Source organism: Spermophilus citellus (genome assembly GCF_964194105.1).
Source record: "Spermophilus citellus genome assembly, chromosome: 3".
Lineage (NCBI taxonomy): Eukaryota > Metazoa > Chordata > Mammalia > Rodentia > Sciuridae > Spermophilus > Spermophilus citellus.
In genome coordinates, this window is record NC_138184.1 from 3263504 (window position 1) to 3370740 (window position 107237).

General features: G+C 65.0%; 1 protein-coding gene and 2 long non-coding RNA genes across 21 annotated transcripts; all 3 read right to left on the minus strand.

Annotated features, from left to right (window-relative positions):
• Positions 1–1103: 1103 nt before the first annotated feature.
• On the minus strand, positions 1104–77301 carry PTPRS (protein tyrosine phosphatase receptor type S). Of its 18 annotated transcripts, none has more exons than XM_081286993.1 (36): positions 77132–77301; positions 52925–53102; positions 48040–48185; positions 47410–47551; positions 42969–43166; positions 40538–40555; positions 38550–38660; positions 29303–29572; positions 26829–27410; positions 25941–26074; positions 25352–25496; positions 18813–18871; positions 18566–18680; positions 17402–17595; positions 17275–17301; positions 15307–15424; positions 13556–14604; positions 12862–13115; positions 12332–12425; positions 12029–12244; positions 11749–11906; positions 11345–11356; positions 11073–11185; positions 9457–9504; positions 8603–8700; positions 8405–8528; positions 7691–7866; positions 7498–7617; positions 6140–6294; positions 5741–6026; positions 5471–5649; positions 5061–5187; positions 4858–4983; positions 3532–3686; positions 2950–3085; positions 1104–2416 (listed from the first exon to the last, which is right to left on the minus strand). In XM_081286993.1, exons 2-36 carry the CDS (start codon positions 53010–53012, stop codon positions 2348–2350), a joined length of 6042 nt encoding a protein of 2013 aa, XP_081143119.1. In that variant the 5' UTR covers positions 53013–53102; positions 77132–77301; the 3' UTR covers positions 1104–2347. The 18 variants fall into 18 exon arrangements, with proteins under 18 accessions (XP_081143119.1, XP_081143104.1, XP_081143114.1 ...); XM_081286994.1 differs by having other exon boundaries at positions 1105–2416; positions 13556–13653; positions 13999–14604; positions 18566–18871; positions 77132–77300; XM_081286978.1 differs by having other exon boundaries at positions 18566–18871.
• LOC308645070 lies at positions 18888–23829 on the minus strand. The gene is made up of 3 exons (XR_014021142.1): positions 22220–23829; positions 21268–22142; positions 18888–20499 (listed from the first exon to the last, which is right to left on the minus strand). It is a non-coding gene; the product is annotated as an uncharacterized lncRNA (long non-coding RNA).
• A 3861-nt stretch (positions 77302–81162) lies between the features above and the next one.
• On the minus strand, positions 81163–92949 carry LOC308644754. 2 transcript variants are annotated; one of them, XR_014021086.1, is made up of 3 exons: positions 84796–85453; positions 82392–82564; positions 81163–81319 (listed from the first exon to the last, which is right to left on the minus strand). It is a non-coding gene; the product is annotated as an uncharacterized lncRNA (long non-coding RNA). The 2 variants fall into 2 exon arrangements; XR_014021087.1 differs by lacking the exon at positions 81163–81319 and adding an exon at positions 92489–92949 and having other exon boundaries at positions 82112–82564; positions 84796–84937.
• Positions 92950–107237: the final 14288 nt, after the last annotated feature.

Below are 107237 nucleotides of genomic sequence, written 5' to 3' on the forward strand. Positions count from 1 at the left end.
ATGTGCATGCTACACAAGGCTGTACCAACGAGACCAGTCCCATAAGTTCATGTCTTTTCAAACGTTTTCTCATAGTGTATTCAAGACTATGATTTGTCCTCTGTATATCATTTTGGCTGCACCTCAGGTTTCAACACATAATGTACATTTAAAAATTTTTTTTGTAGTTATAGATGGACAGGATGCCTTTATTTTGTTTATTTTTATGTGGTGCTGAGGGTCGAACCCAGGGCCTCACCAGCACTCTGCCACTGAGCCCCAGCCCCACCCCCACATAATGTACATTTTGAAGGATTGCTCAGTTTTTAAGACTTTGAAACTTTTCCGTTGATTCCTTCTCCAACTCCTGTCTTTTTTAGAAATGTTTTAAGTTTCCCAATGCAGTCCTTTTCAGAAGCTGAATTTATGGCAGAATCTGTCCCTCTGAGCTAAGATCAAGGTATCTGATACAGATGCTCGCCAATTTATGAGGGGATTGTGCCCTGAAAAATCCATTGTGAACTGAAAATATAGTAAGTCAAAAATATACCTGACACATTGGCGCTACTGACCACATAGCTCAGCCCCACAGAATGCTGTAAGCACCCTCCTTTCCTCTTCCCGTGGCCCCAGGGCTGCCCAGGAGCGCGGGCTCACGGGCGCTGCCCAGCATCACCACTGAGCAGGCCGCTGGGTCTCGCTAGGCCCGGGGGAAGAACAAGATGCAGCGTGTGGTCTCCGTGCGACACGTGTTGCTTTTACACCACGCAAAGTTGAAGACATTTTCAAGCTGAGGGGTTTGTTTCCGTGTTTCTGGGGGATCTGGGAAGGTGTTCGCTAGTGACACCCCTGCTCCCTCTGTTAGGGGACACCGGCCCCCAAGCGGCAAACCCCACTTCCCAGGCACAGCCCTACCCCCGCCTGGAGATGCAGGCCAGAGGGGAGGGTCCAGGCACAGAGTAGCTCACGCTCCAGGCCCCTCCTTGGGTGGCCTCGGACATGGGGGAAGCAGCCCCCACCATCCCTTCCACGGAGGCAGCTCCTCCCTGAGCTCCCAGAGGGGGCGGAGGCTGTGGGCGGGGCTGGCCGGGGTGTGGGCGGGGCTGGGCAGGGCATGGGCGGGGCCGGCCAGGGTGTGGATTCCAGCCTGAAGGATGGACGCGCTGGCTTTGGCTTGGTGCCTAATCCTGACATCATCTGTGACAACACCCTTCCGCCCTGAGAGGGGGAGGCAGATTCTCAGTCATGGTCACTCAGAGGGGATCTTGTGGCAGCTCTGCAGGGCAGGGACCCGGGTTCAACTCCTGACCCATCCGGGCGGTGGCGGAGTGGAGGACCAGCCAGACCATTCCCTCCAGCAGCTGGGACCACCGGCTCTCCCGCCTGCTCCCACCCCAGGGGCGCGCTGCGGGGAGACGTGGATGCAGAAGAGACTGCATGGCGGGCCGGGCCAGGCCGGGTTGGACGATCTTCCTTTAATACAAAGTCGGTTTATCTACATACACAGGTGGGAAGGCCACCAGCTGCTTCCGTTTGACAAACAGTGTTGAAAGCAACGGCAGCCGCTCTCGTACAAAGAGAAAAACTCACTTGCTCGGGGTGGGGCGTCCGGTCCTTCTGTTTGTCCCCAACCTGCCCCATAGTCCCAGGCAAAGGGTCCCTGATGGCAGGGCACACGTGGCACCTCCGAGGCTGGAAAGCGCTCGGGCTGTGGCTCCCCGACCCCGCGGGTCTGACCCGCCACTGGGGCCCGAGTCCCCGCTGCCCACCCCAGGGCCACTTGATATGTCTGAAAATTTAAAAAAAACAAAGTCGGAGACAAAAAAGCAAAACAGGAAGGAGAGAAACGAGGGGGCGAGGGCGGCCCCCGCGGGAGCGAGGCACAGGGCTGCCGGTCGGCGGGGACACTCTGGACGCTCGGCACCGTGGAGAACTAGGCTGGGGACAGAGGAACAAGCTGAGCGGCTCGTTTTAAAGTCGCTGACCGGCAAGTCTTTCGTTTCTTATTTAAAAAAGAAAAAAAGGAAAAAGAAAAAAATACACTAAAAAGAAGAGAAAGAAAGCGTCACGGACACAGCCACAGTCTGAAGGACAGCTGGCCTCGCCCGGCCGGCGCCCCCGCTGGTTCAGGGCCACCCCGAGTGTCACCGCCCCCCACCCACCCCGGAGTCTCAATTTGGAATCGGAAGGAAACCAGGAATGTGCGAGTATCGTATCGAGGTGGCGCCGGGCGGGGAGGTCGCGGGCGGCCTGGCTCGGGGCTCGGGGGCCGCGCAGAAGCACCGCCACCGCGTTCTGCCCTCCCCGGGGCGCCCGGGCCGGGTCCGAGCGCAGGCAGAGGTCGGCCGTGGCGTCGGGGCCCATGGCTTTAGGTTGCATAGTGGTCGAAGCTCCCCAGGTACTCCAGCGCCGCCTGGTAGCAGAACTGGTACTCGTCCTGCCGGGAGAGGCCGCCGTCAGTGCCCGCCCGCCCTGGGTCGTGTCCTCAGCCTGGAGCCGGCCCACAGAGGTCCCCAAGCCCAAAGCCCTCGCCAGGGGCCCCGCAAGGCAGGTGCTGGGCTTCCCCGCAGGCTGGGCCCCCCCACGCCTCCCCGGCCACCGGGGGCCTGTCCAGGCAGCTGGTCCACAGGGAGGCAGGAGGCTGGCTCAGCTGTGCCCCTGGACATTCAATGTGCCCGGTGTGAATGTGATCTCAGGAAGTCCCCTCCTGCTCTGGGCCTCAGTTTCCCCACCCGTGTGTCTGAATCTTATGATTTGTGAACTAGGCAGGGTCTCTGGACGAACACCACCTCGCTGGGACTTTTGGGGCGTCTCTGTCCACTCCGAGAGACACTGTGTGGATTTAATGTAGTGAGCCTTGATGTCCTTTTCCCACTCAAGGCAGTGGCTGTCTGAGATCCCTCCACCCAGAGATCAGGGTGGCTGAGCCCATCTCGCCAAGCGTGTGTAAGACCCTCCCGCCGTCTGTACCTCCGTCTGCACCATGGCCGGCCGCTGCGTCCGCAGCATCTTCACCGTCTGGAAGATGTCCACCACGCCTTCGTACCGCATTCGCTCCAGCACAATGCTGAGCGTGATGAACACGCCGGTCCTGCCCACGCCGGCACTGCAGGACAGGAAACGCGGTCACGGCTGGGGACTACACTCCCCATCCCCAAGTTGCACCGCCAGGCTCCGCCTCCCCAGCCACGAGGCTCCGCCTCCCCAGCCACGAGGCTCCGCCTCCCCAGCCACGAGGCTCCGCCTCCCCAGCCACGAGGCTCCGCCTCCCCAGCCACGAGGCCCCGCCTCCCCAGCCACGAGGCCCCGCCTCCCCAGCCACGAGGCCCCGCCTCCCCAGCCACGAGGCCCCGCCTCCCCAGCCACGAGGCCCCGCCTCCCCAGCCACGAGGCTCCGCCTCCCCAGCCACGAGGCTCCGCCTCCCCAGCCACGAGGCTCCGCCTCCCCAGCCACGAGGCTCCGCCTCCCCAGCCACGAGGCTCCGCCTCCCCAGCCACGAGGCTCCGCCTCCCCAGCCGGGCTGGGGCCTCGGGCGGGGCTGGGGCCCTCACCTGCAGTGGACGGAAATGGGGCCGTCCTGGCCGAACTGCTCCTTGGTCTTATGCACTTGGCCGATGAAGTCGATGAAACCCTCCCCCGATTTTGGCACACCCTGTTCTGGCCAGTCCGTGAACTGGAACTGCCGCACCGTCCGGGACTGGCCGTCCTGGAATGGCGAGAAGACACCCGCTGCTGGTACCTGGCGCTCACGGCGGCTTCCTGGGCACCAACCTCAATCCCAGCTCCAGCCTCAGAACCGATGGGCACCCGCCACTCCTTGCCCCGGTGCCCTCCTCTGCCACTCCTCACCGCCCAAGGTGCCAGCGCCAGCCTCTGCCTTCACCCAGTGACACCGCCTCAGACGTCATTGTGTCAACCAGGATGGCAGAGCACGGGCTCCCTCCCAACCCCCCGTCGTCCACTGCAGGAACGCTCATCACACCCGAGCAAGGTCGCCCTCACCACTGAGCCCACTCCCCTCCCCAGGGCCACCTCTCCTGCGGCCTCACCACCCAAGGCCCCCTGCTGCCACCCTGCCTTCCACCGTGGTCTCTCCTCTGTCACCTACTTTCTCCAACCCCGCGCGGGCCAGAACGGCGACACGCTGCACGCCCACCTCCTCTGCTGGTCTGTCCCCCACTCAGCGGCTCTGTCCATTGGTCTTCTACCACGGACTGTCCACTCATCTTTCTAGTCCCCTGTGGCCAACGTCTGCCCTTCTCTGGTGCCACAGCTGATGCGCATCACGCTTGCTGACCCACTGAACGTGCCCCGTGGCTTGCCCACGTGTCGTCTGTCCACGTTCTTCTCTGCAAGCCTCCCCCGCACACGTCACCAGCCTGTCCACCTCCCTCCACCAATCCCTGGTGCCATCTCACCCCACTGTCTGCATCGTCTGGACCAGTGTCCCCCATTGTCCCACCCGGCCTTCCCCCAGTCCCTGGGGGCCACCTTCCATTGTCACTCTTCACAGTGGCCCTTCTCCCAACACAGGCCACCACTGTTGTTCTATTGACGGGTCCCCATCATCCCTGGCCACTCCGCAGGGCCCTGTCACCAGCTCTCGCTGCCCTTGCAGCCCTCTAACCCTCCCCCACAGGGAAAAGCCCCTCCTTCTTTCCTGATCTTCTTGGGCCCTTCCCCAGGGAGTCATGTTGGGGCACAGCAGGCTCAGCACAGGACCCTGACCCTCCTTCCACCCACCTGGTGGGGGAAGGCGGGCCCACCAATCACCTCTACTGACCACCTGGTCTCTGCCCCAGGGCCTTTGCTCTGCCCCACTCCACCCCCTCCCTAAGGGAAGGTGGCACTGGCCCCTGGCCCTCCTGGCAGCTCACCCTGGCGTCTGTGACCTTGAATTCTCGAAGGATGTACTGAGGCATGTTGTACTCTGCCATGGGGTCCACCACAAAGTACTGGTAGCGGGCAGAGCGCTCAGCTGGCCAGTACTGGTGACACTTCTCCTGTTGAAGACAGGGCTGGGTCAGTCCCTGGTCCAGGCCCGGCCGCCGGCCGCCCGCCCTCCGTGGCTCCCGCTCACCCGGCCCATCTCGCGCAGCTTGGTGAGCATCACCACGATGGTGGAGTTGTTCTCCCAGAGCATGCGCCAGAAGTCCTCCGTGGTCTCTGCCAGTGGCCCCTGTGTCGCGATGTAGGCCTTCTGCTGCCTGCAGGACAAGCGGTGTGAGTGACCCCTCCCTCCAAGTCCTCTCATGACCCTCAAAAATATCCCCAGATGTTGCCAAATATCCCCCAAACAATCAGATTGGGTCCACTGGAAACTGCTGTGGGAGGGAGGAAGAGCCCCGCTGTGGCAGCAGCCATCACTAAAGGCAGAGCCGAAGACTCCTCCTGCCCAGCCCCAGCTGCCTCTGTCTCCCACCAGACTGGAGACTGCCAAGGCAGGGCCACGGTTCTCCCAGGCCCGGACCCTGTGCACCCGGGAGGTACCTGTAGCCGTCGATGAAGCTGGCGTTGATGTAGTCAGACCCCTCCACGCCCCGGATGGGCTGCAGGCAGACGCGGGTGCTCTCGTAGGGCATGATGTTCACCAGGCGGTTCTTGAACTTGTTACAGGGCAGGTTGGCACTGATGAAGCGGGACGTGTGGGCCTTGGAGTTGGCCAGCCGCTGCAGGGAGAGGCCGCCAGGGCGGCTGTCAGGGCGTGGAGGGCTCCTCTGGCCGCCAGCCTGCCCTCCCAGGGCGGCCTCCCACGGTCACCTTGAACTCCAGTTCCATGCCGGTGACGTGCTCGCCAGGCTCCACCTGGGCCAGCTTCTGGATGTAGGAGTAGAGGCTCCGCGCGGGCACCTCCGTGTTGCCGCAGCCCACGGCCTCCAGCAGCGCCTCGTGGATGAAGCTGTACTGGTCCTCGGTCTGCACCATGTAGTTGCGCTGGGAGCGCATGAGCGTCACGTGCCCGTACACGTCCACCGTCTTCTCGGGCTTGATGCGCTCCAGCATGGCGTCGATGACGATGAAGCAGCCCGTGCGGCCCACGCCGGCGCTGCGGGACAGGGGCGGGCATGCAGGGCGGCTGCGGGCAGCGCGGGGCGGGGCAGTGGGCGAGGCAGGACAGTGGGCAGGGCAGTGCGGGGCGGGGCAGGGGGCGGGGCGCACCTGCAGTGCACCACGATGGGGCCTGCGTCCGGCGGGTTGCAGGTCTTGACCCTGCGCAGGAAGGCCAGGAAGGGCGTCGGGTACTCGGGCACGCCGTGGTCGGGCCACGCTGTGAACTGGAACTGGCGGACCTCGCGTTTCTCACTGGAGCCGTTCTGGGGACCACAGGGGCGTGGCCTGTGACTGCACCTCCCCCAGGTGCTCGGACGGCACTGCCTCCAGACTACCTGGTCCTGGAGTGCCCTGCCCGGCGTCCTGGCCTCCCCAGCACCTGGCTCGGAGCCTCCCACTTCCCCCCGTCACGGTGGCCACCTAGGTCCAGACCTATCACTGCCCCCTGGACCACCACACTTGCCTCCATCAGGGGGTTCCTTCCACCCCGGAGCCTGTCCTCCCCCGCAGCAGCGCGAGGGCCCCTGTGAGCACGGAGTCAGGCCCTCTCTGCCCACAGCCCTCCATGGCTCCACCTCCCTCAGGGTTAAAGTCCAGTCCTCCCTGTGGCCCACAAGACCCTTCCTCTCCCCAGCATTCCCTCTGCTCCACCCATGTGCCAGGCCTGTCCTGCCTCAGGGCCTTTGCACGGACAGTACCCTCTGGAGGTCTCCACGTGGCTCCCTCCCCACCTCCTCCAGGTTTCTCCGCTCCCACCTTATTCTACAGTGAGAGCAGTCACCTCCCGCGTGCTATCTGTATCTTGTCCATTACAGGAGGACATTTATCTCTGTCCCTGGGGTGTTCTGGTGCCCAGGTGGGGATGTAGCGCACAGTCCAGGCTTTACATGTAGGAATGAGCTGAGAATTCTTAACTCCCTTTGTTCACCTGCTCAGTGTTGTGGCACTTGGGCCAGGCAGGGGCTTGATGTCAAGGGCCTAGCCAGGTGTCTGGGACACAGGTGGTGCCAGTAGCACTTCTATTGTGATAATACCCTGGGTGGCAGAACCGTACCAGTTCAGAACCATCAATGCAGAAGAACAGGTACCATACTAGTATGGACAGCAGCGATCAGTTAAATACGTATCTAAAGGTTCTCTGCAGCCAGCCCTGACGCCATGGGGCTGGCAGTATTACCCAGCTCCATCTGGTAGCCCCTCGAAGGCAGGACCAGAACTCTGCTAGGGCCCCATCACACGCCCAAATTAAGGGGGGGCCAGAGGTTAAGTAGGCCAGGAGGCCTGGGCTGCGTGCTCAGCTAGGTCCGAGGCTGGCTGTGTCCGGCTGTGTCTGGCTGGGGCAGGCCCTCTCGGCCGCCTCATGGGAGTGTGGTCAGCCCAGGGCCATGCCCGGGTTGCTGTGTCCTGGAGGGGTGCTCTGAGCAGTAGCCAGGGCCTGGGTCTTCCCCCGTCAGCCTGGGCCCTACCTTGTGCAAGGAGAAGGTCCGCACGCAGAACGTGGCCAGCTCGATGGTGTCCAGCAGTGTCACCTGGATGAAGCCGTAGGTCTCGGTGCCTCGGTTGGGCCAGTACTGGTCACACTTGATCTGTGCCAGGCAAGAGCGGGGTAAGCACGGGGCAGCCGGCGCAGGGCTTGCGGGCCGAGGGGCCGGGCCTCACCCGCGACTTTTCCTCCAGCCGTGTCATCATGACGATGGTGGCTGACCGCTGCTCCCACACCATGCGCCAAAAGTCCCCGAAGGTCTCTGGCAGGGGTCCCTGCGTGGCGATGTAGGCGTTCTGCCGCCGGTAGCCGTCCACGTAGTTGGCGTTGATGTAGTCGCTGCCCACGATGCCTACAGCAACGGTGACGGGCACCGCGCCTCAGTGGGCTCACCCGGGCCCACCACCTCCTGGTGCTGCCCCACGTACTTCCTGTCACCCCCGTCACACCTGGCTGCTGGGCACTGCTACGGGGTATAAATGCCACACATTCTGTATGGTGCTACTGGGCTCCACAGCCACTGGGGTCAGGTGGCCCTTGATGACGGCGCCGCCCTGCGCACTCCAGGGTACGGAGCATACTCTGGGGCTCCCCCCACCTGATGCTGTAGCACTCCCATCACCCAAACTGTGACAACCAAACACGTCCCCAGACATTGCCAAATGCTCCTAGGCAGCAGAACTCCCCGACTGCATCTACGTAGGAGGACAGATGGAGCTACGTATCAACAGCAGCCATCAGTTAAATACTTATCTAAAGATGCTCAACAAACTCCAGCGGACCCAGTCAGGTATAAACCAGAATTGGGCCTCGGTGGCAGGACAGGGCAGTGTGGGGTCTGGGCTTTGTGGGCCAGAACACCGCAGCAGAGCCTGGGACCCGGGCTGTACCTTCGATGGGCTGGAGGATGACCCGGGAGTGGTCGTAGGCGATGACGTTGGCGTAGCGGTTCTTGGGTTTGTTCACCTCCAGGTTGGAGTGTTCCCACGTGAACTGCTGTCCGGGGTCAATGGACTGTGGAGAGGGCAGGAGGTGGGCATTCAGGCGGGCATCTGGGCCCCGGGAGGGTCGGGTGGGGCGCGGCTCACCTCGTACTCCTGGGAGAGCTTCAGGCTGTCGTTGGCTTTGAGGCGCTCGGTGTGCTCCGCCATGTCCCCGATGGGGACGGGCGGGTGGCTGAGCATGCCTACGGGAGAGCAGACCGGCCGGCGTCGGTCAGGGGGGCCGGCCCTGGGGCAGGCGGGGTGCTGGACAGTGTGAGTCGGCCAGGGACAAGCTGAGGTTAGGGGGCGGTAGGGTGGCTCACGAGGGGACTGCTGTTCCAGTGCTGGCCGGTCCTGGTCCCCCCACCCAGCTGGGCGCGGGCTAGAGGAAGGTCCCCAACGCCTCAAGCTCAGTGCTTCGTGGCAAGAAGCAGGCAGGTGGCTGGAGTGAGGGGCGGGTGCAGCCAGACCTCGGGCAGTGCCGTCCCCAGGAGGGGCTCAGGCCCAACGAGGCTGCCGCCGCGGGGCCGAGGCTCGGTGAGTGTGCTGTGGGCTCCTGTCCCTGCGCTGGCTCAGGCAGGCAGGGGTAGCAAGGCCCTGTCAGACCCCTGCCCGCTCCCGGCCCGTGAAACGGGTCACACACTGAGACCCGCAGGACACTGCTGTGCAGAACCCCAGCCACTTCCCAAGATGCCGCGTCCCAGGGGCCTCGGGAGCCTGCCTGCCCCTGGATGCCTCCCGTGCGGCCCGGGTCTCACCCACGCCCCACGGCTCACACCCGGCTGTCACCCCCGGCCACCCAGGGCCCAACGGAGCAGACCCTGCCCTCCCCAAGGTGCCAGGGTGGGACAGGGGGGCAGAGGCCGGCCAGGAGTGGACGCGCGGACAGACAGGAGGCAGGATGGAAAACCCAGGATGAAAACAAACGGGGAGGAAGCGAGAACAGACACGGGACTAACTTTCCACGGGAGACCCCGGCTCCCTGAGGGGGCTGCTGAGGCCCGAATCTGCAGAAACAGCAAACAAGCAATCAATGAGGACTCAGGCCGCCCGCCCCCGCTGGCCAGGGGCACACGGGGCACACAGCCGCCCGGGCCCAGCCTGCAGCCTCAGAACTGCAAGCTTGCATTCCGCTGGCCGGCCAGGGGCCAGTGTTGACCCAAGGCCCCAAAGATTTAGGATCCTCTTTCTACATGTCCCCAACCCCAGCGCATCCTGGCCTTGGGTCCCCTGTTGAGGCCAGCAGAGGGGATATGGGGGAAGTGGATGCAGGATGGTGAGGGAGAAATTAGGAGGCAGGAGAAGGACATTGGGCTCATGAGCTTTAGGGAGGTCAGCAGCCACCAGTTAAACACACATTTACAACCCCCATTAGATGGAAGGAAACAGGACGATGTGAGACAGCCCAGAGCCAGGGAAGTATGGGGGCAATGAGGGGTGATGTGTGAGGTGCTACAGGACCCCTTGAAAAGAATGCAGCCATCAATTAAACACCCACACTAAACCTAGATGACAACTGAAGTGACATGAGCCAATCCAGAGATGACAAAGAGAAGAGCACACACTAGGGGTGATAGAAGACACTGCACGCTCCCTTCAGGAGCCCTGCAGCCATCAGTTAAATACAAATGGTCAAAATCCCCAACTGGATGAAACTGAAGTGACATGAGGCAGTCGAGAGACAGAAAGAGAAAACAGTACAGTACGGTGACAAATGAGGCCCTGAGACTCATTCAGGATAACTGTAGCCATCAGTGACATAAAGTTAGAATCATCTGGATGAAACATGAGCCAGTCCAAACACAGAAAGAACACATTAGGGAGAGCACGTGAGGTCAGGCCTGATCCCTTCAGGCCTGCAGTCACCAGTTAAATACAAATGTTTAAAATCCCCGTTTGATTGGAAGCAGGGTTGACATCAACCAGTTGAGGGACAGATGCAACCATGCTGTGAACCCATAAGGAGAAGAGCAGTCGTCGGTTAAATTAAAAATTCCTTATTTAGTTAGAAGCAGCTGGCCTGAGCCCATTAAAGGGGGAGATCAGGGATGAGAGCCTGATCAAGTTCTCCTCCAGGTGAGAACGCTGTCGCTCTGCAGTGACCGAGGGGCCCGGAGAGCCCGGGCCCTGCCACCAGAGGGCAGGGGTGCAGGGTGGGCGATGGTGCTGTGTCTGTGCCTTGCTCGGGCACATCCCTAGACCAGTGTGCAGAATGGCCGAGGACCACCCGCGCTCCCACTCCACGGGTGCCAGGGCTCGAGAGGTGGGGAGCACTGCTCCTCCTGACTGCGCAGTGCCCTTTCTAGTTTGAGATGTTCTTTAGGTTCCGAGAAGACAGCGACCCTCAGTTAAATAATCTTAAACCCAGCCTTGCTTGTTGTGTGCAGAGCCACCCGGGAGTTCAGGCCCAGATCCACGCAGGGAGGGTGGTGTTTGGGAATCAGGGGTTTGGCTGCACCCACTGGGTTGACCTGGGCTGGTCTGGGCTGTCCAGCCGGATGTCCCTCACGGTGGCCGTGTCCTCTCCCCAGCTCCTTCCCTGGGGTGGGGTCCCTCACCGGGGGCCGGCACGTACCCGGGGTCTGGAAGTTGATGCGCCGCATTTCCACGGGGTCCTTGGGGTGGTGGGGGGCGAGGTCCGCGTTGTTCAGCAGGCATTTGGTGCGCGGCTCCGAGTCCTTGCGCTTACTGTGCGGGGCAAGCGGGGCTGCGGGTGAGCGCCAGGCGCCTGAGACGCACGTGCGCCCAAGCCGCCGCGTCAGGAAGGGCACGTCCGGCCTGGCAGCACCCTGACGGCCCTGGGCAGGCCTCCCTGGGCACCCGCCCCGGCCCAGGGCTGGTCCTCACCCGTCAGGCTTGCTGCTCCGGCACCAGGCGCAGGCGGCGGGGGGCGGGGAGAGGAGAGGTGAGGGCAGACGCACGACTGTGGCTTGGAACCCTCTCAGCTGGGGTCTCCTCCCTGGGAAAGGGGCTCGTCCCTCCTGCGAGGACCCCACTCCACACAGACCTGCTCGGCCCCCCTCGGTAAGGAGATCACAGCCGGGGGGCCGAGTGGAGGTTCTCGGCAGGAGCCAAACCACTGGTCTGTTCTGAGTCTTGCCCCTGCCATCTCCCCAGGCTGTGTGACCTTGACCAAGTGGCTTAACCTCCCTGAGCTTCAGTTCCCCATCTGACCCACAGAAGCCTCTGGCTGCCAGCCCGAGCTGACCCTCCCCCAGGAGGCCACCCTGCTCGGGGAGCACCAGGCTCACTTCTTGTACAGCAGAATGGCAATGACGATGCAGATGATGAAGACCACGGCCAGCACAGGCCCGATCACCCAGATGAGCCCCTCCTCGCCGTCCACGATGGGCTGGGGGTCCGGGTTGTCCAGCTGGAAGGGGTCTGAGAAGGGGCTGGCTGCGAACGTCTGTGGGGGGGGGGCACCGTCAGGTCCACCTTGGGGGAGCCCAGCAGAGGCCCCCCCGCTCGGGGCTGTGGCCCTCTCTGCTCCCCGGGCCCTCCCCGCGCCTGGCTGGACGCGGCACTCACGGGCTCGCTCTTCTGCAGGGCGGCCAGCACAAACAGGACGTAGCGGTGGCCGGGCTCCAGGCCCCGGTTGTCGAAGCCCCCGTACTGCTTCTGGTCGCCGGGGTGGAAGACAGGCGGCAGGACGGAGAAGCGGGCGGCGACGTAGGGTCGGGGCGCCTCCAGCTGGCGGGAGTGCCGTAGGCTGCGCCGCTGCAGCCGGGCCACGTCCTGGACCAGCTGTGGGTGCGGGCGGGCGTCAGAGCCGTGGGACGCAGAGCCCCAGGGAAGCCCGGCCCCAGGCCCCGTGCGGCCACCAGGCCTCACCTCCTCCAGGTCCATGTCCTCCGGGCTGCCCAGTGGGGTCAGGAACTGGCCTCCGCGGGACTTGCGCAGGGGCACCATCACGATGAAGTAGCTCCTGGGGGGGGAAACAGAGGGTTCTGGCTCCCGCGCCCACCCGGGGGCCAGCGCCCGCCTCACCTCCGGGCACCTCCGTCCCCCAGGCCAGCACCACCGGCTCTAAGCCCAGAACTCCTGCCCCCCTTCGAGGCCCGGCCTCCATGCTCCCGTGTTCTTGGGGCCTTTACTTCTCCTCTCCTCTGGGCCTCCCGCCATCTCCACCTGCCTAGAACCTGAGCCCAGACTTCCCAGCGCCCTAAGGTTGCCCAGTGAAGGGTCAGGTGGAGGGCCAGGGACGGGAGGAGCAGGTCTCGGCACGACGGGGACCACAGCCGAGGAGCACTGAACTTTTAGCACAGCCTGTGAGGTGGGGCCTGTCCCTGTCTTACAGATGGGCACAGAGGTCAGGGGCCTGCCCTGGCACACAGCAGGGTGGGGGTGGGCGAGTGGCGTACTGCACAGGCACGGGGCTCTGGCCGTCAGGCAGGTACACCGCGATGAAGCCCTCGGGGTCAGGCTTGGGGGCGACACTGGGCTTGCTGCTGAGAAGGTTGAAGGCTGTCCAGGCGGTGACCGTCTGCTGGAGGCCACCAAGGCTGCTGCCACGGTTGGTCAGCACAAAGTTGTAGAAGGTGTGGGGCCTGAGGCGCGTGATGAGCTTCTTTGTGGTCCTGCCATCCACGTCCAGCGTGAGCCCATTGTACTGGATCTGTGGGCCGGAACCAGCTCAGGGGCGGCCAGCTCAGAGCCCCTTCCGCGTGCCCCTTCTGCTGGACCCTATGTCTGAGTATCAGAGTCCTGAGTGTCCTGAGCCCCAACGCTGAGTGTCCATCACAGCCCTCATTCCTGCTGATCTGCAGCCCCAGCCTGGGCTCCAAGCCCCGCCTGAACCTCCGTCCAGCTGAGCCCAACCCTGACCCAGTCCTCATCCCTGGCTGCACGTCCATCCAGAGCTGACAGGGGTCCCAGGCCTTGCCCCCCTCTAGGTCCCAGTCCCGACTGAGCCCGGATCCCAGGCTGAGCCCCCCTCTAGGTCCCAGTCCCGACTGAGCCCAGGTGCCAGGCTGAGCCCCCCTCAGGGTCCCAGTGGAGCCTGATCAGAGCCCAGCACCAGTGCAGACTGAGCCCGCCCGGCAGCCGGCAGCGCACCTTGTACGGCGTGGGCGAGTTGTAGTTGTCCGGGAACTCCCAGCTCAGCAGCACCGAGGTCTTCGTGATCATCTTCACCTTGAAGTTCTTGGGGGAGACTGCGCCGGGCAGCAGGGAGAGAGCAGAGGAGAGGCAGGTGAGGGGCTGCGCGGGGCAGCGGGGCGGCCCAGGCTCCCTGTCGTGGCTGTGCCTGTGCCCACGGCCTTCCTGCCTGGCCCTGGCCCGGCCCTGCCTGCCCTGTCCCAGGCCCTGCTGCGGAGACGCGGCTGCAGAGAGAAGGTGGGGCGGCGGTGCCAGAGGCGATCCCACCTTTGCCTTCGCCAGCCTCGGTCCGACTCGCCTCGACGTCCAGGAGGAAGCAGAAAAGTGGCCACTTACCTGGGGGGGAGGGGGTGGGGGGGGCGCGAGGCCCAGTCCGGCTCTGTGCAGTGCCGTGCGCCTACCTTGGTCCCGCAGGAACGTGCGGTAGCGGACTGGGGGGCTGTAGGGGCCGGGGCCCCTGCGCGTGTGGGCTCGCACTTGGAGGTCGTAGGCCGTGTCGGGCTTGAGGCCCCGCAGCGTGAGCACGTTCTCGGCCCCCGGCTCGGCCGCCGCCGGCAGCTCAGTCTCTCGGGCGGGGCCCAGGGCGCCGGCCTCTCGCACGGCCACCGTGTACTTGACGATAGCACCATTGCGCTCGGCGGGCACAGGCGGCAGCCAGCGCAGCAGGACGGTGCCCGCAGAGGCGTTGCCAGCCGCCTCCAGGATCTGCGGGTGGCCGTGGGGTGCATCCTCGGGGATGCTCAGGACCTCGGCCGCCTCCTCGCCCAGGCCGCCGCGACTCCGGGCGGCCAGTCTGAACACGTACGTGGCCCCCTTGTGCACGCCCGCCGCCGTGTAGCGGTCCTCGGAGGGCGAGAACTCCAGTGTGGCCAGGGGTGGCGCGTCCTGGCGGCCAAACTGCAGGCGGTAGCCCAGCACCTGGTCCTCCGCGGCGGCAGGGGGCTCCCAGCGGGCCAGCAGGCTGCCCTCGGGGGTCTGCTGCACCGACAGGGTGGGGCGGCCCAGCACTGTGGGGACATCAGGGCCACGTGTCACCCTGGCCTGGAGCACAGAGGTGGGGCCTCCGCCTGGGGTCTCCTCAGAGCTGCTCAGGGTGACCTGGGCACCGGCCTGGCTCACGACCCACCTCGGCCTCCCGAGCAGGGGACACGGGCGCGTGCTCACAGCCTGGTGGTCATAGCGACCCGGGGGCGCCAGGCTTAGATGGGGAGGGAGCAACAACCCCGCCAGGAGCCTTGAGGGCCTGGGGGGATGCTGTGGATTTGGGCAGGTGGCAGTGGGGACACTGCTCAGCCCTGGCCGTCCCTGGGAGGGGGCAAGGGGAGGCCCAGGGGAGGCCCAGGGAGCTGCGGGCACAGCGTGGCAGGAGGGCGGGACGGGGGCGAAGGGTCAGAGTGGCAGCACAGTCCCTGAGGAGGTGGAGCAGCAAGGGCACAGCGCCCCCTGCCGCCCACGCACACAGCCACCCCTGCACGTCCAGGTGGCCTTTTTCCTGACTCAGCTCAGTACTGGGCCAGAGCCAACCCTGGGCTGACGGGAGGGCCCTGGAGGCGGCAGGGAGCCGGGCGAGGCCTCCAGGCGGGAGGGGCCGGGCACCCCACAGGGTGTGGGGCGAGAGGGGGCTGAGGGGCCGGTGGGGTGTGGGGCAGCGGGCCCCCGGGTGCTGCAGGAGGCCGCCCTGCCCGGGGCCTGGCCTGCGGGCTGCGCACCTGCTCCCTTGGTCACCACCACTCTGGGTTTGCTGCGAGCACCGTCACCCTTCATGGTGTAGGCGGCTACGGTGACGGAGTAAGCGGTCTCGGGCTGCAGGTCTGTGATGACCATTTCCTGTGGGCAGGGCAGGGGTCAGGGACACACCCCTGGGGAGAGCCTGCCCACACCTTCCCGCAACAAGTCAAGCCGAGGAGGCAGCACGCGGGCCACAGCAGAGACGTGCACACAAGCCATGCAGGGACCTGTTCACGCCTGTCCCCCTCAAGGCACATGCGGCCTGCAGCGCCCACTTGCCTCTGCGCTGGTGCCGGCCACCCTTGCCCCAGCCTGTCCTCCCCGCAGCAGCCAGAGGGCGCCTGTGAGCCCGAGTCAGGCCCCTCCTCTGCCCACAGCTCTCCATGGCTCCCTCCAGGGGTCAAAGCCCAAGCCCTGCCTGCTGCCCACGGGCCCTGCACAACCGGCCCTGTCCTCTCCCTGATTCCTGCCTCCTCCCTCGCCGGCCACAGGTCCTCACTGTGCCCCCAGCTCACCAGGCGGGGTCCTGCCCCAGGGCCTTTGCATGTGCTATTCTATGCCTCTGTACCCTGAGTCTGTTGGCCCCATGGAGCTGGGGGGAACCGGCAGGTTTTCTGGAACTCTGTCCCCAGTCTGAAACGGCTCTCAGGGCCAGAGACCGCAAGAGAGCTTACCCCTCCCCTTCTCATCCGCCCCGCCCCGCCCCAGGGACCCTGTCTGTGCAGGAGCAGATTGAGACCATGGGCGGCTGTGTGGCCCTGGGGAGTGTGACGTGGGCGCAGTGGCAGCATCTGCACCTTGGCCATGGGCACTGATGCCCAGCACACTGCCCAGAGAGCCAGCGTCATGTCCCCGTCCCCACTGCAGCTGTGACCGACATGCATCTGGGTCTTGCTGATTCGCACCCAGCTCCCCGACAGGACTGCGGCCCCGGGGAGGGCGGGCCTGGCCCCGCACGCTCCAGCTGCAGCCGGTGCTCAGGAGGCTGCCATCCATCTGAGGAGCCCTCCCCCCGGACCCCCCTGCCACATGCACACACACAAGCATGGCCGGGCACACCTGGGAGCCACGGGCACCCAGGTCAGGAGCTCGGGCAGAGGGTCTCCGGCCCCGAGCCCACTGTCCTCTCCAGGGGCCTGGTGGGAGGGGCTGAGCAGGGGCCCAGCTGGGACTCCCCTAGACTCAGGAGAGGGGTGACACAGGCTGTGGGGTGTCTGGGGTCAGTGCCAATTTGACGTTAGACAGAGGAGCCAGATCCGGTGGTGCACACCTGTCATCAATCCCAGCGGCTCAGGAGGCTGAGGCAGGAGGATCGAAAGTTCAAAGCCACCCTCAGCAACTTAGTGAGGCCCTAAGCAACTCAACGAGACCCTGTCTCTAAATAAAAAATAAAAAGGGCTGGGATGTGGCTCAATGGTTAAGTGTCCCTGGGTTCAACCCCCAGCACCCCCAAAAAAAAAAAACCAAAAACAAAAGCAAGAACCCAGAGTTTTGGGGCTCTTGGAAGAGCCACCGTTTGGGCAGAAAGACAGCCCAGAGAGGGGCAGTGACTTGCCCCAAGCCACACAGTGATCCTGCTCTGCTTTCTGAGCCTCCAAGGAAACGCTGGGTGGCACAGTGGCTCTGCAGGCTGTCCCCAGCACTGGCTCTTCTCCTGGCTGTGGGCCACATTAAGGACAGCTCGGCCCCAGGGAAACTCCCAGGCCAAGGGCGGAGCTGGGCCCTGAGTCAGGCTGGTGCAGACCCCAGAGGACGGAGCCTGTGTTGTGGGGACACCAGGAGCGGGAGCCCCAGGTGAGGTGTGCTGTGACCACTGGTCCTGCGGCTGCCGGCCCAGGCGCCAGAGCACACAGGGTCAGAGCTGGGCATCTGCCAGGCGCATAAGCCCAGGTGGCAACGGGCGGGGGAGGAGACCCTCGGGCCCAGCGCACAGGAGGCAGGCTACTCACGTATTCCGCGGTGTCGTCCATCTCCCACTGAGCGGGAGGGCGGCAGGGGAGAGAGCAGGGAGGTGAGCGGAGGCCAGAGGCAGAGAAGCAGAGGACAGTGCCCCCCCCCAGCCCCGGCCCCGCCCACCTGGGCATCGGCCAGCATGACGTCTTTGATGCGCGGTGGCCCGCGGGCCTCGGCGCCCTCCATGCGCACGTAGTGGACCTGGTAGCCGCGGATCTGGCCATGCTGCCGGCCGGGCGCGGGCGAGCGCCACAGCACGCGGATGGCCGTGGCGTTGAGCGCCTCCGCCTCCACCTTCCGCGGCGGCGCGCTGGGCACTGGCGGGCGGGAGGGGAGGGGAGGGGCGAGCGGGGCCGTTACCGGGGGCCGGCCCTGCCCCGGGCGGCGACACTGCCCGATGCCAGGATGCTGAGGGTCACCAGGCGCTGAGCGCTGGCCAGGAGGGCAAGGCCCCCTACAGCCCTCCCACGCCCCGAGGGGCCCCGATGGCACGCCCCATTCACTGATGACCACCCAAGGCCCCTAGGGCTAACTCTCCAGTGGGGACACCGGACCCTCAGGGCTTTCCCCCGGCTGGAGGGGGCTCTCTCTCAGGGCTTCCATCCCTGCTGGACGGGGACTCATTCTCTCCACAGACGGGACAGAGGCTGGGAGAGTTGACTGTGACCAGCAACGGTCATTGCCAGGGCTTGAACTGGGCGGTCCAGCTGTACACTCCTGAACATCCAGCAGGTCCACTTGCACTGGGGATCATTTCGGTGTCCAGCACCTCAGAGCCTCACCCACCCGCCGGCCTCTTGGGCCCGTGAGCTCAGCCTCGTCTCTGCACCCAGGCCATCCCCTGACTTTGCTTCTTAGAACCTCCCAGCCTGACACTGGCCCACGTGGACTTTACACCACAGAAACCGGCCATGGCTACAGCTCAGCGTCCAGCCAGGCTCCCGGCACCTCGGGCGCTGCGTCCTAGGCAGCCGACTCCCAGGGAGCCTCGAGCCGGGCCGATGCCAAGGTCTAGGGCTCGGGCTCCGGAGGCAACCCTGATTTGCTGGGGGCTGTGGGCAGACCATGGGCCTTCTTCTATCACTGAGTGCCCAGGGGGAGGGGCTGCCAGCTGGGCCAGCACCCCTCAATAAGGCCGCCCAGGCCTGGGGCCCCCAAATCCACGCTCGGGGAGCCGGCTGCTTCGCGGCTCCCACCTTCTGACCACCAGCCCAGCTTTCTGAGATGGCGGCTCCAAGGCAGGGTGGGCTGGGCCTGGGGGGTCGGTCCGGGCCGGCAGGTGCTTACCGTCCTCGTCGGTGCGGATGACCACGGGCGAGCTCTCGGGCCCTGGTCCCACCTCTGTGTGAGCGACAGTTGTGATACGGTACTCGGTCCACTTCTCCAACGCCTCCAGCAGGATCTGGGTGGTGGTCGGGGGGATGCCGTTCACCTCCTTGGGTTCCGGGTCCTCCGAGCCCAGCGGTCGGTAGCGGACGCTGTAGCCCACCAGGGCCCCGTTGTGTGTGTCCGGCGGCGGCGGGCGCCAACTTACCAGAATGGCCGTGGAGCGCATGCTGGTGCACTTAACATCTTGAGGGGGGGCTGACGGTTCTATTGGGGGAGAGCGTGGGGGGGGTGGGATGGGCGGGGAGGGGCGGGGAAACAAAAGATGGGAAGAGAAAATAAAAAAGAAGATGATAACAACAAAACAGAACCAAACAGAAGTCGAACCCAGAAGAAGCGGGTGTCAACCAAGGGTGAGATGGGCGGGTGAACGGGCGGCGGGAGGGCGGGGGGCTGGCCAAGAACACTGCGCTCACGCTCGGGGCTGCGAATGCCTGGCGCACAGTAGGTCTCAGCACAGGCAGCGGAGGTACCCATGCACCGTGACAAGGGGACAGCCGGTAGGAGCCCCGTCCACAGGGCACCCACCCACAAACTCCAGGCACTGGTCAGGGCTTCAGAGAGCAGGAGAAATGGCTGTTTGACTTCATCCTGCAGCCATGGGGACAAGGCCAGCACTGCACCCCTGACCACGCCCACGTCCTCTGCTACTGTTCAATTATGAGATATGGTCTTGGTAACTGTCGAGGCTGCCCTGAACTTGTGCTCCTGCCTCAGCCTTCAGAGTCACTGGGATGACCAGTGTGTGTCCACATCTGGCTAAAAACATCTATATATTGAACACCTACTATGTGCAGGGCACCAAGCCAGGGGAATACAATAAGGCCCCATCTACTGGCACCTACTATGTGCTGGGCACCTACTGTGTGCCAGAAACCAAGCCAGGGGACTCTCAATAAGGCCCCATTTACTGGGCACCTACTATGTGCTGGGCACCAAGCCAGGGGAATCTCAAGAAGGCCCCCTCTATGGGGTGCCTACTATGTGCCAGGTACCTACTGGGTGCCAGAAACCAAGCCAGGGGACTCTCAATAAGGCCCCATCTACTGGGCGCCTACTATGTGCTGGGCACCAAGCCAGGGGAATTGCAAGAAGGCCCCATCTACAGGGTGCCTACTATGTGCCAGGCACCTACTGGGTGCCAGACACCAAGCCAGGGGACTCTCAATAAGGCCCCATCTACTGGGCGCCTACTATGTGCTGGGCACCAAGCCAGGGGAATCGCAAGAAGGCCCCATCTACGGGGTGCCTACTATGTGCCAGGTACCTACTGGGTGCCAGAAACCAAGCCAGGGGACTCTCAATAAGGCCCCATCTACTGGGCGCCTACTATGTGCTGGGCACCAAGCCAGGGGAATCGCAAGAAGGCCCCATCTACGGGGTGCCTACTATGTGCCAGGCACCTACTGGGTGCCAGACACCAAGCCAGGGGACTCCCAACAAGGACCCATCTACTGGGCGCCTAGTATGTGCTGGGCACCAAGCCAGGGGAATCGCAATAAGGCGCCATCTACTGGCACTTACTATGTGCTGTGTACCTACTGTGAGCCAGACACCAAGCCAGGGGACTCTCAATAAGGACCTATCTACTGGGCATCTACTATGTGCAGGGCACCAAGCCAGGGGAATCACAATAAGGCCCATCTACTGGGCACCTACTATGTGCCAGGCACTAAGTTAGGAGAATCTCAATAGGGCTCCATCTATTGGGTGCCTACTATGTGCCAGACACCAAGCCAGGGGACTCTCAATAAGGATCCAACTACCGAGCACCTACTATGTGCCAGGCACCAAGCAGGGGGAACTGCAATAAGGCCCCATCTACTGGACACCTACTATGTGCCAGACACTAACGGGAATCTCAATAAGGCTCCATCTACTGGGTGCCTACTATGTGCCAGCCACCTACTGTGTGCCAGACACCAAACCAGGGGACTCTCAATAAGGATCCATCTACTGAGCACCTACTATGTGCCAGGAATGGGGAATTGCAATAAGGCCCCATCTACTGGGCACCTACTGTGTGCCAGGCACTGAGCCAGGGAAACTCAATAAGGCCCCATCTACTGGGTGCCTACTATGTGCCGGGCACTAAGTTAGGAGAATCTCAATAAGGCTCCATCTACTGGGTGCCTACTATGTGCCATCCACCTACTGTGTGCCAGACACCAAGTCAGAGGACTCTCAATAAGGATCCATCTATTGAGCACCTACTATGTGCAGGGCACAAAGCCAGGGGAATTGCAATAAGGCCCATTTCCTGGGCACCTACTATGTGCCAGGCACTAAGCTAGGGGAATCTCAATAAGGCCCCATCTACTGGGTGCCCACTATGTGCCAGCCACCTACTGTGTGTCAGACACCAAGCCAGGGGAATTGTAATAAGGCCCCATCTACGGGGTGCCTACTATGTGCTGGGCACCGAGCCAGGGGAATCTCAATAAGGCCCCATTTACTGGGCACCTACTATGTGCCAGACACCAAGCCAGGGGAATCTCAATCAGGACCCATCTACTGAGTGCCTACTATGTGCCAGGCACCTACTGTGGGCCAGACACCAAGCCAGGGGACTCTCAATAAGGACCCATCTACTGGGTACCTACTATGTGCCAGGCACCAAGCCAGGGAAACTCAATAAGGACCCATCTATTGGGCACCTACTATGTGCCAGGCCCCTGACAAGGGCTTCACAGATAGTATCTACTCTTATTTACTGAACCTACTGTATGCAAGGCATGGTGCCAAGGGCTTCACATATTTTATGGTAAAAATACGGTGGAGGGATTTCTTATGGCCAAGCAAGTGCTCACTGAACACGTGGCCACACGGGACCAAGCACTCACTCCTCTCAGGGCCCCCCTTGGCCTTACTCAGAGAAAAATCAATGCCCATGTCTTGAGCACCTACTGTGTGCCAGTTAGCATGCCGAGCACTTTGGAGAGTGATGTTGAAAGTGCCACTTCACTGGACACTGTCAGGGAGCAGAGCTGGCTCCACGGGCCAGGTCCACATCACACTGTCCTGTTCTGAGGCCCTGCTGTGCGCCAGCCCTGGGCAGAGCCACCGCAGACCAACAGCAGCTCTCGCCTACTGAGCACCTGCCATGGACTGGGCGTGGCTACGGTCCTCTGAAGACCACGATAGCAATTAACATTTGTGCAGCACCCACTGGGCCAGGCACGGTGCTGAGGACTTTATCACCAACAGCAATAGTCCCAACACATTAAGCACCTACTGTGTGCCAGGTGTCATGCTAGGAGAGTGAGTGGAAAACAAGCAGCTCCAACACACTAAAGCACCTGCTGTGCGCTAGGCACTAAGAAGAGCACCGCTGGTCAACACCAACAGCTCATACCCGTTAAGCACCTACTGTGTGCCAGGTTTTGTGCTAAGGACCTTACATAAAAACACTAATAGTTGTAACTTATTAAGCCCCTGCTATCAGGGGAATTGCAATAAGGCCCCATCTACTGGGCACCTACTATGTGCCGGGCACCTACTGTGTTCCAGACACCAAGCCAGGGGACTCTCAATAAGGCCCCATCTACTGGGCACCTACTATGTGCCGGGCACCTACTGTGTGCCAGACACCAAGCCAGGGGACTCTCAATAAGGCCCCATTTACTGGGTGCCTACTATGTGCCAAGGACTTGGCAGATAATAACTGCGGGTTTTGAGCACTCACCATGTCAGTGTTTCAGACTGACACAAGTACTAATTTGAGGGGTGGGGAGGTGGCTCAGTGGTACTGCGCTCGCCTGGCATACGCGGGGCGCTGGGTTCGATCCTCAGCACCACATAAAATAAAGATGTGTGTTCACTGAAAACTGAAAGATAATTATTTAAAAATTCTCTCTCTCTCCTCTCTCTCTCTCTCTTTAAAAAAAAAAGTACTAATTTGAGCACCTACTGTGTACCTCACCAGGCTAACTTATTTATAGCAAGTGCCACATATTAAGCACTCACTGTATACCAAGCATACGACAAGAAATTTGAACAGCAATAGCTGCAGCCCGTGATTTGGGTGCCTGGCACCAGGTTTAGCTTGTCACACACCACTGACAGCATCCGCTGATGAGTGCCAACTATCTGTCCCACCTCATGCTGTTCCATATTTACATTCCAAACAGCATTTATGGAGCACCTACTGTGTACCAGGCAACGTTAAGGGTTTTGTTGAACAACAGTGATTGTTCCCATGACCTAAGCACCTACTGTGTGTACGGAGCGTAATATCTCCATATACCAAGTCGCTGTGGAGGTGACGGGCACCACACCCCACATTCTCACCTCCACAGACTCCACAGGCCCTGTGGCTGACCCTGCAAGGTGCTGTCCCTGGCCTGCCCTGCCAGCTCTCACAGCCACGCAGAAGTCACAGCTGTCCCTGCACCCACCCCATGCTCCAGGGGGCAGGAAGCCGGTTTCAGAGCCCACGAGGGGCTCACCACCATCACTGGTTGCGCACCTACTGGCTGCAGGCTGTGCGCTTTCCCTCGCCTCACTGAGCCTTCTGCCCAGGTGAGGGAGCAGCAGAGCAGGACCAAGGCCAGGCTTCACCGTCCTCAGTGGCCACCCGGGCTTACGGTGGAGGAGGCCCAGAGAGGCTACCATCCTGCCAGCCTTCACACCCACCTCGTCTGTGCTCGGATCTCATACGTATTATTTGCCACGTGAACATCCTTGTGCTGCGACCCAGAGAGGAGCAGAGCTCCCATCTGCAAAGGCCTCGCAGACCCCTGAGCCACCACGGCTCACTTCCACTAGAATGACCTGCCTCCCAGTGAGACACTGGAACCCTCCTCTGAAACTAGACCTGAGGGGCCTCTCCCCACTTCTTGACCAGCCACCCCAACCCAAAGTGCCCAGGGAAGGCAGGCAGGAGCAGAAAACCAACTGGGGAATGTGCCAGAAGGAATGGATTTGCTGAGAAAGGGGGAGGAAAATAAAACCAAAACCATAATAAAATAAGAAACAACGGTGATGGTGGTGATGATGAGAAAAACCATAATAAAAGAAAGAAAGACGCCTTCCAGAAAACTCCCAGTCTGATTACCTACCTTCCACTCTTCACCTGCTAACTTATAGGACTTTCTTACGAGGGAGGGACGCGGAGTGCTGAGCTACAAGGCCAGACCCGGCTCGCGGTGGGTCTCTGGACGCAGTGGGCCCCCGGACGCAGTGGGCCCGACGCTGACGAGGCGGGAAGGTAGGACAGTGTCTTGGGAGACCCACGGCCGAGTGGTCTGGCCTCCACCTACCCTTGTGTTCAGACTAAGGAGCCTGCAGCCCTGGGGATACGCCTGGCCCTGAGTCTCTGCTGCTGCTCCTCTCGGGCCCCACCCGTCTTGGGGCAAGAAGTGGGGAGTCCCTTCCCCCGACTCCCTGTCCTGGGCCGCCCCGGAGCTTCGCGTGCCTGGGCCGAAGCCGCTTCCTAGGCGACCCTGGGGTCGCGTCCATCACAATCCAGCCCAACCTGCGTGATGTCTTGGAAAGGGCCGGGCAGGCGTGTGCAGAAGCCAGACACGCTGCGGGCGGCGTGGGCACGGGCGTCAGGAGTGGGTCCTGGGGGACACAGGGCTCTGGGCCATCTGTGTAGCCCAGACCTGCTGGGTGCGTGGGGACACGCAGGGTGGGCTGTGTTTGTGAACTTGCTCGAGACCAGCTGGTACTCACCTTACGACACCTCTGCCAGCCTCTCAGGTGGCCGCCCAAGCCACAGGCCACCCTCACTGACCTCCACCTGCCAGACGCGCCCTGATGGCTGGGCACTGCTCAGTGGGCAGCAGGAAGGAGGGAAGGGGCCTGGGTGGTGGGCTGTGTCCACGGCCCCTGATCTCTCGCACCCAGCCCGAGCTGATGGCACCCTCGACTGACCCAAGATGCCCCCCAAGAGCACGCAGCAGGGGGTTTGAAGGTCTGAAGGCCGCAGCTGCTTCCAGAACAAAGGCAGGGTGGCTACACGTGACCAGGGGCTGAAGGTAGGCCACGGGGGGCCAGGCTGACACGACGGCCCAGAGGGCAAAGCGAAGGGGCCTCCGCAGGCCCAAGCACAGGGCAGGCAGGGAGGGCCACGGTGAAGGTGGTGACAGGGGCCACAGCGTGGCCCACACCCAGCTGCTGGGTGGAGGGGACTTGTGACAGGAGGCCAGGCGGACAAGCACAGAAGTGCAGAGATTCAAGAGCCGGGTAGTGGCTGCACGCTCCCTAGAGCCTGGCGTCAGATCTGAGGGCACCAACCCTCGGAGGGAGCACGTCTGGGGCCCGAGAGCCACTGCTCCCTGCCGGGAGGAAGGCCATCAGGGAGGGTCCAGCTGTGTCCTCTGCTCTGGCAACCACAGGTGCCAGCTGTGCAGAGGCCAGGAAGTGGCCCCAAAGATAGGACAGGAAGGAGGGAGGTGCGCCTCGTGACCTCTCTCAGCAGGGCAAAGCCTGCGGCTCTCCTGGTCCCTATTCTCAATGCAGGTCAAGAGGCGGAGAACACGAGGACCCCGTGGCAAGACCCTCACTGCACTGGTGGGAAACCGAGGCACGGCTCGGGCAGATGTGTCCGAGGTCCAGGGGCGAAAGGAATCCGGCGAGGTGCCCCCCACCCCCTGCGGCGGGCTCTGCCCCTCAGGCCCCGCCAGGCCGGCTGCGCCAGGCCCCGGTCCCCCCGCAGAGAAGGGCGGTGGCCGAGACACGTACTGGACTGCAGCGTGCGCTGCCGCACCACCGAGGTGAAGGCGCCCAGGCCCTGCGGCGAGCGGGCCGCCAGGCGGAAGGCGTACTCGGTGTTGGGCTTGAGGTCATCCACCACGAAGGCCGTCGTGGGGTCGAAGGTCCTCCCCACCTGGGGTCCGGGAGAGACAGGGGAGAGACAGAGACGGGGAGATGGATACAGAGAACCAGAGACAGATTTAGAAAGAGAGGGAGAGAGAGACGGGGCCAGAGAGAGATGGAGACAGGAGGGAGAGGAAAGAGAAAGCGATGAGACAGAGACAGAGGCGCACAGAGACAGACACGCAGGAGAAGAGAAGGGGTCGGAGGGGACCGCGAGAGAGGGACAGAGACACGGAGGGATGAGAAACAGCAGAGCCAGAAAGCGGAAAAACCAGCAATAAAGGGACAAAACAGGTGACGCGGGGGCGGAGCAGGGGCAGGGAGTCCGGTGAGCCCCGCCCTGGCCCCTCCCTCCCTCCCTTCCCAGTCCCGGCCCCTCCCACCCCGCTGGCCCCTCCCACCCTGCCGGCCCCGCCCCCTCCCGGAGAGCCCCGCTCCCCAGCCCAAAGGGTACCTCGCGGCCACGGTCGCCCTCCCGGAAGAGCAGCTCATACTTGATGATGCTCTCCTGCCGCGGGGGGCTCCAGGAGAGCCCGATGCTGGTCTCCGACTTGGCCTCGGCCCGCAAGTTCATGGGCTGGCCAGGGACTGGGGGAAAAGGAGCCATGAACGGAAATGGGCGCGGCCGCGCCCCCGCCGCGGAGGGTGCTCCTTCTCCCAGGCAGAAGCGCCCAGGTCGCCCTGGAGGAAGCGCTGAGCTCGGCGAGCCGCGGTTCTCTCTGAAACCCCACCTCCCCTCGGCCGTCCACTTCCACCCAGTCCCTCTCCTGGCCTCTTCCTGATCCCGGCAAATTAAGTGAGAGAAGTTGGAAGGCTGCAAGCGTACACTGGAGACCTGCGTTCCCATCATTCCGCAGGCGCCTGGATTTTTGGTTTCAAAAGCCTGAACCCCAAGAGAAGGGTCAGCGACCCACGAGACCTGGGCCCACGACTAAGCAGCCGCGAGTCCTGCCACTGGAGCGGGGAGGGAGGCCCATCTGCAGCCTGGGGTTAAGGCCCTTTTCATTTATTAACTGGAAACAAACATCATCAGTCCCTACAATAACAGTGGCAGAGGGGGTCCCCAAACTCAGCCGCTGACGCGTCCCCCGGGAGTCAATGACAGCGGGAGGCCATGGCATCACCGCCCGAATCTCGGCCCTGGGAGCCGCCTGGGAGTCCAGCTGGAGCCCTGGGGGCTGGCCGGTCAGTTTCCAAGGAAAGCCAGAATTTTTTGATTTTCTGGATGGCCCCAAATATCTCAAAGCACCGGGCAGGACCCACAGGCCGGCTGTGGCAATCAGCCATGGGGCTGCCGCGCCTGGCCCCCCTCCAGGCCCCAGCCAGGATGCCCCGCGCTCACCTCCCTGCTGCGTCTTGACCTGGATGGGGTCCGAGAGGGGCCCATCCCCCACGGAGGTGAAGGCCAGCACGCGCACGGTGTAGGTCTCGTCCTCCAGCAGGCTGCCCACGGTGGTCAGCAGGCTGTCGTCCACGTTATGCTTCTGCCAGTTGCCCACCGGGTGCTCCGGCTCCATGGTGTAGTAGACGCGGTAGCCGCGGATCAGCCCGTTGGGCTCCACCGGCTCCTCCCACTGCACGATCATGGTGGTGGCGCTCAGCATGCGGGCCTGCACGTTGCGAGGCGCGCTGGCCGGGGCCTGCTCGCCCGTGCGGGTGACCACAGACTCGCTGGGTGGGCCCTGGCCAATGGAATTGACGGCAGACACCCAGATCTCATACTCCGAGTTCGGGCTCAGGCCACCGATGCTGTAGCGCGTGGTGGTGATGTCCTCCTTGATCTGATATGGCCCGTCCTGGCTCTTGGACTTGTACTCGATGACATAATAGGACACAGGGTCTGGGTTGCCCGAGTCCCAGGTGATGGTGATGCTGGTGGCCGTGTTCTCCGTCACCACTGGAGTCCCAGGGGCTTTGGGGAGAGCTGTGAGAGGGAGGCAGGTGACAGATTGGGCACACTGTTGAAGGGCCCCAGAGCCATGTAGCCTCTGAACACACAACTGCCTTCCTCCCATTTTGGTTTCCTGGGAGGAAACCTCTGTCTCATCCCCTCTACAGCAAGAGCCAGCCAACGTGGCCATGGGTGGCACCAGGCTTCTAAATAAAGTCCTATCGGGACACAGTCCTGCTGACGTTGCTCTACGATGGCCCAGCTGAGGGGTGCAGCACCGTCCAGCCGCCCAGAGCTGAAACTCTCCTTTTTTAACAGCTGCAGCTGGCCCAGGGGCACACACTCGTCGCCCAGTGACTCAGAAGGCTGAGGCAGGAGGAGGGCGAGTTCAAGGCCAGCCTGGGCGACCTAGCGAGGCCCTGTCTCAAAACAGAGGGCCGGGATGCGGCTTGGGTGGAGGCCTGCCCACCCCGAGGCCCTGGGCTCCATCCCGGCTCTGCCAAGGAACAGAACTGGACCGGCTGGGTAGGACACATGTCCACCCTGCCTGCGGCGCCTGTGGCCGCTGCTCACTTCAGCCGGGTCACTCGGCTTTGCCCCACAGGGCTTGTCTGCTCCCGCCTCACCCCTGCTGTGCCTGGCCACTTTCTTGAATGCCCATCCTGTGCCCCTCCTCCGCCTGGCAGGAGGCATGGTGCCCGCTTCACATCGCGGTTCTCCCACTTTTCGCCTCTGTCCCAGTAGCGGGGCCTGGGTGTCACCCGCAGCTGACTCTCTCCCACTTGTCCCTAGACATCAGCCCACAGGCCCAGAGGCAGCCGACCCTCAGGTGACACCAAAGCCTTCCTGCAGCCTGGGTCAGGGCCTGGGGCCTTCCCGACTCTGCTCTGCAGCTGTCACCCAAAGGCTGCCAGACGAGCTGCCAGTGAGTGTGACCACGTGCCAATAAAACTTTATTCACAATGAGCGGAGGCCGACTCATCCCCAGGCTGCAGCCGGCTGGTCCCCGCCTGACAGGTTGAAAACTCCACAACCTACAACCCCGTTTCCTCTCCAGACCTCCTGTGTCTGCACGGGCTGCACCACCGTCCCCAACCCTGTCCCTTGTCCTGCCTGGCTCACGCCTCCTCAGTTTTCAGTCTTTCCACTGAGACGTGCTCTTCCCTCACGTTCCGGGGGATGAGTCCATCACGAGGAGGTCCGAAGGGCACTGTGGACCCGTGACCGTCCTAACGACCCTCGGTCACTGCTGCCTGGCTCTGTGGGCTCCGAATGAGCCACGGCCACCTGTCCCCCGTCCGCCTCTGCTTCTACAAGCAAACCCCTGCTCCGCACCTCAGCGTGTGGCAGGGTGCGGTGGCAGCCTGAGGCACCAGAGCTGTGGACGAGCAGCCGCCGCGGCTCCCTGCTCGCCACGCGGCACTTCCTGCCCCCGCAGCACCTCGCGGGAGGATCTGTGCAGTCCCCCACCTCCAGAGGCAGCCTCCTGCGTCACACGTCTACAGTGGCCGTTTTTTCCTTTTGTGGCACTTGGGATGGGACCCAGGGCCTGTGCACGCCTGGTGAGCGCTCTGCCCCTGAGCCATGTCCGGCCCTGTCCATCTCACTTGGAGACAGTGGGGCCAAGGGGCCCGAGCTGGCCTGGAACCTGCCGTCCTCCCACCTCGGCCTCCTGGTGGCCAGGACGACGCAGCCCTGGGTCTACCAGGCCTCCTGCTGGCCTTGGAGGCCGGGTCCAGTGATCAGTGTAAGCCGTCTGTCAGTCCCCACATGGAGGACAGTGGCCAACGCTGCACGGTCCCCGTCATTAAGTGACGCGTGACAGTTTGGTCGATACACATCAGCTCGGAGAGCTGTCCTTCCAGGTCCCCAGCGAGGAGGCCGAGGCACCGCCCAGAGCCCCCCCCCCCCACTGCCCGGCTTACACTTCACTGTGATCTGGGCCACGGCCTCAATGACGCCCAGGCTGGACATGGCCACACACGTGTAGTTGGCCGAGTCCTTGACGTCCGTGAGCTCCAGCACGTTCCGGCCCACAGGCATGTCGTCCTCGGGCGTCAGGTCCTCGGCCCCCTGCATCCACTTGACGTAGGGCATGGGCGAGCCCACGGCCACACAGGTGATGTTCACGTTGCCACCCGGCATGATCTCGTGGCTGGTGGGCAAGATGGAGAAGCGGGGGGCCACGCGGCGGACTGGGGGGTGGCGGCGGCCGAGATGCCGGGGAGGGGAGGCGGCAGAGGAGAGAAAGAAGCAGGAAGGAGGAAGAAAGAGAGAAAGGGAGGAGAGATGGGAAAGAGCGGAAGCCATTAAATATGGACAGGCGCTTGTCCCCCAGGAACCCCCAACGAAAAGGAAACAAAGGCCAAAATCAAAACCAAATCCAACACAAAAAACCAAAACGCCAAAGGAGGGAACTTCACAAACGAGTCGGAACGGAGTGGAGACGCGAAGCTGGACTTCAGAGCACAAGGTTCCAGACCAGAGTGGCTGTCACAGCACAGAGATGGACACAAAAATTTATCAGCCGTTTCTCATCTTTGCTGACAGCGTGGCTCCGGAGACCGGCCCTGCGTCCTGAGTGGGCGGTCACTCTGCAGAGCCTGCAGGGCTCCGGCAGGACACCCTGGGCAGGGGCGCTCGGGCCGACCTGACTCGCCACCCCCTGGTTCCCAGGGGACGGGGAAGGTCCTGCAGGAGAGGAGTCCGGAGGCAGAGGGGGCCTGGCAGCTCAGCCCCCACGCTCGACCCCTTCTGGTGACACAGGGACCCCACCCCCTTCCCCAAAGGAAAGATGAGAAACTCTAATGAAATTTTTGTGGTTTTGGGTTAGAAACCCTCTAAAAGCTTCTGTCGGTCTGACAAGTTTCCATCGATAGATGCGGCTCTCAAAGTCACAAACATCATGCAAAGTAGGTTGAGAGAGTGGGGTGGGAGAGGAGGAGGGCGAGGAAGGAAGGGGGAGCAGAGGGGTCAGGAGAGGCTCAGGAGGCCGGAGCGTGGACAGATGAGTGGAGAGAGACGGGGACAGAGGGTGGGGCAGAGAGAGCGGGGAGGGGCCCACTTCAGTGCTGCGTATTAATCTAGCAGATGTGACCCAATGTGACAGGTCACATTGTCACATCACGGCCCTGGTAGAGTCATAAACAGGGAAATATAATGATCATCATCATCGACAACCAGGGGCGAGCCGGGCTGGGCCGCGGGCGTGTTGCGTCCCAGCAGAGGGGTGCCGCCTTCCCTACGGACCTCGCGGAGGGCGAAGGCGGCAGGATGCATTTCGGGGGCTCCATTTTCGGAAGTTGGGGGATTCTGGGGCAGGAAAGGGGCGGCCTCCCGGCCCCTGAACTTGAAAGGCTTGGCTACAGAAGGACACGTGCTGGACCGTGGGAGGGGACGTGGGCCGCTGGGAGAGGCTTCGGGCGGAAAGGTGTCACCCAGGGGATCCCCAGGGCCCAGGAAAGCCTGCTGGGTGAGTCCCCAGCCCGGGTGGGAAGGGTCTCTGTAGTGGTGCCAAACAGGGGGCCACCAGGAGGACCCGGGATCCCCACCGTGGCCCCGCCCTGGCTGTTGGCTCCTGGGGCTGTGCCCTCGGCCGGGTTCGAGGTCTCGCCTGCTCTACTGAGGAGGGTCTCGCAGGATGAAGGGAAGCAGCCCTAGCTGTCCCCCAGCCCCGGCCTCCCGGAACCCCAACCTGCTCCTGAATCCAGGCGGGAGGCACGAGAAAGGGCCCCGCGGGGCGTGGCGGGGTCTGTGGAAGCTGGCAGCCCTTCGGAAAACGAAGCCCCACGAAAAGTCCAGAGTCACACTGGAGACAGGATGGGGTGCCGCTGGGGAGGGGCGGGCGGGCACAGAGGGCATGCAGACAGACGGAGGTGAGTGAGGGCTGGGGGAGGGAAGGGGCCAGCCGCCCGTGGACCAGGCCAGCCGCCGGCACCCACAGCGAGGCTGGGGTGGGTGGGAGATGCCTGCCGAGGCTGTGCTGTCATGGAAACGGAACACGATGGGGGATGAGCGTGGGGAGCTAATAATCCAGGACAGGAAACGGCATCACGTCCAGAACAGAATCGGGGGCAAATGATAAGAGCGAAAGCGAAAAGAAAAGGAAAAAGAAAAAAAGAGAAAATCCAACAAATGAGAGCAGCCCTCGGAGACAGACAGCACCCAAAGCCAGAAGGGCAGAGATGGAATGGGGGCTGAAAATCGGGGTCTGAAAGGAGGAGGGCTGTGGCTTCCCAGGGAGGGCCCCCCCGCCCCCGGCAGAACACAGGATCTGGCCCCCGCCCGGCACCCAGGGGCCTCGGCCCGGGGTCCAAGGCGGCCACGGGTGGGATCCTCGATCCTCGTGCAGAAAGGAGCAAACCAACCCGGCCCCGAGGGCCTCTCCCTGCAGCGCCCAGACCCTGTCACGCCCTGCCCCAGGCTGCGGTCAAGTCCAGGGCCCAGCCTCAAGGAGTCCCACTCCCTGGCTAAGGAGCCCCAGGCCTTGGCAAGGCGCCCGTCCCCAGCCTCAATTTCCTCATCTGTAAAAGGGGGGCAATCAGGCGGCCCCCAGGACGATCCAGAGCCCAGCACACAGCAGGCGCTCGGCCAGGCCTGCGGCAGAAGGTAGATACAGGTGCTCTGCGCCAGCAGGTTGGGGGCTAGTTTTAAAATGGAGACCTTGAGGGTGCCCTTGTCCTTGCTCTGTCCTTCCTGATGACGTCAAGAGGTAAGTGTCCTTATGCCCTATTTGCAGATGAGGAAACGGCTCTGGGGGTGACAGACCCAGCAAGGGAACCCTGTGCCAGCACTCAGTCAGGCTGCCTGGTCCCTTTCCCTCACAGGGTGAGCCTGACTCACCACAGTGAGCAGCAAGAGTGACAGCCAGGTGTCCCTCTTGGCACCTCAGCGTCTTTGAACTTATGTCCTTACCCACAGGGAATACCAAAGAGGGCAGAGGACCCGCCACCTAGACACAACACCTCGGTATCCTGCAGCCTTCATGCTAAAGGTGCAGGGGCCATCAGTGAAAGGCTCCCCCACGGGGACTGTGAGGACAAGGACAGGAGAGCTAGCTTTAGCATCTAAAGGCTGAACGTCAGGCTGCCACCTCGTCCAAAAGACCCTGGTCACACTATTGTCTCTTAACTCCCCGGCAGGGCTGTCACGCTCACTTGGAGTGGACAAGCCGTCACACCTCGAGCCTGTGGAAGACCTGCCCCAGAGGGTCCGTGACCACAGGCCGTCCAAGGCGGTCTGTCAGCAGCAGGGCTCGGTGCCCACACTCCCCGACATGGCCAGCGGCCACCCGCTGAGCGGTCTGCCAGGAGCTGCGGAGGCCTCTCGGGCACCCCAGAGCTGCCCGCCTGCTTGCCCACCCACCTCATCTGTTTCTGAGGGTGGGCTCTAGGAAGAGGCTGGTTTGCCACGACTTTGCGGAGGATCTCGTGCCCACTGGCACCAGGTGACCCGGATCTCCCTGGGGCTTTGAAAAGCCGGTGGGCACCCTCCGGGCCAGCAGGAGGGCGGCTGACGCTGTGTTCTGCGCGGTTGGTGCTGACCCACCCACACCGTCTCTCCACCCCTGGCTGCAAGCTTGAGGTGCAGGTTAGAGAATACTGGGCACGGGGCCCACGGGACAGAGAGGCCCGCGGGACCCCCGCCCCAATTACCGACCTGAATGGAGGGTCCAGGCGGGTTATAAAGGACCACACCAGCCTTGGTCCTCAGCACGCTCCAGCGGGCTCTGGTCCCAGCTCTTCTCGTCACCGAGTAGCCAGGGGGTCCCAGCAGGGGGACCCGCGTGGGCGAGGGGTCAGGAGGGTGGGCAGCGGGGGTGGGGTGGGGTGGTGGCAGGTTGGGGGGTGGTCGCTTCAAACCCCGATTCACATGGAAAAACAACTCAAAAACCGTCAAAGCAACCAGGAGACGACCCTCCCCCAGGCAGGAAGAGGCAGAAACTCAAAAACAAAAGTGGGTTCAGGGGGGGCAGAGGAGGGGAGGAAGGAAACTCAAAAGTGAGGTGATGGGTTGAAGCACTGGGAGGGACCCCACAGTGTCAGCCACGTCAGGGTTCAGCGAGCCCAGCGCCGGGACCTGCTGCGCGTTTTGGGGTGAGAGAAACTTCTGCTGTTTCTCCAGACTCCAAAACGGGTAGCAGGTGGGAGGGTGGGGACGCCCAGAGGTGCCCAGGGACGGCAGCCTCCAGGTTCGCTGGGGCCTAGATTACACCTGTCGGGGATCGGAGGCCTGTGGCCGGCCTGGGCCCCTCCCCACCACCCTGCGGTGCTGGCACTGCCGCCCGCCTGCCCTCCCGCCCCCAGTGCCCTCTGCCGTGAAGACAGCAGCTTGCGGGCCCCGAGGGTCCTGGACCCCAGCATGGCTGACAGCGGCCTTGCAAGTCGTGGGCATCTGAGGAGGACTTCAGGTTGTTTCATGGACACATATCTTTTTAATTGTCAGGGTTTTGGGGGGATGTCACCCTCTCTCTCCCCTTTGTGCCCCCCCTTGCCAATCCACCGACTACCTCACCCCCTCGCTGTGGCCGCAGAGACTCGGGCTTCCCAATGACAAGGTGTAATCTAACGTCCCCCCAGAGGAGACAGCGATGCACAGGGCGGGGTGCAGGCAGCAGGCGGGGTTCAGAGCACAGTGTTCCTGCAGGGCCCTCCTGAGCCCCAGGCCAGTGGGCGCCCCTCTCCCCGGGGAGGGTGAAGGAGGGGCCGGACGCTGCTCTAACAGCCCCGCCCAGGAGGAAGTCGGCCAGGGTGGGCCACGGCCAGCTGCGGGCAGCCGGGGCCTGGGCAGCAGCCAGCAGACACCTGGGGTCCTCTCGGTGTCCTGGGCCCTGCGTCTGTGTCCACCACTGTTTTGGGAACAGGAAGTAAGGGACACCTAGAGGTCACGTCCACCAATTCTAGGGCTTGGTGCCGGAACTTTAGTTCAAAAAGTCACCTGACCGCTGAGGACAGGGGGACCACAGACAGCCACCTGGACTCCCCGACTTCGGTCAGACGGCCTGTCCCGGCCACCCGGGTCGGAACTTGAGATTCTGCGGGGGATTATTCCAGTCCCTTTGGCCTCCTCCAAAACACTGGAGGTGTCCTAGGTCCACTGTGGAGGAACGTCCTCCTGACGTCCACAGCTGGCACCGAGAGCCATTAAACAGGGTCCTGCTCCCCAGGATGCTGTGTGGCTGGGCCCCTGCACACCACTGACCTTAGGGCACGGCAGTGGGGAGGGCGTCCTGCATCCGGCCACCCCCCCAGGGCCGCCAGGGGCACTGGGAAGTGGCCAGGGGTGTGGCCTTGGCCCTTTGGGTCCCAGAGGTCAACTTCAGAAAGAGAAGGGCGAGTCTGAACCCCTGGCCAGCGGGAGCCAGAGGTCAGAGGTCAGAAGCTCCGCTGGGGCCGGGACTCCTGGGACAGTGGTGGCAACAGGGCAGGACACATCCGGCAGCCTGAGCCGGGCGGGTGCCTCTGTGGGCACCTGGCTGCACCTTCCAGCCGCGCCTGGGGCTGGACTAGACTTCCGGAAAGTGGCTGGGGCCCTGGGGGAGCCACTGACCTCTGGGGGACAGGGCTGGAGCCACAGGAAATGAGACCAAGGGTGGACTGGGAAAGGCACCAGTGAGAAATGAAATCAGAGACCCCCGTTAGCTCCTGGCCCACGCGTTCCGAGCAGTTTCTACGGAGTGGACACTGAGGGGCCTCGTAGGGAAGGGAGCGGCTGGACAGGCTCTTCCCTTGAGCTCTCTACTATATCATGATGACAGTCCTCTGGTGTCCTTCTAGGCTGACCACATGGGACACCTGACAGGGTCAGCTCCGTGGAGTCCCCCTACCCCTGTGAGCTGGGCACATTTAGGGTCTTCATCATTCAGACGAAGACACATGGACTCCAAGGGTCAAAAGGCCAGCCGCGGTCTTGCAGCGGGGAGGGGCAGAGAAAGGCTGACCTGAGGCAGCCAGAGTCCAGGCCAGAGCCTGTGCGGCACTGTCACCACTAGGCTGCACTGTCCCCAAATCCAAGTGGCTTCTGAGACCCTCAGCCCCCTCAGCTGAAATCCACCTGGACGTAGCTTTGGTGCAGGGGGCAGACCACTTCCCACCTGCGGGGCTTCCCTGAGGCCCGTCCCTGCGGGGACCTGGTGCCCTCCCGCCAGCTCAGCTTGGGTCTAGGAAGGGGGAGGCTGGAGAAAGCAGGTGAGGGGCAGGAGGTCAAGGAACACAGGCCCAGCAGGGCGGCCTCTGCCCTGGACTGCTGTCTACAGTGGGCAGCCGGCTGGGCTGGGCAGAAACCCAAGAGTCTATTAGGTGGCGGCTGTGTGGAGCTGGTGTGAGACTCAGGGCTTGTCTTCCCTTGGGGAGGGAGCAGGAGAGTCTGCAACTCTGAAGGTTTGGAAATGGGGCAGAGAATGAGAGAGAGGGGAGGGGGAGGGGGAGGCGGGGGGGGGAAAGGGGGAGGGAGAGGGAGGGGGAGAGAAGGAGGGGGGTGGCGAGGAGAGGCCGTGTCCTCGATCCCTGGTTTCTCCAGGATCCCACAGCTCTGATGCTCAGGTAACTCAGAAAGTGACCGTGCTGTGCGGTTAGACAAAGGCGCCATGACTGGGCGCAGAGCCTGGGGAGGAGGAGAGGGGCCAACGTCTCCCGTCTGCCCTGCCTCGCGTCTGGGCCTGTGCCAGCCAGGACGATGAAGTCGTCACACCGGCTGCCATCCTGCCATCTGGGCACCGCGTGCCAGGCATGCACTGCTCGCGTAGGCTGTGCCACTATTACTCGCCCCCTTTGAGGTGACCGTTCTCTTTATTTTGAAGTTTCGCTGTTTGGAGGAGGACTCCGATCCCCGCTGCTCTTCAGCGGAGACCTCCCATTTCTTTTTGTCTTCGGTGACGGGGGCAGTGGGGACAGCCCCGTGTGAGGCAGAAGAACAAGGAGACACCTGCCTGAGCTCCCTCCACCTGCTGCCCTGGTCGGGCTCTGGGCAGAGAGGGCTGCCGTCCCCCACGCCCGCCCCAGGCTCTGGCCGCCCGCTGTCCCTCTGCACACCCCACCCCGCACCCTCTGCTGGGGTGGCCACTTTCTGCTCTGACATCTCAGCTGCGGGACCCCTGCCACCCTCCTGGGTGAGAGTCGGGACAGGAACACTGGCTTTTAAGTCACAATGCGTTCGGAGAGCAACCACGGAACAGCTCAGCCAGGGACAGACACCAGACAGCACAGAGCAAGACAGGACAGACAGTCGCTCTGGGGGAGGGCGAGCAGGTGTAGGGGCGGCAGGGAAAAACCAACCGATCGACTTTTCCCCCAAAATGAAACAAAACTTTAAAAAAATTAGGAAAAAAAAAAGAAAAGAAAAGAAAAGAAAAAAACAGAAAGAGAGAGAAACGGACCGGGAGACAGGAGCCCGCCAACAGAGGGCGCGGGACGCACCAGGCAGACCACGGGGCATGCAGTCTCACATTCTCCCAGCATGCATCAGGCCCGTCACCATGACGACGAGGTGCAAGAACTCAGCAACGACATGACCAACGGATGCAGAGCGACCACAATGCAAGCATCGCATGTGTGCGCCGCCTCGGCCGGGCTGGGCACGGAGGCTGTGTCTTTCTGGGTTTGCTGTCGCCGGGCGGCTTTCTGTCTGTGGTGGTGCCCACTGTCTGCTCCGTTTCTGCGTCTCGGCTGTGCGTGTGCGTGTGCATGTCTGTGTGTGTCTACTGTGCTCAGTGTGTGTCGTGTCGTTTTTTCGGAATGTAAAAATGTGGGTAAAGAAAGTAAAAAAGAAAAAAAACACACCAACCTTCTCGAAGCTCTGAGGGATGTAAAGGGGGTTGATGCGGAACACAATGACATGGGGAGAAGAGAAAAAATAGGGGAGATACAGAGAGTAAAAGAGGACTTCCCAAGGCGAAAAGCTGCATCGTCTGTTTTCTCTTTAAACCAAAAAAACTAAAATTAAAAAAGAAAAAGAACAGCGACGGCTTCCTTCTCCCCGCTCGGGCCGACACAGGCGCCGGCTCCCTCGCTGCCCAGGCGGTGGGAGAGTCTGAGACCGGGCAAGGCCGGGCCGGCTGGCCCTGCCGGGATGCGGCCCTGGGCCCCTCCGCCCACTGCGTCTACACTGCCCTCCATCCCCACCGGCTGCAGACCCCAGTGCTGGCAGGGAAGCCACAGGAGGATGAGGACCAGTCCATTGGGGTCACGGACGCGCTAGACTCACCGGGTGCCGCGGTGGCAGATCAGATGCCCACCCGCCCGCACCCCCCCTCCCCGCAAGGCCTGCTCCTCACACAGGACGCGCCACCCGCGGTGCAGGACCCAGGAGTCGCCTCAGGGCCAGCGGGAGCTGTGGCCACTGGACCAGGGGATGAGGGTCTCGGGTGGAGGCACCGCTCAGCCCGCGTGGAAGACGACGAGGGCGGGCCCCGCGTGGGTCACTGAGCTCGGGAGGGCGTGGTCAGGTCGGTTGGCACAGAGCGGCCGGGCGGGCCGTGGAGGCCGTTTCTACCACGGGTCGGGTCAGAACCAGCCCCGAGTGGGACGGGGTGGGGAGGGGGCACAAAGGATCCTGACGGAGATGAGGGGTCGGCAGAGTCATCCGGCCCCGTGGGAGCACCCAGGCACCTGAGGCGGTGGAGGTGGGGGAGCCCCTGGGACAGGGACCCCTGGTATCCGGCAGGGACCTGGCGGGGACGGGAAGCCAGGACCCACAGCTTCGCCGGGTGCTGTGCCTGCCTGGCCCGAGGGGGCCACCAAGCCCGCGAGTGTGCCTGCCAGGCCCGGTCCTCCCACTGGCCCGAGCATGAGCGCCCCGCGGGTCTCGGCTGTGGGCGCGAGTGCGCTGGGCCAGCGGGGCGGCCTGGACCCCAGCTCCGAGGAGGGCGCGGGGCGGGGCGGGCAGTGAAGCGGGACCACGAGGCCACAGTCGGAGAAGCACAGCCAGCACACGACACGGGGCACCACACACCACAGAAGCCACCGGGGGTGGGCGGCGGGGACAGGGCCGAGGCCCGCGGGCTCCCCCACCCTGCGGCCCGAGACTGCCCCTCCCCCGCCCGCTGCCCAGGCCAGGAGCCGAGGTCCAGAGGGAGGCCGCCAGTCCCGTCCCCCGGCTGGGGAGGGCACCTGCGGGTCTGCGGGTGGGGGAGCCGGAGGCGGGGCCCTGCGGGGACCTGGGTGCCGCGCTCCCTACCTCGCACGTAGAGGTTGGCAGGCGAGGAGTAGCGCACGCCCGCGCTGTTGGTGGCCACGCACTCGTACTTGCCCTGGTCGGTCTCCTCGCTGCTCTCGATCTGCAAGGCCCCTGCGGGGAGAGGGACAACTGGCCACTGAGGGGGGCCGGCCGCGCTGGGAGGCCATCCCAAGTCCCGGCTGGCCCGTCTCTGGCGCTGGCCCAGCTGGAGAGGGTGATGACACAAGGCAGGCCTGAAGGCCCGCCGGACCCCACCGGGCCTAGCCCTTGCTGGGCTGACTGGACACTCCAGGGTGCCCGGCAAATCCTCCGCTCTCGCTGAAAGGGAGCTGCCCACGGGGCCACGCTGCCAGGCCCAGCCCCCAGACGGGCAGCAGGCGGCCATGTTGCTGGGGTGGACGTGAGAAAGCACCGCGTGATGCTCTCAGGGAAACGGGTGGGGCTGGCCCTCAGCCCCCCAGCCCCCCAGACCCAGGCCTCAGGGCCCACAGAGGCCGACTGCGAATCCAGGAGGCTGCAGCCGCTCGACAGCGCCCACAAGTCCAACCCGCGGTCCGCGTCCCCAGGTGCGTGTGGAATCGGGGTCTCCACCCCCGGGTGCCTGTGAGCATGCGGAGCAGTGTCACCTCACAATGGCTGAGGTAAAGCCACCAGGACAGGGCGCACCAAGCATGCTTGGCCTCAGAGTCTGGACCAGAGCCACTGTCTGGACACTGCGCAGGGGCCAGGCCTCCCGGCACCCAAGTCCTCCAAATGAGTGACTGGACACGTGGACCCACGGACACCAGGCGCCGGGACCCAAGGTCCTGATGCCCCCTCGGTGTGTCTGACACTGTGGGCCCAGCCCCGAGGCCCGGTGGCGCGGGGCTGCAGAGGTCGACCGACGGAGGCCACTACACTCACAGCTGACCTGGGGTGGGGTGGCCAGTGAGGCCAGAACCACAGGCCCGGACTGGGCATGGGCTGGGCATGAGTGGACAAAGACGTCTGAGATGGCAGGCACTGAGGCCAGGTCTCGGTGCCCAGCGGCACGTGCCGTCCCCTCGCTGTGTTTGAGGTCACAGGCCCCGACGAGACTCCACTTCTACCCACATTAAGGAGTCGGTGATCGGAGTTAGTGAACAGGGGGCCGAGACCCCCCGGGGCTGCTGGAGCCTGAACGGGAACGTGTCCCCATGTCACAGCGAGGCTGTGTGCCCGGAGCCCAGGCCTTGACAGGACACACGCTCACCAACACCCTACGAGACACGGGGGTCCATGGGCCTCCGTTTGGTAAGAACTAAACTCCGCGAAGGTACGTTAGGGCGTATGGTCACAGCCTGGACCCAAGGGCCCGCTGGCCGCAAGTTTAGGAAGGCGAGAGAGGGTCCCGCGGTGTTAGAGCTGCGAGCTTCATCAGAACCCGTGGCACCAGGAGCCCCAAACCAGAGCTGTTTTACGGTTGTCCTAAGAAGTGGCATGGACCCCAGACAGGGAGGTCCTCTTTGCGGGCAGCAGATAGAGGCTCTGCCTCTATAGAACAAATACCTATGTTCTTCCCCGACCTCAGACTCTGGGGTAATGGGCAGTGGAGATCACTGTGAGGCCCAGAGAGGGCAGGGAGCCTGCCCTAGGTCACACAGCATTCTTCCCAGGCTTCCACCCAGGCCTACGGAGTCGCCTCTGAGGCAGCGCTGAGGGCAGGCCCAGAGTCCATCCTGGCCTTTGACAGTGCCTGCCTCGGCTCCCTCGGGCCGGACACCCCAGATGGTCACATCCAGAGGCTGCTCTGCAGCTGACCTCAGAGAGGCAGAACGGAGGCTGCAGAGGGGCTTTGCCAGGGCTCTGGGTGGCGAGGAGGTGCCGCCCCTCCCCCCAGCAGGTGGCCAAACACTTCCGCACTCGCCCGGCCACAGACAGACACAGAGACAGGAGGACACTGCAGGGTGGTGGGAGTGGGGGCCTGGGGGCCCGGAGCCTGGGCAGGGCGGCAGGAGCGGGCCTCTTACCTCGGATCGGAGTGCTCTCTGCAAGGGAAGAGAGACCAGGCGAATGTCAGGAGGGGCCAGGGGCCGGGGGAGGCTGGCCAGCCGGGGCCTGGAGACCCAGGAGGCCTGGCTGCAGGACAGGTGGGCAGAGCAGGCTTCCCACGGGAGGGGTCTGCGGGCCGGAGTGGCCCTGCCCTGGGGGAGGGAGGAGGCCCCCACCCCCTTCTCTCCTTCTGGGTCCAGCAAGGGGCTGCTTGGAGTCCTGAGTCTGGACTGGGAAGGCGGGGAGGGGAGCAAGGGGTCTCGGTCTTGTTAGAGACGGGGACAGCAGGGGTTAGTGCCCCGGGGTGGGCGTGGAAGCAGCTAAGGGAGGTCACAGACGGGGAGGAGGGCGGGAGGAGCCGGGATGTGGGTCAGGGCCTGTCCAGCTCCCAGAGGAAAAGAGGAAAGGGCGGGCCGCCGAGGGGACACCTGGGGACCCAGATTGGACCTCACAGTTCTGCTCTTCTTCCCTGGCTAGCCCAGCCCCCTGTGACAGCAGCTGGCCACAGGAGGACAACCGGGCCCAGAAGGCCTGAGACCAAGGCAGAGCGGCCGTCCTGAGCAGCCGGACGGGCACCCGAGGGCAACCTGGGTCACGGTACAGCGGCCAGGGCTGGGCCAGGGGGAGCCGGGGAACCTCAGGCCACCTGAGGCAGAGGAGGTGACCGGCTGGGGGCCCACCTTCTCTCTGGGAGCGCCAGCCCTCTAGGGCCGCTCTCCGCCCTCCTGAGAGGCCAACGGGGACTCCCGGAGGCCAGGCCAGGGAGCTGGAGGGGACCCGCGGGCTCCTGCTTCACTGTCTCGCTGCGCTCAGGTGACCACGGTAGGAACTGGGCTAGAGAACCCGGTCCCCGTGGTGGCCAAGCTGTCATGGCCACCACCGAGTAGAAAGGGCAGGTCTCTCAGCCATTCCCGGGGCCTGCTCCCCTCGCGGGGAAGCCGGAGGTGGACCTCCGCTGTCCTGGGTCGGCCACTCTCACCTCGGTGACAACGAGCCCAGAGTGCTCAGGCTGGGGCTGGGAGCGGAGGGTGACGAGGACCTGAACCGCCCGGCTGGGAAAGGTCAGCCCAGCCCCAGACCTGGCCACCGAGGGCTTTCCATTGGGACCCGAGGGCCCGCTGCCCGCTCTGAGGCCGCGGCCCGGCCCTCCTTTTCCTCTTTTCCTCTTTTCCTCCGGGGCCGGTCTCTGCGGCCCTGGCACCGGCTGGGAGGGGTGGCCGTGGGGGTCGGGTTAGTGAACATGCCACACACGTGGGTCGGTTACTGTCACGGTGGCTGTTAGTCTGGGAGGGTGGGAACCAGAGGCGTTAGTTGCTGGCGGGGTCAGACTTACCAAAGGTCTCTGAACGTTAGGGGACAAGAGAAGAAAAGAGACCGTTAAGGGTGCTGCCGGCCCAGGAGGCCGGGGGGTCAGGGTGACAGCCCTGGTCACGGCTGACGCGCAGCCTGCGTCTGTGGGGCGGAGAACGTGCTGGGCACCCCTGGACAGGGTGGGCACCTCTCACAGGGAAACTGAGGCTGGGGAGGGCGACGTGGAGCCGACCCGAGCTGGCCCATGCCCGCCGGTGCTGGGCTGAGCTGCAGGGCGGGCACGGGCACAGGGACCCGCAGGAGCCCCGGGCTCTCCGCCCCTGGAACACCAGCCTCGGCCCAGACGCACGTGCACTGTGGCCGTCACACGCGTGTCCCCAAGCAAGGGCAGCAGGAGGTACAGTGGAGGTGGTGCCCAGGCCACCGTCGGGCGCCACGGGAGAGGCTGGTGGGAAAGACCCGCTGGGGAAGGCGGAGGGACCTCGTGTGCCACGCGGGGAGGAGGTCGGGCCAGCACCAGGGGCTGGACACAGGACACAGAGCAGGGACAACGGACAGGACACACACAGCCCAACCGGCCGACGGGTGCGGGTGCAGGGGGGAGGGGGAGGCTCGGGTGGCGCCTCCGCCCAGCTGGCCTGCCAGTGCTCAGCCCGGGTACGCCCTGCTCGGCTGTGCCCACAGGCCCTGCCGCCTCGTGCTCCCGATGCCCTCTGGGTCTGGCCCCAACCCCCTGGAGACACCCACTGCCTTGGCCCCCGAAACACCGTCCCCTGTCCCCAACTGCCCGGGCCCTGGGCAGCCGTCCTGGGTCCTCGGCCTCCGCAGACTCTCTGTGCCACCTGCCACCTGCCCTCCCATCATGCACCCAGGCAGACGGCCTCCCGGGCCTGCTGCCACCTCTGCCCGTCTGTGCCCAGGGCTGCCGGGATTTCCACTCCCCTGGGTCCACTGTCCACGTGCTCTGCGCCTCCTCACGGTCAGCACTGAGCCTGGAGACACTCCCTACCCTCTAGAGCCGCCCCCTCGCCCACGGGGGCAACCCTCCTGCTGGCCACCCCTGCATGGACGGCCTGGAAGTGCGCGCCCCGCGGGCACCCTGCTCACCAGATCGCAGCTGCTTGATGCGCCCGTTGCTGGCGCTGGGGTCCACAGGCAGGAAGTCCTTGAACCAGGTGATCTCGGGGTCAGGGTTGCCGCTGGCGGCACAGAGCATGGTGGCCGTGCGTGTCCGCTCCACGACCTTCAGCTGCGGGCCCATGTCGATGTTGGGGAAGCCGGGCGGCAGCTGGTCCTCTGAGGGGGGAGGCGGAGGGTGGAGAGGAGGCACCGGCAGCCGGCAGAGCCGCTGCCGCCTCTGAACCAGGCACCGGCCCGTGTGGGAGGACCACGGGCTTGGCCAACTGCCCTCCACAGGGTGACACAGCTCTGGGGCCACGCGGGAGGCCTGGACACCTGTGGTATCCAGCAGGAAGGGTGCCCCAGCCCCAGGCAGGTGAGGTCCAGGGAGGCTGCGCCACACTGACCAGCGCACGACTGCCCGGCGGCAAACCCGGGGTCAGGCGGCCACCCTGTGCTGCCCCCTGGCCTCCCTCCCTGCAGCCCAGCCTGTGGCGCCACACACCCTTGGCCACGGCGCCCAGGCCCGTCCCCCATCCCGAGCCAGCTCCCTGGTCCGGACCTCCAGGGCTCTGACATCTTCTCAGAGGGTCACCCCCTGCCTGTCACGTGTCAGGACAGCCGTGTCAGCTGGGCCCCTCACACCCTGCCCAGGGCCCCGCTGGCCAGCCAGGGTCTGGTGCCCCTGGACAGTCATGTCGGGGGAATGGAATGGGGGGGATGAACTTGCTGGGAAGGGTCCCCGTGGCGGCCATGGCAGGGGCGTGATGAGAGCCCGGGGGGCACTGACGGGAGGGTGGCCTCATCCAGGGTCTGTAGCCCACAGCGATGGCCCAGTGGCCCAGCTCCACTGGCCGGACGCTGGGCTGCAGCCAGGCGGGCCCTGCTCCACGGTCCCCTGGCTCCTCTGCTGTGGCCGATGGCCAACAGCTTCAACAGAATGGCCTCTAGCCCCTCGTGGGCTGCGCTGGGCCCCACGAGGCCACGTGGAAGCCCTGGACCCCAGGACCTCAGGAGGGCTGGGTGGACGCGGGCCTTTAAAGATGGATCAGGGCACGATGGCATCTTCAGCAGGGGCCCTACCAGAAGGGGACACGGGACAGGGCATGCAGAAGGCTGGCTGTGAGGACTCAGGAGGTGGTGGAGGGTGCAAGGAAAGGCCGGGAGCAGCCGGGCCTGCCTGGGCCTGCACCTTGGGCCTCTCTAAGGTCGTGGCTTCAGGAGGCTGGGCAGACCCACACACCCTCGTTCTGTCCCCAAAGGACAAGGGCTAAAGTGACCATCACAGTGCTGACGGAACTGAGCCACAGCCAGAGGGGGTGCTGGTGGGGACAGCATGGCACCTGCCACCCCGGAGCCCTGGGCGCAGTGGGGGCAGCCCTGGCCTCATCCCCAAGTCCACCTGCAGCTCCCGAGGTGAGGAAGCCCCTGAGGCAGGGACCACAGTGGCTTCCATCAGGGACACATGCCACCTGCGGACGGACACCCCAACAAGCAGGAGCAATGGCCGAACCCAGAGCGGGGGCCGGAGCCCAGGAGGCACTGACAGCGGCCGCTTTCAAGAGAAAGACCATGGACCTCGGCCTCAGGGGCCAGGGGGGCGGTCGAGTCTCAGGGCCACCACCCTGCCGCCCTTCCCAGCCATCGGTGGCAGGCCTCCCACTAGGACAACAGAGAGAGGGGTCTGGCCGCCACTTCCTCTCTGTGAAGCCCCCTCCTGCAGGGCCCAGCCGCCCAGGGCCCAGAATGGATACCCACGTATTTGCTTAAAAAAGTCCAGAAGGGGCACAGGGCACAGTGAAGGGGGTGGCTGGGGACAGAGGTAGGAGAGAAGCTCCTATCCCGGGTCCAGTTGCTGTGGGCAGAGGACACTGTGCCCTCCTCGAAGGCCGCGCCTGTGTCGTGGGGGTGGGGAAGCCAAGGCCACAGCAGGATGGGGGAGGGCGAGGCGCCGGGGCTGCACCCACGGGGCCTGAGCAGTTGGGGTCTGTCCCCGGGGGTCTGGGCCCCACCCATCTGTCCTGGTCCCGGGGAGCGGGGCGGCCTCACGGGCAGCTCTGATTGGTTGCTAATGACAGCACCAAGGCTCAGGCTAAGCAGCAGCCTCTCCTGTTCCCTGTGGGCACCGCTGCCTGCCCGCAGGCTCCCGGGGTGTCCCGCTTGGCGCCAGCCACGGGCGCTGCTCTGGGTGAGCACCCCCATCCGCATGCACTCAGCCCCGCGAGCGCCCCCATCCGCGTGCACACAGCCCCGCGAGCGCCCCCATCCGCGTGCACACAGCCCCGCGAGCGCCCCCATCCGCGTGCACTCAGCCCCGCGAGCGCCCCCATCCGCGTGCACACAGCCCCGCGAGCGCCCCCATCCGCGTGCACTCAGCCCCGCGAGCGCCCCCATCCGCGTGCACACAGCCCCGCGAGCGCCCCCTTCCGCGTGCACTCAGCCCCGCGAGCGCCCCCATCCGCGTGCACTCAGCCCCGCGAGCGCCCCCATCCGCGTGCACACAGCCCCGCGAGCGCCCCCATCCGCGTGCACTCAGCCCCGCGAGCGCCCCCATCCGCGTGCACACAGCCCCGCGAGCGCCCCCTTCCGCGTGCACTCAGCCCCGCGAGCGCCCCCATCCGCGTGCACTCAGCCCCGCGAGCGCCCCCATCCGCGTGCACACAGCCCCGCGAGCGCCCCCTTCCGCGTGCACTCAGCCCCGCGAGCGCCCCCTTCCGCGTGCACTCAGCCCCGCGAGCGCCCCCATCTGCGTGCACTCAGCCCCGTGAATGCCCCCATCTGCGTGCACACAGCCCCGCTGGGTCCTGAGAGCTGTGGGCAGCAGCCCGCGGTGCAGGGGAGGCCCCAGCTCCTAATTAAACAGACCCGTCGGCCCGCACCAGGCGGCTCCTGGGAGTTTAATTAACACAACGGCGCAGGCCGCTGGAGGAAGGGGCACAGGGATGGCCCTGGCCACCCGGCGGGGCTGTGGCTCAGCTGGGGCGGAGGCGGGACTCAGCTGGGGCGGGCCTGAACGGAGGCCACAGGGCAGCCCAGGGCCGAGCTGTCCAGACCCCAGGCTGGGGCTAGGGGAGCCTCCAGCGGTGGGCGGGTCAGGCAGGGGCTGGCGGTGCAACGGGAAAGGTCAGCCGAAAACACCCTGGGAGGCCCCCACGCTGCCAGGCCCAGGGACTGGGCAGACCAAGCCGGGCCTCCTTAGGAGATGAGCAGGAATCTCCAGAGGGGGACAGCAAGGCACAGAGCCCAGGGCCCCTGTGCAGTCCTCCGTGACAGCAGCCTGTCTGCCAGCCCCAGGGGCTCCGGGGCCCAGTGATGCCACCCTGCCCGTTGCCCTGGCAGACCACAGAACAGTCCCTCCAGGGAGCCACCCTCAGCTGAGAGCTGCCTGTGGCTCACGCCCGTGGCTGGGACGTGCCATGTTTCCAACCTACGGCTGAACCCCTCGCCTGAGGGCTGCAGACGGGCTGGTGGCAATTGTCCTGTTAAAGCTGGTGATGAAAAGGCTAACTGTCCGTGGTGGCACTGTGGCCTCCTGCAACACCCTCTCATCTGGGTCATGGAACAACCGCTTGCACTAGACACACATTACCCTACTGGACAGAGACCGAAACTGCAGCCCAGAGAGGCTCATTAACTCAACCAAGGTCACACAGCTGGAGAGTGACTGTTTCTAGAGACCCAGACGCAGGAGGCTGGCCGAGGGCTGAAACCCAGTGTGGCACAGAGGGTGGCAGCTGCCTGGGTGATGAGAAAACAATTTCTTGGTGGACTCCAACCCATTTGAGCTAAACCAGGAGATGGCTCACGGGCCCGGTGCATGCCAAGCGGCAGGGGCTGGCCACACATCTACTCAGCCTTCATTCTTTGGGGGAACCTCCATGACTAAATCATCTCTGGGAGCTGATCACCTGTGGCTCTGGGGACTGTCAAGCCAATCAGAGAGTTTGTTCCTCCTAAGCTGCAGCGATTAGCTGGGAGGGTGTGTGGTGACCCAGGTTAACCGGGATGAGGAGTCTCACCAAGGATCAAGTCAGGAGGCAGAGAGGCTGAGCCCTGAGAACCCTGAATGAACCCCTGGATCCAGCTGAACCTGAAGCCAGACAGAATCCGCCACAGACTTTTGTTTACACAAACGTATTAATTCTCATTTGTGCTTGAACTGGTTTGAGTTGGAGCTGCCTCTTGTCATCAGAAGAGCACAGTGAAGTGACGTCAGTCCCTCAGTGCCCCTCTCCCAAAAAGGCTGAACAGACCCCAACCATAGGCCCTGGGCCCCACAGTATTATGGGATGGGGAAGGAAAATCAAAGTCCTCCACAGAGAATCCAAAGCAGGCAGGTTGGCGTCACTTCCAGGGACTCCTAGTGTCCCTCCCCAAGCCCAGAGCCCAGCTGCTGGCCACCTGCCCCGGGAGCCCATACCTCGGAGGACGGTGAGCTTGGCGTGCACGGTGATCTCCCCCACCGGGTTCTGGGCCACACACTCATACACGTTCTCGTCTCGGGGCGTCCGCAGCGGCTGGATTCTCAGCACGGCCCCCGAACTTTCGTCAAACTCGATGGTCTGTGTGGGCAGCGGAGGGGCCAGGGTGAGCCCGGGCCAGGGTGGGCAGGGCCCGTCCAGCTGGGCGGGGGGAAAGGGGGTCACCCCAAGGTCCCAGGCTGTGTGCACATGTGCGGGCATCCAGGTGGGCACGCGGTGGGCAGACCCAGGCCTGGACACCCAGGAGAAGGGACCGGCCTGCACTGCGTGTGGCGGGTGTGAACATGGGAAGGCATGCTGGTGCACACGCGTCTAACTGCAGGCTGTGCTCAGACTCCTGGCACGAGCCAGGGCTCAGAGAGAGCAGGACCTTGCTCAGGGCACACAGCACGGGTGGCAGACCACCGGAGCCTGGCAGGGCCCCCAGGTGGGGCAACAGGCCAGAAAGGGTGGGAGGGGCCACCTCGGAGAGGCCGCCCAGCCAGGTCACCCCACCTGGGGTCCCGCCTGTGACACCCTCCGTGGCCAAGCTGCGGGGCCCTGTTGAGAGAGGGTGCGCCCCGACTCACCTCAAAGCGCTGAGAGTTGACTTTCTTGCCCTTCTTGTTCCAGGTCACCCGTGGCCTGGGGTCGCCGGTGGCCTGACACACGAAGGAGGCCACACCCCCCGACACGCCAATTTGGTCCTTGGGTTCTTTGATGAACCTGGGTGGCTCTAGGTTCGGCAAGGAAAGGGTGGGCTGCGTGGGTCTGGCACTAGGCGCCCGCCACGCCCTGGCCACGCCCCGGCCCAGGGGCACACGCCCCGGCCACGCCCCGGCCCAGGAGCACACGCCCCGGCCACGCCCCAGCCACGCCCCAGCCCAGGAGCACACGCCCCGTCCACGCCCCGGCCCAGGGGCACACGCCCCGGCCACGCCCCAGCCCAGGGGCACACGCCCCGTCCACGCCCCGTCCACGCCCAGCCCAGGAGCACACGCCCCGGCCACGCCCCGGCCACGCCCCGGCCCAGGAGCACACGCCCCAGCCACGCCCCGGCCCAGGGGCACACGCCCCGTCCACGCCCCGGCCCAGGGGCACACGCCCCGGCCACGCCCCGGCCCAGGAGCACACGCCCCGGCCACGCCCCGGCCCAGGGGCACACGCCCCGGCCCAGGAGCACACGCCCCGTCCACGCCCCGGCCACGCCCAGCCCAGGAGCACACGCCCTGTCCACGCCCCGGCCCAGGAGCACACGCCCCAGCCACGCCCTGGCCCAGGGGCACACGCCCCGTCCACGCCCCGGCCACGCCCAGCCCAGGAGCACACGCCCCGGCCACGCCCCGGCCCAGGGGCACACGCCCCGGCCACGCCCCAGCCCAGGAGCACACGCCCCGTCCACGCCCCGGCCCAGGAGCACACGCCCCGGCCACGCCCCGGCCCAGGAGCACACGCCCCGGCCACGCCCCGGCCCAGGAGCACACGCCCCGTCCACGCCCCGGCCCAGGAGCACACGCCCCCGAGCACCTTCCCACCCACCACAGCTCCTGAGGGCACCAGGAGGCCCCGGGGTTCAGCTGCCACCCGAGGGGCCTTGACAAGACCCAGAAGGGGGTCCCGTGCTGATCTGGAGCGGGGCTGCCGGAGACAGAGGCAGCAGGCAGGGACCCGGGCGGCAGCCAGCACCCAAGCCTGGAGCCCAGGGAGGCTCAGAGCCGGAGGAGGGAGGCGAGGCCCAGGCCTCCCCAACCCCAGCCTGCACAGAGGCCAGGCACAGCCCTGGTCGGCCATGCCGCCTCGGCTGCAGGCCCCACCCGCACCCCAGGACCCCCAGGTTAGCTCCCCAGCAACTCCAGCTGGAGGGCCAGAGCCATCCAAGCCCCCGCCTGGACCACGGCCGTCTGGACTGTGCCCAGCCAGATCTGTGGAGCCCCCCCCCCCAGGTGCAACGTTGTTTCTCTGAAGTGACTGGTTTCATCCTGACCTCTCAGTCACGCCATGCCCAGCTACAGCGACCCCGAGTCTCCCCCTGCTCTGGGGAAGTCCCTCAGGAGCCACGCTGCTGTCCAACCAACGGGGACTGAGGAGGGGTCGGGTTCCAGGGCCCAGCAGGGCAGGGTGACAGAGAAGGGCAGGGAGGGGGTGGCCAGCGGGTGTGCGCACACACACGTGTACACAGGGTCAGCCGCTGGACGGGGTGGGGGACATATCTCGGTGCCTTTCCAGGATTCAGCACTACTTAAAGATAACTTGAAAGTATTTTATACAATAAACTGTCTTTAAAACGAGCTGATTTAAGAAAAAAGGAGGGGCTGGGGATGTGGCTCAAGCGGTAGTGCGCTCGCCTGACATGCGTGCGGCCCGGGTTCGATCCTCAGCACCACATACCAACAAAGATGTTGTGTCCGCTGATAAATAAATAAATAAATAAATAAATAAATAAATAAGGAAAGGTCTTCAGTAAGTCAAGTCCGGGGGGAGGACAGAGGCTGGACCACCCCACGCTGCAGCGGCACCAGGGCTGAGCTCACCCGACTGGGTGGAGTGAGTCCAGGGGCCACACAAGTCCTTCCAGAAAGTTCTGGGAAGTTTCAGAAATACAGAAGTTTGAGGAGGTTGCAGGTTCCAACTCTGGGTCTCCACAGGCCCAACTCCTGCCATCTATGGCTTCAGCAGGGCCAGTCTCACCTCCCTCACCCAACACCGTGCTCCTGTTGGTATGACCTCTGTGTCTACACTAGCCATGTCTCTTGAAAAGCAGTAGACTCCAGTGTACAGGCACCTGTAGCCTCACTCATTTCCTGTGTGTCCTTCTGGCCCAGTGATTGTGGATCCCACTGGACAGACCTGAGGGTGCTAGGGACTTGCAGAGGTCGGAGCTCAGATGCAAAGCACTGGGATTTGACCCTGGGTCTTCGTCCCTGAGCCCACACCTCGGGTTCCTGCCGGGTCCCAGCCTCGAGCCTGATTAGGACAGATGTTCTGCTCCATGTCCCTCCCTGGATGCCTGCCTGGGCCCCTTCCTTCTTCCCTCAGGAATGGTGACCCGGAGTCACGTGTCCTTAGCCAAGGGCACAGGGAAAATCACCACAGTGGGTGAGGCTGGAAGAGAGGGGCAGTCAGTGTGCCCAGCTGCCTGTGTGGCCAGAGCCAGGACACGCCCTGCACCCTCCAACAGAGCCTTGGGGGACACAGCCCTGGTCTGGGCTGCCCCTCCCTGGCCCCGGCCCTCGGCCTCATCTGGCAGCCCCTCCCGCGGCCTGCAGCGGCCAGCACTGCCCTGGGGAGCTGCCGGGTTGCTGTGGGCTGGGAGGGACTTCTCTGCCTGGTGACCCTGGCCCTGCTGTCCTCACTCTAGGCCAGTGGGGCCCCGCGGCCTCAGGCCCCCTGCTGAGCAGATGCCCTTCCCAGCCCACCTCTGGGCTCCGGGCACCAGGCCAGCCCTGGAGAGCTGGCCCCGCCCACCGCGGCCGGCTGAAGAAGTTCCCCTGGATTCTTGGAATCTCTCCTGGGCCCACCCCCCCCTCCTGTGGGCACAGGGGCCAGGCCTGGGGAACCTGGGTCACAGCTCGCCACCCACTCCTGAGCCGCAGGAAGGGGCTTGCTGGGTGAAAGGGGCCTCGCATTTGCCCACCCTGAGCATGGGGGCGTCCCTGTCTCCTAGAAAAAGAGGCCAAAGTCCACAGGAGGGTTCCAGTAAGTGCAGGGCCTGGGAAGGAAACCAGGCCTCTCTGGAGGCTGGGCAGGGGCCCCTCGGTGGCCTGGCTTGGCCTGATTCCTGTTTTTCCATTTCGGATTCTGCAGAAAATACTCTGGCGTGAGAGCGGGCGGCCCACCCTGCCTCCCCCCAGGACTGGCCCGCGGCATCCTGGGAAGGCCCGGGCCAGGGGCCGTCCCCACTGCAGAGACCCCTCCCTTGGCCCCTGGGAACGCAGCAGCTGCGCAGCCCTGCCCCACAGGTCCCCAGGGACCCCCCCAGCCACTTCCTGATGCTGCCAGGCAGTCCGGCCCCTACTGAGCAGACCCACTCCTGGCCCAGGGCGGCAGCAGCCCCGGGGGCCATCCAAGATGCGACAGGTGCTGGTGACCTGGGGCGTACCTCCCTCCCTCACCTGGACAGGGGCCGCCCCGCCCATCCTCCCTGCAGTGGCCAGAGGACGCCTGAGAGCACTAGTGCCAGGCCCTTCGCCCCCACGGCCCTCACGGCCCCGCCCCCAGGGTCAAGGCCAAGTCCTTCCCGGCCCACAGGGCCGCCCCCCCCCCCTACAGCCACTGGGCTCCTCCCGCCCCAGAGGCCAGGCCTGCCCCTGCCCAGGGCCTCGTCAGGCTGTGCCCTCTGCCTGGGCTCCGCTCCTCCAGGTGCCCAGAGGCATACCCCTCGGCTCCTCGGCGCCACCTCCTCCCTGGGGTCTTCCCCAGCCACCCCTCGGCCTCACCCACAGCCTCGTGCTCAGACATCCTCATCACCAGGCCTCCGCCAGGAGGGATACCAGGTTCACCTAGCCCCTCGCCTCAAACAGCCCCGGGCACACACTCAAGACCCGGAGGGGTCACCAGCGCCAGCTGCCTGCAGCACTCGCACGCCAGGGGTCCGGCCCAGCTCCTGTGTGACCAGGCCACTGTGGCCGACAGTCCTCAGGGACTACGTTCTGGCCGCCACGGCCTGGCCATGACCAGACCTCGCGGGGCCTCGGTTTCCCCATCCGTGCAGGGATGGAGGCTGAGCTGAGCGGGTCCCCAGTGTCACCCAGAACACTGGGCTTCGGCTGATTGGGCCAGCACTGCGGGCCTATTGTGCGCTTGGAGGCAGGCAGGGCTCACCACGCGGCCTCGTCACAGAACCCAGGCACCGGGTGACGCAGGGAGCCCTCCTGATGGAGCCGAAGTGGGAGGTGAGGGGCTGAGTCACCGGCCAGAGGCCACCGGGCCGAGCGGCAGAAGAGCTCATTCAAACTCAGCCGAACCCAGAGCCTCGGCCCCTTCCCAAGGGTCCTGCCCTGGCCCCGCACATCAGAGATCCCGCCCCCGGGCCCCGTCGGCCCACATGGGCCTAAAGCCCACCGCGCCCCCGTAACAGCTGGACACCAGCCCTGCCGGTCCCCGAGCCACGCCAGCCCCCTCCGCGGCCTGTCCCTGGCAGTGCCCGGTCCTGTCAGCAGGTGCTGCCCGCATGTCGAGCTCCTGCCCACGGCCTCTCCCGGGAGCCTCCCCGTGGGCGTGGGCGGATGCCAGGGCTCCTCAGGGCGACCTCAGCTTAGTGCCACCACCCCGGAGGCCACTTTTCCTCCGGGATCACAAAGGGTCTCCTGAGGCTCAGAAGACGCAGGCGAACACAGGCCTGGCACTGCAGGCACCCGGGAACCGAATGTCCCTGTCACCTGCCAGCCGGCAGGCCGTGGTCACTGTCCCGTGAGTCCAGGCAGCACAGCACAGACCCCTCCCCGCGCCACGGCCCGCTCCAGGGCAGCCTCTTACCTTCGGCCGCGCAGCCTCCGGCCAGCAGCACCAGCAGGAGCCCCGTGGCGGCCACCACAGACAGGCCGGGACCCCAGGCGGGCGCCATGCTGGGCAGCGACCTCGGCCCTCCGCCCAGGGCAGGGACGGCCTGGTCCCTCAGACAGCGGCCTCCAGCCGAGCGTCAGCCGGGCAGCGTCTGTGGAGACAACAGAGGGGCCGTGAGGGAGCAGCTCGGGGACCGTCACAGCACACTGGGGTCGGGACGGCGCTCTGGGGACACCGAGCCCACGACGCCCTCACCTTGGACACCCAACCTGCAGGGCCTCGGCTCGGCCTAGGACTCGGCCCATCCACCCCCACCTCACCCAGGGCCCTGCGTGAGGCCCGGGAAGCCCTCTGCGCCCCCAGGCCAAGGCCACCTGTGCCAGGCCACCGCTGCTCCTGCAGGACCTGTCCTCGCAGGCCAGCGGGCCACTCTCCACCCACCAGCCCCGGAGCACGCTCCGCCACTCCCACCTGTGTCCACTCTGGCCAGGGTCAGGGCGAGGCCTGGAGAGGCTCGGGCGGCCCTCGTGGCCATGCGCCCCGCACCCACCCCCAGGCCAGGCCCCGGGCGGGTCCAGGCCGAGGCACAGGAACCAGGGCCGCGTAATGACCGAGCAGCCCTGTGATTCGGCTCCCAAAATACCCTGCTGCGGTCACCTTGGCTGGCCCTGGGGCGGTCCCAGGGGAAGGCTGGCCCACAGTGGCCGGGTCACGGCCAGGGTGTGGAATGGAGAAGCCAGGGTGGGACAGGACGGCTGGGGTGTTCAGCACACGCACATTCCGCCACAGATGTCACTGGCATGCACGCATCAGGCCACAGGCACACAAGGATAGTAGACAATGAGATGGCAGACAGACACGTGCATCCAGGTGACATAGGTGACAGGTGGGGACATGACACCCAGCCCGATACACTTGCACAGTCAGACCACAAATGCCAATGTGCACAAAGTCAGACCTCAGCCACACCAAGTCAGACGAGGTTCCCACGCAAGGTCACCCTGAGGCAGGCCATCTGCCCACTGTGCGCACAGTGAGACCATAGACCCAATCACCTCAGCTGCACAGGAACACACGGCCAGATGCTTGGCCAAAGGACTCCGTGGGCCACAGGTAGGCAGGTGACATAGGTGACAGATGAGGATATGCACACCCCAGGCAGATGCGGACGCCCGGCAGCACACAGTCAGCCCACAGGCCCTCATGGCCGCAGACCACACCCTCCTCGCCTAGACCACACGAGCAGAATTGCATCCCCCACGCACGCAGCCAGGCTGCAGAGACAGAACACACAGTCAGACCGCAGTCACACGTGCTCCCAGCCAGCGGAGACCAGCACCGTCCCAGTCCTGGTCCCCACCTGGTTCTTTAAGAGCAAGCAGCCGCCCAGCTGCAGCAGGAGGTGGGTCCCATCCCCCTCGGGGGACAGACTCCAGGGAGTAGAGCCCCCAAGGCTCCCAGCTGGGGTGTCCCACGTGTGGAACTATGCAAGTCCTGGGCCACCGCTGGGGTCTCCTGTGCTGTGCGTGAGGAGCAACGGGCACCCGTCCCACCCAGGCGCCGGGTCACGCGATGGTGGAGCGGCTTTGTGCGCCCACGCGGTCCAGGGAGCATGAAAGGGCGATTATGAGCCAGAGCTGGCGCACAAGAGCTGCTGTGTCACCCGCAGCCAGTCTCCTCGGGCTTGAGGACACACTGGGTGCCCCTCCCAGCGCTGACTGTAGCCACAGGGTCTCCGCGTCCTACGGAGCCCGGGACTCAGTGGGGACCCCGGGGACTCCCCCCACCTGGAAGCCAGAAGGGACCAGGGCAGGAGAGGCTGAGAGCGCCCAGGAGGGACCCCAGGGCAGAGCAGCACCCGCCCCTCGGCTGCCAGCTCCTGGACCTCGGAGCCTCCAGGGCCTTTAGCCTCCCCGGGTGTCTGGGCCACTCAAGGGGCAGCCGAACAGGGCCTGGTCACCGTGGCCAGCCAGCCCCCCACCCCGGAGCCCGGCAGCACTGGTGGACACGGCTGCTGGCCTGGCCCCCCCCCCCCCCCGGGGCCAATGTGCTCCCCAGACTCAGGGCAGGGCCCACGCTCCTCGGTACCAAGGTGACTGTCAGTCTGTACGTATGGGGACATGAAGGCTCAGGGTGCTGTCCCCAAGGGTGCCTATGGCCAGGAGTGCCTGAGGGGCCGCCTGCTGGACAGATGAGGACACTGAGGCAGAGGGTGGCTGGTCACCAGGGGACACAGTGGAGGGGAGGCCTGCAGAGTCCCACCTGCCCACCTCAGCCGGCCCACTTGGGCTCCAGGGAGAACTCGGACGCCGAGGTCTGGGTGCACGCGCCAGCCCCCAGCCCTCTCAGGCCTTGGGGCCTTTCAGGAAGGGACCGCAGCCTGGGAGCCACTTCTTCCCACAGGCTGCTGCGTGTCCAGCCGCAGCCGCGGGCCTCTGGGCCTCTCCGTGGGATCCCGTGTTGACCCGCCCCGCTGGCGCCCGCTCCTCACCCTTCCGGCTCAGCCCCAGGAGCCCAGGACTCCCTTCCCCACCTCCAAAGCCCACTGTACCCTGGCAGCCCCGGTGCTGCCCACCTGCCTCTGCCCAGCCACCACCTGTGCCTGCCTGAGGTGCCGCTACTTGCGGGCCCCTGTGCCCCAGAGGGTTCCTTGGGTGCACTGCTCGCCCCCACCAACCCTCAGCCTCCCGCTGTCTGTCCTCAGTCCCACTGAGTGGCCACACCCCTCAGGCAGCCCTCCTGGTGCCAGGACCCTGGCACCCTGTGTGTCCCTCGGAGGTCTGCTCCATGCGGGGCTGTCCTCCCCCAGCGGGAGCCTTCTTTCCTCCCCAAGAACCTGATAAAGCCTCTGCACACACTAGACGCCTACTGCATGCCAGACCCAACCGCGGGTCACCCGTCACTCCTCCATTTACAAGGGGAAACTGAGGTCCCAAGGAGGCCCGGCAGGCAGGGGAGGCCGAGGAGCTGCAGGATGCGACTTCCTCACCCTGGTGCAGCCAGAGCCCAAAGCGCAGGTAGGTGAGTGGCAGGCACCAGGAGGCTGGGGGTAGGCAGAAGGTCCCCGACCTGGAGTCCAGGAGCCAGGTTTCTGGGAAGGATTTCCTGGGGCGGTGAAGGGGCGCAGGGACAGGAGGGAGCAGAGGCAGGAGAGGGCAGAGGGAGGAGGGGGCAGGGGCAGCAGCGGGAAGGCACAGGTCAGAGGCCCAGGCCCGTCGTGGAAAGGTGGGGGCGGCCATAAGGGGCCAGCAAACAAGACCCAGCCGGGGTGTTCGGGTGTTGGTTGCAATCCTGGCGGCGCGGGGTCAGTCCCAGGGCGAGGGGACAAAGGCAGGGAGGAAAACTTTCTGTGGTTTGAGGGCGGCTAAGCGGGGCTCCGGGCACACGGCCCCAGCCCTGCGCTTCCTCCGCGGTCTCGTCGCCTCCCTCCCGGTGAGGGATGCCCAAGTCCCCACGAGTGTGCCCCGCGACTGGCCGCTGGCGCCTGGCTCTCTCTGGAGATGGGGGAGGCGGCCGGGCAGGGGGCCAGCGGGGGAGGGGCGCGGAGCCCGACGCTCTGGACTTTTCCAAAGTGCGAGCGACGGGGCCGGCACGGGGGGGGGGGGGGGGGGGCAGCGGCGGCCAACCAGGCCCGCGAGCTGGGCGGAGGGACGCGGGGGTCGCCTCTGCTGCAGAGCCTGGGGGAGGCCAGGAGGAGGGGGACAAAGCCTGGCGCGGGCCTTGTCGCCGCAGGGGCCCCGGGCGCACTCACCCCGCTCCGATCCGGCTGAGCCCCGTGCCGCCTCCCCCCGCCCAGCGCTGCGGCCAGCACTCGGGAGAGGCCTCGGTCCGCGAGCTCGGCCTGGGGGCGGGGCCGGGGCGGGGAGGGGGCGCGGAGGGGCGGGGCGCCGGCCGGAAGTGGGGCGGGGGAGCGAGCCGGTCCGCGGGCGCAGGACACCGGGGTCCGTGCAGGCCCAAGCCCCCGCCCCTGGGCCCAGCGGCGCCCTGCCGGCCCCTCCCCACGCGGCGTGGCCATGGCGACGGACGGGGAGCTGGGTGCCCGACCCGGGAAGGGGCAGCGGAGCCCTCGAGGCTAGGGGGCGTCCCCCCTTCCCAGCCCCAGGCCGGGGGCGGGGCGCGGGCCCGAGAGGCTCCTTTCCCTCCAAGTCGGGGACCGGAGCGAAGGAGCGAGGCCCCCCAGCGAGGCCACCATCCGAGGAGGGGGCGGAGAGCGGCCGATTGGAAACAGATGCGCGGCCGTGCCCGGCCCACCGCGGGCAGAGGAGGGGCGCCCGGCGGCAGCCAATCCCGGCGCGCGCTGCCCGGGGCCCGGGTTTGAAAACTCCACTGCGGCGGGAGCGCGGCCGAGGGGCAGGCGCGGACCCAGAGGAGACCAGGGCCGCCGGGCCAGCTGACCTCCTAACCAATCCCGGGCCACCCGCACGCGCCCAGGGAGGCTTCCTCCCCAACGCCCCAGTTTGAGGGATTGAGGTGGGGACACGGGCACGACCTTTAGGGCTCTAAGGAGGACGGGGACGGAACCAAAGGGCGTCTTGGGGCTCAGCCCACCCCACAGCGCAGGGCACCCAGAGCGCAGGACACGGCAGGGGAAGCCGAAACCTGTTCACTGATCTGGACGCAGCAGTGCTGGACACAGCCCCTCATGTCGTGCACTCAGTGGGGTGAAGGAGTGACCCCAGACAGCTCATCTGCCACTCGGCCGCACCCCACCTCCCGCGGCTCCCAAGCCTCCCCTGCTGCGTCGCAGGCAGCCTCCCCTGCCTGGCCCCACCAGCCTCCTGTTCGACCGCAGAACCCCGCTCTAGGGCGAGCACCGCGAAGGAGGTCCCTCCTGCCCCTGCCACAGGAGTGGAAGCGGTGCCACTGCCCGGGCACCCTGAGGCTCTTCTCCCCCACACAGCCCTACTCCAGCCAGGCACACAGTAGGTGCCTCATGGAGGCAGGCAGTGGGAAGCCCAGCAGTGCCATCATTGTGTAACCACCCCGCCAGGGGCCTGGGAGGTGCTGTCAGCAGGGCCACGGAACTGAGCAGCACTGACCACCCCTGGCTTGGCGGGGCACACAGTAGGCCCCCAGGAAATCCCAACAGGTACCCCATGGGTGACCAAGCCTCAGGTCCCTGGCGCAACATCAGCCAGACGTCTGTCATCAGGACCCCAGGCAGCTGTGACCTGGGGCAGATGTGCCCACCCCTGGGCTGTTCAGAGGGTGGTGGCCAAAGGCCACCTCCCAGCCAGCCTGCCTCTGTGGGCCTTGGGCCCGTTCTCCATGGGGACAGCGGCCTGTCCTCACCTGACGACAGTGACCACAGCGGGCTGGAGACACGGCCACTCCAGTGGACTGGGGAGAGCTGGGCAGGTGGCCACCGCCTCTGCAGGGAGACCCCGTCCACAGAGCTCTGAGTGTCCCCACCACAGTTCTGAGAGCCCCCGTGGGCCTGCTCCCCAGCCAGGCTGTGTCCTCAGAGGGCAGGCGGGATGGGCAGGGCACCCAGGAGGCCCTGTAGCTGGAGCCGAGTGAGGCGGGGAGGCCAGGGCAGGTCACGTGAGGCGCTGTGGGCCGTGGGAGGACCTGGCTCTGGCCCATGGAGTGGGAGCCATGGAGGGCTATGGGAGGGGACGAGAGGCCTGGCCCAGGCGCTCACAGGTGGCCTTTGCTGCGGCTGGAGGGCAGGCGGTGGGGCAGGGACGGGACCCGGGACCCTAGGGTCTCTGAGGACCTTGAAGGTCAGCACTGCCCGCTGCGGGAACCCATCAGGTGTCCTTGAGAGTGACCGCAGGAGCCTGGACCCCTCAGCGGCTCGTCCCCCTGTGCACAGGAGGCAGCTGCCCTTGGAGGGACGGGGCCGGATCTCGTCAGCCGCTACAGCTGGGACTTGGGGTGATTTCTTTCAAAATAACTTTTCTTCTAATTATAAAAGGCGCATGCGGCAGCTCAGGGGACGCACACCGAGGAATGAGATGAGCAGTCACCCTCCACAGAGAGCCCGCGGGCCAGGGTCATGTCCCCACAAATGCACTGCACACCTACTGCGTGCCCGGTGCTGGGACACAGCAGTGGTCGGACAGAAGCACCCTGCCACCCTCGGGGAGCTCTCATCAAGTGAGGAGACACAACACCCCCAAAGAACCGCCCTGAGCTCCACCCAGTGCCGAAGGGGAGGTCGGGGGGCCTTCCTGGAAGGGGCCCCATCTGCCTTTGGGTCCAAGTGAAGTCGGCAAATCAGCGACTCCTGTGGGAGCCGGCCTGGGGGTGCACACCTGTCATCCAGCTGCCCCGGAGGCTGAGGCAGGAGGATCGAAAGTTTGAGGCCAACCTGGACAACGGAGGCAGACCCTGTCTCAATATAAAAAGTGAAAAGGGCCAGGGGTGCAGCTCAAGGTAGAGCCTCCCGGCCTTCGAGGCCCTGCTTCACCCCAGGGCAGAAGAACGGATTTCCAGGTGGAGAGACAGTGAGGCAAAGGTCCCGGGACCACTGCTTCCATCCGATCCTCTGCGTGAGAAAATGGAATTTTTCTTCCTTTAACTGGGAATCACCATCATGGGTATGGGCCATCGTCCAGCCCACGGGCTGAGGCTGACCCCACCGTCTTCCACATGGAGTGGCCCCAAGGGACATTCTCCAATGTGCCTATGTCCACTGTGTCCAGCAGGCATCGCCCCAAGCAGGGCGGACCCACTGTGCTGTCCCCGGGCCCTGATGCGGGACCCACCGCCTCTCCCCTCCTCACACTTGGGAGCCCAAACCACCCCTGCCGACCACGGGTGCTCGCCGGCCTCCTTCCCCAGGAGAACTGGTTGGACGGCCTCCCCTAGCCTCCCGCCCGGCCCTCCCCACCCAGCACGGCATTCGTGCCCTGGGGCAGTGAGCCTGTGCCAACCAGCCAGGCGCCCGCCCACACACACCAGAGCCCTGGCACCGCCTCTGCCCGCCGCAGACACACCCAGCTCCGCGGCCTTCACCCCGCAGTCTACCTACGCCCCGCCCCTTCTGGGCAAATGCAGTGGGCTTCAGGAAGGGCTGGAGCCAGCACCCACTCCTCCCGTGTCCACTGCCTGTCGCTGGGGCCAGAACCTGGGCACTGACCCCGACTCCCGGCCTCCCCTCGGCTGCCTGTGTGAGAGACTGACCGACTCAGAGACCTTTCCTCCTCCATGTCCCGTCCCAACGTCCCCCATTGCTGCCTCTGAGGCTCGGTGCTGTCCTCCCTCCCGGCGCTGGCCCAACTCCCGCCTGAGCCGCTGCAGCAGCCAGAGGGCACCTGTGAGCAGCTGAGGGGGGGTCCCCTGTCCCAGTGGCTCCTGCTTCCCTCACAACCAGCCCTGTCCCCTCCCGGCCTCCCCCTCCCTCCTTCTCCTGCTGCAGCCACACGGGCTCCTCACTCTGCCCCAGCAGCCAGGCTTGCCTGTCCCAGGGCCTTTGCACGGCTGTGCCTCTGCCCGGACTGCTCCTCCTCCACGTTTTCATGAGTTTCCTTGGCGCCATTCGGCGCTCCTGAGCGCACCTCCTCAGAGACGCCAGCAGAGCGCGGGGCTCAGAGGCGCCCCCCCATCACGCACCCCTGGATTCGTTCACCCTCACAGTCCCAGAATGGCTTACTGTCTAGTCCGAGCCGCCCAGCCCAGGCACCGAGCGCACCGCTGGTCACTCGAGGCTCCTGGCGGCCTGCCTGCCTTTGGGGTGCCCAGGCTGCAGCTCTGGACGGAGACAGACTTCTGCCACCGCCGACGGGTCTGCGGACGGCTCTGCGGGGCTCTCGCAGCCAGCGGAGTCGCTCAGCCCTGGTCCCTGGGGCTGGGTCCCAGGGCCTGGCATACAGTGAGTGCTCAACAAGTGCTTTTTAAACGAATAAGTGGACAAATGGGTGGCGACGGAGCCTTACAGAGCCGGCAGAGCTGGCCTGCAGGACGGGGCCCCGGGGACCGTCAGTGGCCCTCCCCACCCTGCCCGACCCCCCGGCCACCAAGTGTGCACTTCCAAGGCAACGGACGGGGGGCCAGGGGGAGAAGCCCACGATGGACACCAGGCTGGCCGAGCACCCAGGACAGAAATGTACAGGAAGCTGCCCGCGAACAGGGCCCAAGTGCTGACCGCCACGGGCAGAGGGGCCAGCCACCTCCTTCCAACAGAAGCCCAGAGTCCCCTTCCCCGGCCTCTGCGCCTGCCAGGGGCCCAGTGAGGTCACGGCCCGAGTCCCTCCTGCGCAGCCCCACCCCCGCCTGCCCCCACGGCGCAGATTCACTGTGACTTGCTCGCGCAGGGCACCGGGCTCCATGGGGACACGGGACCCCAGCCAGGCCCCGCTCACGGGCTGTTCTGCCCCGGGCTTTGTCACAGTCGCAGCAGGGTCTGCAGCTGGCGACGAGCCCGGGGCCTCCACCTCGGGCCACCCTAGTCCTGTTTGTTTTTTGAGACAGGGCTCCCTAGGTTTCTGAGGCTGTCCTCCAACTTCCCATCCTCCTGCCTCAGCCTCCAGTCGCTGGAATGACTGGGGGATCCCCGCGCCCGGCAGAGCCTTCCCCTGGGACGGGCCGTGGCTCCTGGTCTCAGAGGTCAGCCCCCGCCGAGGCAGGAGGCCCAGGCTCCTCCAGCCTGTCCTGCGGAGCCAAGTGGCCCTGACAAGGCTCCCGCCCACCTGTGCGCCCAGGGGACTGGCTGCTGGTGCCCGAGGCTGATGTTCATCCCAGGTCCCTGAAAACCAGGAAAAGAGACGGACGTCAGAGAGGCCCTCAGCGCGGAGCCTGGCGCAGCCCCTAATCCCCACTGGACCTGCAGGGTCTGGCTGAATGGGGGTGGGCCAGGTTCTGGCCGTGGCTGAAATGCTGGCTCCGGGGACACAGTGTGACAAGGTCACAACCTTCAGAGGGAATCTGGGTGGTGGGCACAGCGTGTGCCAAGGTCCCGAGGTGGACAACCCTGAGTTCTGGAGGAAGGGGGCTGGTGTGGCTGCAGCGCGGTCCTCACGATGGTTCCTTTCTCCCTACCCCAGCACCTGTTGATCGCCAACTGTGTACTAGGCCCCAGGCCGGGCCCTTGGGACCCAGGGTGATCCAGGCAGCCTCCCCGAGGCCTGTCGGGGAGGCAGATCCAGGAGCTCCAGGTCAGCAGGGGGCTGGGGGACGGCCTGGCTGGTGGGGGATGGGGGGACTCCACATCCAAGGCAAGGAGTCCAGGGACAGGGACCGTGGCCGGGCCACAGGAACCCGTGCACCAAGGTGGGGGGTGAGGAGGGCCCAGGAGGGAGGCCGGATCAGCTCAAGACAGGCGGAGGGGGGCCGCGCACAGGGCGGTGATGCCAGCTCGGTGGCCCCGCGTCTCCTGGACACACAGCCCCGCGGTGGCTTCTCACAGCGGTGGACGCTCGGGTCGGCCCAACTGTGGGAGTTCTGGTCCCTCTGTCCCTGGGGAAGCAGCTGCCTATCCTGGCAATGCCGAGCCAGGCAGCTGGGGCGGAGGGACAAGAGGACCCCCACTGACCGGAGGCGTCTGAGGTCCGTGCCCCGTCTGCAGGGGAAGACGCAGAGGCGGTGGCAGTGACCCGCGGACCCCGACCTGGGGCGGGGGACCTCCCCGTCCCTGAGGGGCCCAGAGCCACACCGCGGCCGGAACTCAAGGGCGCGAATGGAAGAAACCGGAAACTGTTCGCGCGACACCGGCCACATGTCAAATGTCACCTGTGGCTCGAGGTGACGGTGGAAGGTCTCACTGCGAGGCCCGGAGGCCACGTGGCCTCAGGGGGACCCGACGAGGAGGAGGCTGTCCTGGGTACGCTGGGGCTCTCCCTGTGTCCCGAGTCCTCCCCGTGGACCGGGTCCCCACGCGTCCAAGTGCCTGCTCCTGAGCCCAGAGCGGCCCTCATTCTGGTTTCGTCTCCCGGCTACAGGGGGGGACACAGAGGAAAGCCCCTCCCTCCGTCCGGTGGCCACTGCGACGTCCCCTGCGACATCCCCAGAACCTGCTCGGGGCCGGGCAAACAGTCAGAGCTCCATAAATGCACACTGGGTGGGCAAAAGAGGAGGTGGGGAGCCCGCACAGGCCAGGGCTGCAGGCAACTGGGTCCACGGGGCAGGCTGGGCGCTGACCACCAGGCCAGGCTGGTCCCCGCAGCCCCAGGACGGCCGGTCTCTGGGCACAGCTGCCAGCTGCGGGGAGCCTGGGGGCCTCCTTCCTGGGGCCATGCTCAGTACTGGGAAGAGGGCAGGGCAGGGCGCCAGGCCCAACGAGGGTCAGATATTCGTCAGAATCTTAGACAAAAGCCCCGCAGCCGCTGTCAGCCTGGCCGGGGCTTTTATGGTAATCAGCAATGAATCACCCACAATGCCTGGCGGGCGCGTGGCTCCTGGCCGGTCCTGGCTGATTCGCACGCTCATTCGCACGCTCGTGTGACTGTGCCCCTCCTCCTGCCCGCCAGGGGGAGGGGCAAGGAGCCTGGGTGTCGGGGCACTCCTGCTGGGTGCAGGACAGGCTGAGGCGGAGTGGTGCCAGGCTGGACTGAGGGGGAGCCTGGTGTCACCGAGGACTGAGGCTGGCAGCTCTGGCCAGGGAAACTCGGGGGGCGGGCTGCACTGGTTGTACTGCTGTGTGGCCCTGGGCAGAGTCCTACCCTCTCTGGGCTTCAGTCTCTTGGTCTGCAAACCAGGCCCTCCCAGTGCCAGACTTGGCCACCAAGCCCCAAGCAGTGCGTCCTGGGAACAAGCCAGGCAGGGCTCCACGGCTGTGTTGCTGGTGACAGTGCTGGGACAGCTGAGCACTTCCCACGTCACATCTGTCTTAAAGTGATGTGCCTTCGGGCTGGGGATGTGGCTCAAGCGGTAGCGCGCTCGCCTGGCATGCGTGCGGCCCGGGTTCGATTCTCAGCACCACATACAAAACAAAGATGTTGTGCCCGCCGATAACTAAAAAAATAAATAAATATTAAAAAATTCTCTCTCTCTAAAAAAAAAAAAAAAGTGATGTGCCTTCAGGGTCCCTAGGGTGGGCCAAGACAGGAGTCCCCCAGGCTGCTCACCAGCTCTAGGAAGCCCCACGCTGGCCCGTCCCCACGCACAAACTCGAGCCAGGGACCTGGGACCTCTGGAGCCCGCCCTGCACTCTGTTCTGCTCCCGCCACACAGGCGCGTTCCCTGTCCCCTGCCCTCCCTGGCCTCTTTCCTAAGCCCAGGCAGGCAGACCCCGGGGAAAGACCCACCAGGGTGTCCCCAAGGGCCGGCTCCCTCCCGTCTCCTTCACCACTCTGTTCCCAGCACCTCACCCAGTGCCCGCATACAGTAGGTGCTCAATAAATGCCCACTGATGGCTCTCTAGACCCCAGCAGGGCCCTGGGCCAGCAAGGGCACCGTGATTGCTTGCCAAATGCAGGAGGCTCTCCCCAGGGTGGAGCCAAGAGACCAGAGGGACGAAGGGCGTGCCCACGAGGGGGCGGGGCACTGGTGGAATAGTACGCAGCTCTGAAGACAGCAGGCGGCTCCATCCAGCCTGGTACGCACAGGGGAAACCTAGGATGGAGCAGGGGCCCCGGAAGAGGGGACCGGGCAGGAGCCGGCCTCTGCGGCTCCAGTCCCCATGGCAACGGCCACAGTACCTGCTGCGGGCCAGGCTCGGGTCCAAGCCCCGAGGCAAGACACTGTGCTGAATCCTCCCTACCTTACAGGGGACACTGGGCTCAGAGAGGTCAGGCCACTTGCCCAAGGCCACACAGGCTGGCAGTAACAAAGGAAGGACGGATATGAACGCAGGCCTCCTGTCCCCAAATCCAGCCTGGGATATGGTGTGTGGCTGGTATTCAGCAGGCGATCTACAAATGCTTTGGAGATGCCCAGGAGCAAAGTGAGTGGAGACAGGCCTGTGGCCAGGTGGATCGGTGGACAGGGACGGTGGGCAGTGCCCAGGGGAGGCCAGGGCTCGGCCCCCCACCCACAGGAAGCTGGCTACAGGGGCCAGGCGGTGGGAGGGGACAGCTGGCTCCGGCCTCCTTCCTGCTGCGACGAGCCAGGCGGGCCTGCAGGAGCCCACGGCGGGCAGGCAGCCAGGGTTGACGGGGCCACCCCACCTGTCACCCTGGACGTGCTCATCAGGAGCTTGGGGACGTGGGACCACAGAGGCGGGTGGCGGGGGAGGCTGTGTGGGCGGGGGCGGCAGTGCCTGGCCCCCGTCACGTGAGCCCTGGTACCCACGGTCCCTGCTCCAGGGAAACCGCAGAGTGACCACGTGACCCGGGCTCCGAGACCACGCTCCGCCAGGCCTGCTGCCCGCTCTGCTCCTGGCTGACTGTGTGGCCTCAAGCACGCCACTGCCCGCTAGAGCCTCGGGCTCCACTGCCGAGGTCAGGGCGCTGCCCTGGGCCGCAGTGAACAGCGGGGACTCTGGGTTCTAAGCCACCCGAGTCCTGTGCTGTGTGGCCTCCGACAAGCAGCTGCGCCTCTCTGGTCTGCTTCCTCCATCTGTTAAAGGCTCCGTGTTGACTGGAATGAACCACCAGGTGGCCCGGCTACCCCTCTCCTCGGGCCACACCCACAGGACTTAAGGACAGCTCGCTGCAGGGACGCAGCCACGTCAACATCCACACAGCCCGATCCACGAGAGCCAAACTGTGGAAGAACCCGGGCCTCGGTGACGGCAAGACACTGAGGGGTCTGCACACAGAGGACGTCACTCAGCACTGAGGGGACAGGTGGCCCTCGAGGTCAACGGATGGCCCTGGAGAAGACCACGGAGGTGCAGGGAGCCAATCCCCAAACCAAAGGCCGAACATCCTCTCTGAGCAGTGGACGCTGGCCCATAATTGGGGAGTGGTTTGCGGGAAGATGGAGGGATGGGGCAGGGAGGCGGTGGAGTGAGGTGGACATCGCTACCCTGAGAACAGGTGCGACAGCCACACCTGCTCCGTGAACAGCCAGGGAGACGGGAGGCCGTGCTGCCGTGTGCTCGGTGAGCCACACGCATCCTGCTGTCACGGGACCTGATTAAAGGAACATATCAATTAACTCTTAAAAAAAGCTCCTCGGGCCGGGGCGGTGGCTCAGCGGTGCCAGGCACGTGCCAGGCCCTGGGTCCGACCCTCGGCACCACATATGAATAAATAAGGTGTGTGTCAACCACGGCTCAAACCCTCACGCTTGAGTTCCTGGATCAAGCCAGGCCTGAAGCTGGTGTTCATAACATCGGCCTTTTTAGCAACAAGAGCCCATCAACTCCTCGTCCTGCCTTTAGCCTGTGGACTTGACCTGGGCCTCTGGCTTGCCGCCCGCTGTGTGCCGGGGGACAGAGTCCCATGAGCAGTCGGGGCAGGGAGCTGAGCCCTGAGACCTGCTCGACAGCCTCAGTGCCCGACCCCGAGAGACCAGGGAGCAACAGCCAGGTGGTCACTCAGCCCAGTGAGGGCAGGCCCGCGGACGGCAGGCCATGGGCAGGGCAGCGACGCTCCCCGCAGAGATGTGGCCGCGGCCCCCACCCGGCCTGCCTGCCCTGGTCTAAGGGGCTCTTGTCCCGTCGTGGGGCCGCAGAAGCCCGGGAACCCGGAGGCCCCGCCCTGCCGCCCACCCGGGGCCACCAGACCCAGGTCCGAGGCTCCCCCTGAGCTGCGCACAGAGAAGGGACCCTGAGGGCCGGTCCCTGCGAGGCCCGAGGGACTGTCCTGGCACCGGGGACTAAGCATCGCCCCGGGGGCCACCTGGCTGCCCCAGGACTTTGCTCCTGGCTGCCCAGAGGGACCTGCAGCAGGTGACAAGGTCGGGCACCTGCTGACCTCGCAGGGCCTGCTGCGGCCTGCCGACGGCGGGGACTCCTCTGGGCAGGAGGCTCAGCCCGTGGCGGGGCCAGCGCGGGGTGGATCTGGGAAGCGCGTGCTGCCAGCCCTGGGCAGCCAGGCCGGAGCCCTAGGAGGTGGTGCTCAGAGAGGCTGAGCGATGGACGCAGGTCACACAGCCCGGTGAGAGGCCGGAGCAGAGCGTGGGCCCTGCCTCCCCGGTCCACGGAGCTACTGCCCGCATGTGTCTCCCTCCGATGGGGCGGACGGGGCACCAGGACGGCCCTGGCTCTCACAGTCCACGCGGGTGCAGGGCCGCCTGGGAGCCAGGCAGGGCCCTCGAGGCAGGCACCGAGGGACCCTGGCTGGGCACCCAAGCAGGTGACGGAGCCCCCTGGGCCTCAGTCTCATCTGTCCAGGGGCCACCAAAGTCCCCTCTTCCACACACAGATGCTGCCAAGACGGAATCAGAGTCCTCAGCGCCCGGGCTACCGCCACCGCGGGCCACTGCGGCCCAGGGCCTTGGCCCGGCTGCGGCCTATCTCTGGGCTCCTCATCTGGGCTTTGGCCAACCGTCCCCTCCTTGATGGTGACGTCCTTAGCAAGAACCCCAACCTCTGCCCCGGGGTCCCTCTCTCTCCCACTGCCCTCTGATGGGCCAGCTCTGGTCACCGGCTGTCCCTGCCGCCCCAGGTGACCCCAGCACAAAGCAGAGCTGGCTGCAGCTGACCAGTTCCCCCCAAGGCCTTCCTGTCCCCACGGGGCTCTACCCTTGGCCGCACCTGCCGGGCCAGAGCAGGAAGCGGGGGTGGCCACCGCCCAGGGCCTTGGCCAGGCACGTCCCGCAGGCGGCAGGGCCAGCTGCACTGTGACCTGGCCACGTCCTGGGGGGGGGGCGCTGGCTCTGGGAGGCCCCTGATCCCAAGGGCAGTGCGACCCCAGGCCACCGCACACTGGCCTCAGGCCTGAGGCCGGGTCCCCGAGGCTGGGGGGCGGCGAGGGCAGCCACGACATCCCGGGGACGGCGCACGGAGGCACAGGACACGCGGCCACCTCTGGTGGCCCAGCTCCTGGCAGGTAACCACGCGGCCCTTGCCCCCCACACGGGACCCTGCTGGCCCTGGCCAGTGGCCACTGGCAGCCCCATGGTGGCCGCTGAGCCCCAGGGAGAGGCCGTCCAGTGGCGCAGGCCGTGGGCAGAGCCGGAACTGGGCTATTTCTAGAGACCGAGGTGAGAGCGCGGGGGCGGGAGGAAGGAGCGCCTTGGGGACAACGGCTGCGGGGACAACGGCTGCGGGGACAACGTCCGCGGGGAGGGGCAGGAGCAAGGGCACAGCTACCTGGTCCAGCAAGCCCAGGGCCACGGCCAGCGCAGGCACCTCCAGCCTCGGCCCCTCCCAGTGGACGGGCCAGGCCTGACCCACCCCCACGGGAGCCCCACCGGGGACACAGGGGGACACAGGGCTGCCCTCGGCAGGCGACACAGCTGGGTCAGGCCCAGCAGGACAGGGGCAAGGCAGGGCCTGGGGGAAAGCCTGGACGTCCGCTGGGCCTGCGGCGGCCGGGGCCTGAAGGAAGGTGGCAGACGCCTGGGCCAGCCGAGGAGGGGCTGTGTCCACAGCCGCCTCGTCAGATCGCACAGAGGGTTCGTGCAAAGGTCCTGGGGCAGGACAAGCCTGGTGAGCTGAGGCTCACCAGAGGAGAGGGGACAGAGGAGAGGGCAGTGCACGGGCAGCCGTGCAGGGCCCTGAGGGCAGCAGGAAGACTGGCTCTGCCCCAGGGGCCGGGAGCCATGGAGGGCTGTGAATGGCGAGGGGCCGGACCCAGGTGCTCAGAGGAGCTCAGGCTGCGGTGGAGGCTGGGGGAGGCTGAGCCAGGCGGAGGCAGGAGGCAGGATGGGGGAGGACAAGCCCCGGACGGCAGCCGTGGACCAACAGGCCGACCCCCAGGACAGGCCCACCTGTGGCCTGGTGCACAGTAGGTGCGCAGTAGCCACGAGCGTGTCCTGGGGTCTGGCCCACACGTCCTGGACCTGGGCGGGCGCACTGGGCATCGAGGGCAGATGTGGCTTCACCCTCGTGCCCCGACTGTCCTGCTGCAGTGGAGGAGGGTCCCCTGGTGGGGACGAGGGGAGGCAGGACGGGCTCCCAGAGCCAGCGGGGCCCGGGCAGAGTCCGTCCTGGCAGAGTCCGTCCTGGCTCAGCTCTGCTGCCCTGTGACTAGGCAAGCCACTCACCCTCTGGGCCTGATTCCCTCATCTGTGGGCCTGGACCCGGCGTGCGCCACGCTGGCCCCAGACACGCTGCACGAGGGGCTGGCCAAGTCCCCAGATCCGGCCCCAGAAGGCCAGTTCTCTGCTGGCCACTCCAGCGCCTCCTGTCCCCTCTGGTCAGCCGTGGAGGACGTGGCGTGGACATCAGGGCTGGGGGACTTCGAGTCATCTGTCCCTGCCTCTGCGTACTTTTGGGGTCCCAGGCCCTTTGGGCTTCTTCCCGGGAGGCAGGACATCTTGTGGTTTGGTCCCCAACCCCTTAACACCTGTCCTTGAGGCCAGCTTGAGGTCAACAGCCAGACCCAGCACTCAACGGCCACCCACCACTGCTCTGCACTAGGAGCCACAGCTGCACGGGGCTCAGAGAGGGCAAGGCTGTGCCTGAGGCCACACAGCACCTCTCCTCGGGCTGGGGCTCCTGGGCGCCCTGCACAGGGACAGCGAGATGGGCCTCAGGTGTGGCCACCACCTGCAGCCACATGTGTTCCCAGGGCCATCAGAGCAGGGCGAGGGGCACTGGCCAGGCCCTGCCAACTCGGGCCTCCCGCGGTGCCTGCCTGGTGGGCACAACCAGCCGCTGCTGTGGGGGGGGCTGGCGGCGCCCGAGGGCCAGAGAGAGGCCTGGGGGGTCGGTGGTGGGGACCAGAGGGCTGCGGGGACCCTGTGGCACAGGGGTGACCTGGCAAGGAACGGCAGGGGGATGGCCTGTGCGGCCCGAGTGGACGGGGCAGCGGTGAGAAACGCAGGAGGCGAGGAGCGGAGGAGGCGGGGCCGTCCCAGGAGGGAGAGCAGCTGCCCCAGGGTCACACAGCTCCTCAGCAAACGCTCCTGAAGCAAAGAGGTGGGCTCCCCAACACTCAGCCGGGAGGGGCCACCCTGACCGCACGCTGCGGGAGCGGGGGACGTCATCAGCCTGTCCCTGCTGCCACCACCGCACCACTCCTGGCCCGGGTGCGAGATGAGGCCGTGGGCTCCTCCCTCAGAAACCCAGAATTCCACGGCGGGGCCCCGAACAGCCCCCGCACCCAGCCCCGCGTCCGCCCCGCGCTGGGCAAAGGGCCAACGGGCCAAGGTGGCGCCAGCGTCAGGCCAACAGCTGAACTGGGCCTGCTGCCGCGACACGGGCTCCGCGGGCCCAGAAAGCCTCCCTGGGGCTGGACGGGGTCCGGCTGTCCCACCGTGAGCCTTCCACCCCTCAGTGTCCCCAATGGCAGGCAGGACAGGGCGCCTCAGGACGGGGACCGAGGTGCAGGCAGGCGGCTCCCCCAGCGCCCGCTGCAGAGAGGAAGGTGTCCCTGCGCCGTGACACCAGGGGACCCAGGAGGCCGCTGGCGAGTGTCCCCACCTCACAGATGGGGGACGCGGCTCGGGGAGGCGAGGTGGGTCCCCGTCCCCAGGCCCCGCGGCTCGCAGCCTGGGCCTGGGGGCACCGAAAGCCCTGCCCCTGCATCCTGCGGGGGTGGCCCCAGTGCTGTCCTGGCCTGTCCACTCACAGCCCAGCTCCTGCAGTCAGCTGGGCACAGGACAGGGACAACTGGCCCAGTAAGGGGCCACACGGGGGCCACACGGTTCCCGGCGCTGCCTGCGGGCCAGGGCCTCCTCGGGAACTGATCTACCTCAGGTGGAGGCTGTGCCCGCTGACCGCGGCCACCTGGGCCCTGGCCTCAGACTCCCGCGAGCCACCAGGGCCTGGGGCTGCCGTGGGGGTGGCTGGGCTCTGACCCCACTTCACAGCCCAGGAAACCGAGGTCCCGAGGGCAGTGGAGGCGCCAGGGTCGGGGCCCGCCACCGGGAGGGCTGTCCACCACCAGGTGGCCTGGGTGTGTGGCCTCACGACAGCGTCCTGAGGACAAGAGAGCAGGCAGAACCCACCCGTGCTGCCCCTGGGAAGCCCGGCCACACGCTGTGGGGACACTCGGGGGCAGGGCCGCTGCAGATGGCCTGGTGTCCTGTCCCTGGAGAGAGCGGCCACCCTCACAGGTGCCCTCCTGGGCCAGGCCTGGGCTGCGCAGGCAAAGCTGTGTGGCTTCGGGAAAGTTCCTCTCCCTCTCTGGGCCTCAGCCAGCTCCACCGGCAGCTTCCACAGCTGATGTGACAGCAGGGCCCTGCTGGGCCAGGGGTTGTTAGCCCTGGGACGAGGACAGTCCTGTCACCACCAGGCGGGGTCGGGCTGTGCGCGGCTGTCGCGGTGCAGGAGCCTTCAGTTCAGAAGGCTCACGGGGGCTGGGTGGCGGCTGGTGCGGCCCTGGGCTGGAGCCTCGGTGACACAAAGCTGTGCTCCGCCAGGGCCAAAGGGACGCGTTAGAGATAAATAAACACCGCGGACGGACGGACAGAGGCTCACACCCACGTGTCCTCGGCCCCTCCAGAGGAGGGCACCGAGGCAGGGGGTCTGTGTCGCCGGGACAGGGCCCAGGGAGGGCGGTGGCGGGAAGGCAGGCCGGTCCGAGGCCCCCAGGCTCAGCTCCCGCGGGCGCCTGGCCTGGCCAGTGGGCGCCGGATCAGGCCCAGGACGGGACGCCCCGGCTCACGGAGGCTGAGTCATCCCACGGCTCCGGCGCCCACCCTGCAGGGGCCGCGAGGAAGCTCCGTGGGGTCCTGCGGGGCAGGAGGGCACTTGGGACCCACGCCGCCCGGGGTCGGTAAGCGAGGACCCTGTGGCATCCCCAGCACCAGGCTCCCAAGCCGCCCCAGGAAGGCCTCCCACAAGCCTGGGGACGGCCCAGTCGCCCTCCATTTTACAGATGAGAAGAGCAGACGCCCAGAGAGGCTGCAGCCCTCTCCTTACATCACACAGCCCTGGGCAGAGCCTTGGCCAGGGCCTCTGAAGGAGGTGGAGCCCTGCAGTCCCCCCTGTTGGGCAGAGACCCCCTGAGGGTCAAGAGGTCGGGCTCTGACATCCACGAGGGGTGAGTCCCCACACTGTCGCCTGTCGCCTGTGTGACCTCGGGCCAGTGCAGACGCCCATCTGCGCCTCACTGTCTCTCTCACAGGGCCGGTGGCAGCCCTGCTGGCTGGCGGGGGGCCTGGCCCAGCCGATACCAGGAGCCAGGGCGGCTGGGACCACCCTGACACCCCCTCATTTGCTAATCACGGGGTTAACGAGAAGTGGCACTAAATCACACACACAGGCGGTGGCCCTGCATCTCCACCAGCACCCCGTCACCCACGGCGATCCAACGTCGCAGCGGCCACCCGGCCCTCTCCACGCAGCCTGCCTCTTCCAGAGCTGTGGCCACTCCACCCTGCGGGTCCCCAACGGAGACACCAGGAGTCCTGGAAAAGATTCAGCTGACACCGGACGTGCTGAGTGCAGGGAGGCGCTTCACCCACACCTTCTCAGGTCACTGCTTGCCCAACGCAGCCCGGAAATGTACGATCTTGGAGACAACAGGACACAGAGAGGTCAGGCAACCTGCCCCAGTTTGCACAGCGCAGGTTGTGGCTGTGGAGTTGGCGGCTCAAGTCAGAGCATCACCCAGGAAACAGATGCCCCCCGCACAAAGAAATGGAGGGACAGCGGCGAGGTCACCCAGGGAGGGAGGGAGGAAAGAAAAAACCAGGAGAAACAATTGGAACCTTCAGCGGGGGCAGGTCCGCTTCCCACAAAGACCTGCGGCCAGGAAGAAAGAGGAGAGCTTCAAACGCAGCCGGCCACCCTGGACATCAAGAGCCAACGGACAGAATCGGCCCCTTGGGGAGGGACACTTGTCAAGGCACAGGGTGGGGGCGTCACTGTGACCCAGAAACCCCGAGCTCCCAGCCCCCCAGGGGGATCTGTGGGAAGCAGAGGGACAGGGACGCACCAACCCGGGTCTATTTTCAGGTGTGGAATCCTCTGGCCTCCGCAGGAGTGAGCTGCCTGTTGGGGAGCAGGAGATTCCGGGCCCCAGAATAGCAGCAGCCCCCAGGCCCCGCTGGCCAGGCTGGGGGGGACCAGCAGCGCGAGGAGGAGGAGGAGGAGGAGAGAGAGAGAGAGGGAGAGAGAGGGAGAGACAAAAATAAGGCGACATGAAGTCCAGGCGTCCGTGAGTCACCGCAGCCGTCCCGCCGAGCAGCGAGCCACAGCGCCCCACGCACGCCCCCGCCTGGAGACACCAGCCAGCGTCGCTGGCCGCCGGCCGCCGGCCTTCCCTGGTCCCTTTTCTCTTTTCCTCGCAGAGCGCGGATGGGACTCGGGACTCCACGGCGGGCAGGCGACGCCACCGCCGCGGCTCAGCCCGATTTTTTCTAAGGTGCAACAAATGCACAGCTTAATTTTAACTTCATTCTTATTATTTTAATGTGTTTTCTTTCCTTAAAAAGGGGGAAAGCGGAGCCACCGTGGACACTCAACACCCCTGAATCTCAGGTCCCAGAGACCCCAGCTGCCACCTACTTCCTGTGCAACCCGGCGGTCCGACCCGCCCTCTCTGGGCCACCGTTTTCAAAGACAGGTGCCATCTCTTCCAGGGGCTGTCAGCCAGCCTCGCGCCTCGCCTCCGAACCCTCCCCTCCCCACAGTCCCCCGCATTCAGCATGTCAAAGTGCCCCCTGGTGATGAGTAGCCGGCCAAGCCTCAGCCCGCACAACAGCTTTTGGATTCGGGTGGAAAAAGACAAAATTAAGGCTTGGTGAGGCTTGGACTTGCTGCCCGCGCGGGCTTCGTCGCCGGCCTCGGCAGGTCTGCACACTGCGCGACGCGAGCCTGTCCTCTCTGCGCCAGGGCCGCAGCGCTCTACCAGGAGAGCGGCCGGGGTCCCTTCCAATCCCGACCCGGCCTCTCTGCTGCAGGGAAGGGCGGCGAAGGGCACCGGGACGGCTTGGTGAGGGGCTGCGGGAGCGGGGCTCTGCACGCCCCTGGGAGCACCAGCCCCGGGGAGTCCCAGGACGCGGAGGAGGCCCCACAGCACAAGCCCTGGGCCCCCGGACGCCCCGCAGGAGCCGGGACGGGGAGGCCCCGCCACACCCCAGCCACGCCGGGTCCTCCCTGGCTGCGCCCAACTCCGGAGAGCAGCGAGCGGGCGGCAGAGGACGCGCTCTGAGCCCCAAACACAGCCTCGCGCTCCCCAACCCGCTGGGTTTATAAATATCCACCTTTATTTTTAGGGTTCCTCCGCTGCCCCCACCCCGGCTCTACAACCCGCCGTCCCCCACGCGTCGGCTGCTACCGACGCAGCCAGCAGGTGAACCCGGGGCCACAGCACCTCCGCCCATGCCTGTCACCTCGCTGACCCTCATTCCGTCCACGCTGTCACGAGGAGAAACAGCAAAGCCACAGGTCTCGGGGCTCCGCGGCGGTGGCTGGGGGAACCCGCTGCTCACACACCTGCAGGCCCAGAAGGCGAGGGGGAAGCCAAGTCACTCCAGAGACGGTGCCGAGGGACCGGCCGCCTGCTCCGACCCAGGGCTGGGGAGCCCCGGGCACCGGGTGCTCTGCTCCCGAAGGAAAGGGGCACCAGGGTGCCGCCAGGGTGCACGCCCGTCAGATGCTACCACTGAGTCCCTGGTTCCACGAGGCTCCCCTCGCTCCACTGCGTCCCCGAGTGGGGGGAAGGCCTGGTGTCTCCTAGAGGAACGGACAGACAGACAGGAAGATGCCAGGACTCCCGTGGGGAGTGGGACAAAATTGAAGAACGGAGGCTGCAACCCTGAGCAGCAGGAGGCCAGCAGCAGCGCTGGCAGCTCCAGGAGCCTGGGGCCAAGCGCCCACCACACACCAAGGTCAAAGGCCTGCCAGGGACCCTGGGAGGGGTGATCCCCCAGGGGCCAGCCTCCACCTGGCAGTGCCCGCCAAGGCCACACGGGGCCAGGCCACAATCACCTGTCACCTGCTCCCGCAGGAAGGGGGCTTCAGGCCAGGATACTACCTCCTGGGACAGCATCTCAGGATGGCCACTGACCGTGCCAGCCTCTGTCACCCCCGGGGGGCCGATGTCACCAGCCCAGCGAAACGGCAGGAATAGAAAAGCCATGAGCTCACCAGGCAGGCTGGGTCCCCCGCGACCTTCTGTTTGCCTCAGCCCAATTATCCCAACTCTCAGGGCAGCGGGTACAGCGGGCGCCGGCCCCGGGGGGGGGGGGTGTTGCTGGGGCTCCCCCCCCAGAAGTGCACCGTCATGATGAAGGTGCCCCCCGAGTACGGGGACAGGGCAGGACAAGCTTTCTGGGGGAAAGAAGGCAGACACCGATGGAAGGGAGGCAAAAGGAGACGTTGAGGGGGACACTGGAGCAGGGAGGGGGTCAGTCAGGAAACTCGGCCCCCACTGGGGACACTAGCACTTGAGGGCGGGAAGCAGCACCCCCATTCCCAGCTGCCTGCCTGCCTTCCTCCGCCAGAGTATCAGCTGGCACAAGAAGAGAAGAGCGAGGGACAGAAGGCAGGCGAGATTGGCAGGGGGAGGGGGCACAAAGGCAGGGGGACCCTGGGAGGGGGAGGGGAGCTATGCAAATGGCAGAATCGACTGAGTCCCTCGGCCATTAATAAAAGCTCCAGCAGCGGCAGCTGGTGTCACAGGAGCAAGGCACAAGCTGACCCCTCTCAGGGCGTGAGGCAGCAGCACTGACGGGGAAAGAGGGCACCCCAAACAAAGACGGGTCCGTAACCCTCACACCCCAGGACAGCAGTGACCAGGGACGTGAATACAGCCAGGATCCTGGCTGTCAAAGTCTGGGTGGAGGCAGGGGCCCAGAGAGGTGGGACCCTGTCCTTGGGACCCTGGGGAGCCTCTGGCTTTGTCCCGGCTTCTCCCAAGTCCCTTGCGCACAGACTGGACAGGGCACCTGGGACCCCCCCTCACCAGCAGCCTTGGCCAGGCTGGTTCTGCAGGGGCTGGCCCCACTCGTCGGCTGCGTCGGGGACAGGGGAATCCCAGCTGAGGCTGGAAGGGGGGGGAGCCCCCAGAAGACATGCTGGGGTGGCTTGTTAATTTGGGGGTAGTGAATTGCAGAGGAAGGGGCACCCTCTAAAGCTGGGCATCAGGGGGCCACGGGAGAAGGAGCTGAGACCCGAAGGGGTAAAAGAGGAGGGAGGTTCCAGATTTGGGGGGGGGTGTGGCTGAGAAAGGATTCCAGTTGGTGGTGGGGGGGTTCCCTGATATGAGAATTGTGTAGAGCAAGCAGCTAAAGGGGAGTTCCGCAAATTAGAAGGAGGGTTTGGTGTCGTGGCTTTGTGTGTGCGGGACGGGTAAAGGGGACCCTAAATTCAGCCGAGACTCCCATGAAGAGCAGGGAACTTGTCCTCAGCCGGGCCCATCCTCTGCACCTCGGTGCCGGTACTCTAACCTGAGGGGCCCCCCTCGCGGCACACCCCAGCCCCCTTCCACCCGGTTCTGACGGCCCTGCCCCCGGTGACGTCACCACCCCTCCCCCCAAAGCCCCCGAGGGGGCTCCCGGGGCGTGCAGTCCCCGCGGGGCTGGCGGCTGGCTCCAGGAGTGGCTTCCCCTCTCCCGGGATCCCCACGGAGCCCCCAGCGCGAAGGGGAGGTCGGGGTGCCGGTGCGCGCTCCCGTGCGCCAGAGTCCCTGGGGCTGGGGCCGAGGCTCGCCCGGCCCGGGATGCTGGGAGGGGGCGCGCGGCCGCAGAGGGAGGGGCGAGGCCGGAGGCCTGAGGGACGCCCCCTCCCCGTGAGCGAAAGACGGGGCCCGGGAGGGTGGGGGCGAGGCGGCGTTGAATCGGGGGTCTCCCGGGGAGGGGGATCGTGAGAGAGAAGGGGGCTCCGAGCTCGCCAGCCGCTGCCCACCTCGCTCCCAGCTGGAGCCACGGGTCCCGGGCTCGTCTCCACTCCCGGCGCCCGCGCGCCCCCACCCCAGGGCCCGCCCGGGGACCCGGGCCGGGCCGGCACCCCCGCGGCACCCCCGCGCGTCCCCGCCCGCAGCCCGGGGTGGTGCAGCCGGCGGCGCTGGGCAGCTTCCAACGCCGCGCTCCGGGCGATGGCAGCCCAGCCCCCTCCCCGCGGCGGCGCGGCCCCGGCCCGGCGGCGCAGCCCTCGGGGCTTTGTTCGGACGCCGCGCTCGGGGCCCGGCGGCTGGGCGTGCGGCCGGCGCAGCGGAGCATCTCCGAGCACCAGGGCCGGGCAGCTTCCCCGGCACAAAGCCGGCGCGCTGCCCACTCCGCGGCTCCGAGACCCCCGCGGAGCGCCGGGGCGTTTTCGTCAGGCGACCGCCCGCCGCCCCTGCCCGTTACCTGGAGGCTGGCTGGGCTGGGCTCCCCCGGCTCTGCCCCGCTTCACATCCTGGCTGTGGCATGGGATCCGAGCGGAGCCCGAGCGCCAGCGGCTCGCGGCGTGCGCGCGCCGGCCGGGCTGCCGGGCGGGCGGCGCGAGGACACTCACTGCGGCTCGCGCTCCCCTCGCGCCGGCTCGCGCGCCCCCCCAGCCGGTGACGTCATCCCTGCCGCCGCCGCCGCCGGCCGGGGGCGGGGCCGGGGAGGGACCGGTCCGCGCGCGTCAATGCGCAGCCGCGCGGCCGCCACGCCCTCCCGCCAATGAGGCAGTGCGACGGGGTCACGTGGTCCCAGGGCCTTTAAAGCTCCGCGGGAGCACGTGGGGCGCAGGGCGCCCGGCTTCGCGGGACACGTGGGCTGCAGCGTTGGCTCTCGAGCCCCTGCTCCAGCTATCGGCAGAGAACCCCCAGGGCGCTAGGAGCAAAGGCCATGGCACTTGCCATACGCTACTCTAGTCTCTGCCGTGGCTCCCCGGTGCCCTTCCAAGGAGATCCAGCCTCCTCTTGGCGCCTGGCCTGCCCGCTCTGGTTCTCACGGGCCTGTCCCTGAGACCCTGTGGTCCAGACGAAGCAGCTTCGTGCAGCCTGTTCGCTCCTCTGCAGGGCCTTGCCTTCGCACTGCCCCGAAGGTCTTTGTCCTGCCATCTTTCCAATTTCTGCTCAAATATCCAGTGCCTGGAAGAAGCTGTCCCCGGCCACTACCACTAGTCACCCCAGGCTCCTCTGTGTCCCATTGTCCTCTTGATTCAGGTCACACTAGAGTGTGATGGGCACGCATGAGTTGAATGGGTAAGTGCGTGGATGGGCAGTACAGGAGCAGGGCTTCCGACCTGATCCCCATCCCGTGCTGCCCGCGCCAGGACAGACAGCGGGGAGCCCAGCTGCGTGGGGCCCTGGGCTCGCCTTTTCCCACCTGTAAAATGGGCTGGCCTCCTGGGTCTCGGCTCCGACCTGAGAAACGGAGCCAGGCAGCGCCTCTCACAGGGAGGTCTATGGGTGGATTGCCGCCTGCGGCTGCCCTGATTATAGCTAAAGCTTGAATAAGAAAGAGGGGCAATGGGCAGGGGGAGGTCGCGGAGGATGCCAGACACCACCCACAGCCGTTTCCAGCGAGTCGGAGCCATTTAGTTCTTGGAGGTGTTCTGGGAGAGGGCTTTGCACCACTGAGGGTCACCTTTAGAATATAGGGTTTTCCTTCAAAATCCTGGGTTCATTCCAGGGCAAAGATACGGATAAACAAACCGCGTTAACCCAGGTAGCAAAATGATGGTGGAAGTCACCAACAGGGAGGAGAGGGAGAGGAGGAGGAGTCAACAAGCAACCTGAATTAAGCTCCGAGGTTCCCAGCAGCTGGGGCAGTGGCCAGGCTGGTAGAGTGGTTTGTCCTCCTGCCTGGGTGACCCTGACCTGGCCCTGGACAGTGGCCTCAGTTTTCTCATCCAAGCAATGGGGACACAGTTCCATCTGGAAGGAGAAACGGGGAGGCCTGTGCACAAACAGCTTGGTTTCCTGTATACAGTAAGTGCTCAAGCCTTGCATACCCCTCAGAAGCGGAGTAAAGGCTGTGTTGGACGGGCGGGATGTGGTGTGAGCCCTGTTAGGAGCAGAAGCTTGACCCCGCTGCTGGGACTCAGCCCAGCCTGTGCCGTCTGTGAAGGAGGGGTGACCCCTTCTGCCTCGGGGTCCTGTGAGCAGCGAAGGAAGACAGCTGTCCGCCATGGTGCAGTGGTGGCCAGGACGCAGCCATTCAGCCCCGCGTGGGTTGTTTTAAGTGCTCTGGACACAAAAGTAAACAGAGCACCCGACACACGGTAGCCCTGGAGGTAACAGCCCAGCGAGGAGACCTGTCGTGCCCACCCGGAGGCCCGGCCGCCCTGCCCTGCCCCCTCTTCTCCCCGCCCGCCCAGCCCCCTGCGGGGCTCCCTGTGCCTGGCCAGCCGCCTCCTCTCTTCCTGAGGCCGGTCCTCACCTGCCAGGCCCAGGGCTCTTCCCAGCGCCTCACTGAAGCGCCCCCACCTCATGGGCACGTGGCACTAGGTGACGGTCACGATTTGCACTGGTTTCATGGGGAGCTTTGCTTGTCTCCTGTCCCTCACCCTGGCTGTGCCTGTTTCCCTGCCTGTTGATGGGGACGATGACTGTCCCTCCCTGAGGGTCCCCAGGGCAGCGGGATGAACTGCCTGGCACCTGGCACCCGGTAAGGACCAAGAAGGGGTTGCCAGGTAGCTGTGGCCACTGTCGATGGGAAACCAGGACAGGCAAGGTGACCCTGAGGAGCCACCCGAGGAGGGCCGGTGTGACTCAGCCAGGCAGCGCTGGCCTGGTGCGCAGGGGGCCGGCAGGGGCAGGACCTTCTGGCCTGATCCTGTGGCCAGCTCACGGCCCAGGAGGTGCTCAGGACGTGGCTGCCGCCAGCCCAGGCCTTGGGAGGGAAGGGGTGGGCGCGAGGCCTGCGCCCCGAAGGTGCCCACCCAGGAAAGCAGTGGAGTCGGGTGGTGGGGGCCCAGCTCCCAGGAATGGTGTCTGCGCCGCAGGCGCTCACCGAGCGCGTGACTCACTGGTGGGTGAGAAGTGCAGCCGATGAACATGCCCCGCGTGGGGTATCCCGCCCCACCTGCTCCTGGCTCTGCCAGTGCCACCTCTGCCTCAGCGACTCAGGGACCTGGTGATTAGCGCCATTGAGTCTTAGTTGAGACGGCTCCAGGGGAGCCATCAGCCGCCTGTCACCGTCACCGAACACAAACAGGATTCCTCACGGCCAAGGGCAGGGTTGCCCGCGTGGAGCCAGCCTCGGTCCTGTGAGATGGGCCAAGACACGGGCCTTGCGACGTCGCCCCGAGCCAGATTCCACCATCTTTGTGCATCACTCAAATTAAACGTGGTTCGCGTCACCTCGGGTTATGGGTGTTCTCGGGCTGGGGCCGGGGCGGGCTCAGGGTAGAGCGCTCGCCTCGCACAGGGAGGCCCTGGGCTCGATCCTCGGCACCACATTAAAAACTAAGTGAATAAGATAAAGGTGTGGTGCCCAACCACAACTGAAAACATTTTTAAAGAATTACAAATGTGGGGCTGGGGATGTGGCTCAAGCGGTAGCGCGCTCACCTGGCATGCGTGCGGCCCGGGTTCGATCCTCAGCACCACATACCAACAAAGATGTTGTGTCCACCGAGAACTAAAAAATAAATATTAAAAAATTATCTCTATATATCTCTCTCTCACTCTCTCTTTAAAAAAAAAAAAAAGAATTACAAATGTTCTCTCGGTCTCTCCCCTCCTCCTTCGTCTTCCTCTCTGGCTCTCACTGTAACCCAACTTCAGATGTCCAAGGAGGGTCACAGCAGCCCCTTGGCTGAGCCCTCCATGGGGCGGGGGGTTCCTACGGGGATCCGCTGATTGAGCCTGTTGGGTGATCATTTGGGGCTCCAATCAGAGAGCCATGGGTTCAAATCCTGGCCATGACATTAGCGTTCCTTCATGATCAAACTCCAAGAAGCCAGGACCAGAAGGGAGCTTGCCGACCTGGTGAAGGGCCTCTCCCGCCACTGGAACACCCAAGAGTGAAAGACGGACAGGATGTTCCCCCCAAGGTCAGGAGAGGAGAAGGACGTCCACTCCCCACCTCTGTCCTGCCTGGTGCTGGATGGAGGTTACAACCAGGAAACAGGCAAGAAAATGAAAAGCAATGTCCGCACCGCAAAGGAAGGGGTCAGGCCACCTCTGTTGTGCGGGACGTCCTCTGCACACTCAGATAAACAGAAAACCCACGGAGCCCTAAAGAGCATTAGAAGCGGTCAATGAGTTCAGAAAGACTACAGGGTGTGAGGTGGATACACAAAAGCCCACTGCATTCCCTATAGAGTGACAAGAAAAATGAATTCAAGACACCAATTCCATGTGCATTTGATCAAAAAGAGTAAAATATTCAGGAAGTCACTGACCAAAACCAGGACAAAACTGACACCCTGGATACAGCGGCAACTGTGGACAGGAGCTGATGAGAGCCCGAGGGAAGGGAGGGGCGTCCCATGTTCCTGGACTAGAGAAATCCTATTGCCAAGGTGGCACCGCTCTCCAGTTGACAGACAGGCTCAACACGATCCCTACCAAAGTCCCCGTCAGCTCCTGCGCAGAAATGGACAAGAGCTTGGTCCTAAAATGCAGAGGTGAATTCAAGAGTCTGGTCTCGGAGCACCAAACGATCTTGGAGAAGAACAAAGGTGTAGGACTCACACCTCTTTGGTTTCAGCACTTATCACAAAGCTATAGTACCCACACGATATCAGGACCCACAAGACCTAGGAAACCGAAACAGATTGTGGAGCAGAATTGAGAGTCCAGAATACATCTTCACATCTATGGCTGACGGATTCCATCAAGATGGTCAATTCGATAGGGAAGGAGCAGTCCGATGAAGCAGGACTCCGGGGTCTTCGCGTGCACAACATAGAGTCAGATCCCTCCTCACACCTTATGCAAAAGTTAGTATGGATTGTGATCTTAAAAGAGTTAAAACTCTTTTAAGCATAAAGTTTCAAAACACTGAATCAGTTGATGGCTTGTTTTAGATGTCTTTTGGGGTGATTAAGATGTTCTAAAATTAGACCGTAGCCATTGGTGATGGTGATAGTGTATGCACGGATGTTGAGTGACTTGTATCTCAATAAAGCCATTATTTTCAAGTCTGGGCTCTGATACCTCTACAATGTGCCACTCTGAGTGAGTTGTGTCACTCTGTGAACCTCAGTTCCTTAGCCTTGAAATCAGGCCTAATGGGACCTACCTCACTCTGCCCATTTGTGAGGATTGACACAGCCACATCACAGGAGATTATATGGGTAATACTTTAATCCCAAATCTACAAGTAAAGGGGACTGAATTGACGAGGTACAACTGTACAGGGGAGTATTATGCAGGTGTGAAAAGGATCAGTTAGGAGGACGCATGGGAAAGGCTTGCAAAATGCTCTGTGACAAAAAGCAAGCCAAAAACATCACCTATCGTATTCTACCTTTAATGCAAGTTTTTTGTTTATTCATTATTTTAATATAAGTGAATGCATATATTTGCATATGTATAAGCCCAGGTCATTTACCATAACCCAAATTTGAGAAAGGAGGGTGAGGAGAGAACCCGCTAACATCCTCTGCAGGTGCCACAAGGGTGCCCCCTCCCCTGATTCCGCCCTGCAGACCCTGTGTCTGCTCCAACAACTGAATCCTGACTTGGAGCCTTCCTGTCCTGCTCCAGCCGAGGCACGACGCTGCTGTCATTGCGGGGGCGCTGCTTTGCAACCCTCGTGGGCGGGATCGTGAGCGTCTGCTGTGGTCCCTCGTGGATGACGGCTCAGCTTCTGGTGGAGAAATGCCCACAAGTGGGGCGGGCGGTCCACACAGTCCTGGAAAAGGGCTTCTTTAGGCTCTGCAGACCCGGAGGAGCACCGCGTGGTGGAGGGAGCCTCGGGGAGTGGGGGCTAGGGCCCCTGGGTGAGGGGCGGGTGGACATGTGCAGCTCAAGGTCTGCGGCTCACGGGACGCAGGGGACAGAGACAGCTCTGGATTAAGTTTGCCATTTCCCGTGAACCTGGGATCATTGCACAGCAAACGTGAGTGTGTGTGTGTGTGAGAGTGTGAGTGTGTGTGCGTGTGTGTATGAGTGCGTGTGTGTATGAGTGTGTGAGAGTGTGTGTGATTGACAGTGAGTGTGTGTGCGTGTGTGTAAGTGTGTGAGTATGTGTGTGTGATTGAGAGTGTGTAAGTATGTGTGTGTGTTTGTGTGAGAGTGTGAGTGTGTGTGCGTGTGTGAGTGTGTGATTGAGTGAGTGTGTGTGCGTGTGTGTGTGTGAGTATGAGTGTGTGTGAGTGTGTGATTGAGAGTGTGTGTAAGTATGAGTGTGTGTGTAAGTGTGTATGAGTGTGTGTGTGAGTGTGTAAGTATGAGAGTGTGAGTGTGTGTGCGTGTGTGTAAGTGTGTGAGTATGAGTGTGTGTGAGTGTGTGTGATTGAGAGTGTGTGTAAGTATGTGTGTGTGTTTGTGTGAGAGTGTGTGTGTGCGTGTGTGTATGAGTGCGTGAGTGTGTGTGATTAAGAGTGTGAGTGTGTGTGCGTAAGTGTGAGTATGAGTGTGTGTGAGTGTGTGTGTGATTGAGAGTGTAAGTGTGAGTGTGTGTGAGAGTGTGTGTGTGTATGAGTGTGAGTGTGTGTAAGTGTGTAAGTATGAGTGTGTGAGTGAGAGTGTGTGTAAGTATGAGTGTGTGAGAGTGTGTGTGATTGAGAGTGTGAGTGTGTGTAAGTATGAGTGTGTGAGTGAGTGTGAGTTGTGTAAGTGTGTGAGTATGAGTGTGTGAGAGTGTGTGTGATTGAGAGTGTGAGTGTGTGTGCGAGTATGAGTAAGTGTGTGAGTATGAGTGTGTGTGAGAGTGTTAGTGTGTGATTGAGAGTGTGTGTGTATGAGTGAGTGTGAGTGTAAGTGTGTAAGTATGAGTGTGTGAGTGAGAGTGTGTGTAAGTATGAGTGTGTGAGAGTGTGTGTGATTGAGAGTGTGAGTGTGTGTGTAAGTGTGTAAGTATGAGTGTGTGAGTGAGTGTGAGTGTGTGTAAGTGTGTGAGTATGAGTGTGTGTGATTGAGAGTGTGTGTGTGCGAGTATGAGTAAGTGTGTGAGTATGAGTGTGTGTGAGAGTGTTAGTGTGTGATTGAGAGTGTGTGTGTGTGTGATAGTGTGCCAGCGCGCGATGGACACTGACCCAGGACCTCGCACCCGTGGAGCACGCCCTCCACCAGTGTGGGCTCCGGCCCCAGCCCCGCCCCAGCCCAGCCGGGGCTCCTGCCTGGGCGCTTGGGGCCTTGCGGGCCCACAACCTGCTGGTCGCCGGTCACCTCCGCCTGGCCACAGCCCCCACCAGCCAGGGAGGAGGCCCTGCAGCCTCGCGGGGAGGCACTGCGGCCCTGTGCTGGGCAGCAGGACGGGCGGCCGGGAGCCCCTGGGGACCCTCTGCTCCCCACACTGAGTTTTGGGGAGACCTGGACGGTTCCCGGGGTGCCTGTCAGCACCGCCCCCAGCTGGCAGGAGGGTGAATGGACACTGGGCCCCGCGTCCCCTGGGCCTCGCCCGTGGCCTGCTGCTCGGGTGCCTCCCCTTTGGGTCAGGACGCCAGTCATGTGGGACCAGGCCTCGTTGGGACCGCTGACCCCTGAGAACCCCGTCTCCACGCCAGGCCACACTGGGGCCCCGGGCGGGCACTGCAGCGCATCTCCTCTGGCGACACCTTTTAACCACAGGCGCTGTCTCTGGAGGTGGCAGGGCTGATGGCTAACAGGGACCAAGTGCTCCTGGATGATGACGGGCGTGGAGTCCCCAGGTCACATTGCTGGAGGCGCTGGGCCGGCCCCTAAACCAGCCTCTGCCCCGGGAGGCACTGCCTGCGGCACCCGGAGACCAGGGCCTCCGGGGCCTTCCCTGGGGACCGAGTGGTGACAGGTAGGACCTTCTACCTCCTGCCAGCTGCCTGGACGGTCCACTGGGCAGGCTGCACTGGATGTCAGAGCAGGGTCTGAGGCGCAGCTGGCCTCGCCTTGGGGACCACCGTGGTGGGGGCTCTGGGCTGCCCCCAGGGGCCTCAAGCTTCTCACCAGGAGGCCAGACGGTCCCAGGCTCCGTGCAGTGGGCAAGCAGGGTGTCACTGTCCACCCCAGCTGTTCATTTCTCAGTCTGCTTCCAGGGAGTCACCAGGTGGGCGCTCGGAGGGTCCCGAGCACCTGGCCACAGCACCTGCTGGCGAGTCAGAGACCCCCTGTGGGCAGCGCCCCCCGGCTGACCGGCCCCCCACTGCCCTGGGTCTGTTCATTGAGCCCTAGTCTCGGCCTGGAGTCAGTGACACCAGAGGCCCAGGAAGCGACAGAGTGGACAGCCTGAAGTGACATCGTTGCGGAAGCACATCGGTGTCCCCGAGGACTGAAGTCTGGGGACAGGGTCAATGATGGAAACTGGGTGGCCCTGAGCCAGGTTGGACGTCGGCACGGCTCATCCTTCAGAAGAAACTGAGGCTGGAGTGAAGTCACCCGCGGCCAGGGGACACGTTTGGGACCAAGCTCAGCGGCTGCGGAAGCGGCCTGCCCCGCCCCTGCGCCGATCGCCCCCTCTGCCCCCTGCGCCGCCGTGCCCTGGCCACCTCCACCTGTGCCTGCAGGATGTGCCTTGTCTCTTGCAGCCCTTGGTCTCCAGTCCCTGAGAGCTGTCCAGGGGACGGTGGCCGATGCTGGGAGGCGGCGCCCGAGGGTGACTCTCGGCTCTGCGTGCCTTGCCCCGGTGCATCTTGGGAACGGACTGCCACCCGCCAGGCCCGGGGCGTCCTGCGGCCCTGGAAACCAGCCGAGGGAGCGGCTGACGGGCAGGTCGGGGACTCGGGCAGGAGAGCGGGGAGGCCATGGGGTCAGGGCCACCCTAGCTGCTGAGGACCGGCCACCTGGACCTCTCCCCGACACACCTGGGGGCGCAGGATGCAGAGCCTGCCTCAGTTTACCCAGCCACACTCTGGGGCATCGCAGCGGCCTGAAGGTCACCAGCAGGCCCTCCGCAGCCCTTGGCTCTCAGGCCAGCGCCTGGCACACAGTAGGCACTCGTGTCTAGTACTCACCAGACAGGATGTTCCTGCAGGACGGAGCCTGCCCTCCCCCCGCCCCCCTCCCCCCCCGCCCCCCTCCCCCCCCCCGCCCTCGCTGGCTCAGCCATGGGGGGGGTGAGTGGGATCTGGCTGGTCCTGGCAGCGGAGATGTCGCCGCGATAAAACAGGAAAGCGCTAAATAAATCCACTCCACAAGTGCCCCAGTTACCGACCGCCACTGGGCCCCGGGATGGGAGCTGTTCCCAAGCCACAGACGGACCCCAGCCCACAGTCCCCAGGGGCTGTCGTGACCTGTGGCTCTGCTACGAGTCAGGCCGCATGTGGCCGTGGGGGCTTGACCCAGGGGGCGGGAGCCCTGGGGGCTGCTGCGGGCGGGGAGGGCCTGCTGAGTGCCACAGACACCCTCTGCTGCAGCGTGGCCGGCCCTGGGGGCGAGGCTGGGACCTGGGGACAGGGGAGGGGAGATGGGGTGGCCCCCTCGTGGGCCTCCTGAGACAGGCGGCCTGCTGGCCAGGCCACTGCTACCCGCTGGGCTCTGACCCTGGAGCTGCATCCACCAGGCCGTGGCCTAGAGTCCTCTGGGACCCCGAGGGTGGCCCGGGTCCCTTGTGCCCAGGCAACGACTTGGGTGCCAGCACCTGCCACACACTGCACAAGGCCACGTGATCCCGGAGCAGGAGTCCCCAGGACCACAGGGACATGAGGAGCTGCCCCCGAGCCAGCTGCCCAGGGCCATCAGAGGCCCGGTGACAGGAGCCGCAGGGTGTCCGCCTGGGCACAGCCCCTGATCCAGGCGCTGTCCTGCCGCCTCGGTGACCTTGCAGTCCTGGGTGTGCGTTTCCGCCTGTCACAGGAGGGGCCCAGAGGGCTGAAGGGTACCAGGCAGCTCGGCTGGGCCGGCTCTCGGGTTGGGGTCCCTCGTGCCCTGGAGTCCAAGGCTCCTGGAGAGCAGGGCACCTGGGAGCAGACCGGCCCTGACCGACTGGCCTGGCCTGGTCCAGCACGGGACCCCACCCCGGGCACAGCGTCCCCTTGTTGGTGGGTGCCAGGAGCCGGGCAGCACCTCCTCCTCCCGGCTGGCTGCGCCCCTTCAGCCCCGCATGGCCCGCCCCCCACTTTGGAGGCCATCTGGAGGCCTCCCCCCTCGGCCTCCCCTCCCCACCCCTCCCCTCCCCTCCGCCCTCCTCTCTGCCAGGCCCTTCCTCTGTCTCTCGAGGCCTGGAATTTGGTGACAGAGGGATCCCTGGGTCCGAGCCAGACGCACCACTGGGCAGCCCTGTGGCCCTGGGAGTCCTGTGGCCCTGACCCTGTGACCTCGTCTGTAAGGGTAAGGAATGTTCCCCTCCGTGGCCGCCCGGTGGCCCCAGCGCTCAGCTGAGGACACACACAGCACATGGTCAACATGTGGATGCTGGTCCTTCCTCTCTCCTCTGGCCCTTTGGCCCCTTGTGTGCCCCAAACATGGCCCTGCTCAGGACTGTGCGGGGCCCCTCACTCCTGGACCCGCAGGACCCAGGTGGGGAGAGCATTCTGGGTAAAGAGAACAGCATGTGCAAAGGTCCTGGGGCAGCAGGGGCTCTGTGCAGGGGAGAATGGAGAAGGCCGGCAGAGAGCGGCCACCGGGGTCCAGCTGAGGAGTTAGCTGAAGTCCTCTTCTGGCCGCCTCTCCCTTGCTGAGTAGCTCGCACTGAAATCGGTAACCATCATGGTTAATCGTGTCACTAACTGGACGCGGTCTCCCCACACATTCTCTGTGCCTCAAGGCAGGGATCATTACCTGCTTGGCTCATGCTTGTGGCTTCAGCACCTTGGACAGCACCCAACACACATTCCGTGTTCCATAAATGCTTGTGAACGAAAACTAAACCAATGGCATGTGTTACATGTTATACCCTATCCTGAATGCTGCTTCTTTATGCTTCGGTTTATCAGGGTTTTGGAGTTGGACACCCTCCTCCTAGGGAGGCAGCAAGCAGAGAAAGCCTGATAATCACCTCCCCTTTTTTGCTCTCCATACTCCTGTTAATACAATCATTTTTTCATTTTTCTTTTTCTTTCCTACTTTCCTCTTTCAGGAGAGGAAAATGTTAAAATGTGGATGTAGTCAGAAATACTTTCAGCCTTCAGACAATTCAGACTTGAGAATCAAGTGATGGCGGAAGAGCTAAAAAAAAAATACATTCTTGGTTATTAGGAGGAGAAAGAAGATGCCATTTCAATAAGATCGAGGCCAGTCAATGCCGGAACATAAAGATAGACTCTTCCTGTCCTCGACTCACAGACTGCCCGCAGCTGTGCGTGCCGGGCCCTCGGGATGGCTGGGCAGGACGGCCACAAAGACAGTGTGATTGCCCCGGAGCTGAGCCCAGCGCGTGGAGGGCACCATGCCAAGATGGAGCAAGGTCACAGCAAGGTCACGGGGCTGCGCGAGGCAGGTCCCCAGGGGTCTGCCTGGGCGGGGTCCTGCTGGGTTGAGGTCCTGCTCGCCTGTCCTCCTGGGCAGGGACGTCCCCAGGGCCTCCAGCCCTCCCGGGCCTCGGCTCCCTGTGTCCCGGGGTCCCTGCGCTGCCCCGGGCCCAACTGGACGGGAGGCCCCTGGACCTGGCCCTGAACTCGCTGCTCGGGCGTCAGCCAGGACTCCAGGCGCCCTCGGCCCTGCCTGTGGGAGGGGAGCCAGGCAAGCGGGGACAGAGGTGGCCAGCACAGGCTGTGACAGTCACACTGCAGTGAAAACCAGGTCCCTGGGGGTGGCCCTGCGGCCTCATTGAGCAGGATCCTGAGCCTCGGGGGAGGGGAGGCCGTGATGCCTGGGGACGGCCCTTGGGGAGTGCCGACCTCGGCTGGCCATGGGCAGCTGCGGGGGCCACGCACTCCTGCCCAGGGAGACCCCCGACCCTGTTCCGCCGCGCAGGATGGTCAGCGCCGCCCGCCCGGCCCATGCTCCCCTCCTGGGGGCCGTCTTGGAGGTGGTGTGGTCTGGCGGGTGACGCCCTCCTGACCCCGCATGGCAGCGAGTCCAGGGACGCACGCAGGCTTCTGTCCCCACCCCTGGGGACGCCCTGGTGGCACCTCACACTGGTTCTGTCCTCCACACTGCCCCGTAGTGTGCTTGGACAAAGGGGCGCAGGGACAGGTCAGCCAGGGACTGGTGGGCAGGGCTGTCCCCACACCTGGCCCCGCTCAGCTGGCCACCTGCTCCGCCCAACGCCAGGCCAGGCCCGGGGGGACGGTACCACGGCCCCGGCCACCTGCCAGCACCCGCCTGGAGTCCCTCCAGCCTCATGTGCCGCAGGTGGCCGGTCCACTTTGTCACTTGACATGGGCTGGATGGACCTTGGCAAATGAGAGCGCAGAGGTTCCTGGCAGCTGCCTGGCAGCGACAGCTCCTGCACCTGCTCCGCCCGCCGCCCTACCTCCCGCCCTGGCCTCCCCCCCTGGCCTCCCCCCCAGCCTCCCCCCTGGCCTCCTGCCCTGACCTGCGCTGCCTTCTGGCCCCACTGGAGCCTCAGCCTGGCCTGGCCGGTCCTCCTCCTGCTCCCCGGCCAGGCGGCTCCTCCATCTCAGGCCGCAGCCTCAATGTCACCTCCTTGGGGAGGCCCTCAGGGCCTCCGCCGCCCCCCAGGACCCGGAGGGCCACTGTCCTGCCTGGGGTTTCCCAGAGCCTGTGTCCCTGCAGGCGCTCAGAGCCCCTCCAGCTCCCCGGGCCCCTGATCAGGGGGACTGCACAGCCCGGGGCCACTGCAGGGCCTGAGGTCAAGCAGGACCCAAGGAGGGACTGCCAAGCCACCTCCCCCATGCCCTGTCCCTCTCTGCAGGCAGGACAAGGGACGACGGATGAGGGCGCACCCTCTGTTCACTCTGCTCCTTCCACCAGGGGAATCGGGCGGGCGCCGGGGCCTGTCGTCCCAGTGGTTCGGGAGGCTGAGGCAGGAGGATCCCGAGTTCAAGGACAGATGGCCTCCTAACGTCCCAGGAACGCCAGCAGCAGCAACCGGGCCTGGGCAGTGCCCTGCGACTTAGCCTCCTCACTTGACAGATGGGAGTGGGCGGGCTGTTCCCTCCCGTTTCCAGGCCCCGTGTCCTCCTGGGTGGGCATCGCCCCTAAAATAACAACCCAACCCGGCGCCCGGCGCCCAGCGCCCAGCTCAGACCTGTCGGAAGGGCTGCAAGGCCGGGCGCTCTGATCCTCCCTGGAGGCCTCGTTAACTGAGCACTTACTGTGCGCTGGGCCCTCCTGGGCCTCACTTTCCAGCCTCCCTCCTGCTACCAGCCTCGCTGCGGTGGGAAACCGGGGCACAGAGAGACCCTGAGGCTCCTGCCACGGCTTTGACGGAGCGGCCGGGTCCATCCACAGGGGCCTGCAAGGCGGCCTTCCCACCAAGCCCCACCGCGTCACAGCAGCACGGGCATCACCGAAGGGTGGACACGAGCCAAGCCTCCGTCCACGGGCGGATGGACAAACAACGCGCCCGTCCCCGTCCCGGGGCTACTCAGTGCAGAAATGCGGGGCGCAGCAAGAGGCCGCGCAGGAGGGACGCCGGGCCTGGCTCCGTCCCAGGCAGACGCCCCCGAGGTCTCGGGGCCACGGGGCCACCACGTCGTGGGCACCCTGGGGGCGGCCGGAGGGCGCAAGTCTGTTTTCTGTGCTGTTTCCCGCGGGTCCGTCCCGCGGCGCCCCGAAGGGATCGGCTGGAAGGCGCAGTGTCCCCGAGACCGAGACCGAGAGGAGGCCGGACAGTGGCCATCGCCATGGCGTGGAACAGACTGGCGGGCTGTGCCGAGTGAGCTGTCCCTAGAGGGGACACAGGACTGTGGGAATGGCCACCTCCGGGCAGGGACGCTGGTGGCCTGGGCGGGGGAGGGGCGGTGTTGCTTTTTCCCTGTGACCCTCTGGACATCGAAAGGCGAGAGGTGGCAGTTAAAAGCCCTGCTCCGCCTCTGACTGGCTGTGTGACCTGGGCCACTCGCCTCACCTCTCTGTGCTTCAGTGTTCCCATCTAGAGAGCAGGGGGGGTGACACCAGCTCAGACTCTGGGATGAGGCTGCCCTGAGCTGGGGCGCGGCCTCCGGAGACTGGCCCCTCCCCACACCCACAGGGACACTGCGGCAGGGACACCACCTGCTGTCACTGTGTGCCTGGCTCCTGGTGCCCCCCGGATGGGGGCACCGCCGTCTCCAGGCTGGAGAGCTCACCCGGTCCCAGGGCCCAGGCTCAGAGCAAGTGACACAGTGGACGGCACTGGGCATCTGGGCCGGGCGCCCCGCCATGTGGCACCTGCCCGCCCCCCGCCTCCTTCTCAGGGGAGGTCCAGGTGGGACATGTGTCCTCCTGCCTCACGGCACCTCAGAGCCAGCCGCCTAAGGCCAGGAGATGTCGCTGGGGGCAGAGCCCAGGGTCCCGGAGGGACGCCGTCCCCAGCACAGTGCCGGCCTGGGTGATGTCCAGGCTCTGCCCGGCCACGCACCTCCTCCCGGGCTGTGAGGGGGCTGGTTGCAAACAGTGGCCTTCCCGGGGTGGGAGGACGCTGCCCGAGCCTCACTGTTCCTTCAACAGGGGACAGTGGCCCTGGGTGCAGTCCCCTGAGGACCCCAGTCCTTTCCAGGCCTGGAGGGTCCAGGAGTCCCTCAGTCCGAGAAAGGGCGCGTCCGGGGCTGGCACAGGAATGACGGGGTGACCCGCCCTGCTGTCCTCCCAGGGACTGGGGGGTGCAGCCCATTGGACAGACGGGGACACTGAGGCTCGGGGGGACGTGAGCTGTGCAGAACGTGGACTTGACACCAGGTGACCAACGCCAGGGTGCTCCAGGCCACAGGAGATGTGGATGGTGGACGGATGGATGGACAAGTGGAAGGAAGGCAGGAAGGACGGTGCATGGTGGACAGATGGACAGAGGTGTGTGGGTGGGTGGTGGCTGGTCCCTCCTCCTGGGAACACTGTCCTCGCGTGGCTTCTGCTGTCACCTGCATCCCCTTGAGCCCTGGTCCTTCTGTCCCCTTTCTAGGCCCAGCCCCCCAGCATCTCCCCGCCCCTGGACCTGTGGATTAAAGCACCTACTAACGTCCCTGGCTGCCGGACCTGTCTTCAGGGGCCACCTCTCCTGGACACCTGATACCCACCTGCCCTGGACACCTCCACCGAGCCCAGGGGCTGCCCACCTCACCGGCCAGAGCAGGATGGCCACCCGCCCCTCCCCAGCTGACCCCTGCTGCCCCTCCTCCAGGCCAGCCGACAGGACCCCCACCTTCAGGGCGCTGAGGCCAGGAGCCTCCTCCTCGCACCCCACGGTCCTCTGCGGGCACCACCCACCAGAGCTGCCTTCCTGCCCCAGGGCTCTCCGGGCCCCGCGGTCTGTCCTCCCTGCAGCAGCCACCGGAGGGCGCCTGTGAGCCGCTGTCGGGTGCTGGCCCTCCCCTGCCCACAGCCCCCAGGGCTCCCACCTGCTGGGGAGTCAGAGCTCAAGTCCTCTCCACAGCTCCCAAGGCCCTGAGGGACCTGCCCAGTTCCGTCCCCCACTCTGCTCCAGCCACCCGGGCTGCTCTGCTCCAACACCAGCTGGGCTGGGTCCTGCCCCAGGGCCTTTTCACGGCTGTGCCCTCTGCCTCCCTCCTCTGGCCTCCTCTGTCTCCTACCAGCCACCCTGGCCCCGCCTCGCCCTTCTCCACCGCTTGGTAGCTCCCGGGCGCAGGTCCTACTGGGGTACCTTTTAAACACACATCGGCAGCTCTCGCAAACACAGCTTGTTCCTTGTCCGGGATGGTCCTCCAGCACCTAAAACGGAGTCCGCCGCACAGTCGGCTTCTGTGGAAGATGCCGTCTCCAAGGGCCGCGCCTGCTGTGCACTCAGCCCCTGTCGCCAGGGAAACTTGTGTGGGAAAACGCAGGCGGCGGTCAGCAGAGGCCACGCCCAGGCCAGCGCAGACAGAGCGTCCCCACAGCCGAGCCACGGCCGGGCGGCCTCTCCCTGCCTCTCTGGCCTCAACTCTGGAGCGGCACTTCCTGAGGCTCTGAGGGCCACGGGCCACGCGGGGTCCGGTCTGGGCTTGGCCTCCGCCCAGGCCGGGCCTCTGCTGCCCGCCGCCCCCCAGGGCCTGGCTTGAGGACGCCTCTCCTCCAGGAACTTGCCTGAGCCTGTCGCACCCTGGCCCAGCGACACGTGAGCCTGGGAAGACTTAAAGGTCAACGTCTAAAATTGAATTTGCCTCCAGATAAAAATAGCATCTTTGTAACCGTTTAAATGGTTCTGCAGGAGGGGGAGCTGGGCCTCGGGGCTCCTGCAGCAGGTGTGTGTGCGAGCCCCAGGTGTGTGTGCAAGGGCGTTGGTGCGTGTGCTGACTGTGAGTGTGCGCCTGTCTGTGAAGCACACGTTTGTGTGCTGGGTGTGCGTGCGTGTGCGTGTGTGCGTGTGCATACGTGCGTGTGTGCATGTGCATGCGTGCATACGTGCGTGTGTGCATGTGTGCGTATGCGTACGTGTGTGCGTGTGAGTGTTGCGTGCGTGTGTGCGCGTGCGTGCATGTGTGCACACGCGTGTGCCAGGACCTGCCTCCCTGCGGCCCTTGCTGCTCTACCAGAGCTACAGCCAGGGCTGAAGACTAGCATCGCGCATTAGCGCGCCAGGTGTGTCACCTGCCGGCCAAGCCCCGGGCTTGGCGCTGAGCGGGAGTTGGGGGCTTGCGGCGGGGGCTGGGGCTGGGCTGAGGGGCAGGGCGCCCTGGGCGGTATCCTCCCCAGGTGCCTCGGTTTCCCCCTCTGCATCCAGGGCTGCATCCGGGTGCCCATCCCCATGCCCACTCTGCCTGCTGAGGCCGTGAGGGGACAGGGGCCATCTCAGTTTTCCTCCCTGCAGAATGGGCGAGCAGCGTCCTCGCGCCCCAGCGGAGCCCTGCCCTGGGGAGGTGCCTGCTGTGTCCGGGCCGCGGGAGGACAGCGAGAACAGCCCTGTCGCGGGAAGTGCATGGGTCGGCCTGTGGCACCGAGGACCTCAGCTGGCCTGGCACGAGTGAAACCTCAGAAACCAAGACCTGAGGAGAGGGGACAGTCGCACAGACTGGGAAGACACGCGATGGCTAGGAGGTGACGGAGGCGGGGGCCGCGCCTGCGCAGGGCACTGGCAGATGCGCAGGAAATGACCGCGACCCTCCTGCCCTGCCCGGGCTGGCGTTGCCGCTGTTCGGGGGCCTGGAGAGTGGGCGGCCGTCCACATGCTCGGTAGATCCCAAGTCCCAGTCCAAAGTCACCCCCGGGTCACCAGCACCACTTTTTTTTCCTTTTGGTGCCGGGCGCTTAGCCACGAGCCCCACCGGCAGCCCGCTTAGTGTGTGTGTGGAGACGGGCTCTGCTGCCTTGCTTAGCGCCTCCCTGAGGTCCCCAAGCTGGCTTTGACCTTGTGATCCTCCTGCCTCAGCCTCCTGAGCCCCTGGGACGACAGGCGTGGCCACCATGTCCAGCCGGGTCACCGTGCTTGAAGAAGGCATCCCTCGCCATCTTTAGCATATCTTTGGGGCAGGGGTGTGCCCCAGGTTTCCCCAACTGACATGGAGGAGGCGGACCAGATGGCTTGGGGGACTCTCCCCTCCGTCCCCTCTCTGTCCCACCCTGACCTTCCACCAGGTGCAGGGTGACAGCAGGGGACCAGGCCATTTTGGCCAGCGACCCCTACCCACACTCCCAGGTGGCCCAAGTGTCCTGTGGCATCACCGTGCCGCTGAGGACGAAGGCGACGCCGTCTGCGGCCCAGGAACCAGCCCCACACCCCGGCACCAGCGCCTTCCGCAGGCCCGGCTGCGCCTGGCACAGGGACGCAGCAGACACCAAGACGGCGCAGGCCTCGTCATCGTCCCGTTAGCGATGACTTGAGGTAACTTGTGACCAAAGCCCATTTGAAGAGACGTGGGAAGGGACTCAGCAGCAACAGGGCTGGCGTTTGGCGGTTGAATGGCGGAGGCCTGGGTGATGAGCATCAAAATTATCATCAAAAACTTTCTGGTGGGGCTGGGGATGTGGCTCAAGCGGTAGCGCGCTCGCCTGGCATGCGTGCGGCCCGGGTTCGATCCTCAGCACCACATACAAACAGAAATGTTGTGTTTGCCGAAAACTATAATAATAAACATTAAAAAAAATTCTCTCTCTCTCCTTTAAAAAAAAAAAAAACAAACTTTCTGGTCACCCGGGCCCAGGGATGCTGTAGACCCAGCTGCTCTGGAGCTGAGGAAGAGGATCCGTTTGAGCCCAGGAGTCCAAGGCAACCTGGGTGACATCAAGAGACCCTGCCTTGCCGGGTGCGGTGGCGCATGCCTGTAAGTCCAGCAGCTCAGGAGGCTGAGGCAGGAGGTTTGTGAGCTCAGAGGCAGCCTCAGACTGCAAGGGTCTAAGCAGCTCAGTGAGACCTGTCTCTAAATAAAATACAAAATAGGGCTGGGGGTGCGGCTCAGTGGTCGAGGGCCCCTGAGTTCAGTCCCCGGTACCCCCTCCACCAAAAAAAAAAAGAAAGAAAAAAGAGAGAAACCCTGACTTGAAACAAGGGAAACTCTGGAGACTGAGCAGCCCTGGGGCTCCGGGTGCTGCGGGAGGGACATATTAGCAGCCCGCTGAGTGCAGTTTTGATTTTCCCGGGTTCAGTTCCCTGTGGTCAAACATCGCCTGAAATATTAAGCGGAAGCTTCCAGAAACAAGTCATTCGTAGGTGGCTGAGAGCTGTCTGGGTGGCATGGTGAGATCTGAGCTTCCCCCCACCCCACCCTGGGTGTGAACCATCCCTTTGTCCAGAGGATCCGCCGCGTCTATGCTACCTGCCCAGCAGTCCCTTGGCCATCGGTCCAACTGTCAGTATCAGGAGGCTGTGCTCAGAGACCCTTAGTGACGGTGCGGCCGCTCACTCATGCCAGAGAGACGTCGTCACGTGTGTCATTTAAGTGAAGAGATGAAAAGTGCCAGGTATTTTGAGAGAAGGGGGGATGGGAGACCACACCCGGGTCACTTTCGCACACACAATGCGACAGTCAGTCCTTTTGTCTTCCTATGTGTGAACTTCCCCGCAGGCGAGTGGGAACAGGAACCAGCAGAGGCCCGGTCTCCGTGAGGGTCCAAGCTGGGGACAGGATCTCAGCCCAGGAATCTGCGGGGAGGAAAACTCACCCACAGGGCGGGTCCTCCATCCAGAGAACCAGTCACCAACAGCAGATTCTCAGGGAGAAAGGGAAAGGGTCGCCCACCCCGCAGCCGCAGAGCCACCCCGCGGCCCCTGCTCCCTAAAGGGACAGATGTCAGTGCACTGCTTGGGCGACAGGGGCCCTCGGCACAGGGAGGTCCCCACCAGATCTCCAAGAAGCAGTTTTAGAGAAGGAAGGAAGGAAGGAGGGAGAGGAGGAGAGGAGGAGGGGGAGGGGAGGGGGGAGAGGAGCAGGCGCTGGGGCTGGAGTATCCGGGTTCCGGGTTCCTGGAGAACATGATCAGAGGGGAGCGAGACGGGTTCCCAGAGTGTCACTTCGCCATCTATAGTAGCCACGGTCAGATGCGACCTAAATGCTAACGAGAGGATCAATTACACACACATTCTGTGGCCATTAAGTAAATCACAGCGTGTGGCCTCCTCCCGGGGAGGCCAATCGGGCGCCCGGGGCGGGAGTGGCACCAACCCTGCTTTGCTTCGGGGGTCTCGGGATGCTCTCAGTTCTCTGCAGCCACTGGCCTGTTCTGGGGCACCTGCAGGTACTTGTTCCTGAGGAGGGAAGGGGCCAGGCAGCACCCAGGGCCCCGGCTGCCCTTGCTCGGTGGCTGTCACTGGAAATGACCTGGGTCTTCTCACCTGCAGGTGGCAGGGCAGGGCAGGGGCTGCGCCCACCGCCTGGTCCTCAGCGAGGCCTCAACAAGCCCAGCAGGTGTGGGAGTTGCAGACCCTCACCAGAAGCACCGGCCTCCCCGCCTCCTGGCCTTCACTCCTGTGCCTGGCTTCCCAGTGGGGATTTTAAAAAGAGGACCAAGATGACGCCTCTTCACCCTCTGCTCACCTTCTGTCGACTCATTTGCGAACGAGGACATGGAGGCAGGGGAGGCTGCGCCTCTCTGGCCACTGCCATAGTATGAGGTGGAAGGTCTCCAAAGGCCTCCGCCGGAGGTTTGGTCCTCAGAGCCACTGGGAGGTGCTGGAGCCTTGAAGAGGTGGGGCCTGGAGGGAGGCCCTTAGGTGTTGGGCGAGGCCCGTGGGGATGGTGGGGCCTGACGACTGCCTCCCACAGGCCACGGTGACAGTGCCGGGCCACACCCCGGGACTTGGGTCTTGGATTACTGCTGAAGGGGACCTCCCTGGACTAGGACAACCCTGCAAGTGGCCTGGGCCGGCTTCCCTGGGACTCAGCTTTCCTCTTCCACCCGCCCTCACTCGCTCCTTGGCTGGGGTCCTCCTTGGCTGGGGTCCTCACAGGACCCACAAGCTCCCCGAGCCCCGTCCTTCTGCTCTTCCTCTCCCCTCCCCCTGCCTCCCTGCCCCTCCAACACTCCCGGCTCAGCCCTGCCCCAGGGCCTTTGCACGCGGGCCCTGCACCCCGAGTGCCGCCGCACCCAGTTCCACTGTCCTCACTCTGTCCCCTTCAGATCTGTGCTCAGGCGCCACTCTTCAGAGGCGCCCTCCTCGACTGCCGGCCACCCCTCCTGCTCCCCTCCTGCTGGTCGCCCTCCTGCCCTCCTTCCCGTGTTGACATCCCCGGGGGTAGATACAGCCGACCTGGGGGTCACGGGGTCTTGCTGTGACACCCGACCTGAGGCTTGAGTGATGAGAAGACCCTGAAGACCTTGGGCTTGACTCCGAGGGAGGGCGGCCCTGGAGGCCCTGCAGGTGTGGGCACTGGGAGGACCCTGCTGGCTGCTCCCGGACGCCCTCTGGCGGCTGCTCCGGGGAGGGGGCCAGGGTGGAGGCCCGAGCTGGTGCGGGGGCGGTGGTGGCGCTGGACTGCACCCAGGAGGAGGGGGAGAGGGCTCGCCCCGGCCAGCGGCGCACCCGCAGCAGTCCCGCCAGAACTGTCCCCTGCCTGCTGTGGCCAGTCGCCAGGGATGCCGAGGTGGCCTGGGGCCTTAGCACTCCGCCCTTCCCCCGGCCCCGTGGCCTCTTCTGGGCCGAGGCCCGCGCGGTTCTGGTGTGACTGTGGCTGCAGTGGTGCCCAGCGCTCAGCAGCTGGGGCCCACGGGGCAGCGGCGCGGGCTCTCCTGGTCTGAGCCCTGACTGTCCCTTGTGCCTGGGACCTCCTCGTCCCCAAGCAAACCGAGAGGGTCGGTGGACGTGCTGTCACCGGGGGCTGAGGTCCATGCCCTGCGGGTCCTCGAGTGGGGCCCAGGTCCCGCCTGAGCGGGGTGTGGGCGGCTGCTACCGGGCAGGGGGAGGCCCGGGGCTTCTCAAGGGCACCTATTTGCAGGAGGGGTGTTTGGGGTCCTCTTAGACCCTAAAATTCCAAAGGGACCTTGGCACGTCTGCCCAGATGGGGGACGGAGCACCATCCCAGAGCTCTTCTGGGAGGCACGCCACCCTGCTCCGCAGCCGCCCTGGCCCCAGGCCCGGGGGGAGGGCCACCCCTCTGGGCACAGACCCTGGGGCCCGGTGGCCTTGCCCGTGGCTCCAGATCTCCTCCCCGCCCCAGGCTCCTGGTCCACACCTCAGACAGTTTCCCTTCCTGGAATGTTCCTCCTGCCCCCCTTCCTCCAGGAACCCCTCTCACCCCGGAACAAGTATTCCTGGGCATGGACCTCAGGGGTCAGCAATCTGTGGCCCACCGGCTAATCTGGCCCCCAGTTTGTGCTTGTAAATAAAGTTTTATTGGCACACAGCTGTGTCTGTCTGTCTGCAGGCTGCTCTCCTGCCTAGTTGGGCGGACACTGCGTGGTCTGAGAGACCAAAAATACAACCTGGCCCTTCTCCGAAAGTGCTGCAGATCCCTGACCCACTGGACGCCCAGCCCAGGGCCAGACACTCGGAGGCGATGGCGAGGGACACTGTCCCGAGGGCTGTTGTGGGAGGGAGACCGGGCTTCTGGGTTGTCCCCCAAGCCCAGGTGCAGGGGGCTCTGGGGCAGGGTCCTGGTGCCCAGTCTGCCTGAGGGTTGGGAGCCACCCTTCTTCCAGAATCTGCTCCCCCCGACACTGCTGGGGCTCCAGCAGACCCCTGGGTGAGTGACAGTCCCCGGACAGACTGCGCTGAAGAGACGCCCCTCCGCCCCGCCAGGTGCCACGCAGCGCCCAGGGCTTCCCCACGGCCTTGGCCAAGGCCCGAGTCACAGGGGAGGAAAGGGGGCGTGGGAGCTGGCCCCCCACAGATGCGCACCAGGACGCGCCTCCAGCTCTGTCCCCAACCGCGGCCAGGCGAGCGCCCCAGAGAGCCAGTGCTCCCTGCAGGGACCTGGAGAAGCCTACAAGCGCATGGATTTCACCACGTGTGGGGACAGCAAGACCTGATGAGGAAGGACTTTCCACAGAGACAGGAGCAGGTGTACGAAGCGTCTTTGCCAAAGACTTCAGAGAAGGCAAGGTCCCGGCCCGCAGCCACACAGCAATACAGGCTCCAACCTGGTCCTCCTCCACGTTTCAGAGATGGGGGAGCCCCCAAGCCCTTAGAAACTTATCCCAGGAGGAAAAACACTAATAAGAGGGAGGGCGCACCGCAGGGCTGCTGGGGAGGAGAGGGGAGGAGTGAGGAGGAGGAGGAGGAGGAGGGAAGGAGGGGGGAGGGGGAGGGGAGGGGGAGAGGAGGGGGAGGAGGAGGGGGGAGAGGAGGGGGGGGAGGAGGAGGGGGAGAGGAGGGGGAGGAGGAGGGGGAGGAGGAGGGGGAGGAGGAGGGGGAGGAGGAGGGGGAGGAGGAGGGGGAGGAGGAGGGGGAGAGGAGGGGGAGGAGGAGGGGGAGGAGGAGGGGGAGGAGGAGGGGGAGAGGAGGGGGAGGAGGAGGGGGGAGAGGAGGGGGAGGAGGAGGGGGGAGAGGAGGGGGAGGAGGAGGGGGAGGAGGAGGGGGAGAGGAGGGGGAGGAGGAGGGGGGAGAGGAGGGGGAGGAGGAGGGGGGAGAGGAGGGGGAGGAGGAGGGGGGAGAGGAGGGGGAGGAGGAGGGGGAGAGGAGGGGGAGGAGGAGGGGGGAGAGGAGGGGGAGGAGGAGGGGAGAGGAGGGGGAGGAGGAGGGAAGGAAGGGGGGGAGGGGGAGGGGAGGGGGGAGGAGGGGGAGGAGGAGGGGGGGAGGAGGGGGAGGAGGAGGGGGGGAGGAGGGGGAGGAGGAGGGGGGAGAGGAGGGGGAGGAGGAGGGGGAGAGGAGGGGGAGGAGGAGGGGGAGAGGAGGGGGAGGAGGAGGGAAGGAAGGGGGAGGGGGAGGGGAGGGGGAGAGGAGGGGGAGGAGGAGGGAAGGAAGGGGGGAGGGGGAGGGGAGGGGAGGAGGGGGAGGAGGAGGGGGGGAGGAGGGGGAGGAGGAGGGAAGGAAGGGGGGGAGGGGGAGGAGGAGGGGGGAGAGGAGGAGGAGGAGGAGGGGGGAGGAGGAGGGGGAGGAGGGGAGGGAAGGGGGGAGGGGGAGGGGAGGGGGGAGGAGGGGGAGGAGGAGGGGGAGGGCGGCAGTCTCGCGGCTGCTGGGCTACAGAGCCCAGATTACTGGGGCTGTGTCTTCGCGGTGTGCAGTGGCTGATGTGGGTTTGGACGTAGGGTCTCCCCCGGTCGCTGTCACCCTGTTTGCCTTCAGAGTTCCTACAGCCCCGCTGCGTCCCCTCTGTGGACGTGCGGACACGTGGCCCCTGCGGTCCTCCCCGCGGGGCTTGCCCTGCGCTCTCACAGGCGATTGGCCGCGGAACCTGCTGGACCTCGAGCTTCTTGATCCAGGGAGCAGCTGTGGAAGCCGATTCCTGCTGCCTTGGAGGTTCCCGGGACATGCGGCCGGGGCCGGTCCAGGCGGAATGGACAGCCGACAGCGGCTGCTTCCCTGGCCTGTGTCCCCGTGCCCCAGGCGAGCACCCCAGCCCGGGACCAAACTGGAGAAGCCCTCTGCTGGAGGGCTCAGGGCCCGAAAGCTCCGCCTGTTCCCGTCTCCCGCTCCCAGGGGACAGCTCCTCACGGCCGCCCAGCGCCTCCGCACCCCAGGCCTCGCCAGCTGCTGCCACAGATGGCCCCAGAAGGGAACAGCTGGCCGCGTGCTGCCAGCAGCTGGTGGGAGCCGGTGCCGCCGTCCTGAGCGGCTGGTGGCCCAGGCACCCTCCATCAGCCTCCCAGGGGACCTCTCAGGACAGGGAGGGAGAGGCTGGAGCTGACCTCACCCCCACTCTGCCCTCTGCCCGCCCTCCCTCCATCATGGAGGCCCTGGGGCCTTAACTCTATGTCCTACCCTACATCCTACCTAGACTCGAGCTCTTGGCCCAGGGCCACCTGTATGGCTGCCTGGCCAGCTGCTCTTCACCTGCCTGGGCCAGTACAGCACCACCCCTACCTGCCTGCCCTGCCTCCTCTGCTAGAGCAGACGCCTCCAAGCCCCAGGGCCTTTGCACAACCTCTGCTTGGAGGGCTCCGTACCCAGATCTCCACAGGCTTCTGCTCACATGTCGCCTCCTTCCGGAAGCCTCTCTGATTTCCCTTGCATGACCATCCTCCATGTCCTCCCTGCCTCCCTCCTCCCTCTTTGCCCCGCCCCTCTGCTCCAGCCTCCAACATGCTAGGCTCCTGCCTCAGGGCCTTTGAACGGCTGTGCCTTTGGCCCGGAACCCTTCTCTCCTTTACCTGAAATTTCTGCCTGGGCCCAGCTGTCCCTGCACCTGCTGGGGCCCCTGGGTTTAGCAGAGCTGAACAGACACCCCGTCTCCTGAATCCACTGTTCCTTCTCAGGTCCCTGGACCTGAGCCTCCTTCCAGAATGTCCTGGCCGGGGTGGGCTGCAGCATCTGTCTGGTAGCCACTGCAGTCGTGGGGAAGGTCCTGCCCTGGGTGTGCCCCAGGCCTGCGGGTCCCTGGTGAGGAGGTGGAGGGCCCGCGAGCAAGCCACTCCCCTCCACGTCCCCTCATCCCAGCTCCTGTCCTGAGGCCACGTGCAGATGCCCAGGAGGGGACGCTCCATGTCCGTGGCACAGAAGAGCCTGGTGGTCAGACCTGGTGCCACGGAGCCCTAGTCCGAGTCCCTGCCTGCCGCTCACTTCCTTCTGTGTCACCTGTGCCCTGGGCTCCCCTTCCCATCTCTGGAGCAGGGTGGCACGGGGGGGCTTCTTGCCAAAGGGGACGTGTTCACGCCAGTTTGGCCTGAGGCAGTATCCGCTACCTGGAACCCCTGCTGGCCATGGTCACTGTCATCAATTCTATTTTTTCTGTCCCCAGGGCTCAGTCCTTCACTCCTGAGTGCAAGGTTCTGGCCCCTGGGGGTCCACAGCTCCTTCTGGAATCCTCTGCTCCCGGGAGAGGGTTCTAGAAGGGGGAGGGGCTGCCTGGAGCAAGGTTGTCATGGTCACCTCTGCTCACGCTGAGGACTTCTGGAGCTTGGGGAAGCAGCTGAGGTCCCCTGAGAGGAGCCCCCCGGAGAGCAGGCAGCCCCGCCCCTGCCAGGTGACTTGGTGGCCCTGGCTTCTGGGGTGGGGGGCAGGACGAGTTAAAAATCAAGATCGGGTTCCAGACAGCCACTGTGGGCTGGTGGTGGCCTTGAAGAAACCCAGCTCTGGCCCCTAGAAGTGACCCCGGGGCTGCCCTTTGCCTGGGCCCAGCTCAGCCAATGGGGAAGCGTCGCGGCGCCTGGAAACCGTTTCCATGACACCGAGGAGCTGGGCCCTGGAAGGGCCTGGTCCGAGGTGGGGGCTGGGCGATGCTTGCTTGGTAGCCATGGCAACGGAGCAGCTGCGGGAGCGGGCCCAGCTGCGGGGGAGACGCTGCCCAGCCCAGTGCTGGCTGCAGATGGGGACACTGAGGCCCCGCGACACCTGTCATCCTCTGCCGGTGGCCCTCTGTGCCAGTGGGGGGCCTGGCGGGAAGCCCACCGCGTGGGACCCACCTGCTCCGCCATCTAATAGTCCGCCCCCACGACGCGCGGCTCCGCTCCCTGTAGCAAGGGGACACTCCCGGGACCCGAACGCTGCCCTGTCCCTGTCCAAGGCTGGCTGGCCCCGCGTGCGCCTCGCTCCAAAGAGGGAGGAAGGGTCGCCCTGCCACCCGACGGGTGGGTCCTAACCTGTGCGCCCCGCCCCCAAGTCCCCACTTCCCCGGGAGAATCCGGACTCGGGAAGGGGACGTGGCTTGAGGAGGGAGAGGCGTCCAGGCCCGGAGGGGGGACCCTGAGACTGGGAAGCGTCCTGCAGAATGTCCCAGGGGAGGAGGCCGCCCGGCGCCGCAGGGAGGAGGCGATTCCAGAAGCAGCAGCGACCGAGGGCAGCAGGGGGGCTGGCCCTGAGGTGGACACCCGGCTTGGCCCCCAGCCCCGCGCCCTCTGAGGACAGGAGCAGGCGCGGGTGGCACCTGGCTCTGCCCCCTCAGGCGCACTTCCACTCCCCAGGCTGCCCACCCGCGTCCAGACTTGAACCCAGGCTGCTCCGACAGCAGCCAGGTGACCGCAGTCCAGCCGGCCACCAGCTGGGAGCACCCTGGCTCAGAATAACAGAGGCCTGTGGGTCGCTCGGGGCACAGCACCCCTGGGCTCCCATCCCAGCACAGGAGGGGGAGGAACCTTGGGGACTCTAGAGGACCGTGACTGAAGACCATCTCGGCCCTGAGCGCAGAGTTCACAGACCCTGGTGGCAGGAAGCGCCGTGCTCTGTGGCTCCGTTTTGATGGTGAGTAATGGAAAACACCCGGGTGTGAGCCACACACAGAATGATGCAGATGGGTCATGACAGTTGCTGACTCTGGTCCTGGGGTAGCTGGATCCGGCGTCGAGGTCATGCTGTGGGAAGTCCTTTCTGTCACCTTCTCTCCTGGACTCCTTCTGGGTGGGCCTCATTCACCGCAGGCCTCCCCTGCCCCCTTCGTAGAGGACACTCCCAAGTTCAGGCTGGTTCAGTCTCCCCAGGGGACAGCCCGCGCAGAAAGGAGACCCTCTTGTCTCCTGGTTCCCGCCAAGCCCCCCCCCCGTTGGTTCTGATTGGCTAGCCTCAGGTCACATGGCCACCCCTCACCCATCAGCAGGACCCAGGGAGGTGACTTCCCACTAACCACCGTAGGGTCACCTGAGCAGGATCACTTGCTCCCCGTAAGGCAGACCGATATCTGTCACCTCACGGTACCCAGCCTGGAGAACGCAGCCCTGGCTGAAACGGTCAGCTCATGGTGACAAGCTGTGTGATTCCGGGGAGGTGACGCGCCCTCCCTGAGAGTCTCCACTGTCAGCCTGTGGGGGTACGCCGGCCCCGGCCACCTCTGTCCCACGTCCTGATGCAGCACAGCGCTTCCCACGTCCCAGGTGTCCCCAGGTGGCTCCAAACCCGGGGCTGGCCCAGGACTGTCTCAGCCCCATTTTAGGGCTAAGGTCCTAGAAATGACCTGCCCCGCGTGTGACCCTGACCCCCCTGGTGTGCACTTGCTGAGAAACAAAATAACCCTCACGACAAACTCCGCGTCCTCAGTGGGCAGGCTCCAGCTGACCATGGCCAGTGCCTGGGCCGACACCTGCCATCCGGGCCAGCAGGTGCCTCTGTCCTCCCTGGGCAGGCGGAGGTCGCGCCTGTGAGCTCCTGACTCAGGCCCCTCCTCTGTCCTCACCCTCCAAGGCTCCCACCTCCCTTGAGGTCAAAGCCCAAGTCCTCCCTGTGGCCCCAAATGTCCTGCAGTGCCTGCCAGCCCCCTTCCTCCTCTCTCCCCTCCCCTCTGCCCAGCCACACCGGCTCTGGCTGAGCCTCCGACTCACCAGGCTCCTCCGGCCCCAGGCCCTTTGCACAGCCGCGCCCTCTGCCTGGAGTGCCGTCCCCCAGAGCTGCCCGAGGCTGGCTTCTCCTTTTCACAGAGGTTGACAGGTGTCGCAGGGCCTCAGTGTCCCCAGCTGCAGCCCAGGCGCTGCTGTGGGGCCCAGCCAAGCCCCGCCTTCCTGGCCCTCCCACCCTGGCTTGCTCATCTCCCCGCAAGCCCCTGCTTTCCTCCAGGTCACAGGAGACCGGGCCCCTGAGGCCTGGGAAGTTTGTGGCCTGCGCTTGGCCTCAGTGGACGTGCCAGCGGGTGGGGCGCAGCACACTGCAGGGTGAGCAGGGGAGTCACGTCTGCGCTGGGGCGTCACGGCGCCACTCCAGGTGTCCCGGCCGGCCGGTCACTTTGTGCGGTTCACACAGTTTCCGGCTCCCTCGCTCGCCCTCCTGGGGGAGCATCGTCTCCATGGTAACCGTGTTGTTGGTCTGACTAGGGCTGAGTGACAGCCTTGGGGGCCAGATGAAGTCACTCGCCTCCCACGCGGGAGGAGGGGCGCCAACTCCAGGGAGGGGGACAGGAGGTGGGGTCTGCCCCCTCCGCCGGCCACCCTGAAGCTCCGTCCTGCCTGGGTGTCTTGGAGGCCTGGCTGGGGGCAGACTGCCCGCCCCGGGCTGGCTGGGCACACACTAGGTGCTCAGTAAACCCTGGGAAGGAGGCCGGAAGGAGGGAGGGGACTGTCCCCAAGCACTCCCTTGTCAGCAGGTCCTTATCGGTGGCGCCTCACTCCCACTCGCTCTCTAACTGCACACAGGACCAGATGGGCTCAGATCCCCAGCACAAGCTCTCCTCCTGGTCAGGGGCCACAGCGGGGCCGAGCCTGGAGGGCCGGGGTGTGCGGGGCAGGGAGGGCCTCCTGGGCCCTCAAGAAGGCTTCCTCTCCCAACCCGCGGAGCTGGCCAAACCTGGGCGCCTGCCTCCGGTGACGAGGGCCTCCAGGGAGGGGGACAGGAGGTGGGGTCTGCCACCTCCTGTCCTGGCCGGGGACACTGTGTCTGAAGACAGCGGGTGAGGGACAGGAGTCCCATCCTGATGCTGGCCCTCGGTGACCTCACCTCACCAAGCCCAGGTCCAGCGACCCCACCACCCCGGAGGGTGACAGGAGCATCGAGGCCACAGCTGCGTGCCGGCCCGGCTGGGAGCTGGGGACACAGAGAGACCAAAACCGCTGAAGACCCTGCCCTGGTGGGACGGGTGGCCCCTGCCGGGGAGCAGCCACAGCCACTGCCAGGGTGTCAGCTGGGGGGGGGACATGCAGTGGGGACCAAGCAGGGGAGGGCTCTGGGGGCTGGGAGGGACTCTGCAGCAGCAACGCGGCATTTGAGCTGAGACCTGAGACAGAGGGGGGCATGGGAGCAGGTGTCCCTGGCACAGGGAGCTGGCGGGGCAGGAAGTGCTGGGTGTGTCTGGGGACAGCGAGGAGGTGGAGGAGGTGCCATCTGAGCCCAGGGGCCTGTCCTGTGAAGAGCCGGGGGTTTCCCGTGGGAGGGGGACAGGCAGAGTCCCCGTGGCAGGAAGGGGCAGGAGGAGATGGAGCCAGGGAGAGGCAGGAGATACGCAGACAGAGAGCAGACAGACGGACAGACACAGAGACAGGTCCCTCGCTGTGCTACGGGCTGAATCATGTCCCCCCCAGACTCATGCTGAAGTCCTCGTCCTCGGTACCTGGACTGTGGCCTCGTTGGATCCAGGGTCACTGGCCCTGCACTCAGCTCGGATGAGGTCCTCATCCACCTGACGAGGGTTTTCGTAAAGGGGAGTCTCGGGCGCAGCGTGCCTGCCCCAAGGACACTGCCCCATGAGCAGGGGACAGCTGCTGACCAGCCGCAGGGGCGGGCCTGCCTGACACATCCCACCCGGCAGCCCTCAGGGGCGCCACCCTGCCACACGTCCCTGTTCCAGGTGCTGTCCAATGCTGCGAGGGCCCACAGGGGCCAGGGGTTCACAGGCACCATGCTGGGTCGTTGGCCACTGCTTTGCCAAGCTCGCTGTCTGCCTGGGCAGCCTGCCCTGCGACGGCAGGAGGACACAGGGGGCCGGTTCAGCAGCAGAACCCCACCACGTGCCTCAGGAGGGAGAAGGGCCAAGAGACCATCGTGCCCAGCACCCTCTCCGTGCCCATGCGAGGAAGAGACTCACAGAGGAGGAGCCTGAGGCTCAGAGAGGGCCCCGGGCAGGCAGCCTAGCGGTCCTCGCCAACCCAGCCCCTGCTCTCCTGCCCTCGGAGTCACCCTCCTTGCTCTGAGGAGCGGAACACAGGAGCAGCAATGAGATGTCACTTCCATGATTAGTGTTCCAAAGACCGTGACTTCGTCTCACTGAGCCGTGACTTTCCATCCTTGCCACCTGGAGGGAGCAAGCTGCCATGGCTGGGGGACTCTCCGGCAAGGACTTGAGGCGGCCTCAGTCACAGGCGGCGAGGGACAGAATGCCGCTGGCCGCCATGGGAGCATGGGAGCAGATCCTGCGCGCCCAGCCTTCAGGGAGACTTCATCCCTGGTCAGTCCCCCAGCCTGCCGCATCCCTGGTGCACAGAGGCTGGGACACCAGTTGTTCCAACCCCTTGTTTGGGGTGACTTGTTACAC

Excerpts from the sequence above, each read along its gene's own strand:
- PTPRS (XM_081286978.1), bottom strand. The coding sequence starts at position 53,012 with ATGGCGCCCGCCTGGGGTCCCGGCCTGTCTGTGGTGGCCGCCACGGGG. Across the intron at positions 6,027-6,139 it reads CCCATCGTGGTGCACTGCAG|CGCCGGCGTGGGCCGCACGG; the intron begins GTGCGCCCCGCC and ends CCTGTCCCGCAG. Across the intron at positions 3,086-3,531 it reads CCCATTTCCGTCCACTGCAG|TGCCGGCGTGGGCAGGACCG; the intron begins GTGAGGGCCCCA and ends CCTGTCCTGCAG.